Raw genomic sequence first — 117401 nt, 5'->3', positions numbered from 1 at the left:
TAAAAAAAATAGCCAATGAATTAATTGGTACCGGTAATAAAGTATTTTGCTTGATATCGAAGAAAGGAAATAATTTCTCCATTGTTTAGAGTTATAGTTGTAAATGGGAAGTTCTTCCCCGTAGATGAGCTTCGGTTGTTGTTAATCTACTTTTTTTCCAATTTGTTATAAGCTTTTTTTTTTCTAGAACATTTTTGGTTTTGTTGTTCGTTGTGTTCATTATGTGTGTTATTGTGTTTATCATGTGTTGCGTTTAATGTTTGTCATTGACAGCAAGCAGCACGCAAGACGTAACACCTGTTCACAACAACAACAACCAAACAACTAGTTTCAACTTGGATGTTCTTGAGACTTCATTGGATGATACGTTTTAATTTCTTTGAACACGGTACATTTGTCTGCCAATAGAAACATAAAGAACATAACAGTAACAAGATGAACACCGTACTTTCTTGTTCAGACTTTGGCATTTTATTGTAATCATCTCCAACACATTCAATCTACACTCGACTACGCTGGTGAATGATAACTCTGGCTCTTTAAGTGAACATGGTTTCATTTTAGTTTTGAAGTATTTCCACGTTCATTATGACTTGTCTATATGGGCTACTTGTTTTGGACAGTCAGTCATGCGTGATGGCTAAGCAGAAAAGTGACATTCAAAAAAGAAAAAAAATAATCAATGAACTTTCTGTACTAAACATGGTATAAGTTTTACTAATAGTCCATGACAAAAAGAGTTTAAGTACATTTAGGGTTACCGAATAAAGAATTCAAGGACGCTGGAAGTAGATTAACTTTTTACAGTAAAAAAAAAATTCCACTGAGACAGTGTTATTGTTTTTCTCTATGGAGCTAAGCTGTGCCTGTCACGTGATACACAGAGTTTATTCCCGATTTAGGATTTTAGGCACCATGAGAAGGGGTTAGGTTGGCGGGGAGCTTTTTGTTTTCAGTTTCAAGTAGCGGATGAGTTTAACTAGTTAACTTATTAACTAACAAATTTTTTAAAAATTATTAACTTATTCACTAACAAATAAAAAAAAATATTAACTTATTAAGTAAACAACTAATGAACTAGGTATCTGATTAAATAGCTGATAAACTGAACTAAGTAATAAATATGTAATCTAAAAACATAACTCGATCTTTCAAACGAAGCCAAAAACTAGTTCATCTCAATGGACACATATTGGCTTTGTGGGGAGGAGGGTAACCTACACAGACTTAGTCAATACAGTTAGATCTATGTACACAGACTTAGTCAATACAGTTAGATCTATGTACACAGACTTAGTCAATACAGTTAGATCTATGTACACAGACTTAGTCAATACAGTTAGATCTATGTACACAGACTTAGTCAATACAGTTAGATCTATGTACACAGACTTAGTCAATACAGTTAGATCTATGTACACAGACTTAGTCAATACAGTTAGATCTATGTACACAGACTTAGTCAATACAGTTAGATCTATGTACACAGACTTAGTCAATACAGTTAGATCTATGTACACAGACTTAGTCAATACAGTTAGATCTATGTTCTGTCAAAACATTTTCTTATCACTTTAGAGATGCCAAAAGCTAGAAATAAATGATATGTAGATCTAGTGGAAATATGCCTGAGCTGAAATACAGTTGTATTGAGTACCACACGATGATGACAGCGATCCCTGACTACGGTTTTCCTGTTGCTGGTTTTGGAGATGCCCCGGTCTCAGTGTGACTGACTCCAGACATGAATCTTTCATATTCTGAGGAGCAGAACAAAATGATTGACACATGTGTCACTGAAAAACTCAGTCTTCTAAAGAAATAAAGAGTGAAACATCTTTTATTCTTTAGTGTGTGTGTGAGGGTGGGGATCCTAACTAATCATTTCTACTGGACACTGTGGAACTACAATAAACTAAGAGTAAAAACTTGAATTCAGAAAGGGCGACAACAAACAGAAACAAGTGTAAGAGACAATGTATTACAATCATAGACTTATATAGTATACTAGACTGGAACCGGAAACAAATTCTTATCCGCGATTGATCGATTCACAGACCTATATATAAAGATTTTTATGTACGTAAACTCCTTTTCAATCTCTAAGGGAGGTCGCCCCAATCAATCTTTTCTGTCTTTGAAAAGTAATGATCTTTAGTTTTCAAAGTTTTGAAACGATGCAAAATCATTTCTTGGATTTTCTTTATCAATTACAGAACTATGCTATATATTTACGCTAATATATGAAATAGAGCCATTTTCTGTTAGTTTCCATTGAGATAATGTTTCAAAAATCCTAGATCGAAATAATTAATTTCTGTTGATTTTAATCATCTTATGTACATTTAAATAGATTGATTACCTAGATCTTTCTAGATTATGTATCTAAAAATTGCAAAATAATAATTATGAGACGAGAGTACTCTTATTTTTGAGGATCAATTACTAGATCTAGATCTAAAAATTAAATTATATTGCTGTAACTCTGCCTACAGCGAGCCCAAAGAACCTCAACGAAAGTGATAGGTAAAAACAGCAATTTAATAATAGACTAATAGTCGGATAACAATTACACATTCGAATAATAACAACACTTGTTTACATCAGCCATCTTTTGACTCCCACACTTATTTCCTGTCTCTGTCCCGTGTCTCATGGTGCGCAGTCTCACACCTAATGACAACGTGCAATGTAGAGTCATAACACTGCCCCCTCCTTAGTTATGTTCGTCCCGAACATGACCAGATTTTCGACAGGGCAGTGGAATTGTCAGTGCAGATGAAGTTCTGGCAAGAAAGTTATAGTTCCACTGGAGGCCAGGCTATAAAACACACAGTCATTTCCCGCTATCTCCAGAAGGTAGGCCTTTCTACACATGTCCATTAACCACATTATCAGTGTCCAGTTTCCGCTGAAATTGATTCATCTTTTACTCTGCTTTGTGAAGGCAGACGTACACACGTTTGTCAAGTACAGACCTGTTGATGGTTTTTCTGGTATTTGTATTGTTCATTCGAGGTGCCGCCCGTACAGTTCTTATTAAATTTCTGTCTGCAGTTAGTACTGGTAGCCAAACAGGAGTATTGGACGCAGACCCAACGTTGTCTGATTTGGTCATGCCCATTGAAGCACTCATATCACGGACATCGAAAGCAATAGTTTCACTCTGCCTATAGGTCACTCCTCTAGTTTCTCCATCCAGCGTTTTCTTTTCGGGTCTGCGCTTATCGTTGAAAAGGTTGCCACTTTCTTTATCTTGAAAGCTAGACGCATCTGATTTGTCATTATGATCATCGACGGCGCTGCCACCACCAACACTTTCCTTGTAACTACCCGTATAGCCACAACAATGATTGGTTGATGTTGCAATCTCCGCTCTTCTAGGATGTAGCTGGCCTTCCAATTTGTTCCACTTCAGTTTGTCCCTTTTATGATACCTGTTTACTGACAGATTAGACCATTTTGGTATGGTCGTATGTTCGATTCGTTTCACCTGAATGCCTTCCACACCATCATCAAGCAATGGAAATTCTATGTGTCCATATTGTACAGTTCCACTTCCAATGTTTAGAGATAAACCGAATTCCTGCATAAAATCCAGACCAAGGATGCAGTCGTCGACAACATTGGCGATCAGAAAATCATGACTAAATGGTTGACTTCCTATTTTAAAATTAAGCCGTACCTGTCCTAGTATAGGTAACAGTTCGCCACCTGCCGTTTTAAGAGTGTAGCCATTCACTCGTATTATTTCCTGATCTCCGATCAGACTGGGTCTAACTATCGACAGCGTAGCCCCTGTGTCCAAGAGGAACCTATAAGAACAAGCGCCAATCTTTCCCTGCACTCTCAAGGTTCTGCTTTGCTCTAACACTCTGAAAGGAGTCTTCATTCTCGGAGTTCCGATTTCCTGGGCTGCCCGTTCTTGCTCCCTAAACCCGTGGAATCGTAGCGTTTGACGTTCTGATGTACGGCCTTGGCCTTGGAACAACATGTTACAATCCCTCTGTGCATGACCTGGAGTGTTACAATTCCAACAACGAAAAGTCTTTCTACTACGCCTTGAGGTCTGATAATGTTCCCGTTCATTTAAAGCCTTTTCCACCATTCTTCGAATCAGCCTCGGCAGATCCTCCTCTTCCGACACATTTAACGTCCAACAATAGTGTATGTTCCTCGCTGAAACTTCGGCCGCCTCGTAGGACATGGCATAGATGAGGGCTTCGTTGATTTTCCGTTTTCCGCTTATTCGGACGGCCTTCTTAAGTTCCGAATCTCGCATTCCATCTATGAAAGCATCTGTGATCAGAACATCCAAAAGTTCCTGTGTTGCCGATGGGTAGGCAAGACGGGCGAGACGTTCTACGTCTGCTGCTAATTCCTGTAATGTCTCTCCGCTCTTCTGTTGTCGATTCTTTAAATGCATCCTGAAAACTTCCTGCAGGTGTTCATTGCCGTATCGTAGTCCCATTGTTTTGACCATGGCATCGTAGTTCGTCCGATCCGTCATAGTCTGTAACAATTCGGCTGCCTTTCCTCTGAGTGCCAACATAAGACCAGTTGCTTTCTCTGCCTGGGTATCCCATCTGTTGATTTGCGCCGCCGCCTCGAATTGTAATCGATACACCGACCAAGACACAGAGCCGTCAAACACCGGTGGTTTCATCTTCCCCGTCATTTCAGTCACAGTGGCACCCGCATCTTGTTTCTTTTGCAGCTCCGCCTTCATTTCATTTCGTAATTGTTGAATTTTAGAATCAACATCTTCTACCATCCGCGACCGGAGCTCAGTTATCTCATCTCTTAATTGTTGTTTGTAATCGTCCATATCCTTTTTCAATCCAAACACAACGGATTCTATAGAGCTAAGTTTATTACCTAATTCATTTTTAAGTTCATCCTTCACCAATTTCAGATCTTCCTTTATATGCTCTTTCATCGATTTCCAAATCTCCGCCGTATCGGGTTCTATTTCAAATAAATAGGTGTCCGGATCCTGTTCATCATCTATGATGCTTTGCTTCAGACGCTCCGTGAGCGCCTCTTTGTTGCCGCTTACCTTCAGCTCTCTGCATCTGAGTTCTCGTCTAAGTTCTGTCAATGAAAGCTGACCAAGTGTTTTCGTTGACGCCATCCCGTACCTTTCTTACGTTGGCCTACCAAAACTTACGTTGGGTTATCCGAGAAAAAAATGTTGTAACGGTCGTGTACAAAGACCTTGTTCCCACTTTCGTTGAGAATCCCACTTCTGACACCAATTGCTGTAACTCTGCCTACAGCGAGCCCAAAGAACCTCAACGAAAGTGATAGGTAAAAACAGCAATTTAATAATAGACTAATAGTCGGATAACAATTACACATTCGAATAATAACAACACTTGTTTACATCAGCCATCTTTTGACTCCCACACTTATTTCCTGTCTCTGTCCCGTGTCTCATGGTGCGCAGTCTCACACCTAATGACAACGTGCAATGTAGAGTCATAACAATATGTTACATAGGTTAGGGTTGAAAAAAAAACAACAAATTTACTTCTTATAACTACTTTACAAAATAACGCCTTGTTTTAACTTTTAAAAAAAAATTCACAGTTTTTTGAAGTGTTAAAAAATCTCCATGTCCAGTCTAGATATAGTATATATAAGTCTATGATTACAATATTTTATTTAATGTTATGTCTATTACAATATTCCTTACAGAACAGTTTGATCAAGTCTTATACAAGTTTATATGAATCTAATTCATCAAGAGGCTAAAATGGGGCTACAGATTTTTATTTCGTTATGCATTTCTGCAGCTTAGAAAATGTCCCTACTACGAAGTTCTTCCAGATTGTCTATTTGCAAGGGCGAGGCCGCAGAGGCCTTCTCAATTAGTCTAGCCGCTAGTAAAATAGGAGCCACGCTTGCCATTTTGCACACGGCCTATTTAAATGTCAGCCCTTTCTTTTTCATTTTGTAATATGGATTTTATTTTCAAAAATGGTTTTTCCAAGTCTTGTATAATGTAACAATGATATTTAAATTAACTTTTTCATATAGAGCCAGCAATTTTATGTGAAAAAAATCTTTTTTTTTTCATTTTAGATTCAAAGGATTTCTGTTAAAACATTTTAAAATAGATCCAACAAATTAGTATTCAAACATTAAAGCAGAGATACATCGCTTCTATACGCTAAATGATATTCAAGCAGCATTGTGATGAATCTTCATTAGAAATCCGAATTAATTATAATCTCTTTCCAAAAGAAAAACTGTCAAAGCAATCAACTGTAAATTAGAGCAGATGTGAGAAAAAGTGGGAAGATTAAAGCCAAAGACCTGTTTACGAAACAATTAAAGCGGACAAGGTAAAAGCATTAACACCTTTAATGCCAGACTATGTGGAGACAAAGATGATAGTGATTACTATTAGTTGATTCAATAAACTCTGCACGATTCGGGCTTGGGCCGCTTACTCCCTTGTGGGTCATTACACAGAGTTAGGAATGGTAGTTGTGGAAAGGTTAAAGATCATTACACAATTCCAAGAGTGATTTAAATGTGTTGTCATGAGTGAATACCGAAACGAAACGTAAAAGAAAGAACTTTAATGAAACTGAAGGAAAAAAGTGTGTGTGGGGGGGGGGGGTGTTAATACCAAATTATTTGTAATAAGTATGTCATTGAGAACATGAAAATAAAAGGCTTATGGGAAAAGTCTCACAAACACACTTGAGTTAAAGTCTCACAAACACACGTGAGTTAAAGTCTCACAAACACACGTGAGTTAAAGTCTCACAAACACACGTGAGTTAAAGTCTCACAAACACACTTGAGTTAAAGTCTCACAAACACACGTGAGTTAAAGTCTCACAAACACACGTGAGTTAAAGTCTCACAAACACACGTGAGTTAAAGTCTCACAAACACACGTGAGTTAAAGTCTCACAAACACACTTGAGTTAAAGTCTCACAAACACATTTGAGTTAAAGTCTCAAACACACGTGAGTTAAAGTCTCACAAACACACTTGAGTTAAAGTCTCACAAACACACGTGAGTTAAAGTCTCACAAACACACGTGAGTTAAAGTCTCACAAACACACTTGAGGTCATGTTTGTGGGTCGTTTATCAGAAGACAGGTCATGTTAGTGGGTCGTTTACCAGAAGACAGGTCATTTTAGTGGGTCGTTTACCAGAAGACAGGTCATGTTAGTGGGTCGTTTACCAGAAGACAGGTCATGTTTGTGGGTCGTTTATCAGAAGACAGGTCATGTTAGTGGGTCGTTTACCAGAAGATAGGTCATGTTTGTGGGTCGTTTATCAGAAGACAGGTCATGTTAGTGGGTCGTTTACCAGAAGACAGGTCATGTTAGTGGGTCGTTTACCAGAAGACAGGTCATGTTAGTGGGTCGTTCACCAGAAGACAGGTCATGTTAGTGGGTCGTTTACCAGAAGACAGGTCATTTTAGTGGGTCGTTTACCAGAAGACAGGTCATGTTAGTGGGTCGTTTATCTTATCTTATCTTATATAATACAGACGTTACTTCAAAAAAGAAGATGATTACGTCCTACGCGTCATGCATTTAGTCATGCATATTAACCAATGACTTAAATTCTGCCAAGTCACTGGTTTTTCTGGCTAGCTCAGGCAACCCATTCCATGCTCTAATAGCACTAGGGAAGAAGGAGTATTTGTACAAATTTGTCCTAGCATATGGGATGAGGAATGTGCCTTTATCTTTGTGTCTTTCAGAGTATTTTATTAAATTTTGTTTTTGTATTTGAAGATTATGGTTCAGTGTTTTATGTATTATTGCTACTTTACTTTTGAGCCTTCTGTCCTGAAGGCTTTCTAAATTTAGTGATTTTACTAAAGGTGTTGCTCTAGTCAAATGTGAATATTCGTTTGTTATGAATCGCACTGCTCTATTTTGTGTCTGTTCTAGTTTCTTAATGTTTTCTTGAGTTGAGGGGTCCCAAACAGAGGATGCATATTCTATTATTGGCCTAACCAAGGTTAAATAACATTTTAGTTTTATGTTCTTATTTGATTTATAGAAATTTCTTTTAATAAATCCTAATGCTTTGTTTGATTTTTTTGTAGTTTCATCAATATGTGGATTCCATGACAGTTTTTCATTTATTATAACACCTAGGTATTTTGCGTTTTTAGTCTGTGTTACTGGTTTGCCATGAATAAGATAAGTGGAATTAATTTGTTTTAGTTTTTTTGTTACTCTTAACAACTGACATTTTTCTGGGTGGAAAGACATGCTCCAATTTGATTCCCATTTCTGTAATTCATCTAATTCTCTTTGTAAAATATCTGTGTCTTGTGTTGTTTTTATTGTTCTATATATTATGCAATCGTCTGCAAATAATCTGACTTTTGTTCCTGAAGTAATGCAATTTGGTAAATCATTTATGTAAATTAAAAATAGTAGTGGACCCAAGACTGTTCCTTGAGGTACACCTGAGTTTACTAGTGGGTCGTTTACCAGAAGACAGGTCATGTTAGTGGGTCGTTTACCAGAAGACAGGTCATGTTAGTGGGTCGTTTACCAGAAGACAGGTCATGTTAGTGGGTCGTTTACCAGAAGACAGGTCATGTTAGTGGGTCGTTCACCAGAAGACAGGTCATGTTAGTGGGTCGTTCACCAGAAGACAGGTCATGTTAGTGGGTCGTTTACCAGAAGACAGATGTCATGTTAGTGGGTCGTTCACCAGAAGACAGGTCATGTTAGTGGGTCGTTCACCAGAAGACAGGTCATGTTAGTGGGTCGTTCACCAGAAGACAGGTCATGTTAGTGGGTCGTTTACCAGAAGACAGATGTCATGTTAGTGGGTCGTTCACCAGAAGACAGGTCATGTTAGTGGGTCGTTCACCAGAAGACAGGTCATGTTAGTGGGTCGTTCACCAGAAGACAGGTCATGTTAGTGGGTCGTTTACCAGAAGACAGATGTCATGTTAGTGGGTCGTTCACCAGAAGACAGATGTCATGTTAGTGGGTCGTTCACCAGAAGACAGATGTCATGTTAGTGGGTCGTTTACCAGAAAACAGATGTCATGTTAGTGGGTCGTTTACCAGAAGACAGATGTCATGTTAGTGGGTCGTTTACCAGAAGACAGATGTCATGTTAGTGGGTCGTTCACCAGAAGACAGGTCATGTTAGTGGGTCGTTTACCAGAAGACAGATGTCATGTTAGTGGGTCGTTCACCAGAAGACAGATGTCATGTTAGTGGGTCGTTCACCAGAAGACAGATGTCATGTTAGTGGGTCGTTTACCAGAAAACAGATGTCATGTTAGTGGGTCGTTTACCAGAAGACAGATGTCATGTTAGTGGGTCGTTTACCAGAAGACAGATGTCATGTTAGTGGGTCGTTTACTTGAAGACAGATGTCATGTTAGTGGGTCGTTTACTTGAAGACAGATGTCATGTTAGTGGGTCGTTTACCAGAAGACAGATGTCATGTTAGTGGGTCGTTTACCAGAAGACAGATGTCATGTTAGTGGGTCGTTCACTTGAAGACAGGTCATGTTAGTGGGTCGTTTACCAGAAAACAGATGTCATGTTAGTGGGTCGTTTACCAGAAGACAGATGTCATGTTAGTGGGTCGTTTACCAGAAGACAGATGTCATGTTAGTGGGTCGTTTACCAGAAGACAGATGTCATGTTAGTGGGTCGTTCACTTGAAGACAGGTCATGTTAGTGGGTCGTTTACCAGAAAACAGATGTCATGTTAGTGGGTCGTTTACCAGAAGACAGATGTCATGTTAGTGGGTCGTTCACTTGAAGACAGGTCATGTTAGTGGGTCGTTCACCAGAAGACAGATGTCATGTTAGTGGGTCGTTCACCAGAAGACAGATGTCATGTTAGTGGGTCGTTTACCAGAAGACAGGTCATGTTAGTGGGTCGTTTACCAGAAGACAGGTCATGTTAGTGGGTCGTTTACCAGAAGACAGGTGTCATGTTAGTGGGTCGTTCACCAGAAGACAGGTCATGTTAGTGGGTCGTTTACCAGAAGACAGGTCATGTTAGTGGGTCGTTTACCAGAAGACAGGTCATGTTAGTGGGTCGTTCACCAGAAGACAGATGTCATGTTAGTGGGTCGTTCACCAGAAGACAGATGTCATGTTAGTGGGTCGTTCACTTGAAGACAGAGGTCATGTTAGTGGGTCGTTTACCAGAAAACAGATGTCATGTTAGTGGTTCTTTTACAGAGGCCATCGCTTTGAAGGCTAACTCAAAAGAGGAGAATTTCCCGATACCTCCGCCTCTGTTGCCTCTGTACTTTAAAGCACCTGAAGCAAACGCAAAGCTTGTGGACTCCACGGTCAGAGCTTCTCACGCTATGAAAACGATGTGGCAGAAAACAGCCACATTGTACACAATATTTAGGACAAACAGAAGACACAGATCAAAGAGACCACGTGACAGTGGCGTAGCTAGGGTGGGAGGAGGTGGGGGAGAATTTCAAAATCCCCCGGGCCCCCACTTGAGGGGGGACCCCAAATTAGTGTTTTTTTACATTAAATATTAAATATTACGCAAAATGCAGGGGCCCCCTAAGAGGTCACCCCCCCCGGCCTCCAAATGATGGCAAATTCCTAGCTACGCCCCTGCCACGTGAGGATGCTAAGCATATCGTCTGCTCCCCACGGCATCTCCAAGTAAAAGCAAACTTGAATGTATCAGTTGTTTCAGTAGGTTTAGTGTAAACATCAAGGTACCTATCAGTCTGTGGTTTAAGAATACGATGGTGCCCTGGCCACAGCTAATCAACTAGAAAATTGAATGAAAAATCGAGTCATCAAATTGCTATGTATGTTTCAACTTCACTGTGTTACAATAGTGTGAAGATACTCAAAAGCTTGTATGTTATCTTAAAAGCAACTTTGAATGTCCCTTCTTGGTCCCAATTAATCTTGGGCCCCGGAGCAATGAATTCCTTCGCGACTTGTTTGCTCGTTCACTTGTAAAATCAATGTCTTGGTCTTTCCTATATAGCCTATGGATCTTGCTCTATGTAAAATACGTACAAGTGATCTATATCCAAAGAGTGTTTAGGTTGGATTAGATCAGGCATGTCAAACCCATTAAGGTATTTGGGCCGCATAAAACTTACTATGACCTGATGGGCCGCAGCCAAAAATCAGTTGGAAAACATAGCCTACTAGTTTTATGTAAATTATAAACAATACAATAGAATACAAAAATTAATAGTATACCTGTCCCTTAGTTAATATTATTATTTTTTTAATAAGAAATTACAATGATTACGCATTATTTTCGTTGTCCTGATGCTTGACATCTTTTCTTTGATACAAGTTTATTAATGTCTGGTTGAAGACTGATAGGCCACTGCATGGGCGTAGCCAGGATTTTTTTTCGGGGGGGGGGGGTTTGGGGGGGGGGGGGTAGGAATGCATATTCTGAGGTATCTACAGTCCATTTTCCTGCTATTATAAAGTTTTCCTTGATTTAGATCCGATCTCTATAACTGACTCCTAAAAACCTATAAATGCTCTGTAGGGGGATCTTAGACTCAAAACCATCTGGAGGGGTTTTAAACTTTAAAAAAAAAAGCCATCTGTAGAAGAAACTCAAAACCCCCGATTGGCTTGGCTACGCTCAAATAATTTTAGTGTGTAATTTGCTTTTTTTTTTTTTATATTGAAGATGTATTTTAGCACCAAACCCCTCTAAATGGGGGTTTAAACTCAAAACCCCTTTGACTACGCTTATAGATTTTAGAGTGAGTAATTTTCTTTTATTTATATTGAAGAGGTACTTTTTAGCTTCAAACTCCACTGGAGGGGAGTTAAAACTCAAAACCCCATAGACTACACTCATAACATTTTTAGTGTATAATTTGCTTTTTTTTTATTATTAAAGAGGTATTTTTTACCTTCAAACCCCACTGAAGTGGGGTTTAAACTCAAAACTGAGTCAAAACCCATTTAGCTACGCTCATAACATTTTGAGTGCGTAATTAGCTTTTTTTTTTATATTAAAGAGGGGGTTTATCGTAAATTTTAGACGGGGTTTTAAAATCAAAATCTTCCTTAACTGTGCTCTTGGAATTAGGGGATTTTCGTTTGCATTTCTTTTTTTGTTTTGTTTTATAGAAGAGGGGGAGTTAACTGCAAAAACCCCAGGTAGGGGGTTTTAAACTCAAAACCCCTAGTAGGGGTTTTTAAACTCGAACCCCCATGGTAGGGGGTTTTAAACTCAAAACCCCTTTGGTTGTGCTGGGGCAAGTGATGATTTAGTATTAAAATCTCACCTAAAATAAACAAAATCAAAACAAAAAATCAGTCACTAAATTCCGACTCCAAGGGGGGGGGGGGATTTCATTTCGGGGGGGGGTTTGAACCCCAAGAACCCCCCCCCACTGGCTACGCCCATGGGCCACTGACACTTTCCTCACTGATGACAAATTTTGATCAGATAATATCGAACGGTGAGGTTTTTTTTTGTAGCTTTCATTATGGAAAAGAACTGCTCACAGAGATCAGTGCTTGCAAACATAGCAAGAATTCTGTCTGCAAATTTCCGAAATTCAACGTACCGTTCAGATAAATAAAAATTTTGTCACAGCCACTTCTATATACTTCGCTTTCAACTAAGAATCTGACTGCAATTCTATCAGCTCTAGTTCTATATAATCAGCAGCATTTTTTTGATCAGCAAATGAAATGGAGATAGAACAAAACTTGTTGCTCGTAGGAAACAAAGTCACGAAAACGAACATTGAAAGCATCCAATAACGATTCCAGGTGTCGGACACTTTGACCAAATGTTGCAGCCGTGTTGAATCTGTTTAGCACACGGTGAGAAGTGAACAAGATTTTCTCTTGATATTTGGTTTATCCACAGCCGTCACTTTGCTTGAAAGCACTTCACATCATCACACGCAGTTGTAACAATTTTGTCTTTACTTTGAAGTTTCAAATTCAAGTCTTGCAGGGGACCAGTGAGATCAATTGCAAATACCAGATCCTGAACCCATTGTTCATTTTGAAATGTTCAACAGCTTCACCTTTCATGTTCAGAAACAATACAATTTCCTCACGCAGTGCAAAAAATCTCTTCAATACATTATAACAGGAGAGCCATTGGACTTGTGAACACAATCAAAGTCGTGTCCATGTCATCCAGAAACATTGAAAATTGTCGATAATTTAAGCCACGGTCACAAATAAAATTGATAGCGACTGAAACTGGTCTTAACACATGTTGGAACTGTAATTGCTTTGCACATAATTCTTCTTGGTTAATGATGCATTGAAAATGAGCAAATTTAAAATTGTCTCTTATTTTTGCAAGCAGTTTGCACCATTTCTAACCCCAATCCTGGTTGGTGCGCCATCCGTTGCTAAACTGGCTAGCGTTACCAAAGGTAAATTGTACTGCAATATAACCTACTGTAATTTCTCAAAAACATTCTCGCTTGTTGTGGTGTTATGCATAGAGCAGAGCTCAAGTAGTTCCTCATGTATCTTAAAATTCCTGTCACAGGCCTAAATGAATATAGCCGACCTACACCCGTTACATCAGTTGACTCATCGAGAGCCAATGAAAATAATCAGCTATTTTGTTCTTTAATTGTTTACGCAAGCTAACTGACATGCCATTTATTTTATCTGCCAGTATGTTCCTAGTTAATGTTATTTCTTTGAATGTTTTCACCTTTTCTGAACAAATTACTTCGGCAGCTTTAACGACACACTCCTTTGTAAAAATCACCTTCACTAAATGATTTGTGACAAATGTAAGTCTAACTCTAACATATCGGCTTATTTATAATGTGATTATTAACAATTAATAATTATTAAAAAGTGAACAAATCAACACTAAACTTGAAAGATAACATGAAAGTTAATAAATAAACGAAATTTTGTCAGTAAATATTTTACCTGTTAAACCTGAACCTATGTTTCATTGCCAGGATTAGATAAATGATGTTTAAACCACGGATCCCGGGTTATAATCGGAACCTCTGCCCACTCTGCATGATATAGCAGCAAAAGATTCGGTTCATTGGACGTGGAGATTTGTTTGCGGTGACACATGGTTCTGTAATTTACCCCCACCCCCTTCCTCTCCGAAAAGGCTTGGTCCTCCTAGGATTACTTCTATGTGGTACCTACAGGCTTGCTCCTCCTAGGATTACTTCTATGTGGTACCTACAGGCTTGCTCCTCCTAGGATTACTTCTATGTGGTACCTACAGGCTTGCTCCTCCTAGGATTACTTCTATGTGGTACCTACAGGCTTGGTCCTCCTAGGATTACTTCTATGTGGTACCTACAGGCTTGGTCCTCCTAGGATTACTTCTATGTGGTACCTACAGGCTTGGTCCTCCTAGGATTACTTCTATGTGGTACCTACAGGCTTGCTCCTCCTAGGATTACTTCTATGTGGTACCTACAGGCTTGGTCCTCCTAGGATTACTTCTCTATGGTACCTACAGGCTTGGTCCTCCTAGGATTACTTCTATGTGGTACCTACAGGCTTGGTCCTCCTAGGATTACTTCTATATGGTACCTACAGGCTTGCTCTTCCTAGGATTACTTCTATGTGGTACCTACAGGCTTGGTCCTCCTAGGATTACTTCTCTATGGTACCTATAGGCTTGCTCCTCCTAGGATTACTTCTATGTGGTACCTACAGGCTTGCTCCTCCTAGGATTACTTCTATGTGGTACCTACAGGCTTGCTCCTGCTAGGATTACTTCTATGTGGTACCTACAGGCTTGCTCCTCCTAGGATTACTTCTATGTGGTACCTACAGGCTTGCTCCTCCTAGGATTACTTCTATGTGGTACCTACAGGCTTGCTCCTCCTAGGATTACTTCTATGTGGTACCTACAGGCTTGCTCCTCCTAGGTTTACTTCTATGTGGTACCTACAGGCTTGCTCCTCCTAGGTTTACTTCTCTATGGTACCTACAGGCTTGCTCCTCCTAGGATTACTTCTATGTGGTACCTACAGGCTTGCTCCTCCTAGGATTACTTCTATATGGTACCTACAGGCTTGCTCCTCCTAGGATTACTTCTATGTGGTACCTACAGGCTTGCTCCTCCTAGGATTACTTCTCTATGGTACCTACAGGCTTGCTCCTCCTAGGATTACTTCTATGTGGTACCTACAGGCTTGCTCCTCCTAGGATTACTTCTCTATGGTACCTACAGGCTTGCTCCTCCTAGGATTACTTCTATGTGGTACCTACAGGCTTGCTCCTCCTAGGATTACTTCTATGTGGTACCTACAGGCTTGCTCCTCCTAGGATTACTTCTCTATGGTACCTACAGGCTTGCTCCTCCTAGGATTACTTCTATGTGGTACCTACAGGCTTGCTCCTCCTAGGATTACTTCTATGTGGTACCTACAGGCTTGCTCCTCCTAGGTTTACTTCTCTATGGTACCTACAGGCTTGCTCCTCCTAGGATTACTTCTATGTGGTACCTACAGGCTTGCTCCTCCTAGGATTACTTCTATGTGGTACCTATAGGCTTGCTCCTCCTAGGATTACTTCTATATGGTACCTACAGGCTTGCTCCTCCTAGGATTACTTCTATGTGGTACCTACAGGCTTGCTCCTCCTAGGATTACTTCTCTATGGTACCTACAGGCTTGCTCCTCCTAGGATTACTTCTATATGGTACCTACAGGCTTGGTCCTCCTAGGATTACTTCTATGTGGTACCTACAGGCTTGCTCCTCCTAGGATTACTTCTATGTGGTACCTACAGGCTTGCTCCTCCTAGGTTTACTTCTATGTGGTACCTACAGGCTTGGTCCTCCTAGGATTACTTCTCTATGGTACCTACAGGCTTGCTCCTCCTAGGATTACTTCTCTATGGTACCTATAGGCTTGCTCCTCCTAGGATTACTTCTCTATAGTACCTACAGGCTTGCTCCTCCTAGGATTACTTCTATGTGGTACCTACAGGCTTGCTCCTCCTAGGATTACTTCTCTATGGTACCTATAGGCTTGCTCCTCCTAGGATTACTTCTATGTGGTACCTACAGGCTTGCTCCTCCTAGGATTACTTCTCTATGGTACCTACAGGCTTGGTCCTCCTAGGATTACTTCTCTATGGTACCTACAGGCTTGCTCCTCCTAGGATTACTTCTCTATGGTACCTACAGGCTTGCTCCTCCTAGGATTACTTCTCTATGGTACCTACAGGCTTGCTCCTCCTAGGATTACTTCTCTATGGTACCTATAGGCTTGCTCCTCCTAGGATTACTTCTATGTGGTACCTACAGGCTTGCTCCTCCTAGGATTACTTCTCTATGGTACCTACAGGCTTGCTCCTCCTAGGATTACTTCTCTATGGTACCTACAGGCTTGCTCCTCCTAGGATTACTTCTATGTGGTACCTACAGGCTTGCTCCTCCTAGGATTACTTATATGTGGTACCTACAGGCTTGCTCCTCCTAGGATTACTTCTCTATGGTACCTACAGGCTTGCTCCTCCTAGGATTACTTCTATGTGGTACCTACAGGCTTGCTCCTCCTAGGATTACTTCTATGTGGTACCTACAGGCTTGCTCCTCCTAGGATTACTTCTATGTGGTACCTACAGGCTTGCTCCTCCTAGGATTACTTCTATGTGGTACCTACAGGCTTGGTCCTCCTAGGATTACTTCTATGTGGTACCTACATGCTTGCTCCTCCTAGGATTACTTCTATGTGGTACCTACAGGCTTGCTCCTCCTAGGATTACTTCTATGTGGTACCTACAGGCTTGCTCCTCCTAGGATTACTTCTATGTGGTACCTACAGGCTTGCTCCTCCTAGGATTACTTCTATGTGGTACCTACAGGCTTAGTCCTCCTAGGATTACTTCTCTATGGTACCTACAGGCTTGGTCCTCCTAGGATTACTTCTATGTGGTACCTACAGGCTTGCTCCTCCTAGGATTACTTCTATGTGGTACCTACAGGCTTGCTCCTTCTATGATTATGGTACGTACATGTTTTTGGGTTATTGGAGATTTCCATGCATGGCGGACAAACCCATTCATAGCAAGCTTTTTGGCATATCCGGTGTACAAACTAATGGAAGTGCTGATAATTGTTTTTGAAAGTTTCATGCCTATTACCCCAAACACTATGGCAATGCAGAATCAAGTTTTTTAAGCTCTTCGGTTTGTAGCTTTCACTTAGTTGGCAGTTTTAAAGTTCAATTTAACGTCCTTGACATTGGCGAGTTGGAGACTAGTGACTTCAATAATGACCCGCTCATTCTTCTCCTTCGCCTCTTACTGTATTGCAAGGGAGATCAACGCCCTGCCAATAATTTTTCTATAATAAAAAAAAATACTAATTGTTGTGCTCGCTTACCTTCTAATGAAATGGAATCGTCCTTGTTGACCTTTTCATCCATTGATCGTACAATTAGTTTGGCGTGATCCATTTCTAAACAGGAAGAAAACTCTTTTTCCAAATTGTCTTTTTCTACTCCTTTTAGCTTGAGTCAAACAAAAAAGCAAACATTTTGATAAGGTTAACATTTTACGTTCTAGCATTACTCCATATTAAGATATTAAATTCTATTTTAATTTACTAATTATGTTATTATTATTATTATTATTATTATTATTATTATTATTATTATTATTATTATTATTATGCTAGAAACGAACGAGTATTCATTCTCTTGAACTGCCAGGGTCGAGTTTCGTTAAAGGGAAACAAAATTCATTGTAGTCCTTTTATCAGTTTCCACCGAGGGCAGTTTAGACCAATAGCTCGTTGCCACGTCGTACAGACCTGTGATTAGGCAACGAGCTATTGGTCTAAACTGCCCACATGTTGTGACGTTACAGGTCAGTGTTCATGCCTTCTATTACGAATGGTCTCTCCCTATCAGGAAATCCTGAATCCATTGATGCAATGAACCAGCAATGCCAAAGTTTGTTTTTAATTTATAAGCAAGTTATGTGCTGAACTTAGTCAAAAAACGTAGAAAAGTCTACTAAAATGGCGTCGATTAGCTAATCATTATCTAATCCCTTTGAAAAATCATAAATCAGTCTTATAAGTTGAGTTTCACAAGAACTATATTTTCTAGAGCAAGGTATGGAATAAGGGCATTATGATCAGGGACGGACTGGCTATATGGGCAAACAGGCAAATGTCAGATGGGCCGGTACCAAATGGGCCGGTCTGGTCGCGACCAAAGAAAAAAAAATTTCAATGAAGACAACTTTAAAAAAAAAGTGACAGCAGCAAGACACAAAGGCCCGAACACGTTTTCTTGTTGTTGTTGTTTTTTTTTTTTTTTTTTTTTTAAATTCTTATTACAATTAATTTTGTTTGAAATTCAACAAGAATATAAAAAAAAAACAAAAAAAAACACTATACACTGTACATATTATCATTTGCAAAACGTTAGAGCGTACTTTCTGCTATGCACGAGCCGCACGGACCTCTTTGATGCATTCCAGGTTGTGTTTGGCCTAATCATTTTGCTGGTCGGCATGGGCCTTTTTTTTTTTGCTCCTTCCCTCCCCCGTCTTTTAATGGTTCCAATGAAATTTAACCAAAAAGAGGGATGAGAGAGGCACTGGCGGATCCAGAACTTTGGAGTAGGGGGGGCGATTTTTTTCCAAACCCTAACCCTAACGCCCAGTAAACCCTAACCCTATGCATAAACGTGCGTACATTCGATATATGAGAATAAAATAAGACTGTTTCTCAATCTTCGGCGAAAAAAAAAACAGGAAAAAAACAGTCATGTTGAGGCCTTTCTCTTGCACGCTTGGGGGTCTGGGAAAGCGCTGTAAGTTTCCTCAGTGGGGTTCGGGGCAAAGCCCCGACACCCAAAAGTGTTTTCTTGCATTTTTCACTGCAGAAACGCATTCTCCTGACATCTACAGCTTATTACTTATTAGTGGGGTTAGGGGCGAAGCTCCGACGCCAAAACCGTTTTCTTGCATTTTTCACTGCAGAAACGCATTCTCCTGACATCTACAGCTCATTGTTAATCAGTGGGGTTCAGGGCGAAGCCCCGACGCCAAAAGCGTTTCCTTGCCTTTTTCACGGCTGAAACGCATTCTCCTGACATCTACAGCTCATTAATTATTAGTGGGGTTCGGGGCGAAGCCCAGACACCAAAAGCGTTTTCTTGCATTCTTCACTGCAGAAACGCATTCTCCTGACATCTACAGCTTATTATTCATCAGTGAGGTTCGGGGCGAAGCCTCAACGCTAAAAGCGTTTTTTGGCATTATTCACTGCAGTAATGCATTCTCCTGACCTACAGCTCATTATTCATTCCATTATAAAGGACCTTTTGAATAATGTGGAAAAATATTCTAATATCAATTTATAGTCCCTTAATACATTGCAAATACAACCGATTTGTTCTTAGAAAAGATAAGATACCCAACATATTTAGATTAAGGCTTTGAGGATCGCCGCCGAAAAAAAAAATATTCGATTAATAATATTCAATAAAATGTAAGCATAAATTGTGAGTTATAGTCCTAAATTTATTTAACTAGAAAAATATGAGATAGAGTAAAGGTCGGAAAAAGTCGACTAGGAAAAGATTATCTGGCTTTTGAACTCATCTCAACCGTGACTGTTATATTGAAAAATTTCGTTTGAATTATAACTTTTCCAAAGCAAAGTCTTTCTTAAAATAGTTATGATAAATTCATGTGAAATTACACAAACTCTGTCTGGAAAGGGGAAGGGCGGTAAAATGAAAACGATTAATCCTCCCTCCATTTTATAATTTCTGCTAATGATTGCATTTTGCATTAAAGAATTCAATATAAGAATTTATTATAAGAATATATAGCATATATAAATTATATTAGTGACAGATTTTTTTAAGTTTTGTAATTTCTTACTATAATACAAAAAGAAAAAGTATTGGTTTGTCCGATGGGAGGGGGGGGGGAGGTGATTGCATGTATCGCACTTCCACCTATTTATATTATATAGATATTCGACTAATTTTGTTCACATACTATGATTTCTCCCTAAAAGTAGGACCGCCACCCCCACACTCAAAGGGTTTAGATGTTAAGGGCAGTAGATGTATTCGCTCCTCTCCTTCCAATCGGCCAACAGGTAAACGACATAATATAAAGACCGGTTAAAATACCAATAACAAGTTTTAATCATACAGATATTTAATTGATTCTGTTAGCAAGCTGTGATTTCTACAAATAAATAGGACCGCCCCCCCCACTCGAAAGTTTATGGTGGGGGGGGGGGGGCGGATTGATGCCATCGCCCCCTCCCGACCCTACCAAATCGGCCAAAATACTAGAAGGGGGGGGGCGAAATAATCTAAAAATAGGTTGAAATATAAATAATTAGTATATATTATAAACATAAGTAATAAATTCGTATACAAATTGTGTCAATTCTATACTATATTCGTCCGCCCTCCCCCATCGGGGGGGGGGGGGGGGGGTCGGCCGAGTGGGAGGGGGGCGATCGCCCCTACCGCCCCCCCCCCTGGATCCGCCAGTGGAGAGAGGTTAAGTTATAAAACATTGATATAACGCAGCAAAAAAAAAATAATAATAATAATAAAAGATAGGCGCGACAATTAGCTCTTTAACAATAATTAATAGAAATTAACTCTAACACATACACACAGTCGCAAAATTGCAAACCACCCAACCTATTCACAGCTCAATATGGGTATAAAGCTTTACATTCTGCGATTTGAAAAGAAAAAGAAAGTTTCTTTTTGTTTATTTTTAATAACATAGATCTAAAAATACTACACTTAGTTACTTAAGGCTTACAAAATAAATTATTTAATATAGATCTAAATCAATTTTTATACTATTGTAATTAATAGCAAAATTATGCTTAGTATGAAGTCATTAACAATGAAAATAATTACAATAATCACATAATTTATATAGCGCTGTCACATCCGATATTTAATGAAAGAAGATTTATATTTTAAACTAGACATATGTTACCCGCGACCCGCGGGTCTTTATTTGCGCATTACTTTCGATATAGTCACTGAGAGTGTTTTGTAAACAATTAAACGAAATATTAATGTACTAAGTAAAGCGAATGTGTCAATGTAAAAATAATGTGAATGAAGCTATCAAATCAAAATAGCTAATAGGCTTAAATCCTTTTTTTTTTTTTCAAATTAAAACATTTGCTTGTAGGCCTACATATATTTGATTAAAATTTGAGATGAATAGACTAAATTTTGTATGTTCATGTGTATAAAATATAATGTAGATCTTGAGGTAGACATTGGTCTAAATCTACACTAATCTAGAGTTAAATGTGTTGCGCATGCGTGACCTTATTTCATGAATGAATATAGGCCTATCTCAACACCGCTGCGCAGCTTTAGCGAACAGCGAACGAATGTATTAAAAATGCTTTAGAAAAACAAATTTGAATGTTAATTTGATTAAAATATGAAATGAATGGACAATAATTAGTATGTTTATGTGTTAAAGCATAAAACTATCTTTGCGAAAAGAAGTTTTATTATCTTAGAGTTCAATAAGAGTTTTGGACCTAGGCCTAGGAATAGACACAGTAGAGAGATGTGTTAATGTGTAACCATTTGGTAATGTCTAATGAAAGAATGTTCGCCAGGAAATCTGTAGTCACAGATATCAGGAACTAATTTATGTAAAAAATGCTTTTGAATAATCTAGTGGATTGGATTTAGATGTATATTAAACTTAACTAATGATCCTTTCACGTTATTTCTCTTTCGCTACGAAAATAAAATTAGTTTGGCGAAAATGGGTTTACCCGAAGCCGATATATTCATATCTATTAAAAACGAAAAGAGCGATAGCTTTGTTAAATGAATGGGATTATAAAGTGAACAATTAAACGAAATAATTTTTAGTACGCGATTCATGAATGAATATAGATCTAAGCCTATCTCAACTCGGCTTCGCAGCTTTCGTAAATGTATGTAGCTTTAGAAAACCAAATTTGAATGTTTATTTGATCAAAATATGAAATGAATGGACTTTAATTAATATGTTTATGTGTCAAGTATAAAACTATCTGTGCGAAGAGAAGTTTTATCATCTTAGAGTTTTAGATCTAGGGATGGGATTATAAAGTAAACAATTAAACGAAATAATTTTTAGTACGCGATTCATGAATGAATATAGATCTAGGCCTATCTCAACTCGGCTTCGCAGCTTTCGTAAACGAATGTAGCTTTAGAAAACCAAATTTGAATGTTTATTTGATCAAAATATGAAATGAATGGACTTTAATTAATATGTTTATGTGTTAAAGTATAAAACTATCTGTGCGAAGAGAAGTGTATTTCTTAAAATTAGATCTAGGTCTAAATCCTTTCTATCTTTTCTCATGTCAACATTGTAGACATGGCCTAGATCCATAAAATACTATAGCTGTAATAGAGTCGGAGAACTTTATTTTTTTTGAGGGTCTTAAGTTTGTTTTAGGGCTACAATACATACACTACGGTCTAAGTTGGTACCCAAGGAACATTCCTGCCTAGTTTTATCAAGATTTCTTCAAGCGGTTTTGATGTCTATAAGTAACATACATACATACATACCCCTCACATTCTACTTTATAATATAGACTAGACATATGTTACCCGCGACCCGCGGGTCTTTATTTGCGCATTACTGTCGATATAGTCACTGAGAGTGTTTTGTAAACAATTAAACGAAATATTAATGTACTAAGTAAAGCGAATGTGTCAATGTAAAAATGGTGTGAATGAAGCTATCAAATCAAAATAGCTAATAAGCTTAAATCTATTTTTTTTTCAAATTAAAACATTTGCTTGTAGGCCTACATATATTTGATTAAAAATTGAGATGAATAGACTTAATTTTGTATGTTCATGTGTTAAAGTAAAAAGTAGATCTTGAGGTAGACATAGATCTAAATCTACACTAATCTAGTTGCCTTTTATAAAGTTCATTCTGTGTTGCGCATGCGTGACCTTTTTTCATGAATGAATATAGGCCTATCTCAACACGGCTACGCAGCTTTATTTAGCGAACAGCGAACGAATGTATTAAAAATGCTTTAGAAAAACAAATTTGAATGTTAATTTGATTAAAATATGAAATGAATGGACAATAATTAGTATGTTTATGTGTTAAAGCATAAAACTATCTTTGCGAAAAGAAGTTTTATTATCTTAGAGTTCAATAAGAGTTTTAGACCTAGGCCTAGGAATAGACTATAGACTCAGTAGAGAGATGTGTTAATCACTGTTAATGTGTAACCATTTGGTAATGTCTAATGAAAGGATGTTCGCCAGACTTTACCCGCGGCCTTCGGGTCTAAGTTTGTGTTTACTAATGTAGTGGATTGGATTTAGATGTATGTTAAACTTAACTAATGATCCTTTCAAGTTTTTTCTCTTTCGCTACGAAAATAAAATTAGGTTTGCGAAAATGGGATTACCCGAAGCCGATAAATTCATATCTATTACAAACGAAAAGAGCGATAGCTTTGTTAAATGAATGGTATTATAAAGTGAACAATTAAACGAAATAATTTTTAGTACGCGATTCATGAATGAATATAGATCTAGGCCTATCTCAACTCGGCTTCGCAGCTTTCGTAAATGAATGTAGCTTTAAAAAACAAATTTGAATGTTTATTTGATCAAAATATGAAATGAATGGACTTCAATTAATATGTTTATGTGTTAAAGTATAAAACTATCTGTGCGAAGAGAAGTTTTATCATCTTAGAGTTGAATTAGAGTTTTAGATCTAGGGATGGGATTATAAAGTAAACAATTAAACGAATTAATATTTAGTACGCGATTCATTACGGAATTGTCTAATGAAAGAATGTTCGTCAGGAAATCTGTAATCACAGATATAAGGAACTAATTAATGTAAAAAATGCTTTTGAAACACAAAATTGAAGGTTAATTTTATTATATAATGAAATCAATGGATCTTCTTTTGTCTTTTCATGTGTCAAAGTAAAAATTTATATGCGCAAAGTGTATTTCTTAAAATTAGATCTAGGTCTAAATCCTTTCTATCTTTTCTCATGTCAACATTGTAGACATGGCCTAGATCCATAAAATACTATAGCTGTAATAGAGTCGGACAACTTTATTTTTTTTTGAGGGTCTTAAGTTTGTTTTAGGGCTACAATACATACACTACGGTTTAAGTTGGTACCCAAGGAACATTCCTGCCTAGTTTTATCAAGATTGGTCAAGCGGTTTTGATGTCTATAAGTAACATACATCCATACATACATACATACACCACACATTCTACTTTATAATATAGATAATGGGTCATGGTATATTCATATACAAATCGCGTTTTTGAGAATGTACTAGGAGGAAGCAAGCATCACTATAAATGGACAGGATATAAACGCAGTGGACAAATTCACATATCTTGGCAGCACACTCTCCAGAAATGGAAAAATCGATATTGAAATCGACCTGCGTATCGCCAAGGCCAGTGCATCCTATGGCAGACTGTCTAAAAATGTCTGGAACAGACGTGGTATCACCACAAATACAAAGCTAGGGGTCTATAGAGCCGTCATCCTCCCTACATTGCTCTATGCGTCAGAAACATGGACAGTGTACAGTAAACATGCAAAGAAACAGAACCACTTCCACATAACATTTCTGAGAAAAATACTAAATGTCAAATGGCAAGACAAATTACCAGATACAGAAGTCCTTCGAAGAGCGTGTCTGCAAAGCATCCACACAATCCTGATGCAGTTCCAGCTGCGATGGGCAGGTTACCTCTACAGAATGGAAGACCACCGCATCCATAAACGACTCTTGTATGGCCAACTAAACGAAGGAAAGCGCTCGCAAGGTGGTCAAAGAAAGCGCTTCAAGGACACCCTCAAATCTTCTCTGAAGGCGTTCAGCCTAGACCCAGGCACCTGGGAGACAGAAGCACATGACAGAGCATCATGGCGTCGCGCTGTGAAAACTGGCGCACAGGTTGCTGAGGAAAAAAGAACAACGCTGGCAGAAGAAAAACGCCAGAATAGAAAAGCAAGACAAACGACACTAGCTCCAGCTGGAATAACCTGCCCAGTGTGCGGCCGAACTTTCCGGGCTCACATAGGTCTCACCAGCCACATGAGGAGGCATAAAACCCCATGCAAAGCCCTCAGCCCCCTGGATGACAAAGTGGTCATCATCGTACCACGATGGACGAACTATATATATATATATATATATATATATATATGGTAATGCCCGGGCCGATTTTGATACCCTGTCCGCCCCTGATTATGGTATGATATCGAATTATGTGTTTTAGGATTTTGCATGTGCTGCTGGTTAGTGAAACAGGTCTGTAGTTTCCAGGATAAGATTTTTATCCTTTTTTTTAAATAGAGGAGTAACATTAGTCTCTTCCCAGTTTATCGGTACCCTACCCTGATTAAGTGATGCCTGAAAAAAAAATCTTTTGAACACTAGTGATAGGTCGTGGCTTTTTTTTGTTTAAAAGTAATCTAGCGCTATTATTCATTGATATTCTATAAATTAATCCGAATGATCAAGCAGTTGGTAGAGGCTGCCTGATTGTCATATTTATTTAAATTTAAAAAGAGAAGTTCCACTTACCTGCCCATCGTGATCTGTGTCTAACTGAACAAACATCGCATTATCTGGCAACACTGTGAATGGTGCTATATTTTTGGAATGGGAATTTCTTTCTTGTAGATAAATTGCGACAAAATCTGGCATAAGAAACAATAAATACATTAGAGATCTAGATCTTTTGGTTTATGTTCTAAGTATTGTTCTTAAACAGTTCTTTAAAAATATAAAACGTGGGGAAAAGGCATGAAAGCCAATTTATGAGGAGACACTAGATTGAAACCGAAACAAAATGAAAAGAGTATGATTTAGATAGATTTGGAAACAAACAATGACGCCATTTTGAAAGATTACTTTTGTCAACAAGGACCAAGCTTAAGAAATTTGATTCTAGAGCGAAATATCAAAAATACTTTTTTAAAAAGAAAAAGCTTATCTAAGGGAAAGATAAGGGAAAGAACTCCACACTTCGATATCGATATCAAACAAAATAATTAATCGCCAATACTTAATTAACTAATTGTTGTTGTTGTTTTATAGATTCATGTTTTGTTAGGTACAAATTAGTTGTTCAAAGTTTCAACTTAATCAGAGAATGGGTGTGGTAGAATTAACGTGTTCAATCATTGAACTGCACGAAACACTACACTTTGAACCGTTTCTGTGAATAGTTGCTAATGGAGTCATTTCCCTTGTTAGTAGGCTATCTAATGTATAATTCTAATTTTATTACCAGTAATTAATTGACTAATTTGTAACTGTTTAATTGATTCATGTCTTATCTATGTCAATGGATAATTGTGCAAAGTTTCAACTTGATCCGAGAATGGGTCTGAGAGAAATAAAGTGTTCACATTTTTGGCCAGACAGACAGAGTTGATAGAAGCTTTGTAAAAAGGCTCACAAACTATTAAACGCCTTAAAAATAATGTATCGATGTAATGACATGTTAAGATGTAATGACTTGTATGAAGATGTAATGATTTGACTGAAAATCTAATGCCGTTTGTAAAGATGTAATGCCGTTCGTAAAGATGTAATGCCGTTTGTAAAGATGTAATGACGTGTGTGAAGATGTAATGACATGTATGAAAATGTAACGACGTGTATGAAGATGTAATGACGTGTATGAGGATGTAATTGTATGTGTGAAGATGTAATGACGTGTGTAAATATGTGATAGCATGTATGAAGATGTAATGACATGTATGAAGATGTAATGTGTGTGAAGATGTAATGACGTTTGTGAAGATGTAATGACGTTTGTGAAGATGTAATGACATGTGTGTAAATGTAATGACTTGCATGAAGATGTAATGATTTGACTGAAAATGTTATGACTTATGTGAAGATGTCATGACTTGTATGAAGCTACAAAACTCAGACTATGAGATGTCCAACTTTTAGTACTTAAATCCAGTAGCCCTGAAGTGACGACACATCGGGGAGCTGTTAAGCTGCACCATCAACAAGGGAGAGGGGGGACTAATCAATGAGTTCTACTCGGTCTGTGCACTCACTCTGCTCGATCACCACACTCACACAATCCAATGCATTCACCCACGCATTCTTTATATTTCCACACCCAATGTTTACTCGATACACACCCACCTCTCAAGCGGTAAGCTGTTTTTCACAAAATGTAATAATAACTCGAGTGTCTCCAGGGACTGGATGTATATAGATTAGACTGTCCTGGGACAAGTGAAGAGTGGCTGTGGAATACTCCTTGTTTTGTTCAGGTTTTACCTCAACAGTTTGATCGCTTTGGCCTGGTGTGTATTAGGATCAGGGATCTGGGGGGGATTGAAACGACTTGTCAAAACAAAACAAAACAGGACTGAAATGTGAAGTGTTGATCAAATGTATCCTTTGGCGGTCGAGCCAGAGATTCCAACATATACAGCACCCTCCCCTTACTGCTGATAAGGGAACTTTTGGGAAGAGTCATTGTTTAAGTCAGAGGTTCTCAAACTTTTTGAGTTCAGGGATTCCTATGCAACTGGTTTAAGTGAAGACATCTTTATGACACTTCGTCTCCTAATCCTTCTTAATTTTACCTGCGCTTTTTTTTTAAAATCGAAATGAAGTCTGCGCTAAAAAGGCTAGAATACCCGAAGACTGTACGTGACGTTTTGACGCAGCCGTTTTGGCGCGAGCCGTTTTGGTGCAAGGGATGTTTTTAACGCGTGATATTTTGACTGTAATTTAAGAAACACGTAACTTTTATAATATTTTTTTTGTCACTATACTATATCATATTGTATGAGTTCTATCCCCATCCACCGAATTGTATTCTGACAAAGGTTTTGATTATTTCATGAATACATAATAACTATGATTCCTACCTTGTAATAACACGCTTCCCTCTTGCCCCTAATTTATAAGCGAGTTCTGCCAAGCGAATTGGATTACATCTATTGAATTCTATTTCAAAAAGACATTTTTAAAAAGTATTGAGATTAGTTTGATTTCGTAAAAACTAAGAAACTTTTAAGAGATGACTTTATTGGAACAAATATTTTGGATAAGGGTGCTTTGGGCTTGGTCTTCTCTTGACGCAGATAAAGACGACCAACTGAAGGCAAGACCTACACCGAGCATAGTTTAAACATAGAGCTGGAGAGAGCTTGTTTTTGTTTTTAAATAATAATGTGCTTCTTAATAAACAAATATGCACAAGTTAAAATGTTTCAGAAAATGATGTGAAACACAAAGACGCAGATACATGCATTAAATCAGGGGTGAGCAAAAGTTTTCTATCGAGGGCCGCATAAAAAAAATAAATGGTGAGCTGAGGATATTGAAAACTGGTCCCAAGTTCTTAACGTCTTTAAATTTGTTTCAAATTTCAAAATCAATGAATAGAAATTATTCTTGTACTTTTCAACCATTTCAGAAGGAAAATGACAAAACCTGTTTTCACTTGCTTGCCTGGAGAAATGGGATAGCACATGCACATACATTTCATTTGCAAATAACACATTGCGATAATTTCTATAAAAAAAACAATAAGTCTTCCACTCTTCATTAGAAATATTAGTAACAAAGTCACAGTCAATGTCCTTCAAGGAACATAACAATTTCTTCCTTAAGATCCCATATTCTTCTCAATATCTTGCCCATGCTAAACCAGCGGATACTACTGTGGTGCGATTGTGGTACCAAACACTGAAATGTTTTGTTTCTAAATCTTCAAGTACTTCTAGGAACTGCCAGTGATTAAGACTCCTTTCAAGTTTATGGTTAGGATATTGTTCTTTAATTTGTTTTGTCAAAGCACGGGCTTCATCTGTTGTTAATATTGCCACCTTAATCCTAGCCATCCCAACACTTTCAACACAGTTCTTCATAGCATTGAATACATACTGGCCTGAGTTTGTGTCTTTGAATGTTTCGAAATATTGCCAATAAGAATAATCTTCTTTTACTTTAAACTTTCTTTCGCCTCTTCATAAGCGATAACAACCTAAAGTTACAATAATTTCTATAGATATTTAAGAGTAGTTATTTTTAATATAGTGGCATTTTTATATGTATAATCTGTGGGCACACCTGATTTCTGTAGGTGTCCGCAGGCCGTATAAAACACTTTGGCTGGCCGCAATTGGCCCGCGGGCCATAATTTGCCCACCCCTGCAATAAATGATAAGTCACATTGATTAATGGACATAGTGTGAACTATGGATGGCTGTCGTGTGATATTGTCGCAAGATATGTGGTCTCGAAAGTCCCGGGTTCAAACCCTTCCCGCCGCTATTCTCTGCCATCCTGTGACAGGTTTGTATTAGGATGTTATAATCCTTCAGTCTGAGGGAACATGTATTAGGATAATATAATCCTTCATTCTGAGGGAACATGTATTAGGATGTTATAATCCTTCAGTCTGAGGGAACATGTATTAGGATGTTATAATCTTTCATTCTGAGGGAACATGTATTAGGATGTTATAATCCTTCAGTCTGAGGGAACATGTATTAGGATGTTATAATCCTTCAGTCTGAGGGAACATGTATTAGGATGTTATAATCCTTCATTCTGAGGGAACATGTATTAGGATGTTATAATCCTTCATTCTGAGGGAACATGTATTAGGATGTTGTAATCCTTCATTCTGAGGGAACATTCAAAACATGTCAACTATACAAAGTATGAAAGGTCAGACCTCTACTTTGAACCATGATATTCACATACTTCCCCTATCCCAATAAACTAAACGTCAGGAGCTGCGACACGCCCATGATGACATTCATCAGTTTTCATTGAGTTCTTTAGGTATTTAGTTCTTTAGGTATTTAGTTCTTTAGGTATTTAGGTATTATCAATTAAACCAATCATTTTCGTTTTCCCTTAAACTTGATCCAAGTTTGCCCTTAAACATAAACTAAATTTTTGTATCATAATTTTTTTTTTATTTGGAAAATTTTAAAGTCCACACCCATGTTGTAATGCGATTTAACAATAATTATACAACAAACTTAAATACCAAAAATAATGGACAAAAATATCTCTTGTTCCTCACATGACAAATACGTTAGACACAAACTCACATACAAAACATAGATATGTGTCATTCATAATTCTAAAAATAATACAGTAAGCATAAACAAAAGGACGAAGACATTTCGCGCCAAAACCTCCCCTGCGCCAAAACGACCATCACGCCAAAACGGCTGCGCCAAATGGTCCTGCTTTGACCCGAAGCATAAAAACATAGAATCGCTTGTGTAAGCATGTTGCAATGTAATAGCGTAAGCACGTGGCCATGTAATACTGTAAGTATAATCATGTGGTAATGTCATTCTGTAAGTGTAAGCATAAGGCCATGTAAACTTTACTGTACTCATGTGGCCATGTATTAAAAATAAGTGTAAGCATTAGAAGCCAGTCAAACAAATGTATAATTAGAAACAGACAAAGTGTACGGTTGCATCATTCCAAATGTTTATGTTGTTGAAATAAATCAAAATGAAGTTTGATTGGTTGCGAGGTTTTTGACACGGTATGTATGTCAACCACTCATGGCTCGAATGTCTCCTCTGTATCGACACTTGACTCCATCATTGTGGCAGTTCGTTCCGCCACTTTATAGAGCTGCGCGTGCTTCTTGGGCACGTGGACATCTCCTTCTCAGTTGAAGTACAGTGTAAACACGCCGCCATCACGAGAAGCTAGTACATGAGATCTAATAAGAAACAGGCTAGAAAAAAAAGACAAATGGACGAAGCTGTCTGGTTGTTGTTCCAATCGAAACGATCTTATGGAATGTCCACTCATTGTCTCAACCACTATCCATTGATTTCCGGTGACACGTCTGTGTGGAAACATCCATTGCAAAGTTATATTTCTGTGAATTGACCAAGTGACTAGCCATAAACTAAGAAATACAAAATGAAGATGAATATTTTGTAGACTGAAAGGACTTGTATGTTGAGATGTACTAGAACAAAGTTGACGCGGTGCTCTCCAAGCTATAAATAAACTGTTTTAAAACGTTCTAGAGGTTTGGTTGGACTTTGACAGGATGCCAGGAAAATCACAAACTTAGTAAAAGTCTAGGTCTCTAAGTAACAGGCTGGCTAGATGAACTAATGACTACATAATTAGCTTCTTATTGCGAAAAAAAAGTCTGAAAAGTATAAGATAAGACAAAGAATTGTATTCAAGAAGACATACATTCAGATTCAACTAATTCTCATAAAGACATACATTCAGATTCAACTAATTCTCATAAAGACATACATTCAGATTCAACTAATTCTCATAAAGACATACATTCAGATTCAACTAATTCTCATAAAGACATACATTCAGATTCAACTAATTCTCATAAAGACATACATTCATATTTAACTAGTTATCATAAAGAAATACATTCAGATTCAACTAATTATCATAAAGAAATACATTCAGATTCAACTAATTATCATAAAGACATACATTCAGATTCAACTAATTATCATAAAGACATACATTCAGATTCAACTAATTATCATTGTATGAGAAAAACATTTGGATCTTATTCATTAGAAAAATAATACTCATGAAAAACAAAAACTTCTCAGGAAGTATTATGGAGGCGACATTTATTGGTCCCATGGATACAAATAGCACAAGAAGGTTTTTGAAATGAGAAGTTGACTTCGTCGTGTTTGGCTCATTTCTTAAATTCATTTAAAAAAAAAGATAAGCTACATGCTTAAAAGTTAGGACTTCGTATCCTTCAGATCTTTGCATTAAGTTACTTTTCCTCTATGAGACACCTTTCCTGAGCCACATCATACGTTATTCATAAGTTCTAGTTGCGCTACCTTACACTATTACTCTGGACATTTAATATTCAAAGCGCCTACATCTTCACAAAACCCTCCTACCCCGAAATCTCAATAGTTTGTTTTATGACCACTAGAGCAGCAAGACGTTTTGAGTTGTCTGCCATTAAAGTTTCATATCTTGTCAAGCAATACCGCAGCGTGTATGACGTGTTAAGACTTTCTCACAACGAGCGCTCTCAGAGACTCACTGTTTGAAAAATAATACATTAGCTACATGGCGCCTTGGGTATAGTTTGTGTAGGTCTAGAGTTAACAACAGCACTCCCGTGAAACCATTTTGATAAAAGTCGTGCAGGGCTAGAGTTAACAACAGCACTCCCGTGAAACCCTTGGATAAAGGTTGTGTAGGGCTAGAGTTAACAACAGGACTCCGGTGAAACCCTTGGATAAAGTTTGTGCAGGGCTAGAGTTAACAACAGCACTCCCGTGAAACCCTTGGATAAAGGTTGTGTAGGGCTAGAGTTAACAACAGCACTCCCGTGAAACCATTTTGATAAAGTCGTGCAGGGCTAGAGTTAACAACAGCACTCCCGTGAAACCCTTGGATAAAGTTTGTGCAGGGCTAGAGTTAACAAAAGCACTCCCGTGAAACCCTTGGATAAAGTTTGTGCAGGGCTAGAGTTAACAACAGGACTCCCGTGAAACCCTTAGATGTGACAGAACTCTTCAATTCTCTTTAAGGCTTACGCTATTTTCGACAACATTCTGAGTTGGGATAGCAGCATTTTTTTTTGGGGGGTGGGGGGGTCCATTATATTGGTACCAAATTTCTTCATACCACTTTCTCTTCTTTTCAGCGGATTTAAAAATAAAAACAACACACACACACAATGTAAACAAAGAGCAGACGTCTGTGACTCTGTGAATACCTTTTAGAAGACAAATCGCCATGGCTCATTAAAGAAAAAGGAGCTGGGCTACACCATTATATACTGATCGACACCTACTGTAGAGGTTAGAAGAGAACGTTTATGTAGCTGCTTGAGTTAATACATGAATAGGTAGTAGATTTATGAATAAGTAACAATGCACTCACCACACCAACAAATCTTCCCATCTCTGTTCACATCACTTCTAAAAACTGTGCTACGTGCTTTCAACATATTGGTCGTTGTTTTCGGAAGCAGAGAACTGACATGCGCAATGAAGGCATCTATCTCTTCCTTTTCAGAGATGCAGCCATCTTTGTTGAAATCTAAACTGTCGGTATCCAAGAGAAAGCGGTTCGGGTTGTGATTGAAAGAAATTGTGACTGGAGACTCCGTCGTGGGGGCAGTTAGAACTGAAACAAAAAATAGGAAGCCATTTTAAAAAATCGTGTTGTCAAGGAATATAAAGTAATAGAATGTTTTAAAGGGCCCATGGGGAAATGCGTCGTTCAGAAAGGAGTTTTTAAGATGCTTGCTGAACCAGAGGTAAGAGTTACAGGAGAGACATTTGGATATCGGCTAACAGTGCTTTCAATATACATGGGATGCTTGTAGCCTGATCGGACGTGAGGCAGTGGCGTAGCTAGAGTGGGGGAAGGAGGGGGGAGAATTTGAAAAGCCCCCAGAGCCCCACTTGAGTGGGGCCCCCATATGAGTGTTTTTTTTACATTAAGTAAAAAATACTACTCAAAATACAGGGGCTCCAAAGAGGTCAAGTCACCGGACCCCAAAAAGTTGGAAAATTTCTAGCTACGCCCATGCCGTGATGTGTATTAGATGGGAAGAGAGAGACTATTTGGAAATGGTTATGAAATGTATGTTCTGGTTATAATGTTTTTGCTTGTAACTCCAGAACGAGGCTTAGAGGCAGGAAGGATGTTAAGGAAGAATGATGGGCAGCACGTGGCAGGGGAGTTAATGGAGAGACAATGTAAAAAGATAGTTCTGTAGAGTGAATTTCAAATCGTGAAGCATCTTAAAACTGTTCTGACGAAGATTGTAAACATTTCTGCCATTCCAATTAAAGAAACGTTGTACAAGAGTGAATGTAAGGTCCATGTACAGGTCTGTATGAACTTAAAGAGTGAATGTAAGGTCCATGTACATGTATTTATGAACTTAAAGAGTGAATGTAAGGTCCATGTACAGGTCTGTATGAACTTAAAGAATGATCCTAACTGGCAGATATTTAGACTACATGTGACATATTTCCAAAAGCTATTGCGTAGTTCTGTGTGATGATGGTATCCATGATTCAGACCCGCAAACCAACACTTCCACAACCCAGAGTGCACTTTCTATGACTAGCATAAAAGATCATAATTAGCTGCTATATCTTTTAGGGTGTCATTGATTTTAGGTAATGTCTGAAGAGAATTGATCTCACCGGCTTTTATAGCCTGCAGCTGGAGATGTGCGTGATTGGGTCAGACCTTGAGAGCAGTTCAAGCAGGGAGAACATATAAGCACCATAATCTTAACGAGAAAAATATACTTTACAAGAACAAAGCTTCTATTAAGTGTAATTGTATCAATACGTTTGGATCAGTCATGTCATTAAATTTGTAATAGATCTAAACTAACAATAACAAATCTGTGCCATTAGAAATATTTTAGCAATTGTTTTTTTAAGCGCAATTTCATACTTTGAGCTTTCTCAATGCGCTATCATCCTATCACTTATCTGAACCAGTTAGAAAATATGAAAGGGGGAGGGGGAAGAAGGGGGTATATGTGTGAATGTTACCGTGATCGCTTTTTAAAAGTATATAAAAAAAGGCACAACTTGAATTTGAACTCAGGGCTCAAGCTTCTTCAAAGGGACTAATTCAACTTACGTCGCCACATCTGTCAAGTAAGATTTCTTTCCCTTGTTCTATACCAAATAAAATAATTAATTACCAATAGTTAATTGATTGATTTTTTTAAATTGATTCTTGTTTTGTTAGGCACAATAGATAATTGTGCAACATTTCAACCTGATCCGAGATTGGGTGGGGGGGGGGGGGAAAGAACGGTTACAAACTTTTGACCAGAAAGAGTCAACGTAAGCTTTGTAAACATGGTGATATTAAGATTGATATTTCTTATACATTCGATAATGTCATGGTGTAATAATTTTTGTTGTCTATTTTTTTTTATGATTGTGTTATGTTGATAATTGATTTGTTTGTGTTTCCATGGTTTTTACTTTTTAGGTCCCCCCCCCCCCTTTTAGGGAATGCAAACTATTGTATTTTTTTCTCCATGCCTCTCTCGTTTAGTTTTCAAGAACCTATACACGCTATTGAAACTTTAGTTGTCACTCGTTAGGCTCCAAATAGAAGCTAGTTATGGCCCTTCTAAGGCTTGCTGGTTTGTCTTGAAACGAAGTTTATCGCATTGTTTGCACAAAGTGTCGGTGGTAGAGCATCTTGAAAACAAAATTAAGAAAACAGTTTGCGTTACTCTGGGTCTTAATCACGAATATCACACGAGATCTGGATTTGGGAATCACATGTTCTCTTCACGCAGTAGTTTCATTTCTGTAGCTCTTACAAGCAACTTCATACACACACATCCAATTTGTATAGTTTCTATGGCAGGCACGTGACCTAATTATCAGTTTAAATCTTTTTTATTACTTAATTATGGGTCTTTTTCAAAATCCATTTTCAACAAAACAATAGTTATAATAATTATAATAAATTTATTTATACACACACATAAATATAGATTTCTGTAAGAGTGTGGAATAGCACTAGTGTGATATCTCTCTCTTATTTTGTTTATGAGTATTTCGTAGTTCGTCTTGGTGTCCACACAAGATTCTATGATCATTTACTGAACTCAAAAGACAAGCGTTTTAATGTGTGTAAACAAATGCATGAAAAAAAACATCACACATTACCTTTTAGTCTTTTTGGGGCTAATTTAAAAGAAAGTCATGTCCTAGAGGTACAATAATATACAACGTCTTAAATCTGTTAGGTTACGTCACTACTTCTGCTGTTGCTAAATAGTATTTACCAGTATTATGCATAAACTTATCAACCTATCTACTTTCTAAACTAAACCAACTAAAAGTCCGTATTAATGAAAGAGCGATCAGTATGTGATCGTGAATGTCTTCTACATTTTCTGCTAGCTCACTGTTTCAATAAATAATAAGTTAACATTGTTTAACATTATAACAAATCCCAACTTACCTAAATTCAAATAGTTTGCCAGGAAGATAGAACACGAAACAATCTTCCATTGATGACAATTAATTATTTCCATGTCAGCCTTTAGCGACGAAGAAATCTGGACAGTGCGAATCTACCAGCAGTCGTCTGCAGAGAAGTCCGAATTAATAAAATTGTCTTTTTTTATTTCGCGTTACGTCTGCAAAATAAAGAAAAGGGAAAATGTATGCTTGGAAGATCTCAAGTTTCGCGAGTATGATGTTGTGACGTAACACGCGATACGTCAGGCAGACGTGAGTACTCAGGGGCGGGAAGAAAATTGCTTTGTCACCACGCTGTATCGTCTTCAAATCATTGTTAGAAAACTGCCTGTTAAGTGTTTGAGCTATTAGCCTGCCATGTGTTTTCATTGCACGCCAGTTAGTTCGAAGACACTATCTTTTTAAAATGTCATACTGTATGACAAATGTACATTATGTAGTGTTTTATTTTGTCGTCATATCCTCCGGCTATGCGCATGTCACGGGGGATGACACGTGAATGAATAGTTGATGAAGCCAGAATGGGTCTTACACGCTTGTTTGTCTAATTCATTTAGTTTCCTTTGTTGAGAAGTGGGGAGGAAACACATTGTCAAAGCGTTTGTGGTTGTACGCGGTGTTGAAGATACATTTAACATGTTACAGGCCCCTTTTGGACCTTTGCTTATACCCATCTGCTGAGCGGGTATTACGAGTTCATTATACTACATGTCTAATGGGAAGTTTGTCCAAGCTCAGATGCCCGACACGGTTCCTATCCATTTCACGCTGGACGAAAGGAAAAAAAACAAAGACACAATGGTGACCTATCTGATCACTTCTGCATGGAAGAGCAGGGTTGTGTACTTGCTCCTACTCTGTTTGCTATCTTCTTTGGCGCAATGCTGAGTCAATTGATGCAGAAAATGTACGAAGGCTTCAGATTCCCCTCAAACCGTCAGACCGTAATATGTTGTGATAGGCTTGCCTTGTAGTTGCTGATGCCTGTCTGATTTCGACAGATAACTCTGGAGATGTCTGAGTTTCTTGTACGGGTGTATTCTATGCACTTAACTAACAACAAGACCTACACATGTAACCTAACAAGTATTCCATGCACTTAACTAACAACAAGACCTACACATGTAACCTAACAAGTATTCTATGCACCTAACTAACAACAAGACCTACACATGTAACCTAACAAGTATTCCATGCACTTAACTAACAACAAGACCTACACATGTAACCTAACAAGTATTCTATGCACTTAACTAACAACAAGACCTACACATGTAGCCTAACAAGTATTCCATGCACTTAACTAACAACAAGACCTACACATGTAACCTAACAAGTATTCCATGCACTTAACTAACAACAAGACCTACACATGTAACCTAACATGTATTCCATGCACTTAACTAACAACAAGACCTACACATGTAACCTAACAAGTAGAACAAATCGTTGTATAACACAGAGGGATGTTTTACTATTGAAAAGGCCGCAGTCAAGTCTCTGTCTGTAAATCACGTTCTTCCTATGAAGTCCTAACACCAACTGACTTTATTTACATCAATAATCTCTAACCCAACTAAGTCGTGACGTCACTTAAAGTCGTGTTCAAAGTCTGTCAACTATGGTGCGTCTCTATACAAACTATTAATACTAACAAAGTGTCTCACGGATTCCTTGCTAAACTGATTTTTAAAATGCACCTTTTTCTGATGATTATAGAGCATTTTTGTTTTATAACCAACCATCATTGATGACTATTTTCACAATAGCTTTGAGCAGTAGCATCACGAGGTTGGATGTCAGCCGGTGTCACAACCTCTTTCCGCCCTCCAAAAATTTGGTTTCTTCTTTTGTTGAATCATAACTGCCTACATTGAGCTAATTATCTACATTCATTGATGTTTAAGCAACTATATAATAATCACCATTTCATTTTAAAGTTTGTTTGTTATGACAATTTATCAATGTTATCAACATGTATTGGAGGCGCGATGGCTGAGTGATTAAGCGCTTGACTTCCGAACCGAGGTATCCTGGCATTGAATCCTGATGAAGAATAGGATTTTTATTTCGGGATCTTTAGGGCACCTCTGAGTCTACCCAGCTCTAATGGGCCTTAACATTAGTTGGGGGGGGGGGGGGCAGTTGGTCGTTGTGCTGGCCACATGACACCCTCGTTAACCGTAGGCCACAGAAACAGATGACATTTACACCATCTGTCCTATAAATCACAAGGTCTGAAAGGGGAACTTTACTTTTTTTATCAACATGTATTAAAATCTAAAATAGATAACATGGGCTCTTTTCTAAATGTTAAAAACTTTTTAGCGGAAGCTGCTCTACATTATACTTTTATATGACAATTTTAACTTTCGTAAAATACATTAAAAGAAGCAAAAAACTAAACAAACATGTGTATTTACTTAACATTTTGAAGCGTAACAGAAGTAATAAAACGCTCTTAAAATTAAAAGATCTATTGACTGAATTTCACTCTAAGTTTTGTTCGCAAAAGAAGATTTTTAAAAGTTATCTCAAGTTCTTTAATTTAAAATATATATGCCTACATCGGTTCATTTGTTTACTAGCAACCTAGTGATATCTACGACCGTCATCCCCAGTCACGAAATTACCAAATTCTGCTTTGCTAAAAACAATGCGATATCAAGCAACCTGTTCAAGATGTTCCTCTATCTATCAGTCTGTCTGGTGAAATGTTTGAACACTTTATTTATCCAAAATTTTGCACAATTATTCATTGGCGTAGACAATGCATGAATCAATAAAAATAAATTAAACCAATTAGTTAATTAATTATTGTTTATTAAGTATTTTTTAACCCAACAAGGGGAACTAATCTTTCAGTATTCACAGATATGGTTAATAAGTAGTGTTTCGTCCCCTTAGATAATTGTATTCGTTATTTCTCAATGATAGCAATGACTTCCCTTTTTTTTATCCCAATTACGACAGCCAACGTTTTCCATTTTTTCAAAGGTAATAAATATTCTTCATAAGCCCCGTGATATTTTGGGAATATCTTATGTATGAAATCTGTCGTCATTTGAGAAACACACTGACTATCGTTTGGTCTCCTGATAGAACAGTGCTTTTTAATAGTTAAAATGAAACATCTTTTTTTTTCTAAATCAAATCAGTGTTCCGTTCCATGCAGCTGGTACATAGCTGACAGATTAAAGCTTTGCTGGAGATATAAATAAATAATAGTGTTGTGTTTTGAACATTGTGATAGAGTTTCAACCCAAATTATTTGAACTTTAATAGAATAAGCGATATAGATCTACATATATTAATTGTGCATAATCATATTCGGGTGTCTAACCAATGACAATAATGTTTAAAGTTGTTTGCTTTTGCAAAAATTAATTTTTCTCACCTGTGTGTCACCCCCTTTTGGGTGTCACCCAGTGCGGCCTGCACCCCCTAGTGACGCCACTGGCTTTGATTCCTATATTGTAAAAGTCCTAATGGAAATCAATTTTTGTGTTTGTTTTATTGGAATGAGTACTTCATTTGACCATCAACTTCTTAATGAATAACCAATTATTCAATGAAAGACTGCTTTCAGACATCGATCCTCTATTCACTGCTTTTGGCCGTCAATTCTTTAAAAAAAACAACTGCTATTGACTATCAATTTTTTAACTAAAAAAAAAGACTGCTTTTGGAATTAATTCTTTTAATTCTTTAATTTAAAACAACTACTTTTGACCATCAAATTATTTTTAAAAAAAAACTGTTTTTGACCATCAATTCTTAAAATAAAACTTCTTTTGGCCAATAATTCTTTCAATTCATTAATTTAGAAAAACTGCTTTAAGCCATCACTTATTTTAAAAAGTGCTTTTGGCCATAAATTCTTTTTAAAAAATGCTTTTGGCCATCAATTCTTCAAAAAAAAAATATATATATGCTTTTGGCCATCAAAAAAAAACAACTAGTTTTGGTCATCAACTCTTTAAATTCTTAAATTTAAAAAAATTGCTTTTGTCCATCAATTATTCAATAACAAAAACTGCCATCGATTCTTAAAAAAGAAAAGAATTGCTCTTGGCCATGAATTATTTCATTAAAAAAAACACTGTTTTGGTCATCCATTCTTCAATAATAGACTGCTTTTGGTAAGCAATTCTTCAATAACCGACTGATTTTAGCCATCGATTATTGGATTAAAGATTTGATAAAAAGTTTGTTGATTAACAAACATATCGTGAACTATTTACGTTTAATGACACTCACGCCTGCACGTAACCCAAACGAGGTTTAATCTCTCAGTAAATAGGTCAATGTCACAGACGACAAGGTCAGTATCTAGGAACGGGAACTGTTTTTAAGAGACACATTTGTGCTTGGAGAGTATTTTTTTTTTTTTATTGCTGCTTTTGTTTGAAATCTTTTCCCTTTTTCTTTGCTTAGAATGAAACCTGTCTCCTTTCACCCATCGCTTCAGATTCTCATCACTAATGCCAACCAGTGGAGGTGGGCGGACAGAAACTCTTTTTTATATACATATAAAAAGGGGCAACACCTTTCATTTGCTATTAAGTTTTCACAAGGGAAGCCATGTCAAAGAAATGGATAAAGACATTAAACCAGTGGACTGACAAAGCATGGGAACTATGAACGCATAAATTATTAAAACCTAGATTAATGTACAACGATGACTCTATAGCTGCAACTGAATGTTATGACTATCTTCTGGTAGAATGTTACCCTAAATCCTATTATGATTCACGCTGCCTTGAACTACACTAAGATCCACATACATACGACTTATTGCTAGTTTTTTTTTTAATATGTTATTGTAGCTAAATTTGTATTTAGAATATGTATTTTTTTAATTTTTTTTTAGCTTTTCATCCTTAAGTTTCGTGTGGTCTGTCAGTCTTTGTGTTCATTAGTTCGTTCGTCCATCCGTCTGTCATATTTAGATCTCAAAAAATAGAAGATCTGATTTCATGATATTTGGCAGCTTCCAAAGTTTAGGTTCAAATGTTTCTAGCGCCCATGCCCTATAATGACTAAATACTATACAAATTATTAAATGCAATTGTAATCGTCTGAACGTAACCATTTGAAAATTTACTTTGCAAAGATTTTCTTCCAAGCCAATAACTGTCCACTAGTTTTACTCAAAAGCTGCAAATGTAAAACATCTCACTCCGTCTGTCTTTAAGTCTGGTACAAATTTTGATCTAGTCATTTCTCCCTCTTTCTGTTGTTGGATCAAGCTGAAACGTTCAACTTGAAACGATTATTCATTGTCCCTAACAAAACATGAATCAATAAAAGATTTAACCAATTAATTAATTAATGTATGGTTAGTAATACATTTTGTTTGATATAGATAATGGGAAATAAATCCTACATTATAATAGATCGGCTGTAAATGTGCAGCTCTTTGTAATATATATTGTATTTTTTTTTCACATTCGATTGTTCTAGACTAATGTGGCACTTTCTATTCTATTTGCCATGTACAGTGAACTATAGAACTAACAGAACATGAAAGCAAACCTTCAGAACTAACAGAACATGAAAGCAAACCTTTCGAACTAACAGAACATGAAAGCAAACCTTTCGAACTAACAGAATATGAAAGCAACCTTCAGAATTAACAGAACATGAAAGCAAACCTTCAGAACTAACAGAACATGAAAGCAAACCTTCAGAACTAACAGAACATGAAAGCAAACCTTTAGAACTAACAGAACATGAACGCAAACCTTTAGAACTAACAGAACATGAAAGCAAACCTTTAGAACTAACAGAACATGAACGCAAACCTTTAGAACTAACAGAACATGAAAGCAAACCTTTAGAACTAACAGAACATGAAAGCAAACCTTTCGAACTAACAGAACATGAACGCGAACCTTTAGAACTAACAGAACATGAAAGCAAACCTTTAGAACTAACAGAACATAAAAGCAAACCTTTAGAACTAACAGAACATGAAAGCAAACATTTAGAACTAACAGAACATGAAAGCAAACCTTCTGAACTAACAGAACATGAAAGCAAACATTTAGAACTAACAGAACATGAAAGCAAACCTTCTGAACTAACAGAACATGGAAGCAAACCTTCTGAACTAACAGAACATGAAAGCAAACATTTAGAACTAACAGAACATGAAAGCAAACCTTCTGAACTAACAGAACATGAAAGCAAACCTTCTGAACTAACAGAACATGAAAGCAAACCTTCAGAACTAACAGAACATGAAAGCAAACCTTCTGAACTAACAGAACATGGAAGCAAAAGTTCTCAACTAACAGAACATGAAAACAAACCTTCAGAACTAACAGAACATGAAAGCAAACCTTCTAAACTAACAGAACATGAAAGCAAACCTTCAGAACTAACAGAACATAGAAGCAAACCTTTAGAACTAACAGAACATGAAAGCAAACCTTCAGAACTAACAGAACATGAAAACAAACCTTCAGAACTAACAGAACATGAAAACAAACCTTCAGAACTAACAGAACATAGAAGCAAACCTTTAGAACTAACAGAACATGAAAGCAAACCTTCAGAACTAACAGAACATGAAAGCAAACCTTCTGAACTAACAGAACATGAAAGCAAACCTTTCGAACTAACAGAACATGAACGCGAACCTTTAGAACTAACAGAACATGAAAGCAAACCTTTAGAACTAACAGAACATAAAAGCAAACCTTTAGAACTAACAGAACATGAAAGCAAACATTTAGAACTAACAGAACATGAAAGCAAACCTTCTGAACTAACAGAACATGAAAGCAAACATTTAGAACTAACAGAACATGAAAGCAAACCTTCTGAACTAACAGAACATGGAAGCAAACCTTCTGAACTAACAGAACATGAAAGCAAACATTTAGAACTAACAGAACATGAAAGCAAACCTTCTGAACTAACAGAACATGAAAGCAAACCTTCTGAACTAACAGAACATGAAAGCAAACCTTCAGAACTAACAGAACATGAAAGCAAACCTTCTGAACTAACAGAACATGGAAGCAAAAGTTCTCAACTAACAGAACATGAAAGCAAACCTTCAGAACTAACAGAACATGAAAGCAAACCTTCTAAACTAACAGAACATGAAAGCAAACCTTCAGAACTAACAGAACATAGAAGCAAACCTTTAGAACTAACAGAACATGAAAGCAAACCTTCAGAACTAACAGAACATGAAAACAAACCTTCAGAACTAACAGAACATGAAAACAAACCTTCAGAACTAACAGAACATAGAAGCAAACCTTTAGAACTAACAGAACATGAAAGCAAACCTTCAGAACTAACAGAACATGAAATCAAACCTTCTGAACTAACAGAACATGAAAGCAAACCTTTCGAACTAACAGAACATGAACGCGAACCTTTAGAACTAACAGAACATGAAAGCAAACCTTTAGAACTAACAGAACATAAAAGCAAACCTTTAGAACTAACAGAACATGAAAGCAAACATTTAGAACTAACAGAACATGAAAGCAAACCTTCTGAACTAACAGAACATGAAAGCAAACATTTAGAACTAACAGAACATGAAAGCAAACCTTCTGAACTAACAGAACATGGAAGCAAACCTTCTGAACTAACAGAACATGAAAGCAAACATTTAGAACTAACAGAACATGAAAGCAAACCTTCTGAACTAACAGAACATGAAAGCAAACCTTCTGAACTAACAGAACATGAAAGCAAACCTTCAGAACTAACAGAACATGAAAGCAAACCTTCTGAACTAACAGAACATGGAAGCAAAAGTTCTCAACTAACAGAACATGAAAGCAAACCTTCAGAACTAACAGAACATGAAAGCAAACCTTCTAAACTAACAGAACATGAAAGCAAACCTTCAGAACTAACAGAACATAGAAGCAAACCTTTAGAACTAACAGAACATGAAAGCAAACCTTCAGAACTAACAGAACATGAAAACAAACCTTCAGAACTAACAGAACATGAAAACAAACCTTCAGAACTAACAGAACATAGAAGCAAACCTTCAGAACTAACAGAACATGAAAGCAAACCTTCAGAACTAACAGAACATGAAAGCAAACCTTCTGAACTAACAGAACATGAAAGCAAACCTTTCGAACTAACAGAACATGAACGCGAACCTTTAGAACTAACAGAACATGAAAGCAAACCTTTAGAACTAACAGAACATAAAAGCAAACCTTTAGAACTAACAGAACATGAAAGCAAACATTTAGAACTAACAGAACATGAAAGCAAACCTTCTGAACTAACAGAACATGAAAGCAAACATTTAGAACTAACAGAACATGAAAGCAAACCTTCTGAACTAACAGAACATGGAAGCAAACCTTCTGAACTAACAGAACATGAAAGCAAACATTTAGAACTAACAGAACATGAAAGCAAACCTTCTGAACTAACAGAACATGAAAGCAAACCTTCTGAACTAACAGAACATGAAAGCAAACCTTCAGAACTAACAGAACATGAAAGCAAACCTTCTGAACTAACAGAACATGGAAGCAAAAGTTCTCAACTAACAGAACATGAAAGCAAACCTTCAGAACTAACAGAACATGAAAGCAAACCTTCTAAACTAACAGAACATGAAAGCAAACCTTCAGAACTAACAGAACATAGAAGCAAACCTTTAGAACTAACAGAACATGAAAGCAAACCTTCAGAACTAACAGAACATGAAAACAAACCTTCAGAACTAACAGAACATGAAAACAAACCTTCAGAACTAACAGAACATAGAAGCAAACCTTTAGAACTAACAGAACATGAAAGCAAACCTTCAGAACTAACAGAACATGAAAGCAAACCTTCAGAACTAACAGAACATGAAAACAAACCTTCAGAACTAACAGAACATGAAAGCAAACCTTCAGAACTAACAGAACATGAAAGCAAACCTTCAGAACTAACAGAACATGAAAGCAAACCTTCTGAACTAACAGAACATGAAAGCAAACCTTCAGAACTAACAGAACATGAAAGCAAACCTTCTGAACTAACAGAACATGAAAGCAAACCTTCAGAACTAACAGAACATGAAAGCAAACCTGCAGAACTAACAGAACATGAAAGCAAACCTTCTGATTGGTTCGTTTCCTGATCTCTCGCTTTCTTCATTACAAGAAAGTTTCCAAAATGAGTTCGGGTAGATATCTTTCCTTAACGAATTATTCATTCAGGCAAGTCTTAGTGATCGTGTACTGTTGTACAAATAGAAAGTTTTAAATTTTGTATTGTATTGTTCTGATATTGAAAAGATTGCATTGTGTCCTTCTTGTTTAAGAGAAAAAATCTCTACATTCTACTTATCCTTCATAAACCATTACATTCTAGTTATCCGTTGTAAACAAATACATTCTACTTACCCGTCTTAAACCAGTACCTACTACTTATCCGTAGTAAACCACTAAATTCTACTTATTCACTAAAACCACTACATTATATTTATCCTTCATCTCTTTGCCTTTGTGATACACGTATTCTCTTACGGGAAAAAAAAGTGTAAACTGCTCAAATGTGTAGATTCAAACCTTAATTAACTGCTACACTCTTCAATTTAGCAAATGGTTTCTTTCATCGAAGTAGTCTCCCTTGATCCAAAAAAAAATAAAGTAAAAGTAAAATTCAAAGCATTTAAGATCTGATAAAACTATTCCAGGAAAAAATGCAATGGTTGAACATCAATAAATCTTTATCACTTCGCAAGCAACACTGTAGATTTTTTTTGTTGTTTTGTTTCGTAAGCTTGCATCAAAGTTCCTTTTTTGTTTTGATGTCTGTGGTGTAACTTTTTACATAATCGATCTCGCGTTATTTAACGTTTGTTTCCTGCCCCTAGCCTGACGTCAGCAATCAATAAATGCGTTAAGCTCACCAGCCCGTGATCTGTAGGCCGAATCAAACTAATGAAAGACAATTAAAAATGCCATTTTAAAAAAACCTAAAGAGCTACTGTTACAATATGTATGACTAGGTAAAAATAACTTTTATTTTGATCAGAGCCTGTGGTATGACGGCATTATTTTAGGTTACTTTTAAAAACAAGAGAAATATTTTTTAATACTTTGTCAAAAAGACAATATCTCTGTTTTACAACGTATAGAGCAATATTTGTTTGCTCTTACTAACTAATGAATGTTAGATTAAAAACAAGGTTACAAAGACAGTTTGTGTGGAAACACAAACTCAGAATCGGCCCCCAAAGTTGTCCACCTAGAGTCTTCACGAGGATTCGAACACGGGACTTCCGGTTCCAAGTGCTTTACCCCTCAGCCACAGCATCTCCATATATTCATTTAGCGTACACTTATATTTAAAAAAAAAATAACTATTAACCTTATTCATACATTCAAAATTAATAACATGTAACATTAATAACATATGGAGAAACTAGAAAAGATTTATTCTTCCTACAAAATTAGATAAATTGGCAACACGATAAAAAAAAATTTTCTTGACCTATTTTAGTTAGTAGGTAGTGAGCTAGCTAGAAATGACTTGGTAAGACTTGGACCAGACATTCCCCTCGCCAAATAAAAATTAATATCTCCATTGCCATTTGACATACAAACTAGATCTCGATCTAGACTAGAATTCGTATGACTTTACACATTTAATCTTAAAATTACTAGACCTATGCCAATGTTATGATCAGGAATAGTATAGGCCTTTTGGTACCAGTAATAGTGTAGGCCTACTATGCTGTCCGTATCCGATTCACGTCTTAATGGGATACTACTGTTTACATCATGAATAAATCTGCACCCCTAAGCTGTCAGAAGATAAGTTATTGCCTAAATAATTAAAAATTTTTGTTCAAATTATTAATCAGTGGCGTACCTAAAGGGGGGGGGGGAAGGGGGAGAATTTTAAAATTTCCTGGAGGCCCTGGAAAATCAGGAGGTCGCAAAAACCCTGTTATTTTATATACGTTATAATGGTTAAATTTAATAATGTACACTTATAATTAGCGCGGGGCCTATGAAAGCGCGGGGCCCACTGCGACCGCATAGGCTGCAGTGGCCTAAGGCCGGCCCTGTCTACTGGGAACTTTAACAATTGGTCCACTTCTGGTTGTCTTGACTGGCACAACAAGTTCTCTAGACATTGGTCTATAACTGTCAGTTTCGTTTGTTCCAACAGTTTGCAGTTCATTGTCTTCATCGGTACCATAGTACCCAGAGATGTCTTCATCGAAACTCTTATTCAAAAAGCGTTGATTTCTTCTGTATGTTTTTCCATCGTTTGTCTTTATGATGTAAGATCTGGGTGCTGAATGTTTTTTTATGACAACTGCTATCTGCCATGCTTGTCCTAGACGAACTCTCCGACAGAATAATCTTTAGGTAGTCTTGCTTTTGCATCGTATTTCACTTAGCTTTTTATCTGCGTTCGTTAAGAAATGTCTCTGCTTTTTCAGTTACCGATGGTTTCAATAGTTTGAGATCAGTTGGAATGATTCCCTAAGTTCTCTACTCGTCAGCAGTTGTGATGGTGAATACGGCAGTCCACTTATCGGAGTATTTCTATACTCGAGCATAACGAGATATGGATCTTTCCCACTTTTGTATGCTCTGATTCCTTTTGCTTTCGCACAAAACATAAACAACCTACAATGACGTAATATTATATAATATTAGCACATAATCTTCTTCATGCAGTGGAAAATTAAGAATTTTTTGCCTATCTGGAAATCTGGTCAAAGCTCCTGCGCCCAATTAATACAGTTCAGAAGAAACTACAACAGTCTGGACTGCATATACGGGAAGCTGCTAAAAAAAATTAGTACCCTTTCATTTTTTCTGCAAAATGATGAGAAACTGAAAAAAAAAACAATCCATCGAAAAAGCAAAAGAAGGTAGTGAATACTATGGATTCCCTGTAATCAAAACAACCAGAAGAAAGAAAATACTTGATGGGAAGTTGAGTTCTACTATTGGACTGTCAAAAGAACTGCAATTCAAACGTGTTGCGACAGAAGTGCTGGACAGATTTCATATGGAGATGAAGGGCAGATTTCAAAGACTGGAAAGAAAATGGATACATTTGGGTTTCTTCTTGAACCAAGACACCTATTAGATGAAGACACGCTTATGACAAACTGTGCTACTTTTCCTGTTTGTATGATGAAATAAATGTCAAATCGCTTTTTCAATGATGTCATTGATGCACAAGCACTTTCCATCAACAAACTAGTAATACAATCACCAATAAACATATTGACGAAACAGGCTTCATATGGGAATTACGTGTGCTCAAACTTTGCAACCTCCTCCGAAAACGCTAACTCAGGCTACTTCCATTACGTCATGTGAGATATCATTCTCAAAGCTCAAGTTCATCAAAAACTATCTGAGGAGCACAATGACACAAGAAAGGCTTATCATGGCTTTAATGTCAGTGAAGTCACAAATACTAGAAGGTTTCGCTGCACAGAATGCACGACGTGAAGCGATATCAATTTAGATTTGTCACTTGTGCATTATTTAACTAATAAATAAAGGTATTATTCATTAAAAGAGTCTTAATGATTATTTTTTGTTAAGTTTACTGATATACTGAACCAATTTGATTTTGGGCTTATATATTTTTGCGTACATTATCTCATGTCATATGTCGAATGTCAAAATGCAAGGGGCCCCCAAAGAGGTCAATCCCCCCGGGCCCCCTAATCCCTAGTTACGCCCTTGTTATTAATATTATAATTATACCTAGATCTGGGCTCTATTTAGTTTAATTTAGACTGACAAGTGTATAAAACTGCTCGCTATAAAAAGTAGTTCGTTTTGTTTTAACTTATAATTTAAACGAAGTTCGTATCAAAATTCTTTTTTTAAAACAACATTTCAATCAGTATTCCATTCAATGAGTTAGTTAATAAATGGAAAATATATTTTTTAATGATCCGTTCACACTTTTTTTCATTGTGACCTTAGATGCAAATTTTTTGTACCAATGCGCGAATCTATGAATGAAGCTTGAGTTATTAATGAAGAAGTCTATGACCTTTTTAAAAACCCTAACTCCCCTGAAGTTTTTTTTATTTAAAAGTGGTGCATTTTTTTAAAAAATCTGCTTGCATATGTAATTTTAAAACTTTGAATGATCTAAAATATCATAATGTCCGATTTTCATTTTCTCTTCTAGTTTCTGAGATCTAAACGGGACGGACGGACAGACAGGCCACACAAAACTAATAGCGTCTTTCCCCTTTCGGGGGCCGCTAAAAAAAGGAACATTTTTAACCCGCCCCACCAACGAGAAAAAATCCGAATGTAAAGATATACTAGACTCTACAAAATTCCGATAATAGGCTTTGAGATCTAGAATTAGAGGACGACGCGCATAATTTTCTTAACATTAAATTATTAAGCTCTTGAAAAACATAATACCCGGTACAATAGACTTATATATTATATAGTATATATAAGTCTATGCTTAATGTCTACATACGGAAATATCCGAAGACCTATAGTACGTTAAAGATAAATATTTTCTAGTCCTCAAGCCAAATTTAAATGTATTTCATTTTATACATTGAAAAATTATAACGATTAAACTAGATTTTTCCCAATTGTGGCCAACGAGCTAGTAAACTTTTTCCTAACTGCTACGACTAAAACATAAACTATTCTTCGACACAAGGATCTCAATTCTATTTCAGATGGACCTGATGCTATGACACAAAAATCTACTGATATCACAAAAATCTATACACATCAACTGTCAAATTTCTCGAAAAACAATATTAGAGCCGTTTTCGAGATCCATGTCCAGGTTCCTACCAGGTTTTTGAGCCCACCCAGTTTCCAGGAAGATACGAGTTAAATAGAGGTATTATAAAAATAACTTCGTTTAAATCAAAATCACCAAATGAAAGAGTTAATGACTGTTGTAAATAGGAAATGATTTTATTTAGGGAATAAGTCGCATGCAGACTCACATTACGAAATGTAACTCATAGAATAACTTCCATCAACATGCATTATGCCTTGAATGTCAGTTTAACAAACAGCAAAATAAATATATAGATCTAGCTAAAGATGGGGGGAAACTTCATCTCTTAAACTTAAATTTTAAGTTTTAAATCAATGAAAATATCCAGACCATGGAAGACATACAAAAAAAATTGAGCTTTCATTCTAAAACCCAGAAAACAAAACCTCCCTAGACTACAGCTCCATTACAAGCTGTGGATCAGACTAGTGATCTCCAAGGAGTCTGATTCCGAGTAGCTTACGAAATCCATAAACGGTGCTCCATAGATCAAGTCCCTGGTGATTAATACCGCGTGAACAAGTCTTCGTTTAATTACTGGTCCAGACCATCGCCTCAGAGGAATCCTGGGAATGGCGTCAGGAAATAGAATGTCAGATTGACTGCAAAGCTGAAAAGATTTCTGGTCAGTTCAAACTTAGACCCACGCCTTCTCTACCTAGGTTCTAAACAGGGAAATGTTGACAGAATTATTTTAGATTTAACTGGATTTTAAAGGAAAATGGCATTTAATGGCAACTTACTCTTTAAGTCTTTATAGAAATGTGTTTGTCTATTTGTAATTGCTAGAAATGACCTTCAATCTATGACTACAATAGTTTGACAAGTGTTAGCTATTGGTTTATAGTTTGACAAGTGTTAGCTATCGGTCTATAGTTTGACAAGTGTTAACTATCGGTCTATAGTTTGACAAGTGTTAACTATCGGTCTATAGTTTGACAAGTGTTAGCTATCGGTCTATAGTTTGACAAGTGTTAACTATCGGTCTATAGTTTGACAAGTGTTAACTATCGGTCTATAGTTTGACAAGTGTTAGCTATTGGTCTATAGTTTGACAAGTGTTAGCTATCGGTCTATAGTTTGACAAGTGTTAGCTATCGGTCTATAGTTTGACAAGTGTTAGCAATGAGTCTATAGTTTGACAAGTGTTAGCTATCGGTCTATAGTTTGACAAGTGTTAGCTATCGGTCTATAGTTTGACAAGTGTTAGCAATGAGTCTATAGTTTGACAAGTGTTAGCTATCGGCCTATAGTTTGACAAGTGTTAACTGTCGGTCTATAGTTTGACAATGTTACATGAAGATCAACTAAAGTTTTACAGTGTGTTACAGAAACATGGTGGATGGGTGGTAAATGTTTGCTACGTAGAATCTCAATTCTTAGTGCATGCTACAGCCATGACACAGAAATGTTCTGCTCTGACACAAGAATTTACTGCCACGTTAAAAACATAAACTACTTTTTGACACAAGGATCTACTCAATTCTACTGGGTTGTTTTTTCAAAAGGACCTACTACTATGACACAAAAATTTACTGAAATCACAAGGATCTACTCAATTCTACTATTTTAAAAGGACCAACTGCTATGACACAAAAATCTACTGATATCACAAGGATCTACTCAATTCTACTGCTATTCAGTGGCGTAGCAAGGTGCCCGTAGGCCCGGTTTCAAGAATATGTTGATGCCCCCCCTCCCCCCGTTTGACAAATATTTTGCGTGACAAAAAAATCCAGTAGTTTGTATGTATCGGTACATTTACTAAAAGACATTTCAATGCAAGTTCATGAACACAGCTGACAGAATCATTTAAAACCATGTTTAAGTACTGTTTAGCACAGTGAACATAATGTGCAAGTGGCTGCTTTTGTTGAAACAATACCTGAAGGCTATTGTACTGTCCGCCCATATTAAAAAACATATTTGCCTTGGCATTGTAAGTCATTTAAAGAAAGATGGTGATAATGTATTACTTGAGAGTATTTGTTCAGTCAATCTACAGACTTCTGGGTCTCACAAATATAAAAACCTACAAATAGCACATTTCTTTTTGGGTAGTACGTCATCAGAGTTCACAAAACATTGTCAGAAAATAATGCAAATTTAATACATTTGTAATTCTCTTTGAGTGCAGTCAACCATGACATAGACAAATGTCGCAGATTGGATCTCCTTTAGTATTTTTTGCTAAAATTGCATTGCCCAACAGGCAGGGGCGGACTGGCTATATGGGCTTTCGGGCAATTGCCCGGTGGGCCGGTACCAAAATAGGCCGGTAGGACCATAGTAAACATCTTTTTTGAAATCACGTCTGAATTTTATAAGATAAGAGCGGCATGGATGCCAAAAAGCCAAGTATTAAATTGTTAAATATTTTATAGTATTCTCTTACAAAAGGGTCCCTCTGAGCGACATATTTAGGGCTTATATTCACTGTATCACAGCTATCGATACATTATCAAACTTAACATAATGATTTTGAGGACAGGTGGACCTAGAATTGGACGTCCATCATATCATATACAATTTATGGGCCGGGTGAAATAGAAATGCCAGGGTCGATTAGGACACCCAGTCCGCCCCTGCCAACAGGTCTATTATTTAGAAACTGTTGGTCGAGGTAAAGGTTTGTGTTTGTTTTTTTCTTAAGAATGTATGTACTGCTGAGACCTTCTTGTTGTTACTTGTTTCACCTAGACGCTACTCTAGGCGATGACCACTTAATGAAAGGTTGATGCTTGCTAAAGTTAAAACATTCACTAGGCGATGACCACTTAATGAAAGGTTGATGCTTGCTAAAGTTAAAACATTCACTTGGCGATGACCACTTAATGAAAGGTTGATGCTTGCTAAAGTTAAAACATTCACTTGGCGATGACCACTTAATGAAAGGTTGATGCTTGCTAAAGTTAAAACATTCACTTGGCGATGACCACTTAATGAAAGGTTGATGCTTGCTAAAGTTAAAACATTCACTAGGCGATGACCACTTAATGAAAGGTTGATGCTTGCTAAAGTTAAAACATTCACTAGGCCATGAATTACTTTCAGTCAGTAATTGTTGCAACTTCTTCAATGTGCTCCTTGTTTACATCATCCACCGTTCTCAGACATTCTTGATGTCTGTTTGGCAAGCTTGTTGATGAAGTTAAGGATGCTATTCTATTGCTTTTGGACCAGCATCTCGATACATCCAAAACTTATGCACGAGTCCTCTTTGTAGATTTCTCCTCCGGTTTTCAATACCATACAGCCACATCTATTGATAAACAAACTGAGTAACTTAAATGTCAGCCCTTACATACAAGCATGGGTTCTAAACTTTATAACCCAACGTCCTCAGTATGTTAAGGTCAACAACACAAAATCGTCAACTCAAGTACTATGTACGGGTGTTCCACAAGGTTGTATACTTTCTCCTGTACTGTACACTCTTTGCACTAATGACATAAGAAGCATCTAAATTCTCTGATGATACTGCCATAGTCGGTCTTATTTCAGGAGACGAAACTCAGTATCGAAGCTCGTTAGAAGAGTTTACAAACTGGTGCAACGACAACTTTCTAGAACTGAATGTCACAAAATCTAAATGTCACAAAAACTAAAGAACTTATAATAGATTTTAGAAAGAAAAAACAAACTATACGTGAACTGCGAATAAACACTGCATCTATAGAACAAGTGAAGGCATATAAATATTTTGGCGTTATCATTAATAACAATCTCTCATGGGAAGACCACCTCTGACAAAGAAATCAGCCCAGCGACTTTTTTTTTCTATACAAACTCAATAGCTTTAAACAAAATAAGAAGATCCTAAATACTTTTTACGGCGTGACTATACAAACTCTACTAACATACGGAATAACTTGTTGGCAAGGCAACGCTTCGTCTAACCTGTTGCGCCGTCTAGAAACCATCATAAAAAGGGTATTCAAAATAACACTCACAACATTACCACATTTAAAGGAACTTTTTGAACAAAAGTGTCTAAGGAAAATCGAAAAAATCTTGGAAGACAACGGCCACCCGCTCCATCAGAACTATGTCAGGTCGTCGCGAAGTGGGCGACTGCTGTCAATCAAACCAAGAACAGAGCGATACAAAAACTCGTTCGTACCTTACTCGGTCAGACAATATCACCGCCACTCGTTGATCAGGAAACATGAAAAGGATCAAGATGCCTGTGTGTAGTCGCTGAATGAACTCTTTATGTTGTGTCTGTTCTATTTATGTGAATGTTTCTGTTGTGTTGTTTTTGCATGAGAAAAGAGTCCTTGTAATCACAACAAATCTCCATAAGGATCAATAAAGCAGTCTTAGTAGGCTTATCTTTTTTTTTTTGACGATTTGGTTGGAAAACAAACAACATAGATGCTATCTCAGGTATAAACCCGAGACCATCTGAACGACTTTGCACACATCATAAAGTTTGATATGACTTGCAGGATATTTTAAGAAACTTTTAAATTTTTACCATTTTTTTTTTTACAAAATTGCAGTGTAGGGTAGGCCACTATTGGTCATTAGTCATGGGACCAGGCGATCTGAAACGCGCCATGCAGTACCTTATGTAGAGTTGAAAAGGCCTTAAACTATTTGAGATATGGGGCCCCATGTAAGTCCAAATGTTGTATGTAACTACTAAATATTTCTTGGAGGCCCTATGCTAGAGCATTTGTTGCATAGAGGTAAATCCGGCCCTGGCCCCGTGGTTGTTACACCATCGGGTGTGGGCCCCTAAATGGTCGTGAGCCCGGGTTCATCGAACCCTTTCGCGCCATGGATGCTACGCGACTACTTCTATTTCAAATGGACATACTGCTACGAAACAATGGTGTACTGCTGTTTAGGATCTAACTGCACGGCTAGTGTTGACTCAAGTAACGCAAAGATCAATATGTCTCAAACATATTGGTCACTAACACTTTACTATTATATGAAGATACTGTTTGGTAACGTATTTTTGTTAACTTTCAGTAATATTGGACATCCCGAGACCTGTTTTAAACATTTCAAATTGACTTATTCATAGAAACTATGATTTTAATTGTGCTTTGAATGTTTATTATTGTAATGATTAGCTTCAGTAATTTGAATTTTAAACTTTACTTTCAGGTGTATTTATATTCAGTAAAGAAACATGAACACAGAACCTTAGCAGATAGCTGCCTGGTCGAGTGGAATGCGCTTCGGATTGTCATGACGATGGTCTCGTTTTCAAACCTTGCCCGCCGCCATTTCCTAACTCTCTGCAGGCTAGGATGTAATCATCTTCACGTCAGCAAGAACTTCCGAAACTTACAAACCAGAACAACAGAACACACAGGCACCAGAGCTCAAGATTAAGTTTCATTTTGCTAATGTCTAATTATTTCAACGCTAAGTTACATGAATTACGAATATTCATGTAGCTTCACACTTTTTTGTTTACAGCAAAACAAACTTTATGTTCCCTTTGTACATGGTAATTTCCTGATAAGGACCATAATACGCGTCGTTTTTATTTCAGATTAATTTGCAATATTATCTGGCGGCACAAGACGGATAACTCTGTTACAACACTGAATTTCCGAGCATCGCTGTTTGCATAGTGCGCGTTCGATAAGACAATGCTTGTTGGTAATCTCTCTCTCTCTCTCTCTCTCTCTCTCATTAACCGCCATCAATACATGTTCTCCGGCCCGACTCTTCCCACCTCCTCTAATTCCACCTGCAGTCACAAACTTATTGAGGCATGAACAAATCATCTGTTTGAAATGTGATGTCTTTCCGGCAATATTAACTAACATTTGAAAATAATTAATGATAGTTACTTTGGTTTCATGAAATCAATTATGATTATGTATTATAATAAGCTTCAAGTTTCTATTATATTTGTTGGTATTTAATTTTGTCTACATTTCTTTTGTTTCAGACCACACAAAACTAAAGATTTATCTCAACTTTTTTATTTCACTCTGGAGCTCAATCCTGTTGGTATCACTTACTCTATAGAAAATAGGCATCATAATAGGCATCATAAGCCACGCAGAATGTTGGCAGCATTAACCATATAGAAATTTGAAAACACTTACCACTCAGAAAGTTGACCACACTAGTCATGCAGAAAACTAAAAGAACTAACCACGCAAAAAGTTGATAGCGCTAGCCTGGTTCTCATTGTTAGGTTGGCGCGTTCAGATGACTTGACCAATACAAGAGATGAACTGCAGTGTACGAGATTTTGAAAAAAAAATCTATGACAAAATAAGGTGAAGGACGGATCACAGTTGACAACTAAACAACCCAATTTCTTTGGACTAGACCGAAAGAAATTAGACGTTGGCTTAGATGGTATAAAAAGACCAAAAAAAAAATTCTAGATATATTGCTTCCTATATTACTTCCTATATTCTATACACCAAACCTATTTGTAGTTATTAGCCATATTAGTTACCACTTGTTATTTTGTAAGAGCCTCAAATTTTTTGATATAAAATCAGAAAATTAGGTACACGTTCATTTATGTATAATTTTTTTCAATGCCATATATCATTAGTACTATATCAAATTAGAGCCTTGAATGTTAAGTTCCATTAAATGGCCCTTAGACCTTATTGATCAAAAATTATTAAATCCGATCCGATTCCAATTAGTTAAATAAAATTAATACCAAATCTCTATATCATTATGTAATCCGTCAATACCATAATGTAATCCTGTGGTGGGTAAATGACTCAGAACACTAGACTTCCCTCCCCTCGTCGCCTCTTTATTTCTCTTTCTTCGCGCTGTACTGCAGATTAATAAAAAAAAACAAGCAAAATATGGAAAATATTCCTAGGGGAAGAACTCCACATTTAAACCAATATATATATAAAGTAAGATTTATTTTCCTTTTTCGATATGAAACAAAATTAATTCATTACCACAGTTTATTATTGGTTGATTATTTTATTGATTCATGTTTTGTCAGGAACAATGAGCGATTGGGCAAAGTTTTTACTAGATCCAAGAATCGGAAGTGGGAGAAATAGAGTTTCAAAATTTGTACCAGACAGACAATTTGAGTTGATATAATCTTTGTGATAAGGTCACGTTGGGTTCACTACAATTTCCAAGTTCAACACGTATTCCCTATATATATCTATATACTACACGACTTATCAGAGTGTATGTAAATTGAAAAAAAAATTGTAATTAACTATCTGTTGGTTTGTTAGCACGAGATATTATGGTCATCTTTCAGCTAAGAACCACTAGATTGTGACTGGACATCAAGTGCATAGACCTAAAGTTATTATGGTCATCTTTCAGCTAAGAACCACTAGATTGTGACTGGACATCAAGTGCATAGACCTAAAGATATTATGGTCATCTTTCAGCTAAGAACCACTAGATTGTGACTGGATCAAGTGCATAGACCTAAAGATATTATGGTCATCTTTCAGCTAAGAACCACTAGATTGTGACTGGATCAAGTGCATAGACCTAAAGATATTATGGTCATCTTTCAGCTAAGAACCACTAGATTGTGACTGGACATCAAGTGCATAGACCTAAAGTTATTATGGTCATCTTTCAGCTAAGAACCACTAGATTGTGACTGGATCAAGTGCATAGACCTAAAGATATTATGGTCATCTTTCAGCTAAGAACCACTAGATTGTGACTGGATCAAGTGCATAGACCTAAAGATATTATGGTCATCTTTCAGCTAAGAACCACTAGATTGTGACTGGATCAAGTGCATAGACCTAAAGTTATTATGGTCATCTTTCAGCTAAGAACCACTAGATTGTGACTTGATCAAGTGCATAGACCTAAAGATATTATGGTCATCTTTCAGCTAAGAACCACTAGATTGTGACTGGATCAAGTGCATAGACCTAAAGTTATTATGGTCATCTTTCAGCTAAGAACCACTAGATTGTGACTGGATCAAGTGCATAGACCTAAAGTTATTATGGTCATCTTTCAGCTAAGAACCACTAGATTGTGACTTGATCAAGTGCATAGACCTAAAGATATTATGGTCATCTTTCAGCTAAGAACCACTAGATTGTGACTGGATCAAGTGCATAGACCTAAAGTTATTATGGTCATCTTTCAGCTAAGAACCACTAGATTGTGACTGGATCAAGTGCATAGACCTAAAGATATTATGGTCATCTTTCAGCTAAGAACCACTAGATTGTGACTGGATCAAGTGCATAGACCTAAAGATATTATGGTCATCTTTCAGCTAAGAACCACTAGATTGTGACTGGATCAAGTGCATAGACCTAAAGATATTATGGTCATCTTTCAGCTAAGAACCACTAGATTGTGACTGGATCAAGTGCATAGACCTAAAGATATTATGGTCATCTTTCAGCTAAGAACCACTAGATTGTGACTGGATCAAGTGCATAGACCTAAAGATATTATGGTCATCTTTCAGCTAAGAACCACTAGATTGTGACTGGATCAAGTGCATAGACCTAAAGATATTATGGTCATCTTTCAGCTAAGAACCACTAGATTGTGACTGGACATCAAGTGCATAGACCTAAAGTTATTATGGTCATCTTTCAGCTAAGAACCACTAGATTGTGACTGGATCAAGTGCATAGACATAAAGATATTATGGTCATCTTTCAGCTAAGAACCACTAGATTGTGACTGGATCAAGTGCATAGACCTAAAGATATTATGGTCATCTTTCAGCTAAGAACCACTAGATTGTGACTGGATCAAGTGCATAGACCTAAAGTTATTATGGTCATCTTTCAGCTAAGAACCACTAGATTGTGACTTGATCAAGTGCATAGACCTAAAGATATTATGGTCATCTTTCAGCTAAGAACCACTAGATTGTGACTGGATCAAGTGCATAGACCTAAAGATATTATGGTCATCTTTCAGCTAAGAACCACTAGATTGTGACTGGATCAAGTGCATAGACCTAAAGTTATTATGGTCATCTTTCAGCTAAGAACCACTAGATTGTGACTGGATCAAGTGCATAGACCTAAAGATATTATGGTCATCTTTCAGCTAAGAACCACTAGATTGTGACTGGATCAAGTGCATAGACCTAAAGATATTATGGTCATCTTTCAGCTAAGAACCACTAGATTGTGACTGGATCAAGTGCATAGACCTAAAGATATTATGGTCATCTTTCAGCTAAGAACCACTAGATTGTGACTGGATCAAGTGCATAGACCTAAAGATATTATGGTCATCTTTCAGCTAAGAACCACTAGATTGTGACTGGATCAAGTGCATAGACCTAAAGATATTATGGTCATCTTTCAGCTAAGAACCACTAGATTGTGACTGGATCAAGTGCATAGACCTAAAGATATTATGGTCATCTTTCAGCTAAGAACCACTAGATTGTGACTGGATCAAGTGCATAGACCTAAAGATATTATATCTAGACTGGACTGGAGATCTTTTAACATTACAAAAAATGTGAAATTTGTTTTTAAAGTTGAAACAAGGCGTTGTTTTGTAAAGTAGTCATAAGAAGTAAAGTTTGTTTTTCAACCCTAACCTATGTAACATATAATTTAATTTTAGATCTAGAAATTGAACATCAAACATAAGAGTAGGCCTACTCTCGTCTCATAATTATTATTTTGCAATTTTTAGATACATATAAAGATCTAGATCAGTGATGCTCAACCGAATTCGACCTGCGGGCCATTTTAACTTTCGACACGCGTGTCGCGGGCCACATCAATAAAAGGTAAAATAATGAAATCCAAATTCTCCAAAAACTATTTGAAAATATTGGATCTAGTATTAATTAATGGGATATTTAAAGTCATCATTTTTTACGCGTCTAAAAATGGGATCATTTCTCTACTTAAAATGTGAGCGACATTGTAGCTACCTTTACCACCAACTTATTTTCTTGTCTCTTTTTGGTTAATATTCCCATCGACCCTCCAATCTCTAGGCGTAGTTTGACCAATCTTTTATACTCGGATCAAACCAAAAAGGCCTTCATATTTGTTTTATAATGCCGCTGTATATGTTCTTGTTTTTGAAACAGCCAGACTTTCTTTACAAAACAAATATGCTGGCTAATTATCATGTTCCACAAAAAAAGATCCATTCACTTTTCTCGGTAGATTCCCATTTCATAAACTCATAAACGCACAATCGTTAAAGGTCATGGTACCAATCCTTCAGAGAAAAAGTGGAGGCCCTAACAGTTTTGAAGGGGTGAGGATTTGATTTTCTACTTTTGTGCCGACGTTTCGGCGGGCCGGATGAAACTACGTCGCGGGCCGGTTCTGGCCCGCGGGCCGTACTTTGGGCATCACTGATCTAGATAATCAATCTATTGAAATGTACATAAGATGATTAAAATAAACAGACATCAATTATTTCGATCTAGGATTTTTGAAACATTATCTCAATAGAAACTAACAGGAAATGGCTTTGTTTCATATATTTGCGTGGATATATAGTTCTGTGATTAATAGCCCATTCTAAAGAAATCCGAGAAATGATTTTGCATTATTTCTAAACTTAGAAAACTAAAGATCATTATTTCTTTAAAACAGAAAAGATTGATTGGGGCGTCTTCTCTTACAGCTTGAAACAAAGTTACGTACATAAAAATATAAATATATTTATAGGTCTGTGAATCGATCACTCGCGGATAAGAATTTGTTTCAATTTTCCAGTCTAGATATAATATATATAAGTCTATGATCAAGTGTTTTCTGTTTTGTACAATGTGAGACTATCAAGGAAAAGGAAAAGTTAAAAACATGAAAGATGAAAAAGTCGCTTATTTCTCCAACAATTGAATTAATACTCAGCTGGTGTGGAGGCGTTGGAAAAGTCAAAGACATTGTAGTGAGAGACAAAGAGAGATTGGAGTGAGAGACAAAGAGATTGGAGTGAGAGACAAAGAGATTGGAGTGAGAGACAAAAAGATTGGAGTGAGAGACAAAGAGAGATTGGAGTGAGAGACAAAGAGATTGGAGTGAGAGACAAAGAGATTGGAGTGAGAGACAAAGAGATTGGAGTGAGAGACAAAGAGAGATTGTAGTGAGAGACAAAGAGAGCTTGGAGAGAGAGACAAAGAGAGATTGGAGTGAGAGACAAAGAGATTGGAGAGAGAGACAAAGAGATTGGAGTGAGAGACAAAGAGATTGTAGTGAGAAACAAAGAGATTGGAGTGAGAGACAAAGAGATTGGAGTAAAAGACAAAGAGAGATTGGAGTGAGCGACAAAGAGAGATTGGAGTGGGAGGTAAAGAGAGATTGGAGTGAGAGACAAAGAGAGATTGGAGTGAGAGACAAAGAGAGATTGGAGTGAGAGACAAAGAGATTGGAGTGAGAGACAAAAAGATTGGAGTGAGAGACAAAGAGAGATTGTAGTGAGAGACAAAGAGATTGAAGTGAGAGACAAAGAGAGATTGTAGTGAGAGACCAAGAGAGCTTGGAGAGAGAGACAAAGAGATTGGAGTGAGAGACAAAGAGATTGGAGTAAAAGACAAAGAGAGATTGGAGTGAGCGACAAAGAGAGATTGGAGTGAGAGGTAAAGAGAGATTGGAGTGAGAGACAAAGAGAGATTGGAGTGAGAGACAAAGAGATTGGAGTGAGAGACAAAGAGATTGGAGTAAGAGACAAAGAGATTGGAGTAAGAGACAAAGAGATCGGAGTGAGAGACAAAGAGAGATTAGAGTAAGAGATAAAGAGATTGGAGTGAGAGACAAAGAGATTGGAGTAAAAGACAAAGAGAGATTGGAGTGAACGACAAAGAGAGATTGGAGTGAGAGGTAAAGAGAGATTGGAGTGAGAGACAAAGAGAGATTGGAGTGAGAGACAAAGAGAGATTGGAGTAAGAGACAAAGAGATTGGAGTGAGAGACAAAGAGATTGGAGTGAGAGACAAAGAGATTGGAGTGAGAGACAAAGATATTGGAGTGACAGACAAAGAGATTGGAGTGAGAGATAAAGAGATTGGAGTGAGAGACAAAGAGATTTGAGTAAGAGATAAAGAGAGATTGGAGTGAGAAATAAAGAGATTGGAGTGAGAGACAAAGAGACATTGGAGAGAGAGACAAAGCGATTAGAGTGAGAGACAAAGAGATTGGAGTGAGAGACAAAGAGAGATTGGAGTGAGAGACAAAGAGATTGGAGTGAGAGACAAAGAGAGATTGTAGTGAGAGACAAAGAGATTGGAGTGAGAGACAAAGAGAGATTGTAGTGAGAGACAAAGAGAGCTTGGAGAGAGAGACAAAGAGAGATTGGAGTGAGAGACAAAGAGATTGGAGATAGAGACAAAGAGATTGGAGTGAGAGACAAAGAGATAGTAGTGAGAGACAAAGAGATTGGAGTGAGAGACAAAGAGATTGGAGTAAAAGACAAAGAGAGATTGGAGTGAGCGACAAAGAGAGATTGGAGTGAGAGGTAAAGAGAGATTGGAGTGAGAGACAAAGAGATTGGGGTGAAAGACAAAGCTATTAGAGTGAGAGATAAAGAGATTTGAGTGAGAGAAAAAGAGAGATTGGAGTGAGAGACAAAGAGATTGGAGTGAGAGACCAAGAAATTTGAGTGAGAGATAAAGAGATTTGAGTGAAAGATAAAGAGAGATTGGAGTGAGAGATAAAGATATTTGAGTGAGAGATAAAGAGAGATTGGAGTGAGAGATAAAGAGAGATTGGAGTGAGAGATAAAGAGTGATTGGAGTGAGAGACAAAGAGCTTGGAGTGAGAGACAAAGAGATTGAAGATAGAGACAAAGAGAGATTGGAGTGAGAGACAAAGAGATTGGAATGAGAGACAAAGAGATTGGAGAGAGAGACAAAGAGAGATTGGAGTGAGAGACAAAGAGATTGGAGTGAGAGACAAAGAGATTGGAGAGAGAGACAAAGAGAGATTGGAGTGAGAGATAAAGAGTGATTGGAGTGAGAGACAAAGAGCTTGGAGTGAGAGACAAAGAGATTGAAGAGAGAGACAAAGAGAGATTGGAGTGAGAGACAAAGAGATTGGAATGAGAGACAAAGAGAGATTGGAGTGAGAGATAAAGAGAGTGGAGTGAGAGACAAAGAGAGGTTGGAGTGAGAGACAAAGAGATTGGAGTGAGAGATAAAGAGAGATTGGAGTGAGAGATAAAGAGATTGGAGTGAGAGATAAAGAGAGATTGGAGTGAGAGATAAAGAGATTGGAGTGAGAGACAAAGAGAGATTGGAGAGAGAGACAAAAAGATTGGAGTGAGAGAAAGAGATTGGAGTGAGAGATAAAGAGATTGGAGTAAAAGACAAAGAGAGATTGGAGTGAAAGACAAAGAGATTGGAGTGAGAGACAAAGAGATTGGAGTAAAAACAAAGAGAGATTGGAGTGAGAGACAAAGAGAGATTGGAGTGAGAGGTAAAGAGAGATTGGAGTGAGAGACAAAGAGATTGGGGTGAAAGACAAAGAGATTAGAGTGAGAGATAAAGAGATTGGAGTGAGAGACAAAGAGATTGGAGTGAGAGACAAAGAGATTGGAGTGAGAGACAAAGAGAGATTGGAGTGAGAGACAAAGAGATTGGAGTGAGAGACAAAGAGATTGGAGTGAGAGACAAAGAGATTGGAGTGAGAGACAAAGAGAGATTGGAGTGAGAGACAAAGAGAGATTGGAGTGAGAGACAAAGAGATTGGAGTGAGAGACAAAGAGATTGGAGTGAGAGACAAAGAGCTTGGAGTGAGAGACAAAGATATTGGAGTGACAGACAAAGAGATTGGAGTGAGAGATAAAGAGATTGGAGTGAGAGACAAAGAGATAAAAGTGAGAGATAAAGAGATTGGAGTAAGAGATAAAAAGAGATTGAAGTGAGAGACAAAGAGATTAAAGTGAGAGACAAAGAGATTGAAGTGAGAGACAAAGAGATTAAAGTGAGAGACAAAGAGATTGGAGTGAGAACTCATTTCTCTACGTTGTATTATAAAAGAACGTTTCGTCCTGAGAACATGAAAGAGAACACTACATACGCACTCTCAATACAGAACTGATCTTTGTGAGGAACACTAGGAGATTAGTACGACTATGAATTAGAAGACAAATATAGAATGTGTTTGAAGACTATACATGAACAACTAAATAATATATCTTCGGCAACAATAATTCTATAGAGGAATTTATTTCTACTGAACCACCCCATGGGCCATGGGGGTCATTAAAATCACAGATATGGTTTCAACCAAAGTTTTATCAAGATGTCAAGTGCCTCTCGGTCGGTCCATCTTCCATACTTTTTTGAGTTGTGAGCTATTGAAAATATATGCTCCTATCGGTGATCAAAAACGTATTTTTGTTTTGTTTTCAAAATAACGTAGGTACATAATATACAAGCTCATATTAACCATTTTTTAAGCCAGATTTTAAAATTGCAGCTTATATTGTATTTGTTGTGTATTATAAGTAGTTTATACTTTAAAACGGTAGTACGCAGAACCCCAGGGGTCCGAAAAGTGCATATAATTAAAATTATCCGATCCTATAATTTAAATAATAATCAACTCACCGCTCAGTAATGTTTAATTACGAACTATTTCTTGAGGACGTCATTTGCAGACGCAGCATGGCAAAATAACAATAATTGCTAAGTCCTTCTGCTCTTGAAAATCAAATTTACTTTTAGTAGAAACAGGTGAATTCTTTAAATGCTAAATGATAGCAAAAAAATTATTTGTAATGCGACAACATTCTTTAAGGCTTCGTATATTATTTCATTACGAATAGTGCGGAGCATAATGGCACACACGAAGAGTTTGATTGTGCCAACGGCTTTAGAAAAATGTGATTCGGGCTACATCTGGCTGCCTTGGGATCCGCTAATATCATATGACTTGAACTGAAAAAGTTTGAGAACCCCTGTATTATATTATAGGACCACAGATGTAATGAGAGCAAATATAATTAATGTACATATATTAGAACCATATCTCAAATACATCGTATGCCGTTGTAAATATGAATCAATAGTGTACATTATTACTTCATGTTCGAAAGAAGTCCTGTTTGTTTATTTTATGCATGTATGTATAAACCATTTTAAGTATTATCAATTTGATACAATACAAGCTGATGATGCTGTGCATTAACACCAAAGCTCGCACTCTACTTAGATTAATTACATGTTTATGTTCTCTGTACTAGTAAAACATTATCGAATATATATATATACATTATGTTATTACTGTAATCATTTACTCTACAGTAAACGTAACGATGACCCACTGAATACTACAGAACCCGCATGATCACTACTTTGAGAAATAGATCCATGGCTTCAGTTACGTTTAAACTAAACAGTACATTGAAATCTGATCTAATCTTTATCTAAATTTGCTATGTTCTCTAATCGGCATTAAACAACTTTATCTTAATTACTTTCAAAAAAACAATTTCAAACTTTTCATCATTAAGATTAAAGATAATAATGATAAATTATTTTAACTACCATCATTTTAAAATCATAGTTTTGTTTCTATCAGTGGACTTTTGAGTTGAGTTCTGTATAGTTCTGTATAGTTCTGTGGGTTACCACGAGTTTTGTAGGTTGTTGTTGTTGTTTTTACCTGAAAACGATGTAAACAAAAGTTGTGTAACAGCAGAAATATTTATCTTGCACAATAGTTGTGAAAAGTCCTTATATAATCTAGTTTTTTTTTATGGCTAAAAGATAAAGCAGGAACTCCTACTCCACGTCACTCCCTAGCCCAAGCTGTCAGAATCACAAGAACAACAACAAAATAGTCGATTCTTTTCATTGAGTCCAGGGTCCTTGTCCCTTTATATCCAGGGGAAGCAAGCCGACCAACAAAAAGTCGGATAACTCACAGGACGGCGTTAGTGCGATGAAGAGCAAAGGGAGACAACACGTGGCTCAGTGGGCTCTAACTCTGAACGGCGAGGTCTGACCTTGTGACGTATTGCATGGCCTCGATCTAGGAACCAATCTATGCGCCAAACTAATTGATCTTTGCGGGAGGAGGAGGAGGACATCTCTCAAAGGTGCTTAGCGATCCAATTATATGAAGGTGCCAGCATTTATGCAATTTTCATTAACTCACAAAGTGTTGGCAAGAGTATCAAATGACGAAAATTGTTAATCATGAAAGAAACATGGCCACCACAATCAATCAGTCACAATATTGACAGTACAAGAATTTGCGTGGAAGGAAAAATCGAATGATTTTATTTGCTTTTTTTTTTCCTTGTTCAAAATGTTGTTGCTGTTGTTATGGATGTTTGGGCGTTAACTTCGGCCGTTCACCTTTTTGTCGATGATTTATTTATCTGTAAACTCCGCCCAGAAGAATAATGAAGTTGTTGTTCAATTGGATACCAAACTAGATCTACATTGCTAGGTCTAGAGGAAAACGTAGATTTACTTAGTGACGTTTTCATTGTATAACTTTAGATCTAGCCCTATTTCTCCATTCGAGACTTTGTCTTACAGACAGTTATATTTAATAGATCAATCTAAATATTTATCGAGATAGGATGGCCAACATATAAATAGTTTATGGTGTCTCTTAAACGTGTGAAATTAAATTATTCAATGTAACTTGTTTACAAATAGATCTAACAATGAAAGAATTGCTATGGAATTGTTATTTCACCTTATGTTCTAATTCTCTTACATTGTTTAATTTCATTAGAATTCTAGTTTGCTTTGTGAGACACTTTGTTAGTATTAGTAGTTTGTATAGAGACGCACCATAGTGGACAGACTTTGAACGCGACATTTAGTGACGTCACGACTTAGTTGGGTTAGAGATTATTGATGTAAATAAAGTCAGTTGGTGTTAGGACTTCATACAGAGAACGTGATTTATAGACAGAGACTCGACTGTGGTCTCTCTTCCATACTAAACATCATCTGTATTGTACAACAGTTTGACCTTAGTCCTTTTCTACTTGTTACGTGTGTAGGTCTTGTTGTTAGTTAAGTACATCGAATACACCCGTACAAGAAACCCAGACATCTCCAGAATAATCTGTCGAGGTCAAACAGCCATTAGCAACTACAATGCAAGGTCCATCATGGCATACAACACAAAGCAATAAATTGAAAAAGTTTATAATGAAATATAAATGTTCCAAATTTTAAGCTGCTATTTATCATGGTTACAAAGACAAGACGAGTTAATGGCACACAAATTCATTTTTCGGTCACAGTTTTTTTTTTTTTTGTTGTTGTTGTTGGGTTTTTTTTTGGAAAAAAGTAAAAGAAAAAGATAGCCCCTCCCACGGTCCCACCAGGTACCGACCACCCTCTTTCAATTTATATTTACTAATGATTTAATTTGGGATTAGTCTGTGGTTCCTCATAATATACGAATGGGTTTAAATATCAATAAGTAGTTTATATTATATAGATATTCAACTAATTTTGTTCACAAACTATTATTTCTGCATAAAAATTGCACCGCCCCCCACACACACACTTTAAGACAAGACTTAAAGGGTTAGGGTTGGGAGGGCAGTAGATGCAATCGCCCATCACCACATCACCGAGTTGGCCAACATACCAGAAGCGGAGCAAACATAAATATAAAAATCATACCATATAGATATTCAACTAATTTTGTTTACAAAACAGGATTTCTACATAAAGATTGTACCCCCCTCCCACTTGAGTTGTGAGGGCAGTAGATGAAATCGCCCCCCCCCACTTAGGTTGTGAGGGCAGTAGATGAAATCGCCCCCCCCCCCACTTAGGTTGTGAGGGCAGTAGATGAAATCGCACGCGATCGCTCCCCCCCCCCAACCAAATCGGCCAACATACATAATCTAATAGACATAATCTAAAATATTGTCAAAAGATAATAATTAGTATATATTATTAATATAAGTAAAGAATTCGTATACAAATGTGTGGGAGAGGAGAGAAAGATGTATGTGTGTGATAGAGAAATGTATGTGTGTTAAAGATAGTGAGTAGGCTGTGTAATGATGAGTGAGTTAAGTGAACATTGCATGAGTAGACAGATAAAAAGATATTGTATGCACAAAGGTTTAAACCATTTTTAAAATAAGAGTAGCGAGGCAGTTCATTTTAGGCAAAGACTGTATGCAAATACAGTAGAACTTCCAAAGAATAGTATAAATGAAAATAACATTGTCCTTTGATTAATTGAAATGCAAATGTGATACAGAGTGCTGAGTGTGTCCAAAGTAATGTGTGACACTGGGACTTAGGCTTTTGTTTGCTTGCTGTTAGTAAAAAAAAATGCGCCCACTACTTTAATTAATCACTGCCGGCCACTGCGGTGTGGACCAGCGGTGTGCCGGGCATTAGTGTAAACATGTCATTTAATCCTGCCAGCTGAAATAGTTTTTACAAAGCTTTTATCACCTCACGCTGTCTGTCTGTATGGTAAAAATTTGTACACTTTATGTCTCCATGCATAATCTCGGATTAAGCTGAAATTTTGCACAATTATTTCATTAACCTAACAACACAATAATCAATAAAAACAATTAATCATTGGGTTAATTAACTATTGGTAAATAATTATTTTCTTTGGTATATTGAACAAGGGAAAGAAATCGCACTTGACAGATGTGGTGGTACAAGTTGAATTAGTCCCCTTGGGGACTCGAGCCTTGAGTGAAAGTTGTTTTTAATGCATTACAAACTTAATAAACGATCCTGTACACATTCACCAACATTCCCCTTCTTCCCTTTTCCTTTCCCAACTGGTCCAGACTAGAGATAGATTCGTGGCGCATTGGGAAAGCTAAAAGCTAGACAAAAATTGTACAATGGTAGGAATCTTTCTAATTTGCACAGATTTTCGGAGTCTAGATCAATCGGGGTGTGATAATAAAACTAATCCAGACCATGATGTATAATGTTGTTGCCTATGTGCTTTGTTGGTTTTTTTTTGTTGTTGTTGTTGTTTTGTCGTTATGTTCCACTTATATGCATATTAAATAGATTTTTTCTCTTTTAAATATAAGTAAACAAAAAATCTAAAACCGTTTGCATAGGCCTAAATGTGATAAAAATATGGCGAAAAATCATCTCCCTTACTAAATAGCCTCCCGTGTTTGTTACTATTAATAGTGAATAATTGTAAAAATGGTGTATTTTTACGAAAAAAACTGCTTGCATAGTTGATTTTAAAACTTAAATGAAAAAAGTAGCCGTTGCATCAGAATTTTGAAAGTTCTAAAATATCATGTTTTCGAATTTTCAATATATTTTCTAGTTTACGAGATCTAAACGGGACGGACGTACGGACGGGTAGACAAACCACACAAAACTAATAGCGTCTATTCCACTTTCGGGGGCCGCTAAAAAAATGAACTGCTGTAATTTTAGTGCGAAAATAGTATCTTTTATATCCAGACAAAAATTTCAAGAATAATTTAGCAATATTTTGAAAATTAAAATTAATCTTTCCGAAAAGTGTCAGTCTAGAAAATCGACACTACGTATGTATGAGACTTTGTTTTGTTAGTTTCAAAGGTTCCTACAGAAATGACTAGTACGACCTCCTGGTGGATAGCAGCATGATGGGGTTGACCTCCGGACCATTGCGACAGCAGTCCGAAGCGTATAGCAAACGAACACGCAGCCACCGACATGGCTTTTACTATCTTTTTGACCACTAGCAGTTTTTAAACTTTTACCTTACAAAAATGGCTTAATCCTAGAGGGCTCTTTCCAGTCGCAATTTCTAATACGTCTCATCTGCTTAAATGTTAAGAATTGTCTCCCTTCTTTGATAAAACTCTTTGTCCTTAAAAAATCAATAATATCCATTAGCAAAGGTCAAAGTTCAACATTGTTTGATCTTCACTTTTGTTGGGGAGCCTCAGAAAATAATGACGTCACTTCCTTAAAATATCAAGAAATTGATTTTAAAAAAAAAACAAAAAAAAAACCGCTTTAAAGCTCGGAAGGGAAAGGTAAACGTCCTTACCCACCGGCTACGCCTGTTATTTTTATTTTCACTCCATATTTATGACAAAATGTTAAAGATAAAAGACACATTTTGAAGTCGGTTGTGATTTCAAATATGGACGTGCTAGTGCTCTGTTCTCTGACCATTAGAATTGAACTAACGCCACTTCTATGCTCCTTGTAACATTATAGCTGACAAAAAGAATAGGAAAGGCTTCTGCGGCTATGGCAATACTCTCCAAGAACGTGCGGGAAAATACCAAATTGACTACGGCAACAGAGTCCTAGTCTACAATGCCTGCGTTCTGAGCACACTTCTTTATGGCAATGAGAGCTGGGCAACTTATTTGCATGTAAGAACACAGATTAAGTAGCTTCCACCTGTGACGCATAATGTGCATCTCCTGGAAGGATCATGTCACCAACCAGGAAGTTTTGAAACGGGCCAATATTCACAGTGCTCTCCTTCTACTAAGAAGACTACTCTGGCTCGGCCATGTCACTCGCATGCCAGATGGAAGAATCCCTAAAGACATTGTATACGCTGAGCTTGCAGAGGGAGTTAGACCCAAGGGCCGCCCAAGACTAACCTACAGAGATGTCTGCAAGCGAGACAAGAGAGCCACGGGCATCGACCAAAGTATGTGGGAGGAGACAGCCCAAGACCTGACAGCATGGAGACAGACTGTACGTGCTGGTATGAACTTCGCCGAATGCAAAAGAAAGGAGGCTGCGTCAGCGAAGATCAGTCACTCCAGATTCTGCCCCATCTCAAGACGTAACCAAAGCCAGTGACTCATCTGGGCGCATCCATTGTCTTCCGAGACAGAAGGAGACATATATATTTGTAAAAAAAAAAAGGAATTGATCTTTATCTTATAAATTACAGAAGATGATTACATGCTATGCATATCCATGTATTAATCTAGTGGTGCATGTTAATAAGAGACTTAAACTATGCTAAGTTATTGGATTTCTTGACTGATCTCAGTCTTAGTCAACTGTTTCCATGCTTGAATGACACGAGGATAGAAAGACGACAAGAACACACTAGTCGTAACTTATCCAATCATTGAGTCATTGTAGCTTTGCTTTTCCTGCTAGTGGAAAGGGAGCTAAACCTCAAAACTAAGCTCAACAAATAAAAAAAAAAGTCACTAATTCCACACACACCCCCCTCCCCGCTGCGGGATTTCATTTCGAAGAGAGGTTTGAACCCCAAATTTCCATGTTTTAAGCGCACCTATTTTTTTAATAAAACGCCCCTTCCCCAGCGTTACACGTCTTGTATCTTCCAATGGAACGGCTGCCCTTTGAAGTCCAATAGAGCATGACAATAAGTGAATAACACATTTCTGGTTTGTTTGAACCGAATCTTTTCATTTGTATTGTTCAGTGGACCAGCCAGCATTACAATGTTTTCTTTTCTCTGTCATATATCTAGAGACAAAAACCTTATTTAGACTCAGCAATCACCGCTAACTGTAGTATACAGCCACGCGTCAAAAAAAATTTATATTCACTGTGACAATTTTATTTGTATTTTTTTTTTTATTTTTAATATTTGACTTAGAATTGAACCTACTTGCAGTCTAGTCGTCCTGAAGCTGTGCTACACAATCTCCTTAACTACAGTCTTTACATTTCAATCTGGAGCCATTCTCTCAGCACGCACACGCACACGCTTCCATACAGATGCTCCGTGTTCTTGGTAAAAAAAAATATTGATCAAGACACCAATATAGGGATAACCCTTCACATCCACTCTGACAAATAGCGTCATCCTGATCTAGATCCAGACGAGATGTACATCTAGATCAGTGGTTCCCAAACTTTTTTGTCTCGTAGACCCCTTGCCATGTTTTTAAGTTTTTGGTAGACCCCCCAGCATTTTTTTTAAAAATTCATTAACTTCAGATGTCCTTTTCTCACTGATTACTATACGATATATATTTATTGATGACATTCAAAGCAAAATAAAATTTAATATGCATTACAAGAAGTAACTAAACAACAACAACAACAACAACAACAACAAACGCCTATTGGTGGGCAGCTTTGATAATAAAATGTCAATCTTGGGCTTCAATTTAGTTCGGGTTAACAATTCTATAGTCTCGATTAGATGATGTCTGACTGATTTAAATTTGGAAAGTAAGAAAATTGATCCTTGTCATTGTATGCTTCATTGATTTAATCCTCACATAAAACACTGAGATTATGTCTTCGTGTTGATCAAATTTAGGTTATCACATTGTAGCTGCAAGTTAACCTCATTCAATTTATGAAACAAGTTTGTGAAATAGACTTAGTCCGATTCCAGTTTAATTTCTGTGTATTAAAATAGGATCTTAGCAACCAAGAACTCAGAAAAAATAGTGTCAAAGATAAGCCTTTCGACAACTATCATACTTCAGTGTGAATGAGCAATTGATCAAAATTTCAGGCAAAAAGCAATTCTTTATGAATTACTTGATTCATAACCAAAATATAATAATACCACTACATTAACATGCAAGGTTAACTAGTCCAGCTTTTAAAAAAGTAAATCGTAATAACACGATAACCATTCATTATCCAAAACTCATTTCACCATTACACCTTTGAACTGTATTGTTGCTTAGAGGAATTTTTAATGATAGCAGATGTAGGATTGTGTAAAACAGATTGTAAAACCTCTTCAATGGTTGGCAAAGTCAATATTTTGCTTATAGTGTGCAGTTTTTTAGAGTTTGATATAAGCCAAAGTAAATATATTGTAAGACGCTCACAAACCTATTCTCTTCTATGATGTTTAATCAACTTTTTTCTCTTGTGGCTTAATTCTGAATTTAAAAGTTTTCAAAATTATTTCAAATCTTAATCTATTTTATTTCATGTTGACTTTTCTCGATGTTCCAGCTTCGATGGTTTCATAGCGACATAGCTTCAAACTTTGTTACATAAAAATAAAGAACAAATGCAATAGTTGTTCAACAAAGAAAGAATGAAGCCAAATTTTTAATAACCAACAATTTACGGTCAACATTTCATTTTATAGACTCGGACATGTAAATTATTACTTTCATGTAGACACAATTAAGGTATTTTAAAAAATACGTTAACATTTTTAAATTTAAAAAAATCATTCCACTAACAGGGTTGAAATTCAAAGATTAACTAAGGTACAAATCACGTGTGAACGAGTCAATTTCATGAATGGTCATGCTTCAATGAGATCCGCCTTCGTAGACCCCCATTAACAGGCCATAGACCCCCAATTTATTTTTTCACTTCCGTAGACCCCTTGGAAGTCCTCGTAGACCCCTGGGGGTCTATATAGACCACTTTGGGAATCACTGATCTGGATAGAGATCTGTGCAGAAGTAAACGTAGATTTAAAACAAAAAACGAAAGACATCTACGCACCAAAAATACGTGATTAAAGTGAAGAGACGTAGATCTGCGATTTCTACTATTTATGTCTATGTTTTGTACTTAAAACATTTAAATGGCTTTAAAAAAAACAACATATTAGGTCGAAATTGTGACTAGGCTAATACATCTTTCAGATAAATTTAACCGCTTCCGTTTCGATCGTAAAAATTGCTTAGTTATTTTAAGCGCAAGTTAAGCAATAACAGTTAAATTTTACTATTTTTTCCTTCTCGGCAAAAGGCAGAATTAGTGATGATTGGTGATCAGGATTTTATATTATAGAAGATGTTTTGCTCCAATAGCTTTAAAAAAAAGTCTTTTCATTCAACGTCCAACCGGCAATTCAAGGGTTATTCTAGCTTATGACCACATCCACAGAAGGAAAAAGAAACCGATGATTGGCACTGACAGACGTGTCACAGTAAAGACATAAGGTATTAGCCAACTCCAGACACGCAAGGAAAGTCACTTCCGTTTGAAGTTATTGTTGACCTTTTTTATTTCTTTCAGCTAGCCCAGGAATCCGTTTATTTCTAACGGGCCAGGAAAACGTTTCTTTGTTGAGAATTGTAGCCAGATAATTGTGTTATGGCCAGCAAGCTAAGTCATTTAGGGAAGTAAATTATTGAACATATGACGGCAGAGATTTGTCAGCGCTTTGTTATAGCTTTTTATTTGGTTTCATTTTAGGAACGCTTTAGTCCAAACTCAACTAGAACGTTGAAATAATAGATGCATGCACTACATGTAGGCGATGTAACTCTAATTTGTTTTCTTGGAACGTACAAGAAGTGTAACAAAACGTGGTACGATCTTTGCTACTCGTGTTTCTTTAGGTCTACTTACTATTAGTAGATGTAGTAAAAGGGCCTATCAGCATGAGAAGAACAAGTGCTCATTCAAAAGCCCCTCCCCTCCCCCCCCCCCCAAAAAAAAAGCGAATAATTAATTCCTCTTTGAAAACCGATAGATTGCCAGTGAGCCATTTCTCGTGTGAACCATTTCTCGAGAAGAGAGAGAGAATGGACGAACGGGGTGGGGGGGGGGACAAAAACAAAACAGTAGAGAGAGGGAGGAGGGAAAGGGAGAGAGAGAAGTTAGTTATGTTTTCCTTCACTTATTCCTTATTCTGCTGAACCGTTGGGGCACCATACATTATCTGTCAACTGTCTTTCTCCATTCCTCTTTTGCCTTCTATATAATCTCTTTCAATTACAAGTCCGTCCATTATTTTATGTTTTCTTCCAATCTCTTTCTCTGTCTGTCTCTTCTTCATGATCCGGATTCAATGAAACAAAGAAAATAGAGACAGAAACCTTGACAACGATACAAAGACAGAGACATTGAGACAGACAGTAAGACATAGACATTGAGACAGACAGTAAGACAGAGACATTGAGACAGACAGTAAGACATAGAGACATTGAGACAGACAGTAAGACAGAGACATTGAGACAGACAGTAAGACAGAGACATTGAGACAGACAGTAAGACAGAGACATTGAGACAGACAGTAAGACAGAGACATTGAGACAGACACAAAGACAGAGACATTGAGACAGACAGTAAGACAGAGACATTGAGACAGACAGTAAGACAGAGACATTTAGACAGACAGTAAGACAGAGACATTGAGACAGACAGTAAGACAGAGAGACATTGAGACAGACAGTAAGACAGAGACATTGAGACAGATAGTAAGGCAGAGACATTGAGACAGACAGTAAGACAGAGACATTGAGACAGACACAAAGACAGAGACATTGAGACAGACAGTAAGACAGAGACATTGAGACAGACAGTAAGACATAGACATTGAGACAGACACTAAGACATAGACATTGAGACAGACAGTAAGACAGAGACATTGAGACAGACAGTAAGACAGAGACATTGAGACAGACAGTAAGACAGACACATTGAGACAGACAGTAAGACAGAGACATTGAGACAGACAGTAAGACAGAGACATTGAGACAGACAGTAAGACAGAGACATTGAGACAGACAGTAAGACAGAGACATTGAGACAGACAGTAAGACAGAGACATTGAGACAGACAGTAAGACAGAGACATTGAGACAGACAGTAAGACAGAGACAGACAGTAAGACAGAGACATTGAGACAGACAGTAAGACAGAGACATTGAGACAGACACAAAGACAGAGACATTGAGACAGACAGTAAGACAGAGACATTGAGACAGACATTAAGACAGAGACATTGAGACAGACAGTAAGACAGAGACATTGAGACAGACAGTAAGGCAGACACATTGAGACAGACAGTAAGACATTGAGACATTGAGACAGACACTAAGACAGAGACATTGAGACAGACAGTAAGACATAGACATTGAGACAGACAGTAAGACAGAGACATTGAGACAGACAGTAAGACAGAGACATTGAGACAGACACTAAGACAGAGACATTGAGACAGACAGTAAGACAGAGACATTGAGACAGACAGTAAGACAGAGACATTGAGACAGACAGTAAGACAGAGACATTGAGACAGACAGTAAGACAGAGACATTGAGACAGACAGTAAGACAGAGACATTGAGACAGACAGTAAGACAGAGACATTGAGACAGACAGTAAGACAGAGACATTGAGACAGACAGTAAGACAGAGACATTGAGACAGACAGTAAGACAGAAACGTTGGAACAGAAACGGAGAAATAATATAGTAAAAGTTTGTGTACAGACTCACACATGGGCGTAGCTAGGAATTTGCCATCATATGGGGGCCCGGAGTCTCGATCTCTTTGGGGGCCCCTGCATTTTGCGTGATATTTAATATTTAATGTAAAAACCACTCTTTTGGGGGCCCCCCTCAAGTCGGGGCACGGGGGAATTTTCAAATTCTCCCCCCTCCTCCCCCCACCCTAGCTACACCGCTGGACTCACAATATTTTATTCTTGATACAATAAGAAAAAAAATCTGATATTACAGTTTTAAATGTTTAAACTACAAATGCAGACACTAGCAGACTGACTGTTCATTCATACTCCGACCCGCCTACACAAGCAATCTTTACTCTTCTTCACACTTCGAGTGTGTCCCAAGGGACTCCAGTGGTGAGAAGGATTTGTCTAGATGGTGGCCAACAACTAGAGCCAGGACATCAAGTTCATAGCGTGCGAAAGTTTCACATTTTTGTTTCAATTTCATGTTCAAACATTTTTTAAAAAAAAGGTGGAGGCAGTGGCGTAGCTATGGATTTGTGGGCCCGGGGGTCTTGACCTCTTTAGAGGCCCCTTCATATTGATTCGACATCAAGACATGAGATAATGGTGTAATATTTAATGTAAAAACACATTTCGAACACTCATTCGGAGCCGCTTCAAGTGGGAGCCCGGGGGGGGGGGGGGGATTTTCAAAATAGGACACTCCTTCCCCCACCCTAGCTAAGCCTAGGTGGGGGGGGAGGACTTTTAATGTATTTTTTCATTATCTTTAAAGTATTAAAATATTTTACTTCAATACTAATAAGCTCTACTAATACTTTTCTTTTGTCAAAGCGTTGTAGTTAAGTTGACATTTAGTTTTAGAAAGAACTAGAGCTCATGCATTAGAGATATTTCCGTTCAGGATTATCACGAGAAACTAAACAATGTCAAGGAAACTAAATGAAACTTTGATGTTGCCAAATTAAAAACGAAAATTGAGTGTAATAGCTTAAAATTTGTTTTATTATTATTGATCATTCACCGGGTAAGTTAATGATCATTCACCGGGTAAGTCATTGATCATTCACCAGGTAAGTTTAAAATTAATGATCATTCACCGGGTAAGTCATTGATCATTCACCAGGTAAGTTTAAAATTAATGATCATTCACCGGCTAAGTTATTGATCATTCACCGGGTAAGTTATTGATCATTCACCGGGTAAGTTATTGATCATTCACCGGGTAAGTTATTGATCATTCACCGGGTAAGTTATTGATCATTAACCGGGTAAGTCATTGATCATTTAACGGGTAAGTTATTGATCATTCACCGGGTAAGTTAATGATCATTCACCGGGTAAGTTATTGATCATTCACCGGGTAAGTTAATGATCATTCACCGAGTAAGTTAATGATCATTCACCGGGTAAGTCATTGATCATTCACCGGGTAAGTCATTGATCATTCACCGGGTAAGTTAATGATCATTCACCGGGTAAGATAATGATCATTCACCGGGTAAGTCATTGATCATTCACCGGGTAAGTTAATGATCATTCACCGGGTAAGATAATGATCATTCACCGGGTAAGTCATTGATCATTCACCGGGTAAGTCATTGATCATTCACCGAGTAAGTTTAAAATTAATGATCATTCACCGGGTAAGTTAATGATCATTCACCGGGTAAGTTAATGATCATTCACCAGGTAAGTTAAAAGTTAATGATCATTGACCGGGTAAATAAATGATCATTCACCGGGTAAGTTAAAAGTTAATGATCATTCACCGGGTAAGTAAATGATCATTCACCGGGTAAGTTATTGATCATTCACCGGGTAAGATCATTCACCGGGTAAGTTAAAAACAATCCTGGCTACGCCCATGCACAGGATACACCAAACAATCCTGGCTTCGCCCATGCACAGGATACACCAAACAATCCTGGCTTCGCCCATGCACAGGATACACCAAACAATCCTGGCTACGCCCATGCACAGGATACACCAAACAATCCTGGCTACGCCCATGCACAGGATACACCAAACAATCCTGGCTACGCCCATGCACAGGATACACCAAACAATCCTGGCTACGCCCATGCACAAGATACACCAAACAATCCTGGCTACGCCCATGCACAGGATACACCAAACAATCCTGGCTTCGCCCATGCACAGGATACACCAAACAATCCTGGCTACGCCCATGCACAGGATACACCAAACAATCCTGGCTACGCCCATGCACAGGATACACCAAACAATCTTATATATATTTTGATTAAAATATATTTAGATCTATCAAAAAATAAAATTAAGAGGAACTAGTTATGTGTACCTGTAGGATCCATTTGATTCGATCATTTCCCATGGTATTGGCTGTTGCGTCACTTAGACAACCATATAAAAGGAGCATCAAAAAAAAAACACACGCACAACACTACCATATTTAAACTTTTTCAACTAAAATGTCTCAGCAAAATCGGAAAAAAATCCTAGGAGACAACAGCCACCCGCTCCTTCATAACTACGTCAAGTCGTCGCGAATCGGTCGACTTTTGTCAAGACTATGGGTGGCTGCCTGGTCGTGAGGTTTGCGCGCTGGACTGTCGTTCGGATTTATCAATGGTCGAGGGTTCAAATCCTACCCGCTCCCATCCCCCGTCGTTCTGCGGGAGGTTTGGACTAGGGAGTAAAGTATCTTCAACTCTGAAGGAACATCCGAAACATGTAAAACAAACAAGACTAGAAACGAACGGAACAAATCTTAATGTTCCTTACTTGGTCAGACTGTATCAGCGATACTCGTTGACTAGGAATCGCGAAAAGACTTAAAGACGTCTGTGTGTGTAGTCACTCAATGAACTCTATTTATTCAATGTTTTTGTCGTTGTTTTTTTAAGGATCAATAAATCAGTTTTACTTTTAGTTTTACATCAACACACTTAAAATATGCACTTAATAAGAAGCTGCTAAACTATATCAACGTTTGAAAGAAAAGTGTGTTTTTTTATATATTCACATTATTGCATAAAGAGATCAATCTTAATGTGGGTTTTTTTAGGGGGGGGGGATGCACGTGCAAATATTAGCAACAAAAGCTATTTGAACTCGTGTCTCGGAGAGGTTTACATTACATGCTGAAAATTTAAAATCAACCCAGTGAGTTTCAAACTTGATCGATTTCATGTCCAGAGAAATCAAGGGCAGACAAGCGTGACAAGCTGCTTGTATTGATCGTCTCTATTGTACCCGTAGCTTTTTATATAGGTCCTGACATACAATAGTGAACAATAATAATAAGAGTAATACAAAGATATAAATGAATGTCCCTGTTCTGGTACTATAAGTCCGCCGTTATTTGTTAATGTATTTAGTTATCTATCATTGATGTTTAATATAAGCCTGGGGTTATTTAGATTAAGACTATCCTATCTAGACTACTAGTATAGTTCAACAGTTTCTTCAATGTGTCTAGATGAGATTGACATTTCAGACAGGCGTGCTATGGCACCGAAAGAAAAAATCGTCGCGTTCAGTGGAACTTATCCTCTGCAACTTCATAGTCTTCATTCACACTGTCTGTTCTTCTGCTTGTCAGTTGTTAGTTGATATGCTCTATGACTCTTATGATATTTTTGGCTTGTGACTTTTTTCTTATACCTCCTGCAGACATGGAAAACATTTGACTAACAATCGTAATGCTTAGTTTTGCTTACATAGTCTTTTGTCCTTCCCCCCAGTGGTGTCACTAGGGGGTGCGAGGGTGCGATCCGCACCGGGTGACATCCGTTAAGGGGGGTGACACCCAAGTGAAAAAAAAATGCACTTTTGGAATAACTGACAATTTAAAAAAAAAGGAAGTGTCATTGGCTAAACATTGGAACATGTTATTCACAATTGATAAATAGATCTATATATATATTTAATAATATTTCGGCTAAACATATTCTCCAGGCATATGTAAATTTTATAGAATAGGAAATTAATTAAGCAACTATGGAGATTTCTGAAGAAGATGATGTAATTTCAGAAGTTAAATGTAAAAGAAATTCTAGCCAAGAAGAAAGAAATGTTAAATTGAATCAGTGTCTCCTCCAATAGATATGTATAACATTCACTTAATCTATGTCTCCTCCAATAGATATGTATAACATTCACTTAATTAATCTATGTCTCCTCCAATAGATGTGTATAACATTCACTCAGTCTATGTCTCCTCCAATAGATGTGTATAACATTCACTTAATCTATGTCTCCTCCAATAGATATGTATAACATTCACTTAATTAATCTATGTCTCCTCCAATAGATGTGTATAACATTCACTTAATTTGTGTCTCCTCCAATAGATGTGTATAACATTCACTTAATCTATGTCTCCTCCAATAGATGTGTATAACATTCACTTAATCTATGTCTCCTCCAATAGATGTGTATAACATTCACTTAATCTATGTCTCCTCCAATAGATGTGTATAACATTCACTCAGTCTATGTCTCCTCCAATAGATGTGTATAACATTCACTTAATTTGTGTCTCCTCCAATAGATGTGTATAACATTCACTTAATCTATGTCTCCTCCAATAGATGTGTATAACATTCACTTAATCTATGTCTCCTCCAATAGATGTGTATAACATTCACTTAATCTATGTCTCCTCCAATAGATGTGTATAACATTCACTTAATCTATGTCTCCTCCAATAGATGTGTATAACATTCACTTAATCTATGTCTCCTCCAATAGATGTGTATAACATTCACTTAATCTATGTCTCCTCCAATAGATGTGTATAACATTCACTTAATCTATGTCTCCTCCAATAGATGTGTATAACATTCACTTAATCTATGTCTCCTCCAATAGATGTGTATAACATTCACTTAATCTATGTGGTCATTCTTTTTCAGAAAATGCTTCTTGCCTAAAATTTTGTTGTAATGGATATATTTTTTTTTCGTTCTAAAATTATTGCCTTTAGAGTTACAGCTTAAGATAAATTGCCAGATGACTTTTATTTTACCTATCTTTGCTTTACTTTTTTTGCGGGGAAGGTGAACTAGAAGGACAAAGGTACATAAGAGTACATACATAGGAGTAGGCCTACCTTTAAACTATTGACTATCAACTTTGTCTTGATCAAAAGCAGAAAAGGTTCGACAATGGAACAGACGACACTTTCATAACGGGTAAATTTATTTAAAATGAAATATTTCAAGAAATTAATTTTTAGTCATTGATACGTTTTCAAGTTTGAAATCCAGAAAAGAAAAAAAAAACACTGTAATTTTTTTTAAGGTTGCATTATTGCAAAATTGAACTATAGATAAATTGTAACAACTGATTTTTTACATTTAATTTACATTTTCTAGTTATTTAACGATCAATGAATGTAGGTCATTCAAAAGTAGGTGTACTATGGCTCAACAAACAAACAAAAAACACGAAATTTTACTGTGTGTGTGTGGGGAGGGGGAAGCGGGGAGGATGACACCCTGAGTGGACTTCACCGGGTGACACCCACCCTAGTGACGCCACTGCTTCCCCCCTTTTTTTCCGCTTTCAATAGAACCGCACGCATTTCAACAATTCATTGTTGTTGTTTTTTTCAGTGCTTTGTAGTATATGTTACGTTTAATTGGAACGGCCCGATTGAAAACACCCTCCCAAGTGTTACGACTCTTCCGCGGTGTCGAATATAAGCGATGAACAGGAGGTCATACTCCACAGTAATTCAGTAACACCAGCGAAAGGCCGAAACAATCCCCCCCCCCTTTTTTTCAACCGACCTAAAAAAGAATCTTGAATTTCAGTATCTTTACATCTAATTGGCTAGCTTTAGAACCCTACCCCTCACAAACATTGACGTTTTGCCCTTGAATTCGATTACGGTTATCACTTATTTCCCTCCACCCTACGCCATAAAAATGAGTCCCACATACAAGATCTGAATATTTTCAACTTTTCAGCTCGTCACCGAAATATCTGAAAGTCTCTCTGATGCTTTTTGGATGGCACCTTTTTTTTAATTGTCTTATCCTTTGCATTGAAACGCTTACATAATATTTTATTCACCCCCCCCCTCCATTTTAACGCTCCCCTTAACATAATTTTTGGCCCACGATTTATTGTAGTTTACGTAACGTTAAATTACAACAGCCCTCGTATATCGACCTCACACTTAGATTCTAGTGTCACTTTTCTAACTTTACCCCATCACTGACCCTAAAAAAAAAATATTTGTACATATAATCACTGACATTTCTTCAGCTTCTTAATTGAATACAAAAGTATTTCATACGCTTTGTGTTTCTTTCAGTCGAACCCCTGTTTTAGTTATCATTCTGACGTAGTGACCTTTTCTCGCGTAATATTCATAAAATCTTTATTTTTTAAACAGGTAGCTCCACTCTCATCACACAAAATAATATAGTTATACCTACGTTTCATTTTTTTCACACAAAAACAGCTACACAGTCAATGTCGGCTTCATATGCCAATAAAAAAAAGATGATATTATAGGTCCTACACTGACCTACAGCGTCTACATAATCAAGTTTCGGGCCAAAGAGTAAGTTACGTACACACAAAAATTAACATATAATCTACATTTCAATATATCGGCTTTAAAAAAAAATTGTGTCACATTACAAATAAAAAATCGTTTTTGGTAAATTAAATCACTGCGGTTTCGATCATGAAAATATCTCAATGGACCTAGATCCAAGGTAAGTGATAACAGATTAAATGTTCGAATTTTTTACGTCCACGTCAGTGATAGTGTAGTGGTAGTGATAGGCGAGTGAGAGCTTTTGCGCTTATAAAATACAGATTTAAAGGGATATCATCGAAATAAGTATCTGTCCAGCGAGAATACAAATTTAAGAGTGCTTTCCCTTCGATGAGTACCTTAAAAATTTTACATGTTTTCTTTACTGAAACAACAAATAAGAATTAAGAGACCAATCTACTGGAATAGATCTATCCTAGATCTATGTAGATCTAAATATAAAGCAGACTAAGCCGAGTAAGCCTTACAGATTATTAGAGTAGACGGCTTAAACTCACTACAGCTACAGAATTAATAAGTAGTAAGTTATTCTTGCAAATTAAAAAAAAAGAATTATTATTAGAATATCTGTAACTGTAACTAACTGTACTGTAAATCAAAACACAGCAGTGACTTGAGTGACTGTCTTTTGAGTCAAATTGAATCTACTATCTACATAATAATTTATTATTAATATTAATATAATTAATAATATTTTTTATATTATATTATTATGTATCATACTATCATGAATGTGTTTTGATTTACAGATAATAATAACTGTAATGTAATATGATAATGATCACTTAATAATAAATAAGTATGTGATACACTGAGTCTGACATACGACATAGACTTGATTTTGATTATCATTTCATTATGTCTATGTTGATAGACCCTAAAAATTAATTAAACTATATAACTATATATTATTATTACTAGTAAATTACTTAAATTAGTAGAGAAGATCTTCTACTCTGAAGGAACATCCGAAACATGTAAAACATTTTACAAACAGTATTAAAGGACTATTAATTATGATTATGACTCTATAAAAAGTATACTGTAACTGTATAACTGTATAGGTCAAGGTGTAGTAGTGTATAGAAAATAGTATAAGTATATCTATTATAGTATAGACTAGTGAGTCTAGTGTAGATTGTAACTTTAAACTTATTTTATTATAGACTTATACTATAGATTAGATCTAGATGATGTGATGTACTATCATTTATCATCTAATGTACTAGATCTACATTGTACTCTAACTCACTGTAGGAGTTTTACCATCTAACTCTAGATTACTCAGAATCAGATCTAATAATTTAAATAGGAAATACTTATTATTATAGATATATTCTAGGTATTTTAGTCAATATTAAATATATAGAGATATATTATATATCTATGTAACTCATGATGATGATAGTCGATAATGATATTCATATTTGTTTTAGTCTACATATCATTATATCATTTTCATATATATATATAATATATAGAGTCTAGAGATCTAGCTAGATCTCTGAATTGAATGATCTACTATAATGATCTAAATCTAGACTGAGTCTAGATATCTATCTATAATCTATTATCATCTCTACTAGACTACATGATTGGATCTAGAATCTAGATCTACTTAGTACTTAATTATTCACCAAATAGTCATAGTGTGAAAAAATATTTATATAAAATTGATTTGATTGACATTATAATTGTCATTATGACTGATTTAATTTATGATGATGACAGTGCTTATGAAAATGTTGTTGTTTTTTTACATTTTTTTTAGGCTCCAGATTGTGGTATTGGATTCTCTACAAATGATTCAATGCTATAGAGTGTAACTTTCTTATTTTAAATTAAAATTATTTCAACTACTATTAACTTAATGGCCTACGGCAAACCACATCTGACATTGCATGAATGTAAAGGTAATTACCAATTCACATAGAATTCTAAACAAGGATAGATATTTATTTATATGGATATATTTAAAAGTTGTTTATTAAATGTATATAATTTTATGTATCTTATATTTTTTTAAAGAATTCTTACTTACTGTCACCATAAAGGAATTATCTTTCATAAAAAAGCATCTTCTTGCATTTATAATGTTTTATCATTTTATCTTATAAAATACAGACGTTACTTCAAAATCAAGATGATTATGTCCTACATGTGTCCCTAGGTCAGTGTAGTCATGCATGTTATTAATCAATAATTTTAACTCTGCCAAGTCCTTGGTTCCCCAGGCTGACTCAGGCAACCCATTCCATGCTCTAATAGCATTAGGGGAAAAGGAGTATTTGTACAACTTTGCCCTTGCATATGGATCAAGAAATGTGTTATTTATTGAGTAATTTATAGAAGTGATTGTTTTTGTATATTTTTTAGCTTTTAATAATATAATTTCTCTCCCTTCAGTATTTAATGCACAAATCCTAAGAAATCTAATGCTAGCAATCGTATCAAACAATTTGTTTTGGAGTTCATAATGTTAGTTCACTTCTGCTTCATCATCAACATAGAGTAAAACAATATACATGCAAGAGACTAATATTGTTACAATATTTGTATGACTTATATATCACTGCATATATGTTTGGAGGAAATTTTTTATACTAATCATTTGTTTAGGATGTTTGTAATTTGTAAGACTAACTTTAAGTTATTTTCTCTGTACTTTGACAGGAGCATTGAGAGATATTCTGGATACATTTAACTTACCAGAGAATGTTGCCAAATTGGATGAAGCTCGATTGGCTGCTGGCAATGATATGCTAAAGAGCATGCAAAATATTTTCCCAACTGCCACTCAAATGCAGATACAGGTCATAGAGAGATATGGGTTCCTGGCTGATGGGGAAGGTTTGTAGATTTTGTAACTTAATAAACCTACTATCTACTTAGAGTGGTGTTCATCTTGTACCTTAAGATACTAAACCTACTATCTACTTACAGTGGTGTTGATTTTGCACCTTAAGATACTAAACCTACTATCTACTTACAGTGGTGTTCATCTTGTACCTTAAGATACTAAACCTACTATCTACTTACAGTGGTGTTCAGATAATTTCAACTCACATACATTACAATTCTTCTTAATTTGAATTTGTTTTATTGTAGGTTTTTTTTTTCTTTCTTTGTTTTATTGAAAACAAAGCTGTTAGTTAAAACTAAAAGACTTTAATGTCCTTTTCCTGATATTAGGAATAAAATTGTAAAAACTTGACGATTGCTTTGATTTTTATTTGTATTTCCTGTTATCTTATCAGCAACAAATGTGAAGCAATACAATGCACTTGTTTGTTTGAAGTTTGGCCAGTGCTTTGAGTATCAACACTTTACTTAGATCATGTATGGCTGGATTTAATCTATAGTGGGAGAAAAGAAATTCCTTACCTTCCTAAACTGGACCCTGAATCCTGTTTAATAGTATATAAATGCAGTCAATAATTAATCTATTTATAAGTGAATTAGAAAGATTTTAGTGAACATTTGTTTTAAGAAATTCTATCATTATATTCTTTAGGCCTAGTTCAATTCACCAAAGTTGTTAGATCTTATGAAGACCAAGACCCAGACGTCCGACTGCTGAATAGTCAAGTTAGATCAATCCTGCTTCCTCCAGTCACAGTGACACATCCAAATGTCAATCAGAATGGTGGAAGCTGATGATGTTTTCATTCCCATGTTAAACTTTTAACTCATCTGTTTTTGCTTTGAACTTTGTGATCAGCTTTACATGCATCTCTTTTAGCTAAAAATGTGTACACTTACCTGTAGTTATCTATTCAATATCATTACAATTAGCATTAGTTATTTAAAAAAATCACTTTAAAAACAATGGAAAAATAGTTTTAAAAAGAGTGAATTTTATTTTAACTCAAACAATTCATTTATTATGTACACTTTATGTATACTCCAATATCTGTAACATTTTCTGATAATTTTTTTATTAGTTCATGCAATGAATATTTTATTTTGGTTGTCGTTTTCTACTAATTTTTTTTTTCCTGAAATATTTATTATAAAATTATGTTTACACTTTAAGTTTTTTTCCCCTCAAATTTGATCCCTTGTAATGTATTGTTTGTTTATGAATGGCTAGCATTATTGGTCAACACCTGAATCTCATCCCACAGGCTCCATCACTTTCAGTTCACAGCGCAACACAATCATTTATTCTTTCCTATTTTGTGGACTGCTTAACAGCGGCAAACGCTAGATAATAAATATGGAGGTAAAATATTTAAATTGGCATTCAGTTGTAATGTGTTGGCACACCAAAGCTTGTGCAATGAATTTTTTTTTAAATTTTAAATACAAAAAATGGGAGATAATAGATAGTAATTGTATGCTGCACTTAATATTATCCAGACTAATTGTTATCTACTCTTGACATTGTAAACAATACATTACAGCTATTGACCTATAATTAATATGATCTTGCTTAAAACAGTTATGACAGCTAGGCTGCTATAATTATATCAGTATTTCTGTTATTCTAACACATTCAGAAGCAGTGGCATAGCTACCATGGCATTAAGGAGTTCCATAAAACCAAGCTTATGACCAATAGGGGGCCCACAAATTTACTTTCAAAAAGTAAAAAACATAAGGTGTTGACTGTATGAATTGTAATGTATCAAATTAGCATTGATTGTCTAAAATTTAATATAAATGAAAAATAAATTGATATTGAAAAAATAAAGGGAGGCTAGACTTTCCAGTTCAGTATCCTCTCCAATTTAGTAGTCTCCTAATGGTTTTGAATGTATTTTACAAAATATTTTATCAACTGTTTTATTTCATTAAAGAATCATTATATTTACAATCTGTTCAGCCACAATAATAGCTGTATCTACTTGATCTACCTTAAGTATTATATAGTTCTCATTTTTAAACTGTGTGTATCCTAAGCTTACACTATGTCAAGTATTTTATTTTTTGGGGATACAAAGTCAAGCCTCATGTCAGTATTATTGGTACGAGATAGTCAATACTTTTATTATTGTTTTTTTTTTAATAACTCTCATTCTTAAGTCTTGCTATAATTTAATTTTGTTTTTCTTTCTAGATTTAAATATACTTTGGAAATAATTTCCATTGCCAATACACTGAGCTGTACAGAACTGGTGTGGGTATATTTGATCCCCTCGAGGAATGTTAGATTATTCAGTCCTGTGTTGAAGCAGAGTCCAACAAATCTGTCAACAATTCATGGGAATATTAAATACACCTAAAAGCAAAATGCATTAATTGTACATGCTTGATTCATCTCATTGACATAGAAATGCATAGATGTCTGGAAGTCTCATGACATGGTGCTTCTAGTCTGACAAAATTTTATAGTTCTGACATCAGTGATGCTTTTTCTGTTTCTATAAATAAATTCTCTGCATTTAGTTTTTTTTGTTAGCGCCCTCGTTCTCAGCTATCAGAGTTGCTATAGACACTAACGAATATGTATATAATGTGATGTATAACCAAATCTATCCAAGTCTTACCCTTGATTTATAAATCAAAGTTGAACACTGACTGAAGCCAAGACTAATCATTGAGAATGTCTCTTTGCATAGACATATTTAGTTTGCATGTTGCCATATCACTTGAATGTAGCAGATATTCACCTGTATTTAGCAGACATTAACCTGTATTTAGCAGACATTAACCTGTATTTAGCAGACATTAACCTGTATTCATTAGACATTTATTATTTATTTATCAATCATTTATTTATTTGTACATTTTGAATTTATTTTAGTCACTATTTTCATGAATATTTTCCATTTCGTTTGAACTCTTATTATGTCTACAAATAAAACCTGAGAATAAACAAATTGATTATGTTTTCCTAACTTTGTTTTCTATTTGGACTCTAGTTGCATAGAGTGTTGTATAGTAGACTACTGGGTGTATCTAACTGTACAACTGAATACCTAAGCTTAACTTTCGACAAATAAGTAAATCATTAAAGTTTTGGAACAGGTCAATACAACAAAACTGAACTCAATGCCTTACTGGCACAAAGAAGAATACGTCTGTTGGCTTCATCAGCCGCATACCGGATATAAGTATTGCTAAAAACACTGAAGCTCAGTTCCACAGTCAGACTTCATTTAAATATTGCCCAAAATCGAGATGGTATGGTGATTGTCTGAGCATGCTGCCTTGATCGTACAGATTAAAGCAGCCAGCCTCTGGCAGGAAGAAGCTTGTGTTTTTCTTTCTTATCTTATATAATACAGACGTTACTTCAAAAAAGAAGATGATTACGTCCTATGCGTCATGCATTCAGTCATGCATATTAACCAATGACTTAAATTCTGCCAAGTCACTGGTTTTCCTGGCTAGCTCAGGCAACCCATTCCATGTTCTAATAGCACTAGGGAAGAAGGAGTATTTGTACAAATTTGTCCTAGCAAATGGAATGATGAATGTGCCTTTATCTTTGTGTCTTTCTGAGTATTTTATTAAATTTTGTAATTCAAGATTATGGTTCAGTGTTTTATGTATAATTGCTACTTTACTTTTGCGTCTTCTGTCCTGAAGGCTTTCTAAATTTAGTGATTTTACTAGAGGTGTTACTCTAGTCAAATGTGAATATTCGTTTGTTATGAATTTCACTGCTCTATTTTGTGTCTGTTCCAGTTTCTTAATGTTTTCTTGAGTTGACGGGTCCCAAACAGAGGATGCATATTCTATTATTGGCCTAACCAAGGTTAAATAACATTTTAGTTTTATATTCTTGATTTATAGAAATTTCTTTTAATAAACCCTAATGCTTTGTTTGATTTTTTGATAGTTTCATCAATATGTGGATTCCATGACAGTTTTTCGTTTATTATAACACCTAGGTATTTTGCGTTTTTAGTCTGTGTTACTGGTTTACCATGAATAAGATAAGTGGAATTAATTTGTTTTAGTTTTTTTGTTACTCTTAACAACTGACATTTTTCTGACATTGATTCCCATTTCATCTAATTCTCTTTGTAAAATATCTGTGTCTTGTGTTGTTTTTATTGTTCTATACATTATGCAATCGTCTGCAAATAATCTGACTTTTGTTCCTGATTCCTGAACTAATGCAATCAGGTAAATCGTTTATGTAAATTAAAAATAGTAGTGGACTTGTGACTGTTTCATGATGTTCGCCTGAGTTTACTATTATTGGTGTTGATTTAGAGCCATTTATTATTATAGTTTGTTCTCTCCCGATCAGAAAATCTTTAATCCACTGATGCAATGGACCGTCAATGCGAAAATATATTATTGTTTTAAGCAAACTATGGTGGTGAACTTTGTCAAAAGCTTTGGACAAATCTGGATCTAGTAAGCTAGCACCTATTTGTTCACTATTATCACTGTTCTTTTCACTTTCTTTGTCAATTATCTCTCTTGGACAAGAAAATTATTTAATTGTGTGTGGCGCCCCCCCCCCCCCTTCCCACTCGGCCGGGCGGACTAATTTTAGTATAGAATTCACACAATTTGTATACAAATTTATAACTTATGTTAAAAATATATACTAATTATTTATATTTCAACCTATTTTTTTATTATTTCGCCCCCTCCTCTAGTATGCTGACCGATTTGGTGGGGTCGGGAGGGGGCAATGGTATCAATCCCGCCCCCCCCTATACTTTCGAGTGGGGGGGCGGTCCAATTTATTTGTAGAAATCACAGCTTGCTAACAGAATCAATTAAATATCTATATGATTAAAACTTGTTATTGATATTTTAACCGATCTTTATATTATGTCGTTCCCTGTTTACCGTTTGGGGGTGGGGGGGGGGGGGGGCGAATACCTCTACTGCCCTTCCCACCTAAACCATTTGAGTGGGGTGGGGCGGTCCTACTTTTATGGAGAAATCATAGTTTGTTAACAAAATTAGTGGAATTAATATATAAATTTTATATTATGTCGCTCCCTTTCTGGTATCTTGGTCGATTCGGTGGGGTTGGGGGGAGGGTGATTGCATGTACTGCCCTTCCCACTCTAGCACTCTGAGTGGGGGGGGCGGTCCTATTTTTATGGAGAATCATAGTTTGTGAACAAAATTAGTTGAATATCTATATAATATAAACTACGTATTGATATGTGAACCCATTGTATATTATGTCGTACCATACTCTAATCTAAAATTTTATCATTAGTAAATTTAAATGAAAAAAGGTTGCACCAGGTGGAAAGGGCGATATATGCAATTGCATATCCCCCATCGGACAAACCAATACTTTTTCTTTTAGTATTATAGTTTGGAAATTACAAAATGTAAAAAATCTGCCACTACTATAATTTATATATACTATAAATTAAATTCTTATATCGAGTCGCCCTACTTTTTTTTTTTATTCCTTAATGCCAAATGCAATCTTTAGCAGAAATTATTAAAGGAGCGAGGATTAATCGCTTTCATTCTACCGCCCCTCCCATTTCCAGAGTTTATGTAATTTCACATGAATTTATCATAATTATTTTAAGAAAGACTTTGCATTGGAAAAGTTAGAATTCAAACGAAATTTTTCAGTATAAGAATCATGATTGAGATGAGTTCTAAACTCAAATAATATTGACTAATTTCCCAACCTTTACTCAATCTGATATTTTTCTAGCTAATTAAATTTGGGACTATAACTCACAATTTATACTAGAGTTTTCTTGAATACTATTTATCGAATAAGTTTTTTTTTGGGGGCGATCCTCAAAGCCAAAATCTAAATATGTGGGGTATCTTATCTTTTCAAGGAACAAATCGGTTTTATTTGCAATGTATTAAGGGCCTATAAATTCATATTAGAATATCTTTCAAGTACAATATTATTGAAAAGGTTCTTTTTTTTAATAGTATGAATAATGAGCTTTAGGTCAGGAGAATGCGTTTCTGCAGTGAAAAATGCCAGAAAACGCTTTTGGCGTCGGGGCTTTGCCCCGAACTCAATTGATGAATAATGAGCTGTAGATATCAGGAAAATGCGTTTCTGCAGTGAAGAATGCAAGAAAACGCTTTTGTCCTTTCGGGCTTCGCCCCGAACTCCATTGATGAATAATGATCTGTAGATGTCAAGAAAATGCGTTTCTGCAGTGAAGAATGCAAGAAAACGCTTTTGTCGTCGGGGCTTCGCCCCGAACTCCATTGATGGATAATAAGCTTTTAATGTCAGGAGAATTCGTTTCTGCTGTGAAGAATGCAAGAAAACGCTTTTGTCGTCGGGGCTTTGTCCCAAACCCCACTAGGGAACCTTATAGCGTTGCCCCACTTTTTCGCCGAAGGTTGAGAAATGCTGCTTTTTAAATATCATGGGTGTGTGTGTGTGTATGTGTATGTGTGTTCTGTACACACGTTTATACATAGGGTTAGGGTTTACTGGGCGTTAGGGTTAGGGTTTGGAAAAAAATCGCCCCCCCCACTCCAAAGTTCTGGATCCGCTAGTGGTGTGGCGGGGAGAGGGGAAGGCGAATTAAAAAGAAGAACCATTTGGAAACGAGAATTTACAAGTCAATTAAAATTGTATTCATTTTTATAAAGCAGATGTTAAGGTAATAGTCTTAGTCTTAGTAATAGGAAAAGGTTGAGTTTTATAGATTAATGAGAGAGAGAGAGAGGTCCGCGAACCACAGTTTGAGAACCAGTGGTCTAGAGACAGTTGCACTATTTGTTGACTTAAGTTACACACGTTCATATTGACTAGCAGGGGCGTAGCTAGGGATTTGGGGGGCCCCGAAGATTGACTTCTTTGGGGGCCCTTTGCATTTTGGCTTTCGACATCATGGCCTGAGATAATGTTCTTAATAAATATATAACCCTACATTCAAATTGGTACAGTATATCAGTAAAATTAACAAGAAATAATCATTAAAAATCTTTTAATGAATAATACCGTTGTTTATTGGCGAAATGATTCACAAGTGACAAATCTCAATTCATGTATCTCTTCAAGTCGTGCTTTCTGTGCAGCAAAAGCATCTATAACATCATCTACATCGATACGTTCTAGTATTTGTGACTCCACTGACATTAAAGCCATGCTAAGCCTTTCTTGCGTCATTTGTGCTTGACATAGTTTTTGATTAACTTGAGCATTGAGAATGAGTTAGCAGTATTCGGAAGGAGGTTGCAAGGTTTGAGCACGCATCATTACCATATGATTCAGATGTCAGAACGTCCCGTTCCCTATTATGGACCTCTTGACCAAGGAAAAGTTTTTATCCATGGCCAGGATGAGGCATCGGCTCTTCACCAATCCCTCTGTCCGAAGTCCCGCCTTATCCGAAGTGATCATGTATTCACACTCGGTGTGTCGCTAGTCACGACCCCCTTGAGCCAAGCACGAGTTCCCTCTCTCGTGCGAGGCCGGAGGCCGAGCCGCGTGGGGGCCCTTCTTATACCTATAATGTCCCACCGAACCCGTGCGAGGGTCCATCACAGCGCGTATGGCCCCCGTTATGGAACGAATTGGTGGGGGTTGGACGGGTTAGCGAGCCTTTGTTACATCCCTACCACGTGCAATGTACAGTCTCTCGACCATACATGTGGTAGCCCACTGAGAGCTATGTGTGCTACCGTACTTGTCCCTTGGCGGACGATTAGCAGCTTGCCTTTGTGCAGTCTAGACGTTTCTGAACTATGTTAATTGGGCGCAGGAGATTTGACACAGTTTGAGAAACACTGATCTAGAGTCTGATTGAGCTTCCATCAACATGTCCAACACTTGCACTTGGAGAAGTTTAAAGAAAGACTCACTAAACCTGTTCTATCCGCCAGTGGCGTCACTAGTGGGTGAGAGGGTGTGGGCCGCACTGGGTGACACTCAAGTGGAAACAAATTCACTTTTGTATAAAAAGACATTTTTTAAAGATAAAACTGACAGTATCTAGTTAACCCAACATGAAACGTAACTTAAAAATAATGTCAACACTCATTTTACATTTGTGACAACAAAAAAAAACGACGAATGTATGCAATAAGCTCACTATGTTATGGTTTAACACAAAAAGAACAATCAAGAGATGGTTTTCATTTAGTGATTTGAGAGGGGGGGGACGACACCCTGTGCTAACCGCACCGGGTGACACGACCCTAGTGACGCCACTGCTTTCCCTAGCTGATATCAATTATACAAAAGTGAATTTGTTTCCACTTGAGTGTCACCCAGTGCGGCCCACACCCTCTCACCCACTAGTGACGCCACTGGCGGATAGAACAGGTTTAGTGAGTCTTTCTTTAAACTTCTCCAAGTGCAAGTGTTGGACATGTTGATGGAAGCTCAATCAGACTCTAGATCAGTGTTTCTCAAACTGTGTCAAATCTCCTGCGCCCAATTAACATAGTTCAGAAACGTCTAGACTGCACAAAGGCAAGCTGCTAATCGTCCGCCAAGGGACAAGTACGGTAGCACACATAGCTCTCAGTGGGCTACCACATGTATGGTCGAGAGACTGTACATTGCACGTGGTAGGGATGTAACAAAGGCTCGCTAACCCGTCCAACCCCCACCAATTCGTTCCATAACGGGGGCCATACGCGCTGTGATGGACCCTCGCACGGGTTCGGTGGGACATTATAGGTATAAGAAGGGCCCCCACGCGGCTCGGCCTCCGGCCTCGCACGAGAGAGGGAACTCGTGCTTGGCTCAAGGGGGTCGTGACTAGCGACACACCGAGTGTGAATACATGATCACTTCGGATAAGGCGGGACTTCGGACAGAGGGATTGGTGAAGAGCCGATGCCTCATCCTGGCCAGGGATAAAAACTTTTCCTTGGTCAAGAGGTCCATAATAGGGAACGGGACGTTCTGACATCTGAATCATATGGTAATGATGCGTGCTCAAACCTTGCAACCTCCTTCCGAATACTGCTAACTCATTCTCAATGCTCAAGTTAATCAAAAACTATGTCAAGCACAAATGACGCAAGAAAGGCTTAGCATGGCTTTAATGTCAGTGGAGTCACAAATACTAGAACGTATCGATGTAGATGATGTTATAGATGCTTTTGCTGCACAGAAAGCACGACTTGAAGAGATACATGAATTGAGATTTGTCACTTGTGAATCATTTCGCCAATAAACAACGGTATTATTCATTAAAAGATTTTTAATGATTATTTCTTGTTAATTTTACTGATATACTTTACCAATTTGAATGTAGGGTTATATATTTATTAAGAACATTATCTCAGGCCATGATGTCGAAAGCCAAAATGCAAAGGGCCCCCAAAGAAGTCAATCTTCGGGGCCCCCCAAATCTCTAGCTACGCCCCTGCTAGTCAATATGAAGGTGTGTAACTTAAGTCAACAAATAGTGCAACTGTCTCTAGACCACTGGTTCTCAAACTGTGGTTCGCGGACCTCTCTCTCTCATTAATCTATAAAACTCAACCTTTTCCTTCTTGCACATTGATTCTCAAACAGTTCAAACCTATTTAGAAATAATATTTTACAATCAATGTATCAAGCAAGATCCATATCGCTAGGCAGACCAATAAAACAAAGAACGATTGAACACAACACTACACTATAATAATCTATAGGTCAGATACTTTATCTGGCCTCCCACTTCCTGATCTTTCCAGGCAGTCTCACTGGTAAGAGAGACAGAAAAAAAGTAGATAGAGTAGAGTTCAATGTCTTTAAATGAAACAAATAATTTAGTTGACTAAAGCCTTTATAAACGAAAAAAAAAAAAAGAGTATTATTTTATTCAATAATTTCATTCATTAAACAACCCCTCTTCACCACACGAGGAATATCGCTTTAATTATAATTCGCTAATAATGCAAAAACATGTATCTTGAATTCTTAATTAATGAACGGATCAACAACGCTCGAATCACAGACTGGCACGCTGCGTCAGATAACAGTGGTCTCCTAACGCGCGCGACGAAATCAATATTCAGGCGACCCCGTGACCTCACGCGCCAGCACATGTGACGAGCGGCTCGAAGGTTCTCGACAATATTCCCGGGTGAGCCGCCTGTGGAAAGTTGACGATCAATACGCAGCACGTGATCTGCAATGTGATCTTTACTGGCTCCACCTGGACAGCGGGAAACTGACCAATCAGAAGTTAGGCGGACTTTTGTTCTGTTTTAAGATGGATTGGGGCGAAACTATGGGTGGGATTTGTCTAAATTAATTAATGTTTTTTGCCTTTTTTCAATTAGATTTAGAACAAAAAAGAGGGGGGGGGGAGAGATTAGTATTAAAATATGTTTAGTAATAAATAATGTGTAATTCGTTACACTAATTGAGCCATCAATCCTTTATTTGGTTATTTAGAAAGAGCATTAGACTAACAACAAAAACAGTGAACATAATTGCGAATTTGTTGGGAAACAGAAAGTGTTGTTGAACCACGCGTTCGTGAATAAATCTTCGTGACATATTCAGGTCTCCGGGGGTGAGGGGCGTAGGAACGAAATCCTCCCTCACATCCCCCCACACACACCTCACACACACACACACTCCAACGTTCTTAAACGTAATTCAATTCAATTCAACTTGTAAATATACTACATGAAGCTAAGACATATCTCGCTCTGTTGTTTTACTCACTTTTAAAAACTAAAATAGGCTTTTTGAAACAATTATTATTAGGTCCTATTAGTTTCGAGCAGTGTTTCTCAAACCTTTAATCGCGCGCTCCAACCTTTGAACCAGTTTCTAGCTATTTTGGGGTAGCCGTGTTCGACAAACTTTTTCCTGTATTCTGAGCTTCAGAAAGGAGCTCATTCACCAATCGTAAAACAACAGCCCTTAAGTCACGTGCTAATCTATCTTTTTGATACAACTTACGACCTAATTCGAATCCAACATGGATATCACGTGATCGTTCGTATTTTTCCATTGTTTTTTTTCATGGACATCACGTGACCGTTTGTTTTGGTTAGTGATGCCCATTCATTCTCTTGGTGTCCAGAGTGAACTTTTTATAAAGGTTATATCAACTCACTCTTTCTCTCTCTCTCTCTAGTATAAAGTGTGTACACTTTATTTCTGCCACAACCATTCTCTGATCAAGGCTTCAATATTTTCAGAAAGAACATCCGAATGAAATTATAGCAGTGTCCCAGCAGATCAAGTTAGATGTGAACCTGGCCTAACTAGTTCCTCTTTCAGACCTTGTGGTCTATAGGGCGGATGATGTATAGTTCATCTGTTTTTGTGGCCTACGGTTAACGAGGGTGTCATGTAGCCAGCACAACGACCAACCGCCTTTACTTTTCCCCAACTAATGTCAGGTACCCATTGGAGCTGGGTGGACTCAGAGTCGCCCAAAGTTGAAAATCCCAGTCTTCACCAGGATTCGAACCCGGGACCCTCGGTTTGGGACTATAACTTACAATTTATACTTTGATTTTATTGAATATTATTTATCGAATAATTTTTTTTCGGCGGAGATCCTCAAAGCTAAAATCTAAATATGTGGGGTATCTTATCTTTTCAAGGAACAAATCTGATTTTTTGCAATGTATTAAGGACCTATAAATTCATATTCGAATATTTTTCAAGTACAACATTATTCAAAAGGTCCTTTTTTAATAGTATGAATAATGAGTTTTAGGTCAGGAGAATACGTTTCTTCTGTGAAGTATGCAAAAAAAACTCTTTTGGCGGCGGGGCTTCGCCCCGAACTCCATTGATGAATAATGAGCTGTAGATGTCAGGAGAATGCGTTACTGCAATGAAGAATGCAACAAAACGCTTTTGGCGGCGGGGCTTCGCCCTGAACTCCATTGATAAATAATGAGTTGTAGATGTCAGGAGAATGCGTTTCTACAATGAAGAATGCAAGAAAACACTTTTGGCGTCGTTGCTTGGCCCCGAAATCCATTGATGAATTCTTCTTCTTCTTCTTCATCGTTCTCATTGTTATGTTGGAGTGTTCATATGACTAGACCAATACATGAGATGAACTGCGCAGTGGTTTCCAAATCAGGGAGCTCTCCATGTAGTTTTCTTTCTATTGGGGTGATTTGGGGCCAATGTCTTATACGGGCCTCTTGGTAGAGAGAGCAGTTTTGGAGGACGTGGTCGGCATTTTCTGGTGATACTCCACATGGGCAGATTTCACTGGTTCCAATTTTGAGCTTCCGGAACATGTGTTGTCGCATTCTGTTGTGCCCGGTCCTGAGTCGAAAGATTAGACGTTGGTCTTGTCGGGATAGCTTATAGTAAGCGTCATCTTTCTTGTGATTTGGATGAGAGCTCGTCCATTTCTCATTTATTTTATCTACAATTAATTTCTTCATTTCTTCTGGATAGAGTGCAGAGTTTACTTGTGAGTTTGTTCTCCCACTCTTGGCGAGTGTGTCAGCCTTCTCATTTCCTGCTAGTTGTATGTGAGCTGGTATCCATTGAATAACAGTTTTTTTGCTGTTGTTGTTGAGCTTTGTAAGTGCTGTTCTGAGGTTTTTAATATAAGGGGAATCAGAGTTTTGCAGGCTTTGGAGGGTTGTTTTCGCGTCTGTTAGAAAGACAATCTGACTGTGAGGGGAACTTGGATGATTTGCTAGCATAGTAGCAGCTAGTGCTAGTGCTTCCCTTTCTGCTCTGTGACTGTCAGAGAGCTCTCCAGTTGCAATGGATTTTTCTAGTTTTCCTCCATCTGGCCATTCGATAAGTATTCCAGCTCCTCCATTTGTGGTGGCTTTATGGGATGAGCCATCCGTGTAAACTCTGATCCACTGATTGCTAGGGTAATTGTTATATAGAAAACAGTTCACTATTTCCTTGAGCTCTGTTGGTCTGTAATCAGATTTTCTTTTTATGTTTTCAATATGGTCCCTTATAGTAGGAGTTCATTGATGAATAATGAGTTGTAGATTTCAGGAGAATGCGTTTCTACAGTGAAGGATGCAAGAAAACGCTTTTGGCGGCGGGGCTTCGCCCCGAACTCATTGATAAATAATGAGTTGTAGATGTCAGGAGAAAGCGTTTCTACAGTGAAGAATGCAAGAAAACGCTTTTGGCGGCGGGGCTTCGCCCCGAACTCCATTGATGAATAATGAGCTGTAAATGTCAGGAGAATACTTTTCTGCAGTGAAAAAAGCAAGAAAACGCTTTTGTCGTCGGGGCTTCGCCCCGAACTCCATTGATAAATAATGAGTTGTAGATGTCAGGAGAATGCGTTTCTACAGTGAAAAAAGCAAGAAAACGCTTTTGTCGTCGGGGCTTCGCCCCGAACCCCACAAGAGAACCCTTATAGCGCTGCCCCAGTTGTTTTGTTTTTCACCGAAGGTTGAGAAATGCTGCTTTTTAAAAATTCTCATATATATATATATATATATATATATATATATATATATATATATATATATATATATATATATATATATATATATGCACGTTTATGCATAGGGTTAGGGTTTACTGGGCATTAGGGTTAGGGTTTGGAAAAAAATCGCCCCCCCCCCACTCAAAAGTTCTGGATCCGCCAGTGATTATAAGACTTCAGTTAGGCCAAGAGAGGCGCGGTAGCTGAGCGGTAAAGCGCTTGGCTTCCGAACCGAGGGTCCCGGGTTCGAATCCTGGTGAAGACTGGGATTTTCAACTTCGGAATCCTTGGGCGCCTCAGAGTCCATCCAGCTCTAATGGGTACCAGATATTAGTTGGGGAAAAGTAAAGGCGGTTGGTCGTTGTGCTGGCTACATGACACCCTCGTTAACCGTAGGCCACAAAAACAGATGAACTTTACATCATCTGCCCTATAGACCACAAGGTCTGAAAGGGGAACTAGTTAGGCCAGGTTCACATCTAACTTTGCATTCACTTGCACCTATCCTTTGATCTGCTGGACCGTTGGGGCACTACACAAGATCTGTCAACCTTCTTTCTCCATTCTTATCTCTCATTTGTCTTTGATATAATTTCATTTGGATGTTCTTTCTGAAAATATTGAAGCCTGCCTGGGTGGACCACTTCGGGGCCGATTATGAGTTTGTGTTTCCACACAAACTGTATTTGTAACCTTGTTTTATATTGAAGAGGTATTTTTTAGCTTCAAACCCCGCTAAAGGAGGGTCTAATCTCAGAACCCCATTTAGCTACGCTCATAGCATTTTTTAGCTGCCAACTCCACTTGAGAGGGTTTAAACACAAAACCCCTCTTGGTTACGCTCATAGAATCTGGTGACTGATGAATGGATAGTCTTATATTGAAGAAGGGATTTTATTGTTAATTTCGATGGGGATTTAAAATCAAAATCTTTAGCAATTCTCTAGGAATTTGGGCATTGTCGTTTGCATTTTTTGTTTGTTTTGTTTTATAGAAGAGGGGGATTTAACTGCAAAACCCCCTGGTAGGGGGTTTTAAACTCAAAACCCCTTAGCTGCGTTGGGGCAAGTGATGGTTTAGTATTAAAATCTCACCTAAAATAAACAAAATCAAAGCACAAAATCAGTCGCTAAATTCAGACCCCCCCCCCCCCCGGCAGGGAGATCTCATTTTGGGGGCGGGGGGGTTGAACCCCAACCCCCCGGCTACGCCCATGCTTCAATTAATACATATGCTTTTTTTTTTTTTTTACATATTACTAGTTCAAATATTATGTAGCCATTTAATATTGTTATGACTTTGCCATCCAAGATAGTGCAGAAAGAAGGTGCGCACTATCTGTGACCAAACAAGTCGGATGTTGACATAAGTAGACTAACTATTTCCGCCCAAGTAGAGAGCCAATATGGAGATGCTGTACTCAAGGCAGATGCCCTTTGTGTTTGTCGTGTCTCTATGTAAATAAACGTCTATGTCCTCGTTGAGTTGCCTCACTTAAGTTATTACAATATCATATAACATATGTACGCCTTCTAAATTGACAGATACATTTTTCCTTCTATTTGTAACAATTTTTTTGTGTGTGAAATCTTGAACTAGGGGATTGACGTCCTAGACCAGGGGTGGCAAACTGCGGCTCTCGAGCAACATGCGGCTCTTTGACTCCTTGGCTGCTGCTCTAACACGAAATGTTTAGTGCCAGCTTCAAATCGTTTGTTATTAACTTGTCTTGTAAAAGACGATGAAACATTTTGAAACGCAGTTCTACCGAATAGAGGCAAATTGTTAGAAAACAAAGAAAGCACGTGGGATAGTTGTTGGCAAACATGTACAGTAGGCCTATTGTTATTCACCGTCTCCACCTCCACTGAAATGCGGCTCTCGGCGGGCATCAATTTGTTATTTATTATGATATTGGTACATTGCTTTTACATGTATTGTTTTACTATTCATGATTTGGTCGTTTGGAAGGTTGGAGGAAGATGCATGCAATTTTTGAATGAGCTATTTTCTCCACCACAGCGGACCAAAATTTATAGGAACAATTTGAATGAGCCAAAATGTTTTCTTTTTTTTTTCATAACAAATAGAAAGAAATTAAGCATAAAACTTAAAAGATATCGAATTCTATTATTATGATGCAAAAAATCTGCATTTTAATAATTCTTCTTAAACATTTGGTTTTAATTGGGGCTGACACCAATTTAAAAAAATGAACTGTGCTCTTCATTCGTCAACGTTTCTCTGACACCATATTCCATTTGGAACTGTTCAAATTAAAAAAAAAGAAAAGCAAGAAAAACATCAAAGGGTACAAGGTGGACAACAAACTTCTAACCAGTGGCGTCACTAGGTGCTGCGGGGGTGCGGTCCGCACCGGGTGACACCCGTTAGGGTGGGGTGACATCCAAGTGAAAAAAAATGCAGTTTTGGAATAACTAACAATTTTTTAAAAAGTAAGCGTCATTTGCTAAATATTGGAACCTGTTTTTCACAATTGATAAATAGATCTATAAATATTTTTTAAAATATTTCAGCTAAACATAAATTTTTTTTAATGAAATTCTACAAATAGTCCAAAATGTTACATCATACTTTATATTCAAAGCAGATGTGAAACCTTACTTTCAGCTGTATACTAGCTGCATGTATATAAACGTTGCTTTGATTTTTAACAATGTTTCTATCGAATCTATTGATATAATAGCTAGCATCGTAATATCAGGATGCCAACCAATAGTCACTGTTTAACAAATAACGACAAGCTTCAGGCATATGTAAATTTTGTAGAATAGGATAGTAAAAAAGCGACAATTGAGATTTCTGAAGATAATGATGTAATTTCAGAAGTTGAATGTAAAAGAAATTCTAGCCAAAAAAAGGAAATGTTACAATGAATCAGTGGAATGATATAGATTTCAATATTTTAGGAGATAGTTTCTTTTTGTCGTGTGCCAATTTCCCATGAATTATGAATTACGCAGAAAATTATACCGAGCAAATAGAAAAGTAGACCAGTTGTTAAAATAATGGTTCTGATGCTTCCCATTGGCGATGATTTAGTCACTTAATAGCAAGAAATTGTATGTTTTTTCTTATCAATTATTTTCAACTAATTCTATAGAAATGAAATACAAATTAGTAACGTAATAAGTTGTGGATACAAAGTCCGAAATTGGAATATCAAAAGACGTCTTAAGAATAGTCATCAGGATTGGAAAATTGGAAAAGAAGGGCATCCAGCTACAAATACAATTGACAAGGAAGTTGTTGCTATGATTGATGTAAAGAAGAAAAACAATGGAAGGATAAATTGCACAGATTGTTTCTATATGTGAGCAGGTCAGGCAGCCGCGAGTGGGAGGACCTATTCTCTGCTGCTCAACATTAAAATTTACCAACAGTAGGCAGATGTTAGCGCTACTGGGTGGGCTCAATCTGTGCACCTCGGTATGGTGACCAAGGGGCTAGAGTCACCTAAGTAACCAGACAACTAACTATAACTAAATGAAAACAAGATAACAAACTTTAGTTTACGATAAATAAAACAAAAAGAAACTTTATTTACGTACAAAAATAAATCAATAATAAAATATAATATATACAATAACTTGACTAATCACTACTACTGAACCCATCAACTAACTAAAACCCTCTAAATCTACACCACTACAAACACTAACAAACTAACCAAACCAACTATCTAACTAAATCACTACAACTACTACCCTAGACCTAGATCGACAAACAAACTACAATAAACTAGCCTAGATCTACAATATCCTACTACTACAACCAACCCATAACTAAAACTAAAACAAGAACATCTTAGCCTTAGTACACTTACTATTAGTATTCACTAAGAACTGAAACAGACTATAACTTATAACTAAACCACTAATAAGGCAACACTAGCAGAAACAAAATAACACTAGCTTCCCTAGAATTAGATCTAGAATAGATCTACAGAAACAATAACAAAACTATCAATAGCAGAAACAAAATGACACTAGATAATAGATTCCCTAGAATTAGAATAGATCTACAACAGCAGTTATAAGCAGCAGCTATTTCAGCAGAGTAATTGCAGCAGCTAAAAGCAGTTTAAAACAGCAGTAATATTCAATAGCAGCAGCTATAAGCAGTAACAATAGCCTGCAATACATAAATGCAAAACTATATTATATTCTATTAGGACTGATGGACGCCGCCATCTTCAATACAGCATGTTGCCAACTATTATGACAAATAGTCCAAGTAGAAAATAAAATAACTACCTTACACATAGTGTGACATAGATCTAGTAAAAAAAAAAAAATAGTTACAAACTTACAGGCCGTCCCAGGTACAGGAATAAAAATATAATTAGACGACAGACCACAAAGATCTTCAGCTGTCACACAGACAGATATGGTACTGACCACTGGTCAAATGTACACTCAACTGTTTTAAGACAGCATGTAGTACATCCCTTTTATACTATCCCGCACTAACCTATATAAATATGCGGAAGTACAATTATAAAATCCGACACTAACCAATAAAAATAAAATATATAAAAAATAGCTCTAACCTATATAACAAAAATACATTTAAAAAATAGCTAAAATTGCATATAAAACTAGCTCTGGGAGCGCAAGCTCACATATACAATCAGAATATTTGACATTTCGTGACCATATTAATGACGAGTCTTAATTAAATATAGAATTTCCATAAGATGATGTAACTGTTGTGAAGATAAAACCCGTAACTAAAAGTGTAGTATAAGGTTGAAATTTTATAAATGTTTTAGACAACTACGTAAAAGATATACGTATAAGAATTCAGAATTACTGTAAGCACCTTTGTATTTTGTTTGACCACCTGACACAGTACACACTGAGCAGATTCACAAGTTAAGAGATTTTAAGGGAGAAAAAAAAGCTGTTAAGACCAACTTAATATCTTAAAATGTCTAGAAAGGAGTGAGCCTGAATTTACGATATGTCGAGATCAGGAATATAAAAAATGCAGCTTCTGTGTATGGAGCCATAAAGGAGAACAGACAATTTTAAAAACTAGCAGAAAAGCTGTTTAATACATGATATAAAAGTCCCCCTTTCAGACCTTGTGGTCCATAGGGCAGACGATGTAAAGGTCATCTGCTTCTGTGGCCTACGGTTAACGAGGGTGCCATATGTCCAGCACAACGACCAGACTTTACTTTTCCCCAACTTATGTAAGGTACTCCTTAGAGCTTGTTTGACTCAGAGGCGCCCCGAAGATCCCAAAAGTAAAAATCCAAGTTCTCACCAGGATTCGAATCCGGGACCCACGGTTCGGCAGCCAAGCGCTTTACCGCTCAGCCAACTTGCCTCCAATAGATGTGTATAAGATTTACTTAATCTATGTAGTCAAATTATTTTTTTTTTTCAGAAAATGCTTCTTGCCTAAAATTTTTGGTAAAATGGAAAATATTTTTTTCGTTCTAAAATTACAGCGTAGCTTATGATCTATTGCCAGATGTCTTTTATTTTACCTATCTTTGCTTTATTATTTTGAGGGGAAGATGTACTAGAAGGTCAAAGATACATAAGAGTAGGCCTACATTTAAACTATTGACAAAGTGGTGGCTAATTCAACTTTGTCTTTACCAAAAGCATAACACGTTCGACAATGGAACAGACGACACTTTCATAACGGGAAAAAAAATTATTAAAATCAAATCGTAAAAGAAATTTTTACTTCATAATTGATAATTTTTTAAGTTGGAAATCCAGAAAATAAGAAAATCATTGTAATTTACTTAAGATTGCATTGTTGCACAATTGAACTATAGATAAATTGTAACAACTGAATTGACACTTATTTTATAGTTAATTAGCAATCAATTAATGTAGTTAGTTATAAAGTATGTGTATTATGGCTAAACAAACAAACAAAGAACACGAAATTTTTCGGGGGGGGGGGGGGGGGGAGCGGGGGTGACACCCTGAGTTGACCGCACCGGGTGACACCCATCCTAGTGATGCCACTGCTTCTAACTACTGGTATTGTTGTGACATTTGATAAAGACTGGACTAGAAGACTAAGGAACACGTGAGCAGACGATATTATTCTGCTAAATGTGTGCAGAGCGCCTGGACACGTGATAAACAAGTTCACAAAATCAGAGGCGTACATTTCTATTTCATTGTGTCAGAGCCGAGAGGGGGGGGGGGGGTTTGCCTCCTACATCCATTTTGTAACTCTAAAACTTATCGAACATGAGTCAATATGGCTTAATGTTTAAAAACCACGGAATAAAGGGGGAAATATGTAGCACCCTTCTACACTAAGACTAGCTAGCTACGCCCTTGAACAAAAAAAAATCTTGATTAAATTAGGAGTATTTGGCTGTACATTGTGACTCGTTGTCTCTCCAGTGTATAGGTTTCTTTGAATGTCTGTATGTGTGCCTCTCTCTCTGCCTCTCTCTCTCTCTCTCTTATGATTTCCAGCCTACTAGGACTTCATAAAACCCCAATGACGTTTATGAGGAGACAAAAACTTGTTTATTTTTTACAGGGGCTTCTGTCGATAGCATTTATGAATTAGCAACGCCCTGGTCAAAAGAACGAACCGCAATGCCCTGGTCAAAAGAACACACGGCAATTCCCTAGTCAAAAGGATACTTCTGCAAACAATGGTCAAATGGTCAATCCACAGATAAAAAAAAGACACTTTCTGGTGCTTAAAGTAAGCCAATGTCCAATCGTTGCTGAATTTTAAGTTTTGTCCAGCCAGTTCGCTAACGTCATGGGCATCTTCCAGGTAAGAAAAAAATCATGAACAAGTTTTGATGGCTATGAATAATTTGATTCCTTATAAATTATCAATCTCTATATAATTTAATCAAGAATAACTTTTATAACATTTGAATCTGTATATGACATTATTCTTGTTGTTTTAGCCGCCCCCGAAATGGGAAAAGCCGGTATTAGTTTGTGTGGTCTGTATGTTCATCTGTTCCGTTTAGGACAGAAAAACTAGAAAAGATATTGAATATCAGGTATTATTATATTTTAGATCTTGCAAAGTTCTTGGAGCAAATACTAGTTGTTTTTTTTTTCTTTTCTGAAAGGGAACAATTTAATTTCTATAATGGACCTCATTCACCAATCGTAAATAAACAACATTTAGCCAAGTGATTCTCTATATCTTCTATACAAATTATGTAATCCATAAAGGCTGTCATGTGATACATATTTGTCTTTGTTTTATCAATATCATGACGTGGCTAAATGTGTTTATTTACGATTGGTAAATGAGGTCCATTAACCCATAAAGTGCTAAGCTGTTTTACAATGAAGACATACAAAATGAAATGACAATGTTCACACGCATCTTAAGGGTTAATTATGCAAGCATAAATACACTTTTACTTCAGGGCAGGTAGGTCTTTACAATAGTGTAATAACTTAAGGGAGGCAACTCAACGATATTAATGTTTATTTACAGGGGACATCACAAATACACAGAACAACCCCATGGTCTGCCTTTTGCACAGCATCTTCATCAGCTCTAAATCTAGAATTGGGCGAACTTCATGCTCTTCTTCCTAATATAACATCCTTTTCTAGTCTCTAACCGTGCGCACCTTCTGCACTAGCTTGGATGGCGGTCTGCATGTCATTAGGCTAAAGACTTATTCATTAATAAAAAAAAAGTATCACAATCGAAAAACTAAAATTAATCTTTGTTTGTTGTTTTCATTTATTGACTCACTTATTTTGTTGACTACACATTCAAAAGTTGGTTTCTTTATATTTTTTTCCAGATCTTTCGCTTTAGCTGTAAATCATTTGTACGAATATTATATATATATATCAGTTATACCTGACCTGTCTTAAAGTATGGTTCGCGGACGCCCATGGATCCCCTCCCCCCCCTCCCCCAGCGAACATAGGGGGTTCGCAGAAAGATAAAAATTACATACAATTAAATAATAATTAACTCGCTCATTACTACTGTTATTACAGTCTATTACGTACTATTCTATGATAAACTAAACCAAACTTTTGAAGATATGCTTCTATTGTATATTCCCGACTCCACATTGAACCCTTTAGCACGTGAACAAACTCAGATCCCAATCACATGCTAATACAGGAGCAGCTTATTGAAATATCCACAAACGAGGATACCACACATTCTGGAAACAAAAACAGATTCAAATTGTATAGTCTACATTACGGGTCAATGTACAGCAGTTGTTAAAGTTGTTGAAGTTCTTAAAGTTGTTAAAGTTGTTGACTGCTTTCCCGTCTTTTTTGTTTGGTAAAAAATGGAATTCTTGCCGAAATGAACCTCATCACAAATAAAAGAAACTGACAAGAAATGTGTGCCTCTTTCAAATTTGAGGTTGCTACTTACAAACATTGAGCCTGACATAACTACACTCAACAAAAACTCATCAACCTCATCTTTTTTTTTTTTTAATTTATTTTAAACAAAAGTAATAATCTCAATAACACACCTTCAACAAGGTTACAAAAGACAGTTTGTGTGGAAACACAAACTCAAAATCGGCCCCCGAAAAGGTCCATCCAGGCAGGCTTCAATATTTTCAGAAAGAACATGCAAATGAAATTATATCAAAGACAAATGAGAGATAAGAATGGAGAAAGAAGGTTAACAGATCTTGTGTAGTGCCCCAACGGTCCCGCAGATCAAAGGATAGGTGAAAGTGAATGTAAAGTTAGATGTGAACCTGGCCTAACTAGTTCCCCTTTTAGACCTTGTGGTCTATAGGACAGATGATGTAAAGTTCATCTGTTTTTGTGGCCTACGATTAGCGAGGGTGTCATGTAGCCAGCACAACGACGAACCGCCTATACTTTTCCCCAACTAATGTCAGGTACCCATTAGAGCTGAGTGGACTCAGAGGCGCCCAAAGATTCTAAAGTTGAAAATCCCAGTCTTCACTAGGATTTGAACCCGGACCCCCAGTTCGGAAGCCAAGCGCTTTACCGCTCAGCCACCGCGCCTCCCTTAGCCTAACTGATGTCTTATAATTGATCCAATTGTTTTGAAAAGGCTCAATCTCTTATTCGAATCCTAAAAAAGAAAAAAAAAAAAAAAAATTTCCGCAATAAAAAAAATGTTCATAAAAATGAAGTTTATAAGATTACTATTCATTTTAAATTAGGTCTAACTTATGATGCATATTAATTAGCTTTTTCTCTTTAAAAAACTGCTTGCATAACTGATTTTAAAAATTAGATTTTTTTGCTTTCAGAAAAAAAAAGTAGCCGTTGCATCAGAACTTTGAATGGTCTAAAATAGTGTGATGTCGGATTTTCAATATCTTTTCTAGTTTACGAGATCTAAACGGGACGGACGGACAGACGGTCAGACGGACAGACATTTCGCACAAAACTAATAGCGTCTTTTCCCCTTTCGGGGGCCGCTAATAAAATGATGTTTTTTTACATTTGATGTTATATATACTATGCATTTATGTAGCTTTTTCACTTACGGGTTCTTGTCCAGTTTTGGCTATTTAAAAGGGTCCATGGGTCAAAGGAATTTGAGAATCTCTGCTAGTAGAAGAAGTACTCAACTTTGGTCTGGTCTCAAAGGAGCTCACATAATTGTCATGCAAAGAGTGATTTGTAATATACAACATTAAACACTGCCTACTGAATCTTGTCTTTTTTAAATGTATATATGTACTATATTTATATATATATTACTAGCCTGGCATTACCCGCGGTCTAAGTTTGTGTTTACTAATGTAGTGGATTGGATTTAGATGTATGTTAAACTTAGCTAATGATCCTTTCAAGTTTTTTCTCTTTCGCTACGAAAATGGGTTACCCGAAGCCGATACATTCTTATCTATTAAAAACGAAAAGAGCAATAGCTTTTTAAATGAATGGGATTATAAAGTAAACAATTAAACGAAATAATTTTTAGTAGGCGATTCATGAATGAATCTAGGCCTATCTCAACTCGGCTTCGCAGCTTTCGTAAACGAATGTAGTCTATTAAAAATGCTTTAGAAAACCAAATTTGAATGTTTATTTGATCAAAATATGAAATGAATGGACTATACTTAGTATGTTCATGTGTTAAAGTATAAAACTATCTGTGCGAAGAGAAGTTTTATCATCTTAGAGTTGAATTAGAGTTTTAGATCTAGGGATGGGATTATAAAGTAAACAATTAAACGAATTAATTTTTAGTACGCGATTCATTACGGTATTGTCTAATGAAAGAATGTTCGTCAGAAAATCTATAGTCACAGATATAAGGAACTACTTAATGTAAAAAATGCTTTTGAAACACAAAATTAAAGGTTATTTTTATTATATAATGAAATCAATGGATCTTCTTTTGTATTTTCATGTGTCAAAGTAAAAAACTATCTGCGCAAAGTGTATTTCTTAAAATTAGATCTAGGTCTAAATCCTTTCGATGTTTTCTCGTGTCAACATTGTAAACATGGCCTAGATCCATAAAATACTATAGCTTTAATAGAGTCGACAACTTTTTTTTTTTTAGGGTCTTAAGTTTGTTTTAGGGCTACAATACATACACTACGGTCTAAGTTGTTACCTAAGAAACATTCCTGCCAAGTTTTATCAAGATTGGTCAAGCGGTTTTGATGTCTATAAGTCACATACAGACACTTCACATTCTACTTTATGGTATAAGAAGATTTATTTTTTATTCTCAACTCCAATGTCTATCGTCTGTTGTCTGATACAATTTTTGTTCACGTTATTTCTCAATCTTCCCTTTCTCGGATCAACTTTGTCAAATTATTTCTTACTTCTAAAAAAAAAAACACGAATCAATTGAAAAATCGACCAATTATTTAATCAATTACTCATAATTAATCAATTTCGTTTTGTATTGAGACAGTACTAGCAAAAGGGAGATAAGTCTTGTGTAGAGAATTAGGTCGTCGACAGAAAATTTGAAACAAACAATATAAAACTATAAAACCTTCTATTTTCATAAGCACTTGGCTGGGTCAGTGTTAGTGTGACTGCTTGGAGAGGCTTGATCCTTGGAGTTCAAAATGAAGTCAAACAACTTTTTTAAAAAATATTTTATTTAGGTTTTTAAAAAGCCATCACAGACATCTCTCAGATACTCCTTCCCCACGCCCCACCACACAAGTCATAGGGCCATAGAGCATTAGCATGCTAGAGCAAGAAATGGCGCTAAAACAAAATCGTAAGAGTGAGTTGCTAGAAGCTTTGTATCAACAAATAGGACAATCCAATGAGTCTAAACGTGCCATCTGTCCTCGTCCATATGTCCACTATTGATCAAGGGAAATATTGAAAACTAAAGAGACTTGTCACGTGTTACTATCTGAGGTGGTAATACATGGCAATGGTTCTCAAACGTGCCATCCAGATACACTGCTCCAAAAACCTTACTAAGCGCCTACCGCTGTAGTTATAAAGGACCCGTATCGCGGTACTTCTTGAAGGCTGAAAGTGCTAGAGTATATTACAGGTGCTCTTGTTGAAGATAGTGCTGAGATGTGCTAAAGTTGTAGATCTGTACTCGAGATGTCAGCTATTACAAGAAGATACTGTGACGAGCCGGGGATTCTGTAAATGTATATCTCTAGATCTAAATGCTATCTTAGAGATTCAATAAATGAAGATCCTTTTAAATCAAATACAGAACTTTATATCAGAACTTCAAATCACAAAATATATTGAATATGTACAGAAATAAAACTGTATCAGATGAATGATTTCTTTCAAAGCTCGATAATAAAATATATTTAAATTATTACTAGATCTAATCAAATACAAGACTTGTCTCTACTAATTCTAACTCAAAACTAAAACACGTCCTATCTCTATGAAATTTACATCGCGATTGAAGGTTCTCGATGGCGCCTTTTCTAACCTCCTTTTCGACGCTTGGCTTCAACCAATCAAATTGTTTCCTTCAACCAATCAAAAAATAACATTTGACACGTAGGCTACAGTATAGGCTAGATAAGTTAAGTTATTTAAACTAATCTTTGGTTTATTTAAATTGATACGATACAACCCGTGTCCGAAAATTGCACTCGTCTCGCAATCAAGCAATTTTCCCGCGATTTTGGACTAGGTCATAATGACCTGGCGGAACGTCTGAAACAAAATTCATTGCTTTCAACGTCATCATAAAAAACTGCCACGTTTCAGGAATTAAAAAAAAAAAACATGCAACATATAAAAATACTTTGTTTAGAAATCAAAGCTTATTGTCACGATCTTATGGCGTGCTAGATGTCACGTTGAAGATTATCTTGATCTGAACTGCACAACCAATGATCGTGATTGCCGAGGATCTAGAAATCGTCAGTTGATAAGATGATCCTTTAGAAGTCGCTAGTTGATAAGATGATCATCTAGAAGTTGCTAGTAGATATGATGATCTAAGTATAATATTAATATATTCAATGAAGAAACTTCTCCTCGTCAAATACAAATACTTTAATTCAAAACTTGGAACAGCTATTCACAATAATTACAATGGTAAACTGTAATTAAATAAAATGGTTAATATATTTCTACTTGATTAGATGATCTACACAATATAATAATTTATGTCTTCTTCCTTTGAATTCCAACTCGAGACTCAATTAATTCATATCTTATCCCTAACACAATCCACTCGAGACTGGAGGCAATCTAGAATCTTCCCAGACTTTACGGCGTTACCACGTGACTAATATCTCTTTGTTGCATGGCCGACCAATCTGACCAATAAAATACAACTTAACATACAATAGTTAACATTTCTGACCAATTACAATTATTCTAATTAAAAGGTTTCTGTAAACTTGGATTTTCCTGAGCTAGCTGAAATCTTGCCGGCGAACCTTGAGCTAAATATAGACAATGCGTACGTGACACTTATCTTAAGGGAAGAACTCCACATATGTCTCAAAAATCTAGAAAATATTTTCCTTTTTTCGATATCAAACAAAATAATTAATTACCAATAAATAATTGACTAATTAGTTAATTTTTAAAATTTGATTGGTGTGTCTTTAGGTACAATAAACAATTTAGGAATGTTTCAACTTGATCCGAGAATGGATGTGGGAGAAATAGATAAGAAGTGCAATTATCTAAGGGGACAAATCCCCACATATTTAGCCATCTTTCTTAATACTATAGTTGTAGGACCGTCGTAGGATATTTATTTTGGTGTAGTGTTATTGGAAAGAAAGGTAAATCAGAGCAGCCATGCATGCCATATTTTCAAGTCAAGAAAATAGGAACTTTGTTGTTTGACTTAAGTAGTTTGGTCGTACGGTAGAACAACAGATCTTGGTGCATGTTCTAGAGTTTTAGAATCGCTGCTTATTGTTAGTGTACGTATTTGTAACTTTCAATTCCCAGTAGAAGAAGGGAGAGACAGTGGTGAAAGTGATGGAAGTGGAGAAGCTAAGAGAGAGAACTGCAGAGTCATTCATCATTCAAAAGTAATCAAATACAATGTATGAGTAGGATAGTTTCTTTTTTAGCGGCACTCGAAAGGGGAATAGCCGCTATACGTTTTGTGTGGAATGTCTGACGGTCCGTCCCGTTTAGATCTCGTCAACTAGAAAAGATTGTGGAAATCCGACATTATCATATTTTAGACATTTCAATAATTTTTTAAATCAAACTATGCAAGCAGTTTTTTTCATAAAAATACACAACTTTAAACTAATTTAGTAAGGAAAGTGAATATTTACCAAATGTTTAGCACATTTGTACAAACTGTTTTAGATTCTTTGTCAAAAAAGTTAGCTTTTTTTTTAAATTGTATTACTAAATCAAGTAATTTCTGTCATACTAACTATTAATTTACAAACATTTTTTACTTTTTTTTTAAAGAAAAAAATCTATTTAGTATTTATTTAAGTGAAATATAATTCAAAGCAACAATTTAAAAGTGGCGTTTCATATTATACACATGTAGGGCAACATACAGCGTATAATGCAACTTTTAAGTCAAAGGGGAAACTTTTTTTGTTGAGGCTTTGACTGAGATATTGACCCTCTACAAAGCAATGCAATCCATTACTTAATCATTCAATAATATCAGTTAGGCCAGGTTCACGTTTAATTCTATGTTCTTAACTATCAGCTCATTGAACACATATGAATATTAACAATGTAATAAGAATAGCATTAATAAATCTTCGTATCCTGTGGTATCAAGTCGTTAGTCGAACTAACACTACAACAGTATCGCTAACACTTTCGACACGAGCACGTCTCTTCTTTTTGTATCGACGGAGATAGGGGGGGGGGGGTAGTTGTTGGTAGTTTGTAGTTCATGGTTTCTAATATTCTTTGTGGAAATATTGAAACATGCCTTTTTTACCAGCCTGAGCGGACCACTTCGGGGGCCGATTTTGAATAATGTCATGCTGAGGAGACTGGTGGGGACTATCAACATCACATTCCCTTCCACCATTTTTAAACGGAATTATAATATTAGTCTCCATTAAAAGGCATGATGTAATATTTATTAAGCATGTTAGATCTTTGTGTTTGTCTTATGTCGGGACTTATTTGGTCTAAAGGCATGCTTGTAAACCTCCTTCAAGAACAGAAGTTTTCGTATATTCATTTCTGTTGATATTAAACTTGTTACCCGCAACTAGCTATTCCTAAAGATTCGAGATGTTCTCTCTTGACATCAAGCCTTTTTTTCTGAAGACCTTCAGTCTCTGCACAAAATTTAAAAAAAAAAAAGAGAAAGCTACTGCACATTGACTCAATGAGACGCATTTTTCTCGCTAAGTACAATCATTCAAGAAGATTACCCAACACAAATGGAAGTTCTCAATCAGACACAGCCGAAATAAATACCTATCACTCTTAATATTTATAGCAGAAGATGTAGAATCAAATCCAGGGCCTAGATCTAAAGATAGATGCAACATCTGCAAAATAGTATGCACCATGAAACAGAAAGCCATTCAATGTGACACCAATCATGCCTCCATATGAATACACCTGTGTATTATGCCTTAGGCAACAAAGACGCATCGTGGCACTGTGTACCGTGTGGGTTACCTCAGTTTACATCAGGACTGTTTGATTCCTTTGATGCAGACACTTCTAACCCATACAACATCCTAAACACCATCCCAAACCAAACTCACCAACCACTAGCCAGATCCACTCCAGTTAAATCTGCTAAAACTAATACAACACCCTCATTAAACAAACCTACTAAAGAAGTAATACCAAAATACCTTAAAAGCTAAGTAATAAATTTTCAAAGCATTAAAAACAAAACAGCAGACATAGAAATTTTATTGGAATGTGAGAAGCCAGACATAATTGCAGGAACAGAAATTTGGCTACATCCTGAAATTTATAATGCAGAAATTTTCAATAGTAATTATGAAATTTTTAGAAAAGATAGGGCTGATAATCATGGAGGAGTTCTTTAAGCAATAAAAAAACACTCTTATAGCAGAAGAAATTACCTTACCTAACTCAAAAAATATAGAATCAAAATTTTGTAAAATTAATACCACCTCAACATCCCTAATAATAAGCAGTATTTACAGACCACCAAATTCTAGTTTAGAATACATGCAAGAACTATGTAATCAGTTTACTACACTTAAAGAGTCAAATAAAAATGCAGTTTTTCGGATTATGGGTAATGTAAAGATATGTAGTATAAATTGGAAAACACTAACCATATAAAAACACCAAAACCTTAAGGACATAAATGAGCTTTTCATAGAAACTTTACACAACCAAAGGTTATATCAAATCATTAAAAAGCCAACTAGATTAAACAACACATTAGATCTCTTCTTAACCAGCAGACCTGAATTAGTAGGTAGTAGATTATGATATCATCCCTGGTCTATCAGACCATGAGATCATAACAATACACAGTCAGATAAAAGCAGTAGCCAATATAAAACCCAAAAGAAGAATAGTACTTTGGAACAAATGCAACCTAACACAACTACACCAAGCCGCATTAAACTTTCAACAAACATTCTTATCAGAAAGAGACATTAATCAACCAGTCGATGAACTCTGGAATTTCATAATAAAATATCTTAAAAGCATTATGGAGAACCATATACCAACTAAATACTGGTTTAATAATAGGTTAAATAAGCTTTGTAAACAGAAGGAAAACCTATATAGAAAATTTAAAGAAACTAAGGCAGAAAGAGTTTATAAAAAGTACATAAAAATTAAACCTAACCCAAAAAGTAAGCAGACAGCTGCAGAGTGAGTACATAAACAATGTAATATCTTAAGATAAAAACAAAAACCTATGGTCATACATTAAGTCTAAGAAAATGGAAACAACAGGCGTAGCCTCCATTAAAAGGAGAAGACAACTTAACACACATTGATGATGATACTAAAGCAAACATCCTAAACAAATACTTTGCATCAGCATTCTCAGCCCCAAGAGGCAAAGACATATTATTTAATTTGAACCAAGTAGACAACATAGGAGATATAGAAGTTCAAGAAAAGGGAATCCAAAAACTATTAGCCAACATCAAACCTAATAAAGCATCTGGACCTGATGGTATTCCAGCTAGATTACTCAAAGAGCTAAGCAATGAGCTAGCACCAGTGTTCAAAATATTTTTTCAGGCATCTCTTAGCCAGGGCAGAGTACCAAGGGACTGGAAAGAAGCTAATGTCACCCCTCTATTTAAAAAAGAAGAAAAATCAGACCCAGGAAACTACAGACCAGTATCACTTACCAGCATCACATGTAAAATCCTAGAACACATAATATGTAGTAACATGTCACATGTAAATTATGAGTGAGTCTGGTGTGAATGTACACTTTGGTTTCTTATAGTTATAATGTTTACGGATAATAAAGATTATTATTATTATTATCATAAACCACATAGACAAACATAATGTCCTTACTCCATACCAACATGGCTTTAAGAAATATAGATCATGTGAAACACAACTAATAGGACTAATTGATGATTTTTCAAAAGGTTTAGATAAGGTTTACCACCATAGTTTGCTTAAAAAAATAAAATATATTGGCATTGAAGGTCCATTAGTGCATTAAAGATTTTCTGATAGGGAGAAAATGGCTCTAAATCAACACCAATAACAGTAAACTCAGGCATACCTCATGGAACAGTCTTAGGTCCACTACTATTTTTAATTGACATAAACGAATTACTAAAGTGCATTCATTCAAATAGCATTGCATTCCAAACAGAAATGGGAATCCAATTGGAGCATGTCTTTCCACCCAGAAAAATGTCAGTTGTTAAGAGTAACAAAAAAAAAACTAAAACAAATCAATTCCACGTATCTTATTCATGGCAAACCAGTAACACAAACTAAAAACGCAAGATACCTAGGTGTTAAAATAAATGAAAAACTGTCATGGAATTCCCATATTGATGAAACTATCAAAAAATCAAACAAAGCATTAATGTTTATTAAAAGAAATTTCTATAAATCAAATAAGAACATAAAACTAAAATGTTATTTAACCTTGGTTAGGCCAATAATAGAATATGCATACTCTGTTTGGGACCCCTCAACTCAAGAAAACATTAAGAAACTGGAACAGACACAAAATAGAGCAATGAAGTTCATAACAAACGAATATTCACATTTGACTAAAGTAACACCTTTAGTAAAATCACTAAATTTAGAAAGCCTTCAGGACAGAAGACGCAAAAAGTAAAGTAGCAATTATACATAAAACACTGAACCATAATCTTCAAATACAAAAACAAAATTTAATAAAATACTCTGAAAGACACAAAGGTACATTCCTCGTCCCATATGCTAGGACAAATTTGTACAAACACTCCTTCTTCCCTAGTGCTATTAGAGCATGGAATGGGATGCCTGAGCTAGCCAGGAAAACCAGTGACTTGGCAAAATTTAAGTCATTGGTTAATATAATATGCATGACTGAATGCATGACGAGTAGGACGTAATCATCTTCTTTTTTAAAGTAACGTCTGTATTATATAAGATAAGATAATCAACTAAAAAAATGTCTTTCCATTTGTGTGTTAGTGTATAGGCTGAACTACTTCTTACAGCACTTCGTTGAGAAATGTGATCCTTTATAGACGAGTTTTTAGGATTCATCAATTGCAGACTAGTTTTTTAAGTTCACTTTCTTGATTTGTTTTTTGTTTATTTTTTTTTTGTTTTGTTTTGTAAACTTTTGTCATCCATTTTGTCCTACTTTTGGTATCAGGTACCTTACCTCTATATCTTCATGCAGATACAACCTGTCAGCTGTTAGGGAGTATGTGTGTGTATGTCCAACGTGATGATGAAGAAAGGGAGCATTAATTGTTAGTCACGCAGAATGATGCAATTTTATATTATTATTACTAGATTTATTTCATGTCATCTCAAGTCAAAGGCGTAGCTATGGAGTGGGAGGAAGGGGGGTACGAATTTAAAAATCCCACCGGGCTCCCATTTGAGGGCAGCCCCCAAATGAGTGTTTTTACATTAAATATTAAACATTATGTAAAATGCAGGGCCCCCCAATGAGGTCAAGCCCACCCCGGCCCCCAAATGATGGCAAAGTCCTAGCTACGCCACTGTCTCAAGTTGAATATTGGAATACTATTTATATTTAGTTATGCTTTAAAACAGAAGTTTGTTCAAGTCATTTCACGTTCTACAATTAAAACTCTATACTACGCCTCTACATTGG

General features: G+C 36.6%; 2 protein-coding genes across 7 annotated transcripts; one reads left to right on the top strand and one right to left on the bottom strand.

The window, feature by feature from the left end:
• Window positions 1–448: 448 nt before the first annotated feature.
• LOC106072275 (uncharacterized) lies at window positions 449–65704 on the bottom strand. 6 transcript variants are annotated; one of them, XM_056041831.1, is made up of 6 exons: window positions 65293–65703; window positions 36023–36200; window positions 32942–33187; window positions 25595–25710; window positions 17347–17473; window positions 449–1760 (listed from the first exon to the last, which is right to left on the bottom strand). In XM_056041831.1, the coding sequence occupies exons 2-6, from the start codon at window positions 36093–36095 to the stop codon at window positions 1684–1686; spliced, it is 639 nt and encodes a 212-aa protein (XP_055897806.1). In that variant the 5' UTR covers window positions 36096–36200; window positions 65293–65703; the 3' UTR covers window positions 449–1683. The 6 variants fall into 6 exon arrangements, with proteins under 6 accessions (XP_055897806.1, XP_055897803.1, XP_055897805.1 ...); XM_056041828.1 differs by having other exon boundaries at window positions 65411–65702; XM_056041830.1 differs by lacking the exon at window positions 65293–65703 and adding an exon at window positions 45603–45811.
• A 17084-nt stretch (window positions 65705–82788) lies between these two features.
• Window positions 82789–88267, top strand: LOC106066939 (protein C10-like). The gene is made up of 4 exons (XM_013226041.2): window positions 82789–82948; window positions 84200–84341; window positions 85102–85278; window positions 85943–88267. Exons 2-4 carry the CDS (start codon window positions 84299–84301, stop codon window positions 86083–86085), a joined length of 363 nt encoding a protein of 120 aa, XP_013081495.2. The 5' UTR covers window positions 82789–82948; window positions 84200–84298; the 3' UTR covers window positions 86086–88267.
• Window positions 88268–117401: the final 29134 nt, after the last annotated feature.

This window comes from Biomphalaria glabrata, chromosome 9 (assembly GCF_947242115.1).
Source record: "Biomphalaria glabrata chromosome 9, xgBioGlab47.1, whole genome shotgun sequence".
NCBI classification, from domain to species: Eukaryota; Metazoa; Mollusca; class Gastropoda; family Planorbidae; genus Biomphalaria; species Biomphalaria glabrata.
The sequence above is the reverse complement of the archived record's forward strand: the minus strand, read 5'-3'. Positions and strand labels throughout refer to the sequence as shown.

Bases quoted from the DNA above. Each gene is read 5' to 3' on its own strand.
- LOC106066939 (XM_013226041.2), top strand. From the start codon at position 84,299: ATGGCCTACGGCAAACCACATCTGACATTGCATGAATGTAAAG. The intron at 84,342-85,101 runs GTAATTACCAAT...GTACTTTGACAG, and splicing joins GACATTGCATGAATGTAAAG to GAGCATTGAGAGATATTCTG. The intron at 85,279-85,942 runs GTTTGTAGATTT...TATATTCTTTAG, and splicing joins GTTCCTGGCTGATGGGGAAG to GCCTAGTTCAATTCACCAAA.
- LOC106072275 (XM_056041831.1), bottom strand. From the start codon at position 36,095: ATGGAAATAATTAATTGTCATCAATGGAAGATTGTTTCGTGTTCTATC. The intron at 33,188-36,022 runs GTAAGTTGGGAT...TTTTTGTTTCAG, and splicing joins GGCAAACTATTTGAATTTAG to TTCTAACTGCCCCCACGACG. The intron at 17,474-25,594 runs GTAAGTGGAACT...GTTTGACTCAAG, and splicing joins ACACAGATCACGATGGGCAG to CTAAAAGGAGTAGAAAAAGA.